At 38.8% G+C, this 144,179-nt stretch overlaps 3 protein-coding genes across 3 annotated transcripts; 2 read left to right on the top strand and 1 right to left on the bottom strand.

The window, feature by feature from the left end:
• Window positions 1–36,724: 36,724 nt before the first annotated feature.
• On the top strand, window positions 36,725–95,672 carry LOC139716258 (solute carrier family 4 member 11-like). Its single transcript, XM_071627826.1, has 16 exons — window positions 36,725–36,764; window positions 40,248–40,332; window positions 51,847–52,064; window positions 53,657–53,778; window positions 62,040–62,238; window positions 66,545–66,658; window positions 78,075–78,207; window positions 79,106–79,179; window positions 80,187–80,505; window positions 81,938–82,044; window positions 83,404–83,569; window positions 86,238–86,411; window positions 87,256–87,451; window positions 88,293–88,462; window positions 89,629–89,710; window positions 95,556–95,672. Exons 1-16 carry the CDS (start codon window positions 36,725–36,727, stop codon window positions 95,670–95,672), a joined length of 2,316 nt encoding a protein of 771 aa, XP_071483927.1.
• Window positions 95,673–111,901: 16,229 nt separating this feature from the next.
• LOC139716257 (zinc finger protein 367-like) lies at window positions 111,902–116,452 on the bottom strand. The gene is made up of 4 exons (XM_071627824.1): window positions 116,063–116,452; window positions 114,768–114,887; window positions 114,076–114,220; window positions 111,902–112,175 (listed from the first exon to the last, which is right to left on the bottom strand). The coding sequence occupies exons 1-4, from the start codon at window positions 116,418–116,420 to the stop codon at window positions 111,902–111,904; spliced, it is 897 nt and encodes a 298-aa protein (XP_071483925.1). The 5' UTR covers window positions 116,421–116,452.
• A 1,311-nt stretch (window positions 116,453–117,763) lies between these two features.
• Window positions 117,764–133,457, top strand: LOC139716289 (uncharacterized). Its single transcript, XM_071627854.1, has 6 exons — window positions 117,764–118,064; window positions 121,892–122,285; window positions 123,357–123,431; window positions 125,573–125,665; window positions 126,586–126,817; window positions 129,060–133,457. The coding sequence occupies exons 1-6, from the start codon at window positions 117,857–117,859 to the stop codon at window positions 129,390–129,392; spliced, it is 1,335 nt and encodes a 444-aa protein (XP_071483955.1). The 5' UTR covers window positions 117,764–117,856; the 3' UTR covers window positions 129,393–133,457.
• Window positions 133,458–144,179: the final 10,722 nt, after the last annotated feature.

Genomic DNA, 144,179 nt, shown 5'->3' with positions numbered 1-144,179 from the left:
TTCTTCTGCAGAACGAATGGTCGGCTTTTAGTCAAACTTGCAGAGAATCATTCTGTTGGGTAGAGTTGTTCAAATGATAACTGTAGCCCCATGGGGGCCCAGGGGGAGGGCCCCCAGGGTGCAAAATTCTCAAAATTTCAAACATCTTCTCCAGATCCAAAAGAAGATCAGTCAAGTTGTTTTGTGTGTAGATACCTTTATAAGTAAAGAATGAAAGTTGTTTATGACAACTCCTGTTGTGCCCCCTCCTTGGATTATTCTGTGTCAGTTTTCCTAAGAGTTTTCCCATTCAAATCTCAAAATAATTATATTGCTATAGCGCCCTCTAGACAACTACTGAAACTCCCCTTTAAATGAATGTTGAGTAAAAGTTGCCTTCAATGAGTTTGTACAGAAATTACCAATGAGATTGATAAGTCAAAGTTTAATTCATGTCAAAATGAACAGAGCCCATGGAAGTACAAGAATTGTATATTTATTAAAGGAAAAAAAAATATTTTAATCTTTTACAAAAAGGGAACAATTAAGCTGTGATCATTCAGAGCATTACAAGTTACATTTCAGTGATCACAGCAAGTTCCGAAAATGACCACAAATTACTCACTGGACCATCTCTTCATGTATGAATGATCAAGGTTTTTAATTATAGACAATCAATGACTACTAATCTGATACATGTGATTGTAATAAAGTATCTGCTCACCATGCACTTGTAAGATTTAGGAATAATCTGCATGTGTATTGTTACTAATTGTTTTGCCAGAGTGTCCAAATGGGGGGGGGGGGGGGGGGGTAAATGATTTTACATGCAACTGTAGTAACTCAGTGAGTAATCATTTCAGGTGTTCACAGTGAGTTTGACTCTTCATTACAAGGTGAGTATTGATCGAAAACTCACAAAAAAGTGCATGTCCTACTTTTCTCCTACTTTTACTGAAATTTAGCTCCTATTTTTTTTCTCCTACTTTTTTTCACCATGATCTACGAGAAAGCCTGCTTGATTTTATTATTTTGCATTTTGAAATACAGGATGGAATTCTGGTACATCTGCCATCCTCCTCCTCTTGTGCCTGTTGCCTCCTGCAAGCCAAGGGAGGTCTAAAGCTGCCTCAGCAAAAGTATCCATTTCCTCAGCAATCTCAAGGATTATTCAGTTTCAGAAGGTATGTAGCTTTTCAGTATAAAAGTGGACTATAAATAAATAATGTTATTAGTACCCTCGTCACACCTTGCATGTTCTCACTGCATTCTAGAAAATGTTGCCAAAACTGACTAAATGTGTGTACACAGGGAGTAGATGTAGCAATGGTCTATCTAAGAATTTCCTGAATGTGCTTAGACTGGCTTGGACTAAGAGGGTGCTCAAGAACTTTGGGCCTGTTCAAAAACTGAACCTATCCTAAGATTATTAGGAGTGACAATGCGCTAGAACGAGATGGACCTACTGCAAACAGGGTTGCCATCCTTCAATCCTACTAGGAATATGTTTCAGCGTGACATTTTCACAGCCCTAAATGTAGAGTTATATCAATAAACAAAAGGTCAGTACTTTTTGCCTCGATATTGGAAATTGATTACAAATTTGCAGCAAGAAAATAATTGTGAAGGAAATTTTAAAATCCTTATTTTCACAGTGTCTCCTTTTGTGTGAGTTGAAATGACTCAACCATATTAGAAAGACTCTTCTCAATCAGATACTTAAAACCTGCTTTGAAAATACTTGCATTTTTTACCAGGCCTCTACAGCCTACCTCTATACGTTTATAAAATTTTCTGTGCAAAGTCCTGGTTGAAGAATGTAGCTACAGTGTATATCTCTGTTCAGTTCATTAACCATAAAGTGAATTGAGCGAGATACAAGTTATAGGGGAGACTACGCTGCACATGGATGTCACCATCATGCACAAGCCCTGTGATTTATGCACTTTTCCTATTTGCTCAAGAGTTATGATGGAGCATCACTTGCAGCCAAGCCTTGATAGTCTGCAACATGCAGCCTGAAGGCCACTGCATATCATACAAATCTTTGGTCGCACAACTTGCCGACTATCATATGTGACCGTGCACCTCAAAACGAACATAAAGTCGCACACCCTGATTTTTCGTGAGGACTGAAAATAAGTGAAATGGGTCAACCTAGCCGAACTTGACTTTTTCATATTTTCTGAAAGAGCGGGTCTTCTTTTACATTATGCTAAAATTTGGTATCATAAAACGGGCAGGAAAGTGTGTGTTTTTTTTTTAGCAGTTTATCTCCAACATTTTTGGTAGAGTAGTGTGATTAGGTGTGTCTTTAGAAGGGCAAGTCCAAGATAAGGTCCCCTCAGAAGGCAAGATTTCATCTTTGCTCAATATTGACATGTTTGGTATCATTTTGAAGCTTATGAGTTGAAGTTTTGATTTCCGTGAAGGAAAAAATGATATTATGTAAATTTATGCAAATTTCAAGGGCTTCATTTGCATAAATGTGAAACACAGCGTTACGTATGGGACATTTATAAAAATTCATGTTAATTCAAAGGAAAGCAAATAATATTTGATTAATATGTGGACATAAGAAGTTCATCACATAGTTTAACTTGGTATGAAAATTTAGGGATTATGCAAGTGATTATGCAAATTAGCTCGTGTCCTATCATGGGATGTCCCATACGTAACAAAATGAGGTCATTTTTTTAGGTTTGTTCTGAAATTGCTAAGGTTATTTTAATGCCCTTTTGGAAAGTTCTAATTTATTGTTTAAAGAAATTAAATACCAGAGAAAAAAGAAAAAAAAGTAAAAGAAATATTTTTTATTAGGCATTGAAATAATGTTACGTATGGGATAAATGCGTTACGTATGGGACATCCTCATACATATTGCATGTGAATGCATGTAGCTAGCTGGGAAGGTCTCTCAGTACACAAATGGTCAATCATCCTGAAGAAAGCATCCCAACATTGTAGCTACTTTTTGAGTTATAGACACTTGAAACAATACATGAACTTGACTGAACAATTTTCAGAAAGGGGGAGGGGAAAATGGCAAAATACACAATGAAAAATCAACATTAAAGGGATGGTATAGTTTTTTGTAGAAATGGGGATTCAATTTTCAACATTTAAAGAGATGATTGGAAACCAATTATATGAATTACAGTACTTAAGAGCATAAAATCCTAAGACTAGAGGAATTCAAAGTTTATGTGATGGAGATCCAATTTGAAATGGTTGTGATTGTAAGAAGAAAAATAAAGTAAAATGATTTTTTTTTTTAATTGCAAGTGATACACAAATTGTCCTTATTCAGTTTTCAGTAGTAGCCACAACAAAATTCATGGGTATACATACTGAGTTGTGACTCGAATCAATGACCTGACTGCTAGACAGACATCATATATCTACTCGATCACTGGGGTTCCACGCAGCAGGTATTGCTTATTTATTAAACTTAATATTTCTTGTGTCAAGTTGTTTTTTATTGAAACTAAATGGCAAACTGCCCTTCATCAATGCAAGTAAACACTTTAAACTATTCAATTTTTCAGTAGTAACTATCTTGATAAAAATAGGTTATACATACTCAGGTTGGTCATAAAAAATATATGATTGAATGTGATTATGATGGTAAATATCTGAGGAATATTGTTCCCTTGTCAATCTGGATCAGTATTTGAGTAATTTCAACTGATTCCACCTCAATAATTATGCAAAATTTTGTTTAAATGGGTATTTTGCAAAATTATTTTGCAAAATACCCATAAACATGGTTCTCCACACACTAAACGAATGGGGGACAAAGGGCATGCATACCCAGGTTGGTCATAAAAATATAAAAATATGATTGAATATGATTATGATAGTGAATATTTGGGGAATATTGTTTCCTTGACAATCTGGATCAGTATTTGAATAGTTTCAACTGATTTTACTTCAATAATTATGCAAAATACCCATAAACATGGTTCTTCACACACTAAATGAATGGGGGACAAACTGTCCCATACGTAACTGTCCCATACGTAACACGTCATGTCTGTCTTTAATTAGAACCTGTAATTAGAGCTTTTTGCCTAATGACATGAAACTTACCTGTGATAATCCTAAGTGTTGTGACTTTCATCACAGTGAGTTACAAGTTGTAGAATGATATACTTTCAGAGAGTTTTGAGGTTGAAAAAAATGTTCAAAAAAACAAAATTTTTCTGGTCCCATACGTAACGGCACATATTTTCTCTTCTAGAATATAATTGTCAAGGTCATTTTTCTCAATTTTTTACATGATTATACTTCTTCTAGATATCAATCACCATGATGAAGTTCAATATGATCAAAGGCCATTAACACTATTTTTCAGGTCATAAAAGTCTCTGAATGTCCCATACGTAACGTGCGCGTTATCTTGGACTTGCCCGCCAATCAAAATGCAATCACGCTCCTTGATCAGTCATGTAACTATTCAATTTCAAATCAATTTGGCTTTGCTGACTTGATACCAGCTGCATTGGACATTCAGTTGATGGGAGCAAACAAGTCCTTACTTTGAACTTTTTCATCTGTTACTCTCATCCGGAATTGGCAGGGCTGAAGTGATGGTAGAATGTCACTAATGATAGTGTGTTTTGGCTTTTTTCCGTCTTGCTACTTTTGGTCATTGGATGACATCGGGACAAAGAGAAAACCCACCTTTGCTTTGATTAATCTAATCTGTAGGAGTTGCCCATTGACAAAGGCGTGACGTCACAAACTCCTACCTATGCAAGGTGGCGCAACATCACTGGGCTGTGGAGACATGGCTAGGCATGGCTCCAGTGGTTGGGTTGTGTGTGGTGTCAAAATTTTCATACCCAAGTAATCTGGGTGGGGTAGCCAGACTTGCTCACAGAGAAGCCAGGCTTTTGCTCTGTATTAGTCTACTGTTGCCTTCTTATTTAATCCTCTAATAGCTAAGTATTATGCTCTGTTTCTCAAATACACTGGTGTGATTTCTTTGCATGGTTGGCACAGACAGTCTGAAACTGAGTCTTTAATGAATACACCAACTACTGGCCCCCATTTCATAAAAAAAGTTGATATAATAGCAATTCTTGCTGAATGGCAGTTGTCATGGTAATGACAAGAATCCACCTTTTCGATTGGCTGTTGCTATGGGAAGTTGCCATTCCAGCAAGAGTTGCTTTCCTAACATCTTTCATAAAATAAAGCCCTGTTCACTGTACAGCTTGTGCATTTGACTTATATCTCTAGCTTCATCAAATTCCGGAAAGCCTCCAGTTCTTAAACAACTATAATCTTCATACCAGGGAAATGATCAAAAATTATGTTTGTGTCAAGATATTGTCATAAGCTGTCAAATTACAAACTGGTTGAATACAGTAATTTTGTTCCATCAGACTCATTTGACAGAAAGGCTGGGTTCTTTGGCTGAAGTACAGGGTATGGCTGTAGATCTTCTGTTTTTCTTCACTTTTATTTCAGGTCATTTTTACCTGCACATTTATCAGCAGTACTATACACACATTATGCTGCAGTGCAAATATAGTGCCTAGCTGGCTGTGTGAAAGGTAAACAAAATCATGCAGAAACATGATTACCATAGTACACCTCTACCTAATTCACACACAAGATGTTAATCAAGTTTACAGCTAAAATAGCTTGTATATGTACTCTACCCTTTTAGAGCTGAACTCTACAACCCGCAAAAATATTTTCACAAATTTCTCTGCACATTTTGAACAGGTTGAATCCATGCACCTCGTCAGTAATATCCCCCTGGTATGTGTGTGTTCATGTGCCCTACATGTATTATTTGGAACTATTTTTAGTATACCATACTAACCATGATTCCCCCTAATAGTTTCATTGGAGCACATGTAAGTATGCTAGAAGATTCTATTCAGGCCATACGTTCAGGCAGCATTTCAAGTTTCATGCAGAAAAATGTCATGTTGAATTCTGTTTTTTTCCTTTATGTGTGTGAATTGGATGAAAACACAGAAGTAAGCAGTTGCGCAGCACAAATTCAGGAACCAACAAATATGATTTGGAGAGCAACTCTGCTTAGTGTGAAAAATTAATTGCACAGCAATATTGATGTTAAAAGCATGACATAATTTAGTATCAGGGGGATAAGTTCAAGAGCGTAAAGAAAAGAAACTGGTGAGCATTATAATTTGACTCTGAGTTTTTAATTTCAGTGATATCACTTGAAAATAGTAATGCATTGGGAACTCCTTTACCTTTTAAACCAAATTGTATCAGCCCATCAATGAACCACTAAGTGCTGAAATGACTCCACATCTCAGTGGTGGAAATTACATTTATACAGATTCATCGTCTGCAGCTCCAGCATCAAGCAGAATGTAGTGAGAATGGGAATGAATTATCAATTTGCTGCAATGCCTGCCTGCGTATGTTTTGTCGCGACTTACGTCACGGAGAAAGCTTCCATATCCCCTTGTGATGAAATATTTAAAGAGAGAAACAAAAATCAAACCCATATTGAAACGCTTTTCTCAGTGAATGTTATCAAAAACATTGCATTGAATCCTAAAATGTGTTTTGAAGTTCTTTGACCCTGCCTTGCAGTTGTTTGTTGATGTTATAGATGCATCAGTCTCCATCTTGAGAGTTTTCAGGCAAATGTTTGCACTTGACGTGACCATTCATTATTCAATATTTGACCAATATTCTTGATTTTTTTACTTGTGATAGATGTGAAATGCAAAATATTTTTATTGAAGGATGGTAGGATGTAGGTTTGAAAATTGTTTACAAAATGATCCATGATGCTTCTTTATAGATATATATGATTGACAAACAGGAAAATTAGCCTGGGGAATAAAATCAAATGTGAAAATATGTTCCCTTGTGATATTCATGGGGGCAAACACACACCCACTCATCGACATACATACACTGACATAAACACACCCGCGCACACACACACACAGACACCCACACACCACAACAACAAAAATAGCTAAAAAATGACAATAGATAACGGGTAAACAATTTGTTTCGATATCATGTCACTCTTGTGGGAAGCAGCCATAAATCATCCATTGAGTTTTTACAGTGACCTGTCTTCCCTTCAGAGGTTGTTTTATCGATCCTGCATAACTTGGGGGTGTTCAACCGGGAGGCCAGCGAGGAAAGGATTCCCGTTTCTCCTAGCAAACTCGCAGCAGGGTCCTTGATGTTACACGTACATCTGGACTATTTGCATAAAGGCTCTTGCATGTGTTTGAGGCCCTCAAGGTCAATGATTGCCTTGCTTCGAAGATATTCGGGTATGTTCGCGGAGACTGCTGATGACGTCAGTGGCCTGCTCTGTGGTACAGGTGCTCGCCAGGCTGCCGCTTTTCTAAACTTGTGGCATTGACTTTTGTATATGTCGGCTTCTATTCTGATGGCTTATACTTTACTTTGTGTTATGTTTTGTTGAAAGAAGAAATTAAAATGAAAATGAGAATGAAGTAAATGAAATGAAATTAAATTAAATTAAATATAACAATGCGCGAAAATATTACCACTTGATGCACAGAGCTGATTGAATGGACAGGCATTATAGTGCACCTAGGATAGCCTCAATTTTAGATCGCGAAAATGTCTGGCGAAATATATGTGGGACCTCCTCATTTGCAAAGATATCTGTACGTGAGAATAATAGCTTTTAAAGTATTCATGTTGTTTACTTAACTACACCAGACAGAATGTGTGAATGATTTGTGGTGGGGCCCTGTTTCATTAAAGAACAACTGGTATATTTACAATCAACATACCTGATAAATAGTTTAGGGTTGATGTCATAAGTGATTCTATTTATGTGAAATGAGGTTGAAAAAGTGAAGAAGAAGATATTAAAGAAGAATTCTGCTTTTCTGTTTGAATAGTCCTGCATCCACATCATATATCAGCATTTCCAGGGTTACTTGTCTCAGAGAGAGAGAAAAAGTGAAGATATTTCCTCTCCCATGAAGGTGATGCATTGTCAGTACCCTAATGCCCACAATTGTGAATATATATTCAAACTCTTCATGTCCACTTAACAATCTCTGGCATTACTGGAAAATCTGAAGTTGAAAGAATAGGCCTAGAAGCCCAAAAGCCCAAAAGTGGCAAAAAATTTCTGCGGATGAGAGATGTGTCGTATATATTCAGGCGAGCACTAAAATGCTGGAATGAAAGATCAAGTTCGCCTTTGATGATGCTTTTGTCCACTAAAAGCCTATCATAGCCTTTTCCATCAGAGGCAGCCAATTCATTCTGTTTGTATCCAGGATTTTTTCTTCCCAAAAAGACAGGTGCATATCTTTTCTTTATACCCAACTCATTCACACAGAGCTTGAAGGAAATGGCAATATATGATTATCTATTTTGTTGTTGTAGTTGAAATATTCATAAAACAGAGCTGCCAACCAGAATTTTTTGTCACCATACATACTATAAAAGTATGGTTTTTGTTGTTGTAGTTTTTTTTTCTTCAATACATTTACTGTAGAAGCAGGTATTTTTGAACGAGTAAGTTTTCATGCTTGGCCGGGTAAAATGAATTTCCCATGTTTATAACTCTGCAAAATCAAAACATGAAAAAATGTTGCATATAACAAACAGAGATATTTGTGTGCTTTTATTTTTGTGCTAGTTTCTCATCACACAAAATGCGCAAAGATTTTAACATCTAGAAAATGTCCACTTTTACAGTATGTAAAAAAATTCTCTAGATTGGTTTAGCATGTTTTGACATGTAATTTGCACTTTTCCTGCTTTTAGAACCAAAATGATCTATTTTCTAATGCATTGATCAGTATATTTCTTTTGTGACAATGTTCACCACCCTTCATGAAATATTTTGTATTCTTGGTGTAATTATACACCAGTTGTATCTATGATATTACATGGTTGAGCAAGCTTTAATGTCTTATCTTTCTGAGTATTAAATGTGGATGAGGGGAATGTGAAGTGTGGGCCTTTTATGGTAAATACTAAAAAAAAAAAAAGAGAGAGAGAGAGAGAGAGAATATATATTGGCTGCAGTGTTGTCCTGGATGGAATGCTTGTCAGTCAATATTTTTCTTTCTTTTTTGGGGTGGGTGGGGTTGTTGCTGGGGATTTATCCGTACATGTTTGTGTCAGCGTGTGCTTGGAATCCCATTGACTTGAGGGAGTCCTTCAAATCTGAAGAGATCCCTTTCCGATGTGTGACGTCAGTGCTTTGAGTTTGACAGTGGGTGTGTGCCTTCATTAGCATCATCTCAATGAGAGATACATTTCCCCTAGATGTAAATGCAGTTTAATGTGTCTCCATTATTGAAAGGTTTGTTGCTATTTGCTGTCATTTTATTGAAATTTGATGAAATTGAGCTTGTATTTCTAGAGTGGCAAGTGATAAATATCCTAATATGTAGCGAAACCTTTTGTGTCAGTGCAAAAATAAAACCTGATGGGAAAGGGAAGCAAGCTCTGAACAGAGCTGGGTCTATAAATAAACTTTTAATTCAGCTTGAATGGATAAATCAGTTTACATTTAGCCCACTAATCAGATTTCTGAGCTGTCTTCACATTTTTCTGTGATCAGTGATGGATGGCTGTCGAGGCAGGTTGAAACTATTGGGAGGATAATTCAGCAGCAGCAGACTGTCATGTCTTCCTTCTTGTTCACTGTTGATAGATAATTGTAATATTGCATCTTTGATATTGATGTGGGAGTAGTATTTCTTTTTTATGTATACACCTCCATTTGTATTCTTTATTGGAGTTATATTTAGCTTTCACTTTCCCTTTGTCAGTGCAGTAGTCTCAAATGTTAAGTTGATTTTCTCTTTGGACCCCATGTGATTGGATAGACATGATGGTATACTCTTTTATCCCTATTTATAGCGCAAAAACAAAAATGAAATAGATACACTGTCAGTAGATAAACTATCTATTGCTTCTTTACATGACATGTAAAGTACTGAGTTTGGATTGCTAATCAAAGTTGTCTTTTATACCTCTCAAGCAAGTTAGATAGTGGAACTTAAAAGCATATTGAAATGGGAAGGAGCACAGTAAAGAATAGCAAATATCAAGAATGCAATGGTGACCTTACACTAAAATTAGTTTAATTTGCAGATTCATATGTATTATTTTGATTACAGTGTACAGTAGTATGACAACACAATATAAACAACTAGAGGATTATGGTGGCAATGTGCATGCTACCTGTGTTGTGGATATATATGTAGATAAATGAAGGGATGTATTGAGAAAGGTCAACTAACCCTGTGCACCCCTCAATGTTCATGAGACCAAATTTTACCACCGATACCATATTACATCTATATTGTGCCAGCTTTTCATTCATGGTGACAGATGTTGCAGATTATTAAAGATATGAAGTACTAGTGATTGTCAGTCAGTGAGGAAAAAATGAAGAGGCAATTGTGAGATCCAGTACTGCTGTTGATAAATTATTGTGTGATGTAAACAAAATGCCCAGGACTACCTTTGCCATTTCCGGTACTATCCAGCCCTCCTTAATCCTGAGGAAGGACTATGACGAAATAATATTGCGATGCTTTATCATTTTCATATAGCCCCTAAAAGGTCACATGGGAATTAGCCCTGAATTTGATGTGACCCAGGTATGTCATTTATGATGGAAAGGGAGGGGGGAACTTGATATATTAATGGTCCATGACTGTTTCTGATGACTGCACAATGTTAGTACAATATGAAAGCTCAGAGTGTATTAACAGCAACCTTGTAAAGACTATTAGGAGACATTGCTCTCTAATACCCCGCCCTGGACTCTAATCAGCTTCTCCTGTTGCCAGAGATGGAGATCACTTAATGATTTAAATTTGTTGTAGGCGAAATGCAATTTGCCCCCAGAGAACTGGTGGATATTGAATGCTGCAGTCTTTTTTCATGGTGTGGCAAAGATAAGGCACCAGAGTAATTTTGTTTTTCTTTGTATTATAAAGCTTTTGAACAAAAATATTATGAAATGTGCATTCAAGTGAGGGTAAGGTGAGAATTCCCGTAAATCAAAAATATGTATCTTTATCAATATAAACTGGACAGCAAAAGAAAGTACCCACTTCTGTCAAAGGCTGCACACAAAAATTCACCCCCTAGAAATAAACATTTTTTTTTTTGTACACAGGTATGCTGCAACATCCATTAGTAATCACATACCCAATTGCAAGTGATTATCTTTATTACAAAGAAAAAAATGACATGCACAGGATCTTGGTCACTGAATTAAAAGTCACAAAATGTAACAGAATGAGCCTTACAAGCCTTACAAGACGTGGCATAATTTTCCTGATGGAAGCTTGCTTAAAGCAGAGTAAAGTAATGTCCAGTCTAAAGAGCTTACTGATTTTATTCTGAGAATTAGCATAATCAGGAAGGATAGCATCCCTAAATACAGAGTACACTCATTAACATCATTTGGACAAAACAGGTGTTCACTTTGACATATTGGTTGTTTAAAAATTTTGTCCATTCAGTGGCCATTTTTGCATGGTTGAAAGTGCTTTGGTGTATGACTTTTGATTCAGTGACCAAGATGCTGTGCATGTCAAGTTCTTCTTTGTTATGAAGACACTCACTTGCTTATGTGCATGTGATAATGTTTATTTCTAGGGGGTGAATTTTTGTGTGCGGCCTTTGACAGAAGTGGGTACTTTCTTTTGCTGTCCAGTGTAGTTGCAAAGAATATTTTGTTTCAACCCTTCCTGTGTTGTGTTTGCAAATTGGCACTCATGCTGGAGGGCTTTCTACACTGATGAGCACAAATGCTGGAAATTAATTGTCATTGAATGGAGATTCCCCCAATCCCTATAGCGTGGTAATACCATGACACTCCTGTTGAACTGTAGCACATAGACTACAACCTGAGTGGGCTTGCTAACTTTCCAACTTGGTAGAGATTGGATGGATTACTGTGTAAGCTGTTATTGCGCGAATTTTGCGAATTGCTGGTGGACCACGCAATTAACAACGCGCGAAAATGTCGCCATCCGCGAGGCTAGTAATGCATTTATGATAGCCTCGGTTTCAAATCACGAAAACAACATCTCGCGAAAATGTCTGAGACCTCCTCATTCGCAAAAATATCCGTACGCGAAAATAACAGCTTATACAGTACTGAATGCTGATGAAAATGCTTTGTAAGTTAAGCTCATTAGTGCTTGGGCACAAAAAGGGTAATGATGTCTGAAACATATAATGCTCATTGTTCCAGATATTCTCATTATTTTTGGCACTCCATAGTGTTCATTGTCCACAGCAAGTGCTATATTAAATGTTTTGTTGAATTGAACCAGTAAGAGCAAAGTTTAGGACACTTTCTTCCACTTTTCTTACAAACATTAGTAATGCAAAATGAGCCAGTCCCCTAACCCCTACCCTAAAAGACAAAGTATTAGTTTCTATTTTTCTTTAAATGTAAATATGAGTTAAACTCATTAAATGTCCATGACAAAAGCACTTTATTGGTTGGGTAATATCTTTTGGGTGAGATGTCCCCCCCCCCATGTCCCCTTTGACCAAGGTATGCAAATGAACACTTGGCCATGCTGGGAAATAGAACAGCAGGCCTCTTTGGAAAAACAGTGCCTACACATTGGAGGTTCCCTGGGGGATAAAGTAACAAACAGATAAAGGCCATAAATCATTATTATCACTATTATGGCTTTGCTCTTGTACATAAATGTGACATCACGATCACGAATCCGATGTTTTGATTTACAACATGAGTCACCAGCCACCCCGTAATGAGCCCAAACAGGCTTGCATGAGACGCCCCAGAATGCCTTGCGAGCGACGGCTGTACCGACTCCCTCTCTAGAGGCTGCCCGTAATTGAATACAGTGTGAGGCGCAGACCCAAGTTGGGGGGCCCTGTCTAGCCCCTCACAAGGAGAAACCACTTCGTCTTCTCCCACACACGCAGAAGATTGAGAAAAAAGAAAAGGAGAGAAGGGATTGACATACATAACAAACCAAAAGGACCAAAAAAAAGTAGATGTACATTATTGTAAAGAAGGAGACAGAACATGAGAAGGGGTTTGGGGGGAGCTGTGAAAAGAAGAAAGAAATAGGAAGAAAAAGTATAAAGGAGAGATGTATACTGATGGAAATGAAGAGAAAAGGACAAGGGGTTGTGTGGTCATTGTATTATTTATGTGCATTCATACCTTGCAGACATATATACATGAACACGGTGCAGGACAAATCATTGTGTCGATATTGAAAACTGTGACATGCCTTCTGTGTGTGGGAACCTGATGAAACAGCCATGTTACCCTGCAGCGGTTGTGTTGGTACACACTCTTCTTCTTCTTTGTGTGAATGTTAATGTATTTGGAGCCAGCAGCTACACGTGTACGTTGTATCTCTTTGTGAAATACAGTGGGAGGTTCTGACCTTCAGTTCCATGCCACCCGAAATGAATGCGCATCAGGAATGCACGTCACAGTACATGGTGCATGAACGGAATTTGATAGCTGTTTCCGACTCTAGTTATTTTTCCTCTTAAATAGGTTATAATAATTTTTTTTTTTGCTTGTTTGTTGTCTCATTTCAGCTCAGTACATCAGTTTGGATTAGACTTCATCTGAAAGTTGAATCTGTTTGACATACATAGGAATGAAGAAATTTCCAGTAACTCTGTGTACTGCAGTTTTACAGGATGGCATTTGATGTTGTTTGGGTGTCTGACTGTATCCTTATTTTGCTTTGGCATTGCAAATGATAAGTCTGTATGTGTGAAGTTATCAGTGGGAAGAGGTCTTGAAAGCTAGAATAAAATTTTAAGAAACCACCTGTTAATTGTTGTATAGTAAAAGCAACATGTGAAAGAGAAAGGGAATTATACAATTAAGCATGTGCCAGCAAGAATTTAAGGAGAATATTTCTGAAACTGGTATTCCAAGGTTAAGCTGTAAATATTTTCTGTTTGGAACTGAAACATATCACTAGAGTCCTACTTCACCATCAGCTTTGACATGTAGAAGGTTACTGACTCTGTAATGGATAGATAATTGAAATATCATAGGGAAATACAATCAATTTGCACAAGTTTTATTCTTTATCTGTCTATTATGCCTTTGGTGTTCGCTAATAATTTCCTTTTCTATATGTACAATGTTCTGAGATTACATTGTTGAAGTTGTAACTGGGGTAGTGGGGGTAGGGAGGGGGGAGGATAAATAACTTCATAGGCCATGTGATGTAATGGCCCATGTGATGTAATGGCAGAAATAACATGAGGAGTAAGGTGAAGTTTGTTGCAGCCTGTGACGGAGCTTGCTGCCGAATTTCGCTCACATGCTCGCGTGTCGTGTATAGCGTTATCGTCCGCACTCGGCAGTTGTGAAGTGATGATGTAATTCAATGCTTGCACTTTGGCAGGAGCCAATGAACACATCAGAGGAGCTACCTCAAGTACGTCAGCAGTGGCAATGACGTAGTACACAGGGCGAAGCAGAGGTAATTTTTCCCCCTTCTCCGCTGCTCTGTTGCACAATGATAGACATTGAAAAGAACAAACATGAAAATATGCAGTTGTTGCTGATGGAACATTTGGGCCACAAATCTCTCAGTAACTGTTAATCATTCATACTTAATGTGTGAAAGAGGATTGCTTTCATTGTTGCGTGTAGCATTTAGTGTCATTTGAAATAATAATACAGACGTAAACCTGCAGTAAACAAAGTCTATTTTGGTTTTAACGGAAAAATACGAGGAAAATACAATGTGAACCTGTCATTGTTGTACTCTTTAACTTTTTTTATATTGCATTTTCAGATCTGGAATTGATGTGCTTTTCTTTTGTCAAGAGCATAATGTGAGCCAGTCTGACACTCATTACAAACATGAATTATGTAGACAGGGACACACATGAATCATGTAGGCAGGGACAAACATGAATAATGTAGACAGGAACACACATGATTTTTAGATCGTATCACATGTGCTGTAGACGTATAAACCCATGCAGTGGCAACAATAACAAAATAAAATCATATTGGCCAAGACCATGAGTGATCTCACCTAGACTAAAAGAAAAAAAATAACAATTAAAAAATCAATGATATCATAGCCAAGCAGAGATTTTGTAATTCATGCAACTTTTGAACCAATGCAGATGTTCACTTTGTGAGTACTATTAAAGGCACAAACAAACACATACATTATATGTGTCCACACACATAATGCGCGTGTGTACTTACTTAAATACACATGTAGATAAATCATTGCATTGTTGTTCTATTTTGAAAGAAAAAGCATCTTAACTATACTATATCACATTATGGTGAAAATATTGATTTTATTTTTTATCATACATAAACCACTCTGGTGATGGGCATCTCCTGGGAGTCTTGTAAGTTCATATTGTGAAAAATGAGTGTTTATATTCTGATGATAAAAGAGAGCTCTGATTGATGCTGATGAAATTATCCAGTGTACACACAAATCGTGTGAAACATGGGATCATGTGACTTGCGATATATGATATGCACTCATACGTGCCCATTGTACAGCCACTTTAAAGAGTAGTGGAGTAAACCGGATTATCCCCTAATCCAATCTGAGAGGAGGAGAAGAAGATGATCACTTCTCTTAAGACGCCGCAGTGACCAATTGTCCATTACGCCCTCCTGATGTCCAGAGGAATCTGGCGCGCCAATTACCGGCGAAGTGCGTGTGACTCGTGGCCAAAGTGGCAATTACAGCCAACTGTCGCATCCTATTTGGACCATTAAAGCCTGTTCTATTAGTGCATACAGGATTTGGGTTGAAGGAAGGGGGAGGGGATGGGGGATGTGTTGGGTTGAGTGAGGTGAGGTTTTTTGCATTTGCTATTTTGTTGTACATTTTGGAAATCTGCATGTGTTCTGATTTGAATGTTGCATTCTATCAGAAACTGTATTTGATGCAGCATCATGAAACCCACAAAAATCGCATGGGTCCATTTCCTTTCGAGCACTGAGATATATTTTCAGGGTCAACAATGTGACCTTACGTGCCAACAAAGTATTTTTCTTTTGTTCATGGTGGTGGAGTGGGGCAGCTATATATTTTCTGATGGAGTTAAATGAGGAGTCCTTTCGTCTATTACTCTGACATTTTGGAAAAAAACAATCGGGGGAAGTTATTGTCTTCTACAGCTGTTGTTGATTCTGTTTGTCCTTAAATTATGCTTAAAGGAAATGAGCAAGTTGCTTGTTACTTATTTGCAGTCAGGCCATGTAAAAAAATAAATTGTGATGAATGTTTCTTTTTCAAACATGAATTTTCATTGTACTGAGAAAGTTACTCTTGGAGAGCAGTCTTTAACCCGCTGCAACGAGTCCCGAGTATACTCGGGCAGGTGTCTATGGGAAATGCGTGTTGTAGCAAAACCAGTCCGTCCTCAACGGGTTAAGACCACCCCAGAGTTCTTATACGATAAATTTGACAAAAGGTTCCTTGTCCCACCCACCTGATACATGGCAGTGAAAAGCCTGTTTTACGCTTGCTGTATGTAATTCAAGCCTGTGCTGTCTTAGACCAACTCCAAGAACTCGTCACAAGCTGTGGTCACACTGGCAAAAGTTTGTGAAGTTTAAGATTGTAATCGTGACCGCAAACTTCATGCGAAACTTTTTCGCAAAACTTCTCACACAACTTCCCACTGAAACCAGGGAAATGTCTCAGACCCCTGCCAATCTTCTTGATCTTTGGGCAGTGTAAATGCAAGCAACTGAAACTTTGCGAAGTTTGTCACATGACCAGTCCTCCACCTGTTTGTGGCATAGATCGATGGTTTTCTCTACGGGTGGTCCTTCATTGGGGTTGAGGGCAAATTTACCCCCAGGGCAATTACCCTAGACCTTTCACTCTAGACCCTTCCCCTTCCCCTAACCCTAATCCTAATCCTGAACCTAATCCTAACCCTAACCCTAACCCTAAACCTAATCTTCATTCTAACCTTATCACTAACCCGTATTTAGCCGGGGTGGGAGATGGGGGTGGGGGTGGGGGGGGGGGTAATTGCCCTGATATGGTGTGCATTATTTCATCACTAGTGTATCACTGTATGGCATATGTGTACAATACATGTCTAGTGAACAGCCTGTACTGTATCAAATTGGCACGCGCGGCAGTGGGTTGTCGACCCATCTCTCAGAAAGCAGTGTGCTAAATCGACTTTCGCATTGAATTTAATGAGGGTGCATGGATGATAAAATTAAAGTATTTTAACCCATTGAGGACGAGTCCCGAGTATACTCGAGCATTTGTGTATAGGAAATGCGCGTTGTAGCAAAATCAGTCCATCCTCTACGGGTTAACACCTTCCCCTTTCCCTCCTCCTTGCTTAACACACCTGATAATGGAGACTGTTTTTGCCTTCAAAAATGCTGTGACCTCAGTAGAGCAAGCATAAAACAGATTGCGGTACAGGTGTTACCATTGTGACTGTAATCATATGCACTCTGCAAGGATGTTCCACAAATGGCATTTGATGAAACAAGGTCACATTTTACGTGTAGTTTCCTCTCCAGCACCTGGAAGCTCTTTTGTTTGTTTGTTTGTTTTTTGTTTCTCTTGCAAGTAGAAATGAAGAATACTATTCATCATCTGATGCAGGGATTGCTGTCCCCCCCCCCCCATCCCCAGGCTTTGACCTATCCTTGACAATCATGTCATAAAATCACCACTGTTAGAATCATGTTGTGCACATAGTACTTCTCTACTGGGGGAGGGAGGTACCTTGACCACGGCGTCATTAGATTGTGGCTGAAAATCCATCCTGAAGAATCCATCCATTCTGAAGAAAAAAGTGTCACTTTAATGGTAATGGTCAAAATAGAAACATTAAATCATGTAAAATTTCTGTGTTATTTTTTGCTTTCTAATACTCTTTAACTGAAGCTTGATGTTATAATCCCTAACTGATTTTCTTCCCCACAAATTTGTGTGAATCGGAGAAAAAAAGATTTTATGTGATTTTAATGTAGATTGGTTTTCCTCCATAGACCTGGGCTAATTGTAAACACCTTTATTGAAAGATTTATTGAAATTATCACTGAAATTCCTGTCGTCTTTATTGAAGATAAAGAACTTGTACAGATTCATTCTCAAAACAAAACAAAACAACATACACTTTAATAGTGTACACTAAAATGTGTACATTGACCAAACCATGGTATATTCCATCTTGAGTTTGATATGAATTGGATAGTTTTGAATGTCATTTTCTTGTTCCTTTGTGCAGCAATGGAGCACAGGTCATGTGATGTCTGTCTTCAGAAGATGGTGACAGAGTTGCATTACATGTAATAGTGATATGTGATGTTTTGCTGCAGTCACCATTTTGCCATACTATTAAATCTATTTTTGATGAAGGAAACAATGTACGCTTTTAATGCATATGTAAGACTGTTTGTAGGGTTATCATCAGTCAAACCATTGGTCATCTGATTTTCCCACTAGCTTCACATCTTCTGCGGATATCCCTGGTAAATTACACATTCTTTATTAAGTCAAATTCTTTACAGGTCCCTACCCTGGGTCCAAACTCCATGCAAATCTGACAGATTCTAAAATGGTTTACATTACTTACTGCAGCTTTATGTTTGATGTAAAATTGACCTTAGATTTCAGTTCCCTGTATTATTCCGTAATCATTTACTTATTGGTTTAAGTGTTATATGTGAGGGATTCTTTTTTTAATCATTATTAATTGTGCACTCACCCTAAGAATCTTTTTGATTCCTACCTTTAAGCCTGCAACCTGTGCCTGTCCTCATGCCTCTGTGTGTATTTGCGTACCGGTCAACTTGGTGTACTTACACTGCATAAGAGATTTTTTTTTTTCTTCTCAACAGCTTCATATCTTGTGCGGATCTCTATCCCGGAACCGTACACCCAGGCTTGTCTTTTTGCCCTGATTTGTTGACTGGTTAGTGAAATGCGATGTGCAGAGGAACTTCTGTGCTGTCGCGTAGACTGATAAGGTTGCTCTTTAACCCGTCAAACCCCAGAAACCACATTTCTAATGGTCCAGTGTTGTATCAGTGTTATTTTTTTACTATTCATAGATAGTGTGTCATATGGCAGAGTAAGAAATAATTTTTCATTTGAATCCTCTGTTGAATGTATATTGTTTGTTCAAGTTGTTGAATTGTAAAATACCATGCATTCACCAAGTGGTAACTGATTCTCAATTTAGTGACACAGTTTAGAAGATGCAAGTTTGTGTTTCTCTTTTAGATTGGCTTTTTTTGTGTAAACATCCTTCTGATTTTGTACAGATTAAAAGTGAATATAATCAGCTCCATAAATCTAATCTTTCCACATTCTATATTTGAATTTAAAGGTGTCAATGATGATAACGACAGTATGATTATTTCGACTGAAAATTCCCCAGCATCACATTGGTTAAAAGGCATAGATCACTTAAAACACATACACATGCACACACACACACACACACACACACACACACACACACACACATGCACACACACACACACATGCACACACACACACACACACACAAACAAACAAACCACCTAAACCAAGACTTCTGTCTGGTGTGATTTCTGAGCAGTGCCGCTCTTTTATTAATTTCAGCTTCTGTTCAGGTGAGAAATTCCTCATTCTCGTAGTACAGACAGATGAAGAACAGTTTGTCATGGGATAGCTAGCCTACTGTGAGTTTGATGGTTTCTACATGTGAATAGAGGATTTAAAATCATCAACACATGACTTTCCCTTAACTCCAATTACTAAGTCATGTTCTTGGCAATTCAATGATGAAAAAACAAAACATACATTTAGTCTGTGTCTTATCATGCTTTCAAGATGGATTGAAAGGGAAGGAAAGTCATGAAGTTAGAATTATGCACTAGATATTCTAGTTATCAGTGTGTGATTTTGCATTACTCAAATCCCCACTGTTTTACTTAATGGCATTTTATGGTTATGGCTATTTTAAATCGAACCCCCACCAGTATACTTCATATGTCACTGTATGCTTTCAGTGGAGAGCAAGAACATAGTCATTTCTTTTTTTTTGTAGCATGGCAAAGAGCAGCTTGTTTGCTAAAGTAAATCAGCTCTGTAGGCATGTACACAGCAAGACATGATAAATCAAATAAAATTGCACTAATGACTCAAAGGAAAAATTGTTAAGATCAATTTTGTATATATATATATATATATATATATATATATATATATATATATATATAGTAGTGTATGCTTCTTTTGTCCAGAAGAAAGTCATTGTTGTTGCTTCATAGTAGTTATTACTCCATCTGTTATCACTGCCCTGGGCAACAGTAAAACTTCCCCGGTTTCATAACCATGCTATTTTGCCATATGCTGTGATCAACTCAATTTTGAATCTTATAGGCATAATAACAGTTTATATTCAATAAGATCTGTGGTGTGAGGCAAGTTTATCAGCAGTGATGTATACACTTGCATGATACTTCCATCGCATTCAATTGAAATTTGGGGTGTTCAGTACGTACAAGGCACGTAAACATTCTGGTAAAAGCGTTCACTGTCTCATGTCAGACCCAAACTGCCACATGCAGTACGTCGGTATACGTACATGCCCGACTGCAGAAAGTATTGTCGTGTATTTTGGGAGCCGTGGTAGTCAAATTACCAGCATTGTGTGACGACACCTTTGTGCGTGTCGTGCTCTGAGAATCCCGTCAGTATTGACGGGGGAAGCTTTGCGTGGATGTGTAGTTTACCAGACAAAAGCCATGTTTCCCTGGATGAATTGGCTTCCTGCATATCAGGGCAAGTCTTCCAAGGCAACTCCGGATAAACATCATTGCCAGACGTCTTGTCATAAAAACATGTTTTTAAGTCTGCTTGAGATTCTATTATGTACTCCATATACACATTGTACAAATATCTATTTTGATGCTGCTTATATTATTCTGACGTGTGATAGTATTCATTCCAATAGCAGCCTTGGTTGATTTTCATCAATGACTGTATGATACAGGATCATTACGAGGTCTCACAAACAAAACTGGAAAGTTTCGCAGCACTTGCGGGACAAATATCTTGCAGGAACGTCACTTAAATGTGTTTACATCAAGAAGAATACTACCCATAGTAAAACACGTTCATCCCTTGAAGACAAGTCCCGCGAATACTCGGGCAGGTGTCATAGGAAATGCGTGTTATATAGCAAAATCAGTCTGTCCTCAATGGGGTGAGGGCATTGTTATGCAGCTCACCATTGTTATTGTCATCACTATTATTGCATATAATGTATATTTTTGTGATCATTATTAGCTTGTTGTTATTATAGTAATTTACTCAATAAAGAGTCTTGTGAAGATCTGTCTGGTATAAAGATTAAGCAGGCTTTTCAATGTTGGACAAGTTATGAGAACTCTGTTAAATGCTGATATTTAGTATTATTTTTGAAGAAATATGAGATGTAGGTTACTCAAACTGCCTAATGTAGGGAATAAGGGTAGTTTTTTGGATGACCCCAAATAAAAAAAAAATCCACAAACATTGTTTTTCATTTTCTGTAATCTATCAAACCCTATTTGGCTTTCTTAAACTCTTTGTACGCCATGGTGTAAACCCCTGTCTGCCACATTATCCTAAGGCACATTGCTACACTCGTGTGGACTTGAAACCTACAACTAGGCCATGTTTGGAGTGATTATTGAATGCTAATTTAAAAAGAAAAAAAGCTGGCAAGCTATTAAAGTTAAGTGCCCAGGCATAAAGGGTAAAGACACAATCAAGCTGCAACATGGCTGTATAGCTGCAAAAGTGTTTCCTTTCCAACCAACCAGTACTTTAGCTTTGAGAGAATGTTTCTTGCTTAGAGCTTCGTCTCAGTAGAAAAATGGATAGTTTTATGTATAATTGTTTTCCTCTAATACATTATTTGACACTCTAGTGTTGGTAATAGGAAAAATGGAATCATCAATTTTTCAGCAATAGTGAGTGAAGAGTGGATCTTAAAAGTCACTATCTAACATCTGGAGCAGTGAATTTTTTGTTGTTGTTGCAATTATCTCATTTGGTTGCATATGTCTAGTTCTGGTTGTATCACTAAACCCCCTACTTTAAAAAAATTGCACTGAAGCTGCAAAGATAAGGCGACATCACTAATTTTTACAATAAACCATCATGGTGACAGTTTATTCTAGGAACTGGTTTTTAATAAAACTATTGTTCACATTTTGTATTGATATACTTAACATTGATTATACCAATTAACATTTTCATGTTGGTTAGTTTTATACCGAACTCACATTTTAGAAGTATTTTGAAGCACTAAAGCTGAGTTTTTTTTTCTTCCATCTGCAAATGTTAGCAAGGCGCTTTAAGACACAATCAGGCTGTAACAAAGCTGTGTAGCTGAGAAAGCATTCCATCTTGCAATCTTTCCCAACATGCTGACTCTGCGGAATGTTTATTGTTTACTCTAGAGCTAACATCACTGGCGAGTTTTCCCCCCAGATTTATCACCCGTGTAAAGATATCGTAAATCTATCTCTGAGAGGGAGAGAGAAAGAGATAGAAAACCATACAGACACGCAGAGAAGAGGAGCCAATATGTCATGTACACATGCCTCTTCCTCTTCATCTTTTCTTTCTTTTTCTTTTTTTATTTTTGCACATTGCATGCATGGAAATCTGAATTCAGTCTGACAATTGTCAATGAAAATTTATGTCAATCATTATTCCCCATAGTTTGGAAGATCCTCTTTTTGCTGCTTTAGTCTGTTTCACTGTCAAATTCCGAAATCCGGGAGATAGATACGGTCTTTTTGAAAATGTCTGATTTTAGTCAGTCTGAAATGAAAATGAGATTCAGGCACTTCGGGGCTTAATTCTTCACGGCCATCGAACCTGAAGTCAGGCTTTTGATGTAAATTGATGACGGTGCTCTATTTTACTCCATCGGTTGTCATAACCGTACAGAACGTGCTTCTGTCTTTGCACAGCCTTCAGGCTTTATATAGGAGAGTTGTTCACCACTTGAAAGAGACCTAAACTTCAGGGAAAGAGGTATCTTCAACAAAAATATTTTTAGTGCCAGCAAATCAGCAAGTGAGAATTGATATCTAAACAAGAATAAAAAAATCCCATGTACTGTATAGAATTTATGACCATTTAAATGCTCCTTTTAGTTTTACATCCATTGGACACTTGTGAGGGATAGTAATTGTGGAGGAATTCCTTTCTGTTTTGTATTAAAAGGAAATACCACTTGTTTGTGTGCTTTTGAAATACACATTTCCACATAATGGAATCAATCAGGGGTGATATGTTTTGGAAATGAATTAGTAAAGGAATTCCATCAATCAAAATTTAAAGTAAAACAAGAAATCCATTGAAACAAGAAATCTTGGGAAAATTGATAGAATAGATGAAAGTCTTTTGATTTTGACACAGCTTGGATATGACTGAAGTTTTGTTGTGGATGTGTGGCCAAAATGGCTCTTTTAGGTGCAAGATGCTGTGTTTGTTACTGTGCTGATCATTCACAAACGGGTATAACTTTAACAAAAGCTGAGCAACTCTTTTCATTTTTTCTATCCTCTACTGCTGTTACTCTGCAAAGTAACTCAGTTGGGGAGAAGTCTCAATGTGACTTGGAATCAATTCTTTATAAAACAATTGTATTTGTGTGTACATTTATGATAGAATGTAGTAACGAAGAAAAGGAGTAGGGACAGGGAGATGCTGCCTTTAAATGTGCACCATGATGTGTGGAGTGCGAAGAGTCCACACTGACAGCTAGAGTGCTCCAGCTTCGCTCGGGTGCCTTCCTGGAAAATATAGATCATCAATCAACTTCACAGGGGATCAGGCTCTGTGAAATTGATGGCATGATGTCTGTAGAGCGCTGGACGTGTACTTCGTGCAAGAAAGCCAATATGCAGGCGTGATTTTGAAAAACAAGATCAAACAGAGCGAGACAAAATGGGGGCATTCAATGAGCTTCGGCTGGTGCATTTGTTACTTTCAATAGAATGTCTTTATGCATTCGATTCAAAGTGCGGTTAGTGTCTGTCAAAATATATGTAAGTCAATGAGCTGCAAGCCCACAGGCAATCTGTGTCCAATCAGAATTGAAATCGATAAGCATAAATGATGTGCTTTGTTACAAGATGTTTCTGATGTGATTGCAGTGGGCATCCATCAAACGACATGTTTTCATTTTGTTAGGTCTGAACTGCAGATTTACTGAACCTTGTCTGTATTCCATGATGATAACAGGTCTTTGATCAGTGATACAAAATATTGTTCCTGTCCATATTCCTCAGTGTGTGCAGAAATATACTGTGTCCTTCAAATTTAGTATGCATTTTGACAGAACTTACTGTGACTTTTAAGTGATATTTTAATATACATATTGCAGTTAACCAGTTTCCTTCTTTGGGTATTATAAAATGCATTTGGGACAACTGTGATATTGCAAAATTCTAAAAACAAATACAACAGTTTTTGTTAAGCGTTAATTAAGGAAAATGTCAATACAGCAGACATACTGCAGAGATAAAACATCTTGACTAAAAACATTGCTTGAACAGATTACATGTCACATTGTGTTTTGAAATACAACCAGTAAACTGCTTTGCAATAAATGGGACCTGTCCCTGCCTGTCCTGTACAGGTGCATTCCAAGTGATGAATCAACAGACAGATTAATTTGTTGCAATGTGCAAAAGCATTTGACATCAAGCGCAGTTTTGTCATAACATGTCATACGTATTGAAAGGCCTATTGTACAGTTGTATCATTAAAGAGCAGTGAATATCATACAATACAAGAATGAGAACATCTGATATCGGACTTGTACCTAAATCAAACAAGAACGAAATGGCATGAAAGGAATGAAATGATTAAAAAGATTAGTTTCGTTATCACATCTTGCAGTCACTTCAGACAAGAATGTTACCATATAAAGACATGACACATGAAATACAGTGTTTCACTCCAAATTTGTGCTTGAGAACTTGTAGTTTGATTGTTGATCAATAGTAGATTGATGCTTCATATGAATACACAGTGTGTATCTTGTATTGTAACTGGGTTTTTGTATAGTTTGGATGATCATCTTACATGTACGTGTATACAATACTTGTCTTATATTCTCGGTTAAGAAAATTTTGGGCAAAATTTGAATCATATACTATGCTGAGGTGACCCCACCAGTGCTGCTTCAACACTGGCGCAGGTGCGTGAATGTACAATACTTTAATTCTGCCGTGTTCACGAGTAAGAATTAGTTCATGCTTGATGAGCCTCCACTGCAAAATGCTGTTTAATATCTGTACAGTGTATATTCATAAAGGCGAATGATTATGGCAATTCTCTGTACATATGAAAGGGAGAGGTGATTGCTCTTTCCTCACAAAGTCAGGCTACACTCTGTTAGAGAGGATGAAATGATGTATTTATTCGCTAATCGATGACATGCTTGCTATTAACCTCTTGTTGCTCTGTTGCAAGCTACAGCCAGCTACGTCACAGCCTTGCTGCCACACAGAATCTACCTGATATACGGTTTGCCACTGAGGTACAAGCACCACAGAGTGTGTGGGAGGATCCGCTGCCATGCTGTGACTATGAACTTTAAAGATAGCTTTGAAATATGCCCACTTCAATCCCAACAACGTGTGAACACAAACACCCCCCCCCCCCCCAATATACAGTATATCTTATTTTGCTGAGAGCCAGCTGTGCGGCCTGTGGGATATAATATTCATAAACTGAAAAGACTTCAAGTGCTTGTGTGAGAAAGCATGGAGTCAAGTAGAATATTGCAGGGGGAATATAATTTTACTATTCAAACTGTGAATAATAAAAAAATCCATCATCACTTGGCCATGGAATTTGATGTGGATACACTTCAATGTTCTTCAAAAACAAACTGCAGCATTGTCTTTTCTTTTCTTGTATTTTTTCCAGCTATTTGGAGAGTGTTTATTGAGAAAAATCATGCATACTTATGTTCTTATCTTACTATTCAACTGTATATGTACAGAATTTGTTGTTATGAGTCACATTATTCTCTGGCAGCATGTAGGTGATTTTGTGGTAAGGATATTTGTTATGAAAATATATGTTTGAATTTATTTGACATGCGGTCAATGTGGTAGATACTTCTGGTCTGAAATGCCATATAATACCTTCTGAACAACAGGCAGAATACCTGTTGATAAGTACACTGTACTTGCAAGAATGAACTATAGCTGTGGTGAATATGTGTCATCTTGCAAACCTTTTGCTGTGCTGATCAATACATTATGGCATGTTTACTGTTGGGGAAAACAGGGGATCTCCAGTGCCATCTTGATCTTATCTCTCTGGATGGAGTCACCTGCTCTTTCAGTCCTACACATTCATGTTGGTGTTGCTTTTTCTTCTTTTGCGCCCCACTCCTTTTGCGATGGGGCCCCCCATGCACCATGGAAATGGTGTTGGGTTCTGTGCCCGAGGACATTAACACAATTATTACCTCTGACAGTCCAAGCATATTGCCGAGCATGTGTTTCTGCACACTACATTCCTCTTCTATCGCCTCCAGTTATGAAACACTTAGCCAGTTTTCTCCATTTACAGCCTGCATAATTTCTTCCAGTCCACACACACACACACACACAAGACTCCCAGAGTGCCAGCACTTCTGAAGATGGTCTCTATACCAAGGTTAAAAACCATATAAAACATTATCAATTGTATGCATCATTTCAGGAGATGTACTACCATGCACCCTTTGTATTGCTTTGTATGCTATTATTATTATCATTATTATTATTATTATTTATTCGGCATTTGCAAAACAATACAAGTGACAACAGAGAAACAAATAAAACAAGCAAAACACAAGAAATTCATTTGTAAATCAGTGAATATAGGCGTACTATTCAAAATAACTATTTGTACACTCAGAGCAGTTCACTCTTTTCAGTCATTGACTTTCCATGACAGTTCTTTAAATTAAATCATTTTATTCGACTCGTAACAGTTTATTTCTATATAGGTGTAGAATGTATATGAAGTCCCCTTGAATTGTGAGTACGTAGGCCTATATGAAGTATGCTATTAGCGTTAGATATCCAAATCTTTGCAGTATTTCTTGGTGACATATTCCTATTCAGTCTGAAAATATGCAGGCGGTTAGTCTTTGTACTTTCAGATCTACTCCTTCTCACACCTGTGAAGTAGACTAAGGCAAGTAGACAAGTGCATTTTTCATTTCTTGCTTTATTCATACACATGTCTCTTCAACATTGAATAATGAAACTAAAATTCGGTGTTATGTATTTGATGAGCCACTCTCAGGAAATACAAATGTGTGTCTCCCTCATGGAATCAATTCAATGCATGGCCTTCCCTTGGAAGAGATCAAGGATCTGAAAGCATCAGCGAGTTCGTCGGAGGTTTTCACCAACAAATTTGCTATCAGCCAATGAGACGCAAGGATTTCAGTAGCTTTTAACAGTTGTCGGTGTAAATCACTGACAAAAAGTTTCATGAAACGGTCCCCTGGACTTTATACCAATGATTTGGGCATTGGCAGAGATTGTATTATACCCTCCTGAGCTTATCGTACAGTGTGATAGATGTACTGTAAAGTACTCCCTGTGTGCTCCTGCCTTCTGTGTTAGCCTTTCAATCTCCACTCTGTACCAGTTTGATAGCATTCTCAACTGGTAGCTGAGGTTATTTATTTGACAAAGTATCCTCCCTGGATCCCGGTCCGAGCTCTCTGCATCTACCACAGCTGATCCGGGATTTGGCCCAAGGTCTGAGGAGTGACTCTTGCCAGAGATGCTGGAATCTTGTAGATCAAATGAAAAAGCTTGCCTCACTATGGCCATAAGCAAGGAATGTGGAATGGTGACCATGCATGAATTAGTACATTTTTGTTGCTGTTTTCTTATTATAGGCATCTCTGTATGACTTAGTGGCCTCTCCTTTTTTCCATACACTCCTGATCAAAGAAAGTAAACTGTATAATTATGTACATTTGAATGAATGAATAAGTTTGCGTGCATTGTATATGTGTATATAATGTGTGCGTGTTTTTTTTTTTTTTTTTTTTTTTTTAGTCTGTGCAGGCATTATGAATTGCAAACAGTGGTGTATTTGTTAACTCTTATCAATTGTATGAGATGAGCAAGTACATGCCCCCCCCCCCCCCCCCCCCCCCCATCCATTGGTTTGTAAAGACTAGAGTGATCTTTGGATCATGTGAAGGGTGTTTGGATGGGAAATTTGAGGAAGGTTGCCTTTTTTTTTTCTTTTCTTTTCTTGGAAGTTAGAGCTTCTCAACTTATGGGTAAACATGGGGCAAATGTACAACTACACAAACGTAAATCCTTCCGTGGCAGGAATGCTGGGCTTGTCGTGCCGATGCGCTCGATTAATCGTGCAGCGTAAACTCCGCGGTAAATCTACCTGGTGTTGAGACGTGAATTAAGTGAGCTGTTTAGACAGCAGACTGTCCGTCTTGCTACCATTCACTCAATCTGAAATTGATAGAACCTCTGTGTATGAGGAGTATCACATCTCGTGACTGGGGGGAAAAAAGTCTGAAAACTGTTCCAGCTGGTTGATTTTACAGCTCTCATTTGTTTAGGATTGTATATGCCAGCTTTAATAAAATGAGGGACAAATTCTGAAAGTCTTGCTTAACACTAGAAACTTTAAAAACTAATGATATTGATCCACAAGCAATTTTAATGGAAATATTTCATGTTGATCTTTCAGCTTAACGGTAGAAGAGGACAATCAAAAACTACATGTCATTATCAAAAGCTGGGTTCTGTGATATGTTTTTGTTTTAATTGGTTAAAAATGTTTTCTATGATTTTTTTTCACATTTAATGTAAACACAAACCTACTTTGCTGAACCATTGTTGTGTCAGTTTTCCTTCTGTACTCAAGCTTTCACCTAGCTGTACACAACAGGTTTTGTCTGTGTCAGAATGTGCCCTGAGGCAGTCACACTAAAGTTACATTCAGACGACAAGCCTTAACCCTGAGGTTAGGAAACTTCGAGGTTAAGCTTGTAGTTAGGGACAGTGTAGACGCACTCGTAGTTAGCTAACCTCGAGGTTAGCTCGATGTTAAGAGCCACGAGATATCTCAGGGTTAGCGCTCTAACCACGAGCCGCGGGGGGTCCCCACTTGTAGTTAAGCACCCTGTGGACACAAAAATCAACAAACTCAAAGGGGCAGGAGTTTAACCTCGAGGTTTCCTAACCTCGAGGTTAAGCTTCGTCGTGTGGACGCACGTCGAAGTTAGGGGGCAAGAGCTTAACCTCGAGGTTTCCTAACTTCGAGGTTAGGGCTTGTCGTCTGAACGTAACTATTATTTTAGCACACCAGAGTTTAGCACACCAGCATCTAGATATTGAAAAGTGAATAAATTAGTATCAGATTAGGATGGCTAATAAAAACAGTGACAAAAATTGTATGCTCCTAGGGCTACCATAAATTGAAGGACAGTCTACTGATGTAATCCTTGCTTCCATATTGTGCCTTAACACCAGCTAAATTTTTGGAAAACTTTGCAAAGTACAATGTCAATGATGTGCTTCACGTAGAGAAGTTTGCTGTGTATACTACACAAGTATTTCAATATGTGCTCATGGGTGAGTTACACCAAGGCAGATAAGGTGTTTGTTTTTTGATTTGTGCTAAGTTAGTCTTGAATAAAATCTCTTTAAATTTGATCCCATTTGTGAAAAGGAGAGGTGAAAAACTATTTATTGGTATTTGTTGTTGTACAGTAGGATCTGCAAAGCAATACCAAAATTTGCGAGATTTGACTTTATATGGGAGATCTTCCACCAACCATATTTGTATCAGCATGTGCAGTTTAATCATACTTTATTGCATCAGTCTGACTTCTGTTTCAATTATTAAGTTGATAGTGTCATTGCCTTTTTTTTCTGTTATTGTATGATTTTTCATTTTAAATCCCAGATGTTTTATGAAAAAAAATGCATGTTCAATATGTTGAAAGGAATATACTGACATGATACATTGCATTCTTTCAAACTTATTACATTGACAAAATTTGTAAATTGTTAAAGTTAACCCCCAAAAAAGGGCATTTCATTAGGTTCAAAACTACACTGAATATACATATTAATGATTATGACAGTTTATTAGAGTCTCAGCAATATTGTATTTTTACATCCATGATTTAGATTCTTTATCATGCAGCTGGAGGAATCATGTATCAACAACTCATACTCTGATTGCAACATTTATATGAATGGATGTAATGCAGTGGGCCATTAATTTCAGAAATGGCCTGTGAGCACATTTTTCATTTCAATAAACAATCCCCATGCCTAAGTCCAACATGTCGTTGTTCATGTGAACTGTCTGAACAGTTTCGCAGACGCAGGCATCTCTCCCGGTAACCCGATACTGCAGGCATTTCAGTCTGTGCAGCAGCAATTACCACTGGTTCCCCCTCTCCTTAACCCCTTCTCTGCCTGAGACTCTGGACAGTGTGTAGAATGCTGTGGGGTTTTCTTCATCCGATGGGTAGTCAAAGCACACTGAGGGTTAAACTTGCCTCTGCCCAGGGTCTGCTCAAATCCCCCTTAATCCTTCCCTTCTCTCCTTTCTTCCACCCATCTGTCTTCTGTTGATGAGGAACCCTCAGCTACATCCATATGTTTGATATTCTCAGCCTTTCCCCTTCTCCTTTTCCTCTTCCATTTTTCCTCATCCTTTTTTCCTCATTGTTACCCAGAGATGCCAACTGTGACTTTTATTTATATTTAGATTTAAGTTTATTTTTTAATTTTTTTAATCTATTTATTTATTCATTTATTTATTCATTTATTGGGGAGGGGAGCAAAATTATATATCTATAAATTATATATATATATATATATATATATATATATTTTTTTTTTTTTTTTATATATATATATAAATATATATTTTTTTTTGGGGGGGGAAGGGATCAAAATATTGCAGGTTTCATGGAAGATACTGCTTTTCTTAACATGTATTATACTGCATGTCTAATGCATAAAAGGTTAAAATACTGTTTTTTCTGAATTTTTTTTCAGCTTTCAGAATACTACACTGAGACTGTTTAAAAAGTTTGTATACCTGCTTCTCTTTACCTATATTTTTCTTTCAAATCGTGCTGAAGTATTAAATTCTTGTCTTGACGGTGCAAAAGGAAATCAAATATTTTCATGACATCTCTCTCTTTTTGAGTATCAATCTAAAATGTGCACAAAATCTTTTTACATCTGGAGACATTACACGAAGCATTTTGTCTGACAAATGGGTTGGGCAAATTTGCTCTCAGCCAATAACACACAAGAATTTTGATAGCTTACAACAGTTTCTCAGAAAAAATATATGACAAAGGCTTCATGAAATGCCCCCCCCCCCCCATATCTGCTGAATGCAGTTCCCAACTGTGAATGAAGAAAGGACACAAATTTGTGCCATTTTTAAACCATGTGTAAAGTCAAGTCAACAAGTGTTTGTAGGAAAGATAATATCTCCACCTCAATTTTACCCACTCTATCACCCCCCCCCAACAAGAATTACTGAGTACCTGTACTCTCATTTTGCTCTGATTCAAAATTTAGACTGCAACTTTCAGAGAAATTGCTGTTGAGATGTTGTCAGTTGTGAACCAGATACGTGCAGTGCCATAAACTTTGCTCAGTGTTAATAGCCATGTGGAGCACCGCTGACGATACGATATCTTGACATAAACACAAAGGGAATATGATGCTGTTTTATGATAGCCATGTTTATATAATCCTTGTGACTCTTTGTATGGTAGTGTAGCAAGTTGAAAATATATCATGTGCTAAGAGATTCATGAGGTGTGCAACACCATGGCCTAAATATATATATTACAGGTGCTTGGATGGAGACTAGTTGTGAATGTATAGACACAAGATCCTTAATGCTCTCTGGAGCCAGAAGGGACAAGTTAAAAGGAAAACATGCAAATACCTCATCAATCTTTGTTTCTGTCCTGAGAGATTCTCCTCATCCATTTCCTCTTGCAGAAAAAAGAAGAAGCTTAAAAGCGACACTGCATCTGGACCTGAATTATTCTATTCGATTGTGATAGTGATAATGAGAATGAATGATGATCATTTAACAACTTTGATCGTGATAAAACCATTGGTTAGAGACAGTGATGATTTTAAAGATATAAACTTCAGTATAGTTTTGTCTTATCAAAAAGAAAAAAATGGATTAGCAATACTGACAAAGCATATTTCTTTAATGGTAGAGAGTGGGATTTGATTTACCATATATCTTGATAACGGGGAACACCAAATTGAAACAAAATTGAAAAATAGGCAAAAACTTGTGTGCCAGAAACTACCAACATAGGTGTGGCCAGTGCCATATGTGACCGTGCACCTCAAAACGAGCATAAAGTCGCACACACTGATTTTGCGTGAGGACTACAAACAAGTGAAATGGGTCAACCTAGCCGAACTTGACTTTTTCATATTTTCTGAAAGAGCAGGTCGTCTTTTACATTATACTAAAATTTGGTATCATAAAACTGGCAGGAAAGTGTGTTTTTTAGCAGTTTATCTCGAACATTTTTGATAGAATAGTATGATTACGTGTGTCTTCAGAATCCCTTTTTCATTTCTGAAAAACCTTGTCCACACTCTTCACTTTCAACTCTAATAACTTTTGAAAGGATAGTGCTACTGCTTTGAAAGTTGGCATTAATTATGGACAGAATGTTTTAATGAGGCATGTTTAATTTCAGTTTAATCTAATAATCCCTTCATTGTTGTTACTCCGGTGGTTTACTTCCTGTTTTTTGTCTCATTCATCGCACAGCCAGCACGGTTTGGTAAAGATTAAGCGCTTGAATAGACACACTAGACTGTACTTCAGAGCCTCTTTTCTCAGTTCACACTTTTCCTGAGGTTGTGCTTTCTTTCCAATATTTAGATAGGTTAGGAGAGTCCATTTGATTTGAGTTATACATCATTTTAAAGCTTAAAGTCTGCTCTTTCAGAATATGGTCTTAACTAAAAATTCATGTCTGGCGACTTTTTGTTTGTTTTGAGGTGCACTGTCACATATATAGAGAGTCAACTCTGTTTTAAGTTTATGAGCTTTGAAGCCTGTGATTGGTCAATAGCTGGTCCCGTGATCTACAGGCACCATGACATTACCAAACAGAGCATGCGTGTGTGCAGTGCCCATTGTTAACTACACTCTACTTTGTTTCCTTTAGTAATGACATCTAGGCTTTATACATGCTATCCGTCTATTACAGTAAAAGTGGAAATTTTTGCAGTGTTCAAATTTTCGCGCATTTCGCGCAACCAGAAACTAGCGCGAAAATAAAAGCACGCGAATATTTTTGCTTGCCATATGTGCCTGTGCGTGATGTCTTGATTCCGCGGAATTAAAAACACGCGAAACTCTTCCGACCCAGTCAAGCGCGAAAAATTAGTCACGCGAAAATATCCACTTTTACAGTACACGTGTACAATATGCTGAGTAACAACATGGCGGCTATTGTCATCAGTTGGCCAGACTCTTTATATACGGCACTGGGTATATGGCTATATGAGATGAAGCATCATTTGACATCCATGTATGATGTAATTTATCAGTTGTTTACTGTGGCCAACTTCTATGGTAGGTCTTTGAGCTATTTTCTGCTCTGAATAAGACCCTACTTGCCATGTGTTGTAGAATATACTTTCACATCATTTGAAAAAAATAAAACAAACACAAAAAAGTGTAGAAATATTTACAATCAACATTTGCTTTGCTTGATACGATTCTGATAACACAGAAGATGTTGTTCTTGCATACTGTCATTGGTAGAACAGCTTACAGAGTCCTATAACTTCAACTTGTAGTTTATATTACATGTCATATATTCTGCAGCTTGATTTTATCATGTGCGAATTTCAGAAGTTGGCTGCTCTGTGTGAAATTAAGGTCGACTAAGAAAATATTGCCTCCCATCTTTAATGACAAGAAATGCAACAAAATAAAAAGCAAAGGTGGGAAATTACTAATTTAAAAAGGAGTAACACTTATTTCTCACTTCTGCTTAGTGGTTTGTGATTTCAGCCACTCATGTGATTACAAGTGTTGTAAGAGAGGTTTCTGTTCATTTGTCAGTCTGACTTAGATGAGAATTTAAAGTTACAAATTGTTTGACACATCTAACAACAGTTGTATGCATAGATTCTCATGATCAAACACAATGTGGTAGGACCGTGGTTTATACTGGAAGAAATGGATTTGTGGGTGCCCAGTGATAATGTATACCATCAAACCAAGAGAGACCAGCAAACAGACTTTCCCCACTGTAATACAATTCATGTGGAAGCAAAATGTCCCTGCAAAGACTACAGGGAGTCTGTAGCAAATTGGTCCCAGGGAGCAAATTGGCAAATTAATGATGCATTTCCCACGTGGATGCTGTGTGACATCACCATTACTCAATTCAGCGTGAGATGAATTTTTTTTTTTCTGAATGGAAATTGTTTTATTGATGAGCTCATTTGCATGTTAATCTTGGATGAATGCCCATGTAAATCTACTGAATGAATTGAATATTATTTTTCTCCTATAGTGGGCTGCATGAGGCTACCTATGTATTTCATTGTCTGTATTTGTGTAATGTTTTCATTATACATCAATGCATCATTTGGAAGGAGATGGAGTATACTGCCCACACAGTGGTCTTCGTTAAAAAAAATATTTAAAAAAAAAATGCAAAACAAACAGTTTGCATATAAAAGGTACATGGATGGCATGTCTTTAAATCACTTATAAAGCTTTATGAATGCATGTAGTGCAGTGGAATGAAAAGTGCTGTCAGTAGGACCATGTAGTGTATGGTTAGATGAGAGAAAGAGAGAGAAGTCCCCTCTATCTCCCCCTATCACACTCCCAGGGATGAGATGCTAGGATTCCCAAGGGAATGGAACTCTTTACCCCCCCACCCCCCAAGTTTTGAGTAGAAAAGAAGAGTAAGTACTGTACGAGCTGAAATTTTCGCGTACAGATATTTTCGCGAATTGCTACTTGGAGGACATTTTCGCGTGTTGTTAATTTCGCGGTTGCGAGGGTCTAAATGAACTTAGTTATTTGCGCGTGGATATTTTCGCGTGTTGTTATTTTCGCGGTTCAAAGGCGATTTGCGAAATTCGCGAAAATAAAACCACCGCGAAAATTTCAGCTTGTACGATTTTCCATCGAGAAAGTTTAGGAGACTCATCTAGACCCTTGTAGGTATGTGGTATATTTTGCAGCGACCCTTGTAGGTATGTGGTATATTTTGCAGCAATCCTATTTCTGAATTGTGCAAATTTACTGATATTCATGGCAGTGCCAACTCACAAACAGATTCTCTCCTGTAATACAAACAATGTACGTACATTGTTTCCAGATTTTGAAATTGCTAAATTTTTGCTTGAATTGAGCTGAAGATTATTTCCTCTTTCCTTCGTAATGGCTTTCAATCACAAATTCACCCATTTGTGAGATTGTCCTCCATACATCAAAATTTGCAAAATGTCACACTCGTGAAATATGTATGGCCTATACAGTACTTCAGATGCTGTAATCTTTGTAGGAGCCATGAAATTCACTAGTGGAGAGTTTCTGTGTGTTTAACCCATTGAGGACGGGCTGATTTTGCTCCAACACACATTTCCCGTGGACACTTGCCCGAGTATTCTTGGGACTCATCTTCAATGGGTTAATAAGGCATTGGGCCCCCACTTTTCACGGATGCGTGATACTGTGGGCACGAATGTGCGGTTTCCCACGAAATTCCCATTGATGTCAGTGCGACCACGGGAGTGGTTGAAGTGACATTCAAAGACCTTTTGAAACTCTGGTCACAAAATGCCAGCAGGCTGCCTCCTTTCCCAGCTGATCTGCACAGCAGTTTTCTTGGCTTTTCGCTGGGGAGGGTGTCAACTAGAGTGATACATGCCCTATATTGTGCAAGGGGAAAATTAGCTGGACAAAACTTATAGAGAGAAAAACGGGGGGGGGGGGGGGGGGGGAGGAGGGGAGAGGGGTGATAGAGATAAAGAGAAAATAGAAAGAAAGGAAGAGATACAAGGGAGAGAGAGAGAGAGAGAGAGATGGGGAGGGTGAGAGAAACAGAGACAAAATGAGGTTACAATATAGAATGTAGAGAGAGATGTGAGATGCTCATAAAAAGTATTCGAGATGAATTTTAGTCACTGTACGAGTTGCATTCTGCATGGAGATACAACGTGTACACGGCGGCACGCTTCATGAATGTATGTGGGAGTGTAATCATGTGCAGAGATAAAGAGGATGGGTGCGACAACATTTCTACTTATGAGTTAGCTACTTTTTGATAATTACTTCCAAGTGAATGGTGTCTTATGATTTCTGACAATTTGGACAGGACCTGTTGGTTGGCAAAATCCATTTCCCTAGCTGAGATGTTGTCTTATGCTGTGACATGCCTAACTGCACCTTGAATTAAAAAAAAATTGATGACAGGCCTATGACAATGCATTGCTAGTGGAGCCACTCGCTACTGGTATACCTCTGAAACATAACTTCCTAGGTGATTGTTTAATTGCCAGGAGACGAAAGGCCCAAATGCCGCATCGAGACAAGTCTCATCCTCCGGTCTCTCTCCCGGCAGATGCGATCAATCTCTCCTCTCGCGCTCCCCTCCGAACTCCGAGATGACGTCAGGGAGAATTTTTCCCGATATGATTGATTGTGGTGAGCCCGAGCAGGATCCATGGCCCCTCTCTATTTTCTGCTCCAATTAGAACTTTGGAACCATATTTCACTCTGACTTTTCTTCTATTCTTGGCGAGTTTCACCGCGGGGCAATGTGTAGACCGCTCTCCCTCAGGGTGTGTAGGATCACATATTAAGCTGACACGGAAGACGTCACATTTTGTGTTTGAAAGCGCCGTCTAATTTGCTGCGTTACATTTCAGATAAGTGAATAAGTACCCTCAGTGTTTGGGTATATATATGCATCCTATGCAATGTATGTACTAGTATATTTAAGCAGAGTATGAGATTTGAGGAAGACAAATTGTCTATAGAAATCAGACTTAACAAGGAAATGCAATCAGTGTATACTGTGAGAGAATAGTTAATGATGTTTTGCAGGAAAGCATATATATATCAATCCAGAATTAATCATTAGATCATCACCTGATGTACTAGGCAATCTGCTGTTTATGTGTGGAACTTGCTTAGTTGGCAGTGTGTATAATATTTTTTTCCCCTTTGGTGTTTCTTATGTGAACAACAGAATACTTTCCTTATTTTTGGTCCTTCATGTTAGCTATTCTTACATCCATACTTTGTTTTATTTCATACAGGACAAAAGTGTAATCATAAAAAAACCCTTTGGACCATTAACTTTGGACAACTTCATAATATACTTTAGCGCCTCCCCCCCCCCCCACCAAAGAAAAGAAAAGATACAAAAATTGAGTTGAGCCGTAATAATTCTTTCTCATTATCGTCCTAGCCCTGAGATGATGTAACCATAGATTTGATTCATGGTTCATATACTTTCTCATTAACAACAGTGCGCTTGTATCATGTCGATAATAAACTCATCATGACAACACAAACAGCACTTTCACTGGTTTGATAAGATGCACTAAAAATACTGCACAATTATCAAACCAATGCAATGAAACTACAGTGTAAGACTATCTTTGCCATCTTTGTAAGTCTTATCACGTGGATGAATTGACACATTGTCATCACATAGACATCTTCAGTGTTTTCTAGAAGCATTAAATTCCTGAGAAAGGAGTGCTTGGTACTATATGCCACATTAATATCAAGTTCATCATTATCATTTGTGTGTGTGTGTGTGTGTGTGTAAATTGGGACTTCCTGACAATTTCGCTAGTGGTTGACATTCATGATCATGCAGTACAGTAATGGCTGGAGAAATGTACTTACACAAGTCACATTCATGATCGATGTTATCAAAGTTAAAAATTGGGCGTGTTGTAAAATTCGCAAGTAGCACCCTAGTCGTGAAATTCACGAAAAGAAAAACCCCATGAAATATATGGCATATACAGTGATATGATAGAGAAACTGGTACTCTAAATCACAAGCTATTGTCACCCACACTCAAAATGTTTTATAATGAACATGACATGACAGTTTAGAGCAGTGAAAAACTATCAGAAATCCAAAAATATTGAAGGGTATCTCTCAAGAATGAATCTTGATGTTCCTGCAAAGGTTGATATAATTGCAAGGTTTAGAAAGGGCTTTTGCTTGCCATTGATCAATTTATTTCAATACAGAGAATGCAGAGTATTCTGTTCCAGTGAGCCATCTCTGTAAGGGACTGCCAGTGAGGCTCCCGGTGAGCTGAGGGATGCATTCCCACATATATCTCTCTCGGTAGCTTTTCTGAGACCGTCCCTACTGAAGAATCTGCTGTGTGACGTTTTCTGTGCAGTGAGCACGCATACATGAATATTTCTCTCTGCTTGGTAGACTCATATAAACTAAAACAAAACAATCTTTTTTTTTCTCTCTCTCTCTCTCCCCTCATCTGGAATCTGACATGTTACACTGTCAGCGTGAGGCTTTCTTGAAAGAGGTTGTTTATCAATTAAAGTGCTGTCGTGTATTTTCTCTTTGTGGGGAACGCTTTATGACCAGGGAATCCTCCGAAAACTTGATCTCTGGGTAGACGTCTTGATGACACTTACTCTGATGACTTCCTTGAAGGGCAACACGGGAAGATGCACCGTGCACTCTTTAAAACTCAGCACATAATGGGAATGAATCCCGGCCAAGCTGCCATGCCTGGCTAGCTTGTGCTCCATGTGGTTGAGAAAATGGCTGTTAACCTCCTTTCTGTGCCCTTGAGGTGCAGAGGTTTAATGTTCCAGCAAGTACTCCGCCTTTCGATCGGACAGACGTGGGTTTGAAATCATGTTAATGTCTCTCCTTTAAGTCCTGTCTTGCCCCGTCTGCTGTATAGCTAAAACTGTGAATGGATGCCTGGTTAGATGGTAGTGTCTTCAAGGCCAAGTCTAAAGCTGATTACATCACATTATGGGACATCAATCTTTTATAGCTTGCCAAATTCCTTTGCACTCTGTGCAGCCATGAAATGTTGGTGTCAAGTGTTGTCAGATCATTACTTTGTCCTTTTTTGAGCTCTTTCTGCTAAAGGCTACTTTTTTTTTTTTTTTTTTTTTTTTTTGGATGAGATGAGCAGGGGACTTCTTACAAGTATCAGTGGTTGGTTTGAAAATCAAATACACTTGAACTTCTCTTATCCGGCCTCCCTTTATCCGGATCTCTCTATTATACGGACGCAATCTCGCCGTGATTTTTTTTTTTTTTTTTTAAAATTACGGGAGGAAAGGGGATTCACAACTCCTTGAGAACTCCTACACAAACACACATGAATTACATATTACTTCCAACATGATTAACATACATTACATCAAGTTTCCTTTCAAATTGCTTACCTTCAGACATTTTAACATCCCCAAACATCCCCAAATCATCGCATTTTGAAGCATAGTTTCGTCGACTTATACTGTTTATTTTCAAGACCTACTTGATACATTTCTTAATAAGTATTTATGTAAATCATCCAAAGAATTTATAAAAGAAAATGATTTCATTCTTGCAAACACGAACCTCTATTTTGGGGTCTCTTACTGAGTGTAACAATGAAAAGGTTGCCGTATACACATTACTACATGTGGTACTACAATGGGCTACATCAGTACATGTGTATGTATATGTACATGTATAAAGCATTGAGTCTCCCGTATCCGGCCAAATCCCTTATCCGGATGTGCCCCGGTCCCGACTTGTCCGGATACGAGAGGTTCAACTGTAGTCTTAAACAGCATAATGATTACCTTGAAATGTGTTATGTACTATAAGAAATTATTTTCAGAGATAGGAAATGTTGCACAAATATCATTTCAACATTGAACTCATTCAGTGACAGTGATACTAGTGTGTTGAGTTTCCAGGCAATTTCATTTCGCAAGCTTTTCAGAAATGTGATGATTTTATAACTTTCTAATGGTGATTATAATGGTGATATAATTTCCATCACTGATATAGTTTGCTATTGGTCCTCGTACAGATATGGCAACAACAATGATGGATGTTTTAATCAGAATATTTCAATCATTATTTTCATTGTCACAATTATCATTGTATCTTTTCTCCCCACAGTTCACGTGCTGGCCAAGACCGTGCAGGGCACCAGCACTAGTGAGGGTGGAGGGTTTGACTACGACCAGTCCTGGATATGTGCCCTGTAAGTATACCCACAGTGTCATCCTACTTCCATGGGCATTAGAGAGGTTGTCAATATCATAACACATTTCAGTTGAAATGTTGCGGGTTTTTTTTTTGGGGGGGGGGAGGAGGGGAGGGAGGCTTGGGCAGCTGATGTGCCAATGGGTAAATAAGTCTCGATGAGGGCTATTAAACATGAAATTGATTGCGACACTATATAAAAGGCAACTGTAAGATGCATTGAGCAGCCTAAAGAGAGCTCAGAAAGCACCAAAACCTCAAAGAATGTAATTACGCAGTGTTCTCTAAATATAACCCTAATTTACATGCTTATATATATAACCCTAACTTCTTCCTTTTTTTGAATACTTAAATGTCTCCTGACAAGATGTTACAGAAAAGAGGTGGGGCTTTGTATAGATGGGTTTGTAGTATTTAAGTAGAACACTAATTACTCTACCATAGCTAATATTCTTGAGGAGGTTTTATTTTATTATCCTTAGTGGATACTTTATTTTGTAGTTTTGATATTAGTCCAGGGCTTTATTTTTAAAAGCTGATTTGTCAATTAAGACGAAATAAAAATGCATTCATGGATTAATTGAACCCATTAACGAATGTAATGAATTAGAGTGTAATGAAAATGATTCTCATTTGAACTAATTAATGGGTGTCACTTGTTTACCCTCTCTGTTCTGTTTTCTCTGTGTGTGATTGCGGTAAGCATTTGCATTCATTGTCCAAATTGAATTAAATCGTGCCGCCAATTTCCCCCACTCTGCATTCTTGGCATACCTCACTTTGCTGACGCAGCGGCATCGCCACCAGGCCCTTGCTGATTGCAATTAATTGCCACATGTTGTTCGGCACAGCCAATGAATGACGCAAACTTGTACCGACATCCATGTAAATGTTTATGTGGAGATCACTTAAGAACCACAGCGTCCTCCATTAAAAACAAAACAAAACAAAAACATGCACACACACACACACCAAAAAAAAAAAAAAAATCTCTAGAGGACCCGTATGCAGCCCATTCAAGACTTTAATATATCGGTAGTAGACAGTGATTCAGTGCTTTCCCGTATTTGAAAGGCTCTTTCGAAGAGGATAATGTTCGGTAAAGGTTATGGGGTCACAGCATTAATGCGCTGCTCACCACACCCAGGCTTTCATAAAAATGACGGATTTATCCATATTAGTCAATACTATGTGATCCTCTTCCTCTTTTTTTCTGTATCAATATTCAGTGGCCTTCTCATTTGTTTTTGTTCTTGGTTCTGTTTTTGTTTTTTGTTTTTGCTCAGTTGAGTGCATTTCCTGAGGATTATTTTGACCTATTTTGGGTATTTGATGATCTTAATTTGATCACTGGAATGTCAAGCGGAAGAGAGTATACTATTATTGATGACTGGATGCAGCATTCTCTTCTATCACATAGCAGCAAATGCAGTCATTTTAGTATTCCAATACTGGAAGAAATTAGTTTGTCTCCGAGGCATTATGTTGCAAGGTGCAATTAATTCATAAATCATCCTTCTTTCCCGTCTGTTTTGTCTTTTCTCATTTCTTTTATTGGAGATAGAAATTAGAGGTCAATACTCTTAAATGGCTGCATCAGGTAAATCAGTATTAGCTTCTTTATGAAGGAAAAAAAAAGAACAGAAAACTGACTATTTTTTGGCAAATTTTTAATTTTGTTGTGTATAGATGGCATGTGCAATTGAATCCTGGAAAAAGGCACATGTACATGAGTTAAAATCCACAAATTTGAATCTGATCAAATTCAACTTCCTGGTTGCACTTTACATTTCAAATTCAGACAGTTTAACTCTCAATAGTGGTAAGAAGCCAGACAATTTAACTCTCATTGGTGATAATGATTAAAGGACAAGTTCACCTTCATAAACATAAGGATTGAGAGAATGCAACAATATTAGTAGAACACATCAGTGAAAGTTTGAGGAAAATTGGACAATCGATGCAAAAGTTATGAAGTTTTAAAATTTTTGTGTTGGAACCGCTGGATGAGGAGACTACTACAGCTTGTGAGTCATATGCGTACAACAGTATAAAGAAAATGTAAAAGAAAATTCAACATATTTTCACTTTTTTCGCATAATAAAAGAGCTCTTGACTTGCCTCTTTCTAAAGGCAGGGGGAATAATATTGCCCATAACATTTGTCGGTAACGAGTCAGGGGAATGTGTACTTTTTTCAAAAGATGGAATTTTGTGAAATTCTCTTTATATTTTCCTTATATTGTTGTACGCAAGTTATTCATACACTGCAGTAGTCTTCTCATCCAGCGGTTGCTGCACAAAAATTTTAAAAATTCATAACTTTTGAACGGATTGTCTGATTTTCCTCAAACTTTCAATGATGTGTTCTACTAATATTGCTACATTCTCTCAATCCTTATGTTTATAAAGGTGAACTTGTCCTTTAAAGGGATGGTACAGTTTTGGTTGATGGGGCTTCAGGTTTCCAACGTTTTTTTGAGATATGAGAAACATCTTAAGATATACGAAAGAGCATATGATGCTAAGAGGAATTCCAAGTTTATATGATGAAAATTGATTTTGAAATGGCTGAGACATCCACAACCAGGGGATCTTGAATAAAGGTGGGACCCATCTTTTATTAGGATCGCTTTGTTTTTAATACTTTGTTTCAAAACCAATTTTATCAAATAAACTTTGAATTCCTCTTAGAATTGTATGCTTTTTAATATATCATAAAGTGATTTCAAAGTATCTCACCAAAGTTAAAAGCTGAATTCTCACCTCAACCAATACTATACCGTACCAAGGGGTGCACTGTCTGGATTTAAACCAAGCCTCCTTCCCCCTTACTCCCCCCCCCCCCCCCCCCTTTCATGCGATACCCTTGTTGCAAAACTAAACAATAGCCTCCCAAACATTTGGTTTCAGACAGCCACTAATCGGCCACTTCCCACCAACCCAAATAAAATGTGTTAGAAATACATTTTAGTAAACAAACACAAAACAAATGATATTATCGTAAAATGATCGCATCACATAGCAGACCACACCATTGTCTCAGATACAGTTGTAGTTTTGCATGGAACGAGAAGAGTGGTGAATCCATGCTTAGCGTGCATACATTGTACATGGGCTGCAACCCACTGTATAGAACTGAAGAGTAATGTATTCTGCGCACCATATGCATGGAAACGTTCAGCAAAGAGTCTAGTAGGAAAGCTGTATTGACCAACGCAGGGCGGTGTATCGCTATATTGTTTGTGGGTTTAGTGGTAAACAGGTGTATGCCAGTTAAGTGGTGTGAAAGGATCACCTTATATTGCATCTCTCAGAGTGTCCTTTCCTAAGTGAGAGATGTACCTTATTTCCAACGACTTTCTGCCATGTTTCTGCCCAACATGTTGTCTTACTGTGTGTATATCATGGGTCGATATGTCCATGCTCTGCTCAAGCTTCTGGTTATAATTCTTAGCAGCAGGTTACATTGTTCAATTGTGGAATGAAGGAAAACTTGTGAATTGATCAACGCTTGTTAGCTTTGTAGGCATACTGGATGTCGCGCTTCATTTGTGATTTCTTATTTTGAAAGTTGACTCTTCCGTTGGCATAAAGTTTCAAGCCAATGACATGCTGCGTAGTATCAAAAACTTGTGGACCCATCTTGTATCATTAGGGCAGACCCAACCTTCAGAAATTCTGCAGTCTGATCTTCAACATGGGGATCATAGTTTGTGACATGATTTTTCAAAGGCTGCATGCCCGACCATCCTTGCTTGTAATTTTAGATAAAACTCTTCAATGGGAAAAATACTTCTCTCTGATTCGAAGAAGTTCTGTTAAGTTATCTAACGCTAAAAGGCTCTCAGTTAAAAAAAAAAGATTAATATTACAGAAATCACTGATTTTTAATTGATTTTTACTTGTAAAATGCGTGTCATAATCTATCTCGGCCGCTGGTTGGCTTTTGTATTGTTACCCCTTTTTCTGAGGACCATGGCAATCTTGACACATGCAACTTTTAACCGCTGAATCATGGCAGGAGACCATTGAAACCCATTGCATGTGCAAATATTTTGTGTCATGATTAAGTCTATGAGATATTACCTGTTGTCAGGGGCATGCAGTTAAAAGGCCCAGTCATTCCAGGCTAGCAGGTGTCTGCTATACGTGAGATATGGACACACTTGCAGTATGTCTAGTAAGGTGTACGTGGGCTGATCAGTAGAGTGGAAATCAGAGAGAAATGGGGGGGGGGGGGAGGGAGGGGAGGATGGGATATGGTGATGGTAGCAGTGAGAGAGGAGGAGGAGGAGGAGGAGGAGGAAGGAAGAAAAGTGAGAAGGGCAGTGGAGGTAGGAGGGGGTGTAGAACATAGAACAAGGAGAGATAGGATGAGAGAGAGAGGGAAAAAGGTAGGAATGCTGGATATATGACAAAGACAGAAAAAAAGACAGATAGACAGACAGGCAGATAGATAGAGAGAAGGAAGAGAGATAAAGAGAATGTGATAGGAAGGGGGGGGGGAGAGAATGTGAGAAGTGGGGTTAAAGACCTGGTGGTGCTGGGATACCAGGGATTTGGGGGGGGGGGGGAATGTGAGAAGTGGGGTTAAAGACCTGGTGGTGCTGGGATACCAGGGAGAGGGGGGGGGGGAGAGAAAATGTGAGAAGTGGGGTTAAAGACCTGGTGGTGCTGGGATACCAGGGAGTGGAAAGGCTGGTCCAGGCTCCGTTATATTTGAGAATCCCTGTGGCAAATTCTGCCGTTCCATGACAAAAGGAAGCAACTCTGAATTTTATCAAAATCATTTTTTTTTCTTGATTTAGGGTATTTTTGTATGCTCTACATGATGGTATAGAAATTGAGGTCACATGACCCCTAATTTGTGAAATATCTATAGACACATCAAAAGGAAGCAAGTCTACGGATTTCCTCATAAAACAATGACATTTCTCTTCATTTACTGAGAAACTCATTCCACACGGTTGCTTCCTTTTGTCATTGGATGGCAGAATTGTTTTACAGCGTTATCACTGATCTCTGTGTAAGTGCACACACAGCCAAAGAATTTTGACTAGAGTCGACTGTTACCGATTGGCATACGTTTCAGCGCATATATTCGCTGACCGGTGCTATATGTGGTTTTCAAATGTACTCCAGTGGGCAGTGAATAAATCGGACCACCCATGAAACCCCACGCCCCACCCCACGTGTCTTTAAGGCTATGAGGAGAGAGAACACGGATGAGAGAGAGAGGGAGGGAGAGATGGAGAAAAGATATATGGAAATGCTTGATATTATTTAAGTGAAAACAGAGAGAAGTAGAATGTGGGAGAGAGAGAGATGGTGGAAGAGGGGTAGAGGGGTAGAGAAATAACAATCCCCATCAATATCTGCACTTGCTCCCACCTTGAGGAGTGAGAGAGAATACCTCTGCTGCAAATTGCCTGTGGTGAGAGGTATTTTCTGCAGATGGCTAGACGTGAGTAATGTTGACACACCCCCTTAGGTTGAATGCGGACCATTACCAGTGCACCTGCCTGGCAAACTGCTCTTCGGGCTCTTCAAAAAAAAAAAAAATCAAATTATCTGATTTATCTTTTCAGTGATTTACATGATATTTGATAGCTCGTACCCTTGCATTACACGATACCATGCTGTAGTTTTATTGCGTTAGAATGCCTTAATTCTTTTCTCGATAATTCTTTTTATAAAGTGCTTTAACCCCTGCCATACCTCATTCAGGTAGTTGTCAAAAAAGAGTTGAGCAAATCATAATTTTGTGGCAATGTTCTATAGGAAGACATTTTTCTGATGGTGATGCATGGCATAGCATAAGTATGGCATTTTTGGGCTACAACTATGTACATTTCAGTAGCAGTGACATGCAAAAATACCCCTTAAATGTCCTCTCTTTTTTTTCTAGCATTCCCCAATCCCTATAACAAGGAAATGGTCTTTTACATATAGTAACTGCTTCAAGGGAAATCTTAACCATAACTACATTGTATGCCACAGAACAAAGTGTCTTGATATCTTTTTATGCCTCCGCCACGAAGTGGTGCCGGAGGCATTATGTTTTCGGGTTGTCCGTCCGTCCGTCCGTCCATCCGTCCGTCCTTCCGTCCGTCCGTAATGAATTTTGTGGACAGGGTAACTATCAAAACCTTTTGAGGTATCCTAATGAAACCTGGCATGTATGTGTATTAGGAGGTGAAGTTGTGCCTATCAACTTTTGGGTGCACATGCTCAAGGTCAAAGGTCAAAAGGTCAAGGTCAAATGCTTAAAATTTCACTTTTTCCCCCATATCTATGCAATGCCTGAAGATATTTTCTTGAAACTTAGTGTATACATGTATTACCCAATTAAGATTCTCTGGTGAAAGTTTGGGGTCATGAGGTCAAAAGGTCAAAGGTCAAAAGGTCAAGTAAAATGTTAAAATTTCACTTTTTTCTCTGTATCTTGGGAAATTGTTCAAGGTATCTTCGTGGAACAAAGTATATATGCATGTACTGACTGGCAGTGGTTATCTAGGGAATTTGGGGTTCATTTGGTCAAAGGTCAGGGGTCAAAGGTCAAGGGCAATACTTCAAAATTTTGCTGTTTTCCTTATATTTATGCAATGCCAGCAGGATTATTTTTTTTAAAACTTGATGTATGCATGTGTAACCCACTAGAGATTCTCTGGGATTTTCTTTTTTTTTGCCAATAAGGTCTAAGGTCAAAAGGTCAAAAGGTCAAAGATCAAGTGAAAGTGCTGAACTTACTTCTTTCTCCATATCTCTGAAGTGGCTCAAGTTATCTTTAAACTTAGTACATATTTATGTATGTTCTGCCTGACATTGATTCTCTTATGAATCAAAGGCCAGATGAAAATGGTAACAATTTACTGTTCAATACAGAAATTGCACTTTTTCTCCATACGATTTATACCTTGACAATTACTCAAGTGCGTAAACTTATGAAAGGGTCAAAGTCGAAATTAAAGTTCTTAAATCCCCAAATACATGCTCTCCTATTCATCCAATTAAACATAGGTCAAGGAAGGTGAACATTCAATACATTTGTGACAAACATGTCATTTTAATATTTTGCCAATTTTGTGAAAATGTAATCACACATTGTCCACATGTACTATAGACCTATTAGGAGAATCATGCATTATGGCGGAGGCATACCAGTCGCCATAGCGACATTTCTAGTTTTTACTTGTTTTCATTGTAAGCCACAATGTGCTCATTGCCATTACCCTATGCAGAGTGCCACTTTGCACACTTGGCTGGAACCAGCAAACAGTATTGAGGAAAACCATTGAATACAAGTAGCTGGAGCTTGCTGTGATGTTGTAGTCATTGTTGTTAAGGAGCTGTGTAGTGGTTTCTTCTTTGTGTGTGTGTGTGTGTGTGTGACTGTGGGTCACATGATCGTAACAAGGTGAATCACCCCAGGAGGTGTGAGTGACAGTTTGCAGCGCTGCCCCCTCCTGGTATAGAGATGTTTTATCACCTCTGTCTTTTATAAACCTCACAGCGTGTGATGGGCTCCTGTCCATATTTTTCGGGACGTTGACCCCTTGGATGTGTTGGAAAACTTTCACTCCTTTTCCTCTCCGCATCCTTGTTGCGAATGCATCTGGCACCTCCCAGGTAATGTGGCAGGGATAAGCCGGCCAGTATGTGCGTTCACTTTTAAGTGGTCAATTCCCGTCGAGTGGGCCATTTCGTCAATCTGCCGCTCTCTGACGTGATATTACCTCCCGGCAACTTGATGGATGTCCTTCCCTCGGAGATCACGCCTCCGTTGGGGAATTTCATTTACCCGCCCGGCACGGTTACCCTGATAAAGACTGATGAACATGTAGACAGACATAGGGCTCCGGCACAATTAGCTCCGATGTGATACTTTTCTGCAGTGTTTCTTCTCCTTTTTTTTTCTTTAAAATGAACAGTTTGTTTGCGTATGACTGCTAAAGGAACCTGTCCGGAGAAAAAACAACAACAACAACAAAGTCAGGAGTTTAATGCGTGAATAACCAATTGGTTGAATGAAGTAGTGGAGTCTATTTACAGGTGTATTGACCTAATAGAAATCATAGGAGAGTGACTGACTGTCATGGTAAAGTGTCAACTTCATCACACAAGTTTACCTGTGACATGTCAAAATGAGAATGTCAGTATCATGCTGATTGAATTTCAAAGGTCACGGGAATCTAAAATCTATTTTCAATACATCAGATGATGAATATGTCTTGAGAAATTTCATCTGTTCTGTGTTAGCATTCATGAAATAGCATTACATAAGGTGTCCAGTGCTTATCTTATCTGATCATGTGTAGAATAGTGAGCAATATTGCATCATTTACATGATTGCTAAATTTTTCAGCTGAATAGTTTGTGTATATAGGGTTGGCAATGATTATCTACCTAAAATGAAAAGAAAGTTCTCAATATGCCTGCAGAACTGCTTCATTTTTGCTCCCAAATATACACATATGCATAAGAAAAGGGTGAAATAATGTTGAAATAGCACGATTTCAGTTGCATAATGACGTAAATGCAAAATATTAGCCAAATAGGTATGCCGCAAGTGTTGCAATCTCAGAGATTACTGTAAAACAACGAATGTGAGCCAAGATTTGCGAAATTAAAATACATGCAAAAAGTTTTTGTTTACACTACATGCATTGAATGTTAGAGGCAACTCATGAAAATTTCATGCCGCGAAAAAGGCCGTTGGCCCCAATTCGCGAAAATTTCATGCCGCGAAAATGTCGTGTTTTACAGTACCCGATCTTGGGTGCTATATAAGTTTTTATTATGGATAATCGACAAATTGGGCCACAGCAGTATCCACCAATCTTTCACTCTGTAGTTAATTACATGTAACATGTTGAAAAATATAATTACTGGGACATGATCGATCATCACATAGCGTTCGACCTAAGTACAACTGTATGTGGAGGGCGCTTCAGAAATAAAAGTCATATGCACATGATCAGAATTATTCAATACCTTTGATCTCAAAGTACTCCAAAACAACTGCGTCAGCCAAACAAGTTTCTTGGTAGACCCTTTTGATGTAGTGCAAGTATATTCCAAATGGTGGAAGATGAATTTTGAGCCCTTCCGAGACCTGTGCTTGGTCTTTAAGTTTTGTTTTTTGTTTTCAATAAACTCCATGTTTAAATCATGTCATTTTATTGCCAATTAGCTTTGCCCCACATATCTGCAAGAAGTAAAGGTTATGCCCAGATGAAATATTTAATACATGCATCTCCTTTTACCTTGAACCAAATGAGGCTGGTTCATTTCTGTGAAGTAAACATGAATTTTTAATGCTCACACCAAAGTGTATTGCCTTTGTGAATTTGGGACCAGTGATATCATACATTGCTGTTGGGGTGACAGAACCTCGTATCTCAAATGTTCAGGAGAGCTAAAAAACAAACAAAAAAAGAATGGCAGCCAAAGCGTTATGATAAATGAAATCGCCTTTCCATTGACATGTCCCTAATAGTGGCTTCACTTTCGGGGTAATACAGCTAGGATATTGGCAAGACATGACCTAATCAGTTATCTGACAATCAATCAAAAATATGTGATTTTTGCCAATATTTGAGATACAAGGTCTCGTCATCCCAGCCACAGTATGTAGGTGCTCTTTACAAGTTCAGGAATGTTGATGAAGGTCAATAAAGAAGCTAGAGACAAGATGGTTGGAGAGGGGGGGGGGGGTGGGGGTAAGAGGAAAGGAGCTTAAGATGTAATTACCACCCAATAACACATGACAGGTATCAGGTGTATGAACACTTTTGGAATGTGTTACAGAGTTAATTACGGGGTAGCCCTGTGCCTGAGAAAATGATTATGAAAAAAAAAAATCCGCAGACAAAGGCATTAATGTGTATGTGCCTGGAACATGTGGGAATATCTAGTTTATTCTATTTGGAGGTACACACATGGCTGAATTTGTGTCTACTGCTGTTCTGCATTATTGAGAGCAGGTAGCAGCAAGCACCGGCACCCCAAGGTCCTTTAGCTTACAGTGAGTTAACCCTTTTTGTGTCTTGTTACATGGCTGGAACTTGCCATGCTTTCTCATCAGCATTCAGTTTATAAAAATAAGCCAAACTTAAAGTTGGAAACTAGCCAGCCCTATTATAGCTCTCAGGCAGTAGCAATGTGCCTTAGTCCAACAGGAAGGCCATGGGAATTAAAGGGGCTTCTGTAATCTCCATTTATTGGCGGTTAGTTTTCTGACATCTGTAACAATCGATTAAAGCTAAGCGCTCCAGTGGATGTGCCGATCGGTGTGTAAAGCACGGGAAGGGTTAAGGTGGTTGTAACGGTGCCATGGTGGTATGCCCAACGGCATAACCTGTCAGGGAGATGAGCCACCGCATGGCTGCCGCGGAATCATTTTCCCCGTAGGTCGTTTTCGGGCAAGGTGGAAAAAAAGAAGAAGAAGAGGGAGACAGAAAGACTGAAAACGTGTCAGTGACACAGTACACTTAATTTAGTTCTGTCAAATGTACACCATTGTGTCGCTGACTTTGGGGACTTTTGGGCCTTGGCGAGAAAAGAGGCATGCATCGCGTTTGTGGCTCTGGGATGGATGTCAGTGCATAATGTCAGAGCTAGAAAGGCACACACTCAGATTACATATACCTGGTTTAACAGAGAGATCCATGCCTCCTCTACTCTCCTCAGCGCAGACTGTAGCCACAAATATTCATGATAAACAAGGGGGCAATTTGTTTCAATGATGGATGCATTGAGCATACAACATGTGTGTAGCAGATTTTAATGAGACCAGTATGATGTCTCCAGATGATATCTCAAGGGGAGTAAGATGGTTTCACGTACACACCGTAAAACAAAACAAAACAAAACAAAGCACACTTTTCTTAAACGTTAGCTTTACATAAAAATACACACTTATATACAATTGTATGCCTTTGGAAGCATGTTTTACAGTGTCCAGATTCAGAAAAGGAGAGCTTTCTTTCCATCTATGCTTGTTTTAGTAATCTTCCAATGACTTGATAGATTCATTGGTTGAGGGCAAAAAGTTAGGAAATCATTCTCAGTGAGGGAATGTCATGTAAAACATTTAATATGGCTGGATCTTATGAATATGAATTGCTATTTGGCATCTCTAATGATAGTGTATACTTCAATCATATAAGTTTCATCTACATTAGAAGTTTGTGCACAAATGATTGGTACTCAATTAATTTTGTGGTGACTCATTTATATGGTACCGGGATACATTGCTCTCCATTCCATATTGCATTGAGTGATACTTGAACCAATAATCTGATACAATGCTCTCTCCTCTATATCTCTCCCTCCCTCCCTTCTTCTCTCTTTCACTCTTCTTTGTCAGTCTATCAATCTGCATTTCTCTTTGATTATCCGTTCTCTACTGTAGTATCATGATTCTGTGTATGGCATTGTATCTAGGTAAATGATACGAAATAGTAACTCTCTTTCTCTACTTCGCTTTTTTTTTTTTTTGCTTCCAGATGCTCATTACCGTCCCTCCAGAGGCGCAAGGTGGCCATCGCCCGCCTCAAGCACCCCGCCAACTTGGGGCGGACCAGCCAGGAGATCCGCTTCTTCATCCTGGTCCTGGCCCCGATGCGGGAGAAGGGGACCAAGAATGCCCTGGAGACGGCCCGTACCTTCGCCACCCTGCTGGCCGACATCGAGTGCAGGCAGATTCTCCTGGAGGTCAAGACAGGTAAACATGAACAGTCCTTTTCAGGGAATTGTGCCTGAGATCTGTCTTACACACATTACTTGTATATTATTATTTGTAGGTATACAGATAGAGTGATACAATATAGATACATGTGTACATACAAATATGGTATGTAGAAACATATACAAACATATACATATAAACAGAAACATATGTACATATGTATCAGCATACATACATATATGTACCTTGAGAGAAAGAAGGAGAGAGAGAGAAATATTGTCAATTATCATTATCATTATTACAATGATAATATATTCTTTTTGGTAGGGCTACAAAAGGACCCAGATAAGTATTATATATGGCTGCACTTTATATCATAAAACTACAAAAGCATTGTAAAAAAAAAATGCTGTGCTATCTTAATTAGATATGAAATATTTCATGGATGGCTGTCTGAGGTTACCATCCTGAGGATCATAATGATAACAGAATATCAATCATGATATCAAACTTATGGGAAATATTAATTAAAGCAAGGGTTGAGGTATAGTAGGAAATCATGGAACTGTTAAGTAATCATACCATGATCATGTTATAATGATCTACTGATGCCAATAATGGATTAATATCATCACTGCCTTTGAAAGTTGCCATAATTGCAATTCTTGTTGTTATTGTAAAATAATGATAATAGTGATGATGATGATAGTGATGATGATGGCGACAACAACAACAACAACAACAACAGCAGCAACAATAATAATAAACTTGATGATACTATTGGTAATGATGATAATGATTATCACTACTTTCATTATTATTATTGTTATTATTATCATATAATATTATATTAATATTATTACTATTATCATCATCATCATCATCATCATCGTTTCTGTTATTCTCATGCTTGTTAATGCAGGAAAAGAGAGTTAGCAAAGAATGTCAAATTATGCTTAAAGGACAAGTTCACCTTCATAGACATGCGGGTTGAGTGAATGCAGCAATATTAGTAGAACACATCAGTGAGAGTTTGAGCAAAATCTGACAATCCTTTAAAAAGCTATGAATTTTTGAAGTTTCTGATCAGTCACGGCGGGAAGAAAAGACTACTTTAGCTTGTGATGTCACATGAGTACAACGATATAAAGAAAGAATAAAGAAAATTCAACATATTTCCATTTTTCTCCCATAGCAAAAGAACACTGGACTTCTCTCTTTCAGAAGGCAGGGGGAATAATATTACCCTTAACATACGTCAGTAGCAAGTCGAAGAACTGTGCACTTTATTCAAAAAGTAAAGTTTTGTGAAATTCTCTTTTTATTTTCCTTATATAGTTGTACGCATGTGTCATCATACACTGTAGTAGTCTTCTCTTCCAGCAGTGACTGTGCAGATACTTCAAATATACGTAACTTCTGAACGGATTGTCCAATTTTCCTCAAACTTTCACTGATGTGTTTTACTAATATTGCTGCATTCTCTCAATCCTTATGTATATGAAGATGGACTTGTCCTTTAATGTAATAATACCAATCATTATACCAGCAATGTAGGGGTGATCCAAATAAAGCAATGTTAGTGGAAAGATGCCATCATGATGATTGTTGTATTATTGTCACCACAGAGGAAGAGTTCAAACAGATGCTGACCCAGCACGCCAAGGACCTGGCAATCCAACAAAGCTATCCGCCCAGACACACACGCACCTCCAGACCCAGCGTGGGACCGTTTGACAACTTCAACGAGGTAAGATGCCGTCCGTTGCTCTCTGCAGACAAACCAATCATCAACAGTCCAAGTGGGCAAGATGAGGCTATTTGTGAGCTGTGACCAATTTATCTCTTTACGTCAGTCAATCTTTGCTGGTGAAATGTGACTCAAAAGTGCCATGTGCGTTGTCTTAACCCCTTCCATGTCAGAGGCTCAAACCCCCATAGGCTTTGTACAAGAACCTAGTAGGTTTCTGGAGGCAGTGAGTTAATCATTGTTCTAGTAGCTCCTTGTGTGCTCTTGTCTATTTCCTCTCCATTCATTTTGTTAGACAGTGTGCTATTTAAGACTAGCACCAGAGTCTCAAGAGCATGAGGATGTGTAGAGTGGCTGATAGCCAACAGTAGAGGGCAGTGAGTCATACGTGGACTGCACCAGGACAGTCCTTTACCATAGGAGCTTACAGTGCACTGTATGAATAAGATAACCACATCACATGGCAAATTTCACGAGCATGTTTCAATTTTTCTGCATCAGTGCAAGATGGTTCCGTGACATTTGCGTCTGTGACAGTTGCTCCCATGAAATATCTGTACGCTAAGCCAAACATAAATTATACCCACAAACATAACCCTAACCCTAATCTTCACATCAAACTAAATCTAAAACCCTATTACAACCCTACCCCTAAGTCCTTGGAGAAAATATGACCGGAGCATTTGTCACAGGAGCAAATTTTGTGTCACCGTGAGAGATATCCTCTGACTGGTATGGCTCATTAGGAATTTATGTGCCTGGCATGCGAGATTCAAGAAATTAAAAAAAAAAAAATAGATTCATCACAAGTTTAAAATTCATAATGTTTGTGGTACTGATTGTTTACCACCTAGTTAGTAAACTGCAGATGAGGTTTTTAAAACCCTGCAAGATTACCTTCTGAATTGTAACTCATAAGAAAGGAATGATGCATTCCTCTGATATTTAATTCTTTGTCAATTTGTGTGCAACTTATAATATTTGTTGATTCTAGTTACGTTCTTGGCCAGTGCCTCACTGATATGCATGAGACCTAAGTAATTTCAACCACTTTGCCATCACTCTACACCTCGCATGGTACCCTACTTTCATTTAATATCACTTTTTCCCTCAAAGCTTCATTCAGCCTCTCTCATTTTAAAGTTATCACACCCACACATTTTTTTTTTCAAAAACACACCCTTTTTTAACACACACACACACTTATATCTCCACAATCAACTTGCCTGTTTACTGTAAAAGTAGATATTTTTGTGCAACTAATTTTTTACGCTCAGCCGGGAAAAAAGAGCTTCGCATGTTTTTAATTCCGCGGAATCAAGACATCAAACACAGGAACGTATGGCAAGTAAAAATATTTGTGTGCTTCTATTTTCGTGCTAGTTTCTGGTTGTGCGAAATGCATGAAAATTTCAGCAAAAAATGTCCACCTTGACAGTAATCCAGAATCAGTAGATTGCAGTCCAAGCTGTGTGATTTTATGGGAAATTAAACTTTATGTACGATCAGACAACTTTACAGCGGACTGTGTGGATATAGCAGAGTTTGTAGGTCTGTCAGAAGTAGAATGACCTTGAGGGAAGCCTTTTTCCAAACTCAATCCCAAATTCTGTCATCATGGATTAATCCATGCATTGTAACAATAACCTCCATCCTCCCCCCATCCAGCCGTACTACCACCACCACCCCCTCCACCCCACCCCCCCCCACCCCCAAAAGAGAAAAGGAAAGACTGTCAAAGATTGAATGCAGCAGAAATCAGGCATTGCATGTAGACAGTTTGCCATGCTGATTGAAGGCGTCCATTCCATGAATGGTTGAATGGGAGAAGTGTCAAAGACTATTACCAGGCTGGAAGGAATTTCAGTAGATCTCTCCTTCCCCTCCCCCCTCGGGATTGAACAGAAAGGGGGAAAAAAAGAAAGGCAGAGAAAGGCGTAGGCAGAAGGGAAGGTGCTAGAAGCAAGGTAGAAGGAGAATGGAGCTGCAGAAATCGAGAACAAATTTGCCAGTGCAGTTTTGCTTGGTTGGGACTGAAATGGGGAAAAATCCAAAATGGAGGGAACTTTTTTTTTTCTTATGTTTAACACAGTTCACATCCAGTTAATAGGTATCCATTGCTAGGAATGAGTTCAAGTTCTTCAAAGAGGTCATTATTGAATAGCATTTCACACTTTCTTTCTTATTTTTTTTTGTCAGAAAAAGACAAAGTCCAGTCTATCAGCCTCTATCTACTCTTTTCTTTCAAACTTGACAAATGAAAGGATTACAAATATGAGAACACACCATATGTTTGTTTACTCTCTCTCTCTCTCTCTCTCTTTCTTTCTGTGTTGTTTGTGTTCACACAAGAAGAAATTTTGAAACGGTTAAGGCACCCAACAGTGCAAGGCACAGTGGTGATTTAATGGAGTCCCGCTGAAGGTCTTTTAAAAATCGAATTGCGTGCCCCATGGTTTGTAACTGTAATTGTCCCCTGTAGGCATGGATGGGAGATTGATTACACGCCGTCTCATCCCAAATGACCAATGTAGTAGTATTTACTTTAATAAGAAGCAGTGCTTCGACCACAAGTGAGCAAAAATCTCACCTCATGTTCAGCCTCACTTGGGATGGGCAAAGAAGATAAACGACTTTCATTTATTTCACGGTCATAAAAGCAGAGCTTGTATTTGTGCCGATATTGTTTGTTAAGGAAACAACAACAGCAAAGGACATTTAGATGGTAGGATATTGTCTCTAGGGAAACAAGAAAAAAAATCAATCATAACCATCACTTGTGTATTTGTGTCTCACTGTCCCAACAAACCTCCAAAACCATCTTTCTGTACTTTGGTGATGTATTTTGTCTTATAACTTTTATTATTCATTGTTGTTTGTTTCATATAGGAAAATGTACAAAGAAAATAAATACCCTTTGCTTCGGCCATTGGTGTTTGTATCTGTTTGTTGCACTTCGTCGGGTGCCCGTGCATTGGCCGTTAACGCAATACAAATTGTATTGCATTAACGGCCAATGCACGGGCACCCGACGACTTGTTGTATTTCGAAAGGCTCTTAATCTATAAATGATTCTTTGAATTGACAAAATTTTAGTCGAGTAAGGTTCATTTTTCTCTGACAAACCAGCAGTTATTTGTACATTTCTTTCTGACTTTGTGCAGATGTAGTGACTTTATCTACTTCTATTTAATCTTTCTGAGGTATTTGATGTATAGTAAAATGAAATTGTTACACTTAGATGAGGATGAGATTATTTCTGCAGGAGAATTTTGCCTCGACTTGAGGGGTTGAACAGCAAAATAAATACCTGACACAAGCAATAATCCTTTACAATTCTTTAAATGCCCAGGCATCACTGAGCTATAGCCTGCCACAGTTTTGAATTCACAATTGGTGAACTCCCTATCCCATGATCCTATAGTTAGATAGACAGCCCATTTCAGTATAGCAATGCCTCATTCAAACAGGAAGACTACTGTAAAAGTGGAAATTTTTGCGGTGTTGAAATTTTCGTGCATTTCGCGCAACCCGAAACTAGCGCGAAAATAAAAGCACACACATATTTTAGCTTGCTGTATGTTCCAGTAGTTGATGTCTTGATTCCGCGGAATCAAGAACACACGAAACTCTTCTTACCCCGCCGAGGGCGAAAATATCCACTTTTACAGTAATGGTTTCTAAGGCAGCTGTGCCAATCAGATTCCAACTAATATACAACTAGAGAATGAATCAGAGTTTTTGAAAAGTTAGAAAAACATTCCACTCAGAATGACATCGTCAAGATTCTTATACAAACCAAAAATGAAATTTAATGGTCTTCATTCATTTCTAGAACGGCAATTTTTTTTTTTTTTTTTTTTTTTTTTTTTGGGGGGGGGGAATGACTGATGGTGTTGCCGCTATGTTTTTTTGTTTTTGTTTCATTCTGTGTTTGCATTGGAATGCATCCTTGTCCCTAATGATTCAGCTCGTATTATGTGACAGTTTCATGAGTCACTCACTCAGTGTGCTATTTCATAATCGACAGCATTTAGGTTGTGATGCAATATAACATTTTCTGTTTGTTTCTTGAAAAGCGCAAACATGCGTGACTCAGCTGAAAAACAAAAGAAACAAAGCGATGCAAAACATTACAAAACAAAATAAACAAACAGTTAGTTATAAATCTATAAACATAGACATTTATATATCAATATAGCTTTGGTCCATGGCCTAAAAAAGATACAGCAGTGTATTTGTGTTTGTGTAAGGTGTGTATGTATGCAAATGTATATTATAATACTGAAACATGAAATATAATTATTCCAGTTATCTTCAAAAGTATTATTCTCTTATGTTGCACAGTAATACCAAAGTGAATTGATATATTTTGTACTATTTGATTAGAAGTGAATAGATATTTTAAAAAAATGTATATATTTACATATACATTGAATGAATTGACATACATGGTATTCATATGTATGTACAATGTATATCTGTATAAACGTGGTGTATACATACGACATACATCGTGGCAATCAAGATCCTGTGCTTCACTTACGGGACGAGGAGCCTCTTGCATTGATTAACTTTGAACAGTGGACCCTCCTCTGATCGGCACCTTCTGCATGACTTATTCATGCCAGACGCCGGTCACTGTGCAGACCACTCTTCTCCCAGTGGAGGGAGCCTATCGCTTACCAGATAATTGATGGAAAACAATTCGGAAGCTCTCGGCATGAAATAATACCATCAAGTCGTGCCCAGTCTCTCTCTCTTTCTCTCTCTACCTCTCTCTGTTTATCTATATCTCTCCTGTTACCTCTATCTTTATCTCTCTTTATATATAACCTTGGCCATCTTTTTTTTTTTTGTGGGGGGGGGGATGGAGGGGGAGGGGGAGATGAGAGATCTAGGGTTGGGTCAAGTGCTTTGAAATGATAGGTAAGTCCAATACTGTTATTGTTTTACATCGTTGTGTATTTGTTTTATGTATAGATAGGGAGAGAATGAATGGGATGGATGGCAGGGTAAGGCAAGGGGAATAAAGGAGTGATGGTCATTTCAGTTCATCATGCTGCTTATATTCAAAATGAAAGGTATTTGCTTATTTGTTTGGGTATTTTTGTTTTTCATGCTAGCCCCAAATCTTCAAAATACTTAATGAGGCATGTGCTGGCAGAATGGCACTTAGCTAAAAAGATCATCTTAACTTCTTTCTGGTGAGCCCACATATTCCTAGTACCTAATCTATTGTGTACATGACATGTAGTATCTTTGGTCTATAGCACAATATCTACATCTGAAACTGAAACAAAATATGCCTGAGTGCCATACCTAGGATGCCACATTTTATCAAACAGTCCATCATAATATGGCAGTCTTCTATGCTAGCATTCTGCTTTTTGTACTATTTATACATCTATTTTAATGACACATGCATTGTGTCTCAAAAAAACACAGTTTTGACCATTCTTTTTTTTCACATGGTATAAAAAACAGTGTATTACATACTTGCTCCACTGATAAGATTTGTGGCGAAACGAAGGAGGAAAGATATATGCCAGGTTCGTAAGTCTTTGTCAAATTTTTAAATCTCCCGCTCTCCCCAGTAGCTTCGAGGATGATCCCATGAAAAACTGATAATGATATAGTGGTGTAAGGGTCTAGGGCAACTGACTGGTGGGATTTTTGACACTACAGAGGGAACGGTGAGGACGATGTATGAAAGGACAAATAGATAGAAGGAATGGGGAGTGTCATGGAGTCAGGAGTATGTTTGTGAAGGCTTATTAATAGTCCACATTATGCATCATGTTCTGGTTGTCCTCTCGCCCGTATTTGCAGTGAGAGACTCTCGCAGCTCTCGACTCTCTGGTCGCATAGACTTTGTGCGGAGAGCGCGGGGTGTGCAAAAATTAAAAAGTTATTTGATGCTCCGCCAATGAATTGGATTCGGCACCCCAAGAGTTTCGCTGGATAAATAAGCCCCCACCTTCTGCCGCGAATGCTGTAAATTGGCACCACGAGGGAAGCCGCAGATCTTACACCTCCCTCCAAATGGGGCCCCCCGTTTCGCACCTCTCGGCTCTGATCACTCCTGAAATGTTGGCCACGGAGGGCATTCGTCTAACAAGATGTTCATTTGTGGCATTCCGAGTCATTGAGCAAGCTTACATTGAATGCTAATGTATACACTGTGTGCATTGCTAGTGCATTTCTACACACAGCCTTCATTACCAAACCAGTAAAAAAATTCTACCAAATACTCACATACATTTGTAATTCATCGTACTCCAAAAATAAATGCCAGACTGATTTTGAAAGTAATCCTGCAAATTCCAGTACGGCATTGAAATCAGTACTGGGACCTGAAAAAAAAAAAAGTGGAAATGTAGTAATTTCTGAAGGTATCAGTGGTCTCAATATAACAATAGTTCATCTCCAAATGCAAAACTCTGAAGTAGCTACATGTTGTGCCTGTTGCATTGGAGCACTGTGGATGAACATATACATGTAATGGCATATCTAGTGGTTAAGTCCTCATACTAGGTAAAATATTTTAAGATGGGGAAAAAGCATGTGTTAAGAATATGACAGGAACAAGAATGACATCAACTTCTAGTTACAGATAAATAAGGCAATCACTGTTCTTGTTTTCAGCAATAGATATACACGTAATATGTAATGCCACTCTCCACAATAGTGCCATTCCAACAGAATCAACGATAAATGTCTTATTCAAAATTGTTTGCGTGCTGTGCTAAATAGATAAAGTTAATGAAGTGCGTCATTTATGTCTTCATGTTCCTGCCATCAATATCTTGTTTGTTTGCTTATATATACATACATTTATTACTTTCTTTTTCTCCTTTGTCCCTGGGGTAATTGTTATCATTATTCTATATTTGGTCAAACAATGAGGTTATGACGTTTATAGCAGACATGCCTTGAAAAAAAAATGAGAAAAACTTGATTTTCAAGATTGACTTATTTGCATGCAGGTACGTAGGCTCTTCTTCTTGGGGCAGTGTTGTAATTGTATTTGCAATTTGTTTATTTGGAATGACATACATTTGGGGGATGGTTTTGTAGCACATCAAATGATATCTTGTACGCAGAAAGTAAAGGGGAAAAAATGAGAGTATGTGAACAAAGAAAATGTAATCAGTGCAATTTAATCAAGTGAAGTTTGAATTTTTGCAGGCCCTAAGCGTGAATAGCACTTCCCTTGCAATGAGAGTGATGACGTCCAATCGATTGTCGGGATCTGTAATTGATTCATTTCCGCTAGGGCTGCTCAATTGTGTCTCGATAATGTAAGACAAGCCTCGGAAGAAGTGGTGTGACGTGAATAACGCCGAGATAACAGGAGAGTGTTTGTTTCCCAAACAGAGTCGAACTGCTCTGAACCTGATCGCTGGGTCAGTGTGACCAGGAGCAGACAAATGAAAGAAAGAAAAGAAAGAAATCTTTCCTTTTCTTTTTTGTCAGCATTGAGCCTCATGCACACTACTCTGGTTTATAGATGTATAGGAAATGAGAACTATATCAACCATTCCATCTCAAGATTTAGATTATATACATACTTCAGGATAGGAAAGGTGATAACTGTTTATTGTTACTTCAAGTGCCGAAAAACAAACAAACATTCATTTCATGAGAAAAGCACTTGTCTTTTGTGTGGGACAGTCAGTAGATTTCATATCACGTTTTGAGTCTTAAAACATGTTCATGTATGATGTACACTAATCAGTTTGATTTTTTTTTGGGGGGGGGGCAGATGAGGAGGGAGCAATTTAGTGTAACAGTCAATTTTAGGTGCATATTTTTCATACAGGTTGAATGTAATTGTTGTATTGTGTGACATTGGCAGTTGCAAATTTTAGATACACTTGCAAAATAGTTGACAAGGGACAGAATTGGAATGCACCCCCTCTCCATGTGAAATGCAAAGCCTAATATGCACCTTCTTCCTACATTCTTTCCCATTAGTAAATGAAATCAAGTCAGTGATTTCGCTCTAGCATTTATAACTTATAAGTCCCCATTTTCACATTGTCAATGCGTGAGACAATGAAAATATCAAAACTTTTTAAAGTGTTTCAATTTATCATCATGAATATGTATGAGGCATTTGATTAGTGTGGTTCATTTTCAAAGTTTGAAGATGCTTTCATGGCATTTGCATGCCTGCTACCTCTTTTCTTTCAATATTTGATCCAATCTCCATTATTATTATTATTTTTTTTTTTGCCATACAGAGCAGCAGTCAGGGATGCTGTATAGGACGTGGTCTCCGTGACGACCTGAGGAGGAGGCTGCCCCACTACTGGAGCGACTTCCGGGACGGGGTCGTGGGCCACAAGACCCTCCAGAAACTCATCTCCACCACATTCTTCTTGTACTTTGCCTGCATTCTTCCATCCATCGCCTTTGGCGTACTAAACGACAAGAATACAGCCGGCAAGATAGGTCAGTGGGAAACCTTTTTTTTTTTCTATTTATATGTTTTATTAAATCAAATCAAAATCACATTATTTATACACAATTGGCAACAATTTGAAAAAAAGACAACAGAAACATTTGAGATAATCATACACATAACAACTCTTAACCTATGGAGAGACCAGGGTAACTACCTTCCATGGTGACTAAATATGACACATAATTATTATTCAAACTCATATGATTTATGAACATGACATACACTGCATATAATACATTTTGAGTGCACTGATAGAGAGGTAGTACATGTATTGAGGTACTGTCACAAGCAGCATGAATCTTGATAAGTACACTGACCACCAATGGAGTTTATCTTCATGTATCAAAAATCAAACCTCCATTTTTTTTTATGAATGGGGAGCTTATTCCTTTCTTAGCCAAATGGTATTATTTCTTTCTGCTTTTAAATAAATGATTTAAATGCACTTATATTTGGAATGTTGTTTTTTGATTTACAAATGGTCAGTGGGAAACTCTTTGCTTTCACTCTCTTCCCACCAGACAGCAACCGAAAATAAACAACTTCTCTGTGAAGTTCTAAATTTCCTGTAGACTCTGTACAGAACCAACCAGGTTCCGATAGGCATTGGCTTTAAAAGGATGGTATAGCTTTGGTTGCGATGGGGCTTCGGGTTTCCAACCGTTTTTTTTTGTGAGATAATGACAAACCTTGCGTGAAATATGAATTTGAAAGAGCATATAATTCTAAGAGGAGTTCAAAGTTTATTTGAAAAAAAAAATGGTTTTGAAATCACTGAGATATTAAAAAAAAAAACAACAAAAAACAAAAACAAAAACACAATGAGGTCCCAATAAAAGGTGGGACCCATCTTTTATAAGGACCACTTTGTTTTACTTTGTTTATGGATACTTGGCCATTTCAAAACTGATTATCATATAAACTTTTCATTCCTCTTTTTAGAATTGTTTGCTCTGTCACATTTCATAGGTGGTTTCTGATTATCTCACAAAAAGTTGAAATCTGAATCCCTCGTCTCAACCAAAACTATACTATCCCTTTAAGAGAGGAAGTAAGAAAGCAACAGGATACTATGAGCAACAATGGCTGGTACATGGAAATAACATGAATGCATGTAATCAATTCAATGATATTTCCATTAAAAAAAAATACATGATACAAAGCTGTACATGTGTCAATTTGACTTCATCCAGCTGGAAAGGAAAGATCATTGAATACAATATAAAGTATATGCATGAATGGTATTACGTGTATTACCAAAAAAAAAAGGAACAATGCACACTTTGTTATGGTACCAAAAAAAAAAGTAATGATAACGATGAAAAACAGTGTACCACGAAAAAGCCAAGCTTGTAGGACATGGAACGCTGAAGTGAAAACAACAGCAACACCAATATATACCAATGAGATATATATTTTGCCTAGCAGCCTAAATTCATCAATGTACCATTTAGCAATTGATATATATGATGCTGATGATACAAGCAAAGCAACAATCTGTAGCAGCACTACATTAGAGTAGCATGTAAAATGAAAATTTTAAGTGTGCTTCATCAGTTTGGATTCTTTGTGATGATTTGATACTGTCAAGTGACCTCCACAGTACAGTTTGGTGTATTTATGTGTTACATGTTACAAGGATACACCTGGATAGGTGGGATAATGGGAACTAGGTCTATTCATTGGCTGGAGGCTGATGTAACACAGTAACACTCTCACGCTGTGTGGTTGATCAATGACAAGAATTGGCACATCTGGGATGATGGCTACAAGTGTGAAGTTGGTCCATATATTGTTCGGGAGTCAAAATGACACTCTGACACTCAAGGCAGCAATGATGAAACGCATGTCACGAGTGCTCCAACAATTTTTTTATTTTTTAAAAAAGAAATCAGAATCAGGAAAACAGATGAAAAGGCAGACGAATGGGAAATTTATATATTTCCCTTTTTTTGGGGGGGGGGGGGGAGGGGAAGGGGATGGGGTGGAGGTGGGGGTTGGGGCAATGGCAATTGAAAAGGGCAGCCTAGCACTATAGACACCATTTAATTGATTACTCTCTTAAAAAAATCGAGTGAAAATATTCACTCTTGAAGGAGTGAATAAAAAAAGAGTGAATTTAGAGTGAAATTGGAGTGAAATTGGAGTGAAAATGTTCATTTTCACTCGCTTTAGAGTGACCTGAGGGATCACTCCAAAATCTTCAAGTGATCCCTGAGGTCACTCCAACTATCAGTGGAAATGAACATTTTCACGTTCATTTTCACTCAAAATTCATTCTAAATTCACTCTTTTTTGTATTCACGCCTTCAAGAGTGAATATTTTCACTCGATTTTTTTTTTAGAGAGTAAGTGGTGCTGTAAAACACAATATTTTCGCGGCGTGAACATTCCTTGTTTTACAGTAAATAATTGTGGTGACTCTATTTGTTGTTTCTGTCGCCTTGCTCTTCTGATCCCTGACTGAGGGTTACATGTTACTATTCTTGTAGTCTTTTTCATGTCACGTACATGTGTATTTAGAGACTTAAATCTGCAGTCACGTCCATGCCGCTGGTTGGAACCCACATAATGAGAGACTTGCAATTAACTATAGCAACGAATACCAAACCTGATGCAGCATTGCAATTATTGTTTGATTGTTTATTGTTCAATTGTTTGTATCCAAGCTGATGTTAAAGGGATAGTACAGTATTGGTGGAGATGAGAATTGGGCTTTAAAATTTTTGCTAGATACCAAGAAAACACTTATGATATAGCACAAAGCATACCATTTTAAGAGGAATTCAAAGTTTATTTGATGAAAATCGGGTTTGGAATGACTGAAACATCCAAAAACAAAGTAAAACAAAGTGATCGTTACAAAGTGTGGGTCCCACACTTTATTAGAATCGCTCTTTTGTGGATATCTCAGCCATTTCAAAACCAATTTTCATCAAATAAATGTTGAATTCCTCATAGAATTACATGCTCTTTCATATTTCATAAGAGATTTCTCATTATCTCACCTAAAAATGTTAGAAACCTGAAATTAGGTCTCAACCAGAACTGTACGGTCCCTTTAAGAAGGAGTAGTAATTGTGAATAACTTTAATTATCTATCACAGTCTGACCTCAGTTGTATGGCCATTTCTTATCATCCAGACTTTTGTATCATCTGGATGTGTTCACACAGTGAAGATGAAAAAAAAAATAAGAAGGAATTTTAAACTCAACTAAAACTCCCATGAAATTCATACATTGTATGATTTACCTTTATTATTCGTAATGGAAACATGTAATGAATTTTACATCAAAAAGTTGCAATTTAAAAAAAAGAAAAGAAAAAAAGATTATGATCGTAATAGGCTAGCAAAGATAATACCACTAGTGCAGTGCATGCTACCTCCCTTGCTACAATGGGTTCGGCAGCTACTCGTACACACATATACCACATAAACATTGTTTCTCTCATATCTGGCCAAATCACACATCGAACCAAATAGCTCATCCAGATGGGCGCCGGTCCAGACATGGCCGGATAACAGAGGTTGGACTATGTTATCATCAGTTTTCTTCTTTTTTTTTCTTAAAGAAATATTTCCATCTAAATAGAGCATTAGAGCATTAGTACAATATTGCTTGTGATGTGTTGTTTTCATTCCAGTGTTATTCATCATGATAATTCAAAACAAATGTTACAATCCAATTAATCACCATGTGCACGCGTTATGTCATGAAGTGAAATTTCACTGCAATGTCATTTCAGTTTACCTCTCTTTTCAGACAGACTCTTTTTTGAGTAATCTTTATTGGAAATCAGTCAGTACTTTCTTATTGCATAGATCCAAGACATTTGCTTGAATGTATATAAAACAGGCAAATGAAAACACACGTTAGTCATTTGAAAGCACATTTGCACACCCCAGATACAAAGCTCATTCCCCATCAAAAAATTGAAATTTGTAATCAGACACACAGTCACAGCGCTTCCATACTGGTGGCAATACATCCATGCATTTTATATACTTGTATGTTTGCTCATTATTAAAGGGGAGACACAGATATGATGGCTGGGCTTGACTCTTCCATCCACCTCCTTGAATAGCCGTGTCGAGCTTCACTCTCAACTGCTCAAGTTGCATCGAGAATGAGTCGTGCAGTCACACACCAATAAATTGCACGCAACATTAATTTGATCATCAAGAATGCTGACATCGCAACCAATGTCTTCTCTTTGTATGTCTGGTAGACATTTTCTTTATTTTGTTTGCTTGTTCCTCTTTTTTTTTTCTTCCTTTCGTCTGTACGTAGATGTGAAGAAAGTGATCATTTCCCAGACGATGTGCGGGATCTTCTTCTCCCTCTTCGGAGGCCAGCCTCTTATAGTGATGCTGACTACGGCTCCTCTGGCGCTTTACATCAAGAGTAAGTTGATGACGTTCAGTGAGGATTTTGGGTCCTACCCGCACTCTCTTTTTTTTTCTGCCGCACTGTCACGGAACATCTCTCTCTATTTTTATATCTGTGTCTGTCTCCATCTATTTGTCTGCCTGTCTGCAACCTTTCCCTCTCTCTCTCATCCCTCTATCCATCCATACCCTATCCATCTATCCATCTATTTATATTTATATTCATCTGTCTATCTCTATATTCCTCGCTCTATCATATATTCATCTATCTATCTATCGTTTTATCTATCTATCTACCTGTCTACCTGTCTACCTATCTATTTATCTATCTTTCTACCTACCTATCTATCTATCTATCTATCTATCTACCTATCTATCTATCTACCTATCTACCTGTCTACCTATCTATCTATCTTTCTATCTACCTACCTATCTATCTATCTATCTATCTATCTATCTATCTATCTACCTATCTATCTATCTATCTATCTACCTATCTATCTATCTGTCTATCTGCCATTCTCTCAATCTTCCTCACCCTCTCCCCGTCTTTCTTTTGCAGCTACTGTCTCTGCACCCAGTGCACGCTATATTTTTCTTTTCATTCCATGCAAACTGTCATCAGGATGAATGAGATTGTCATTGCTGCGATGCTTCGGCTGCTGTTGTTTTTTAGAGGCTATGACATGGCAAGGTACTTTTGAGATACTGTAAAGTTCACAATGAACAGTCTGAAGAAACCTTGTGAAATGTGTGTTCCCAAGAGTTGGCAAAGATTAATGGGATGACCTGATAAAAGAAACGGTTTTCTGGTGATTAGAGCTAAGAGCTTATATCATTATACACTCTCTTTGATGGGTATTGCTTTACCTTATATTCAAAACACTTCTGCAGTATCTTCTACTATTCCTCACCAGATATTTCCCCATTAGGATAAAAGCAAGTGCTCCATATCACTATCCAAGTGTTTTCAATTTGCTAGTTGCTATTTGATAGGGTAGTTGTTACATTAGGGTTATTAGATAATGTTTTCCTCAATCTTTCACAGAACTTGTTAATACATTATAGTGCAGCAATAATATTGTTTTCACTGAGTCATGTGTTACATTTATCTCTTCTATTTTGTATTCATTTATGTATCATGTACCTGTTGAATTATTTATTTATCTATCTATTTATGATTGATTTATATATGTATGCATTCATTCCTCCATGTGTTTGTCTGTTTACTTATTGACTGATTTGTGTGATCGTTTGTGCATTCATTCATTCATTCATTCATTCATTCATTCATTCATTCATTCATGGTGGAGTGGGCTTTCAATAACAGTGATTCATGGGAGAACAAAATTTGACCTTTTGAAATCTTATTATGTTCAAAACAAGATGCCTCCCTCGTAAGATGTTCCCATAGTGTATGCAAGTCTGCCACCATTTCACTATCAACCTCTTCACATAGACCTGTTTTACGCTGTTGAAGACTGTAGAACCAGTACAGCAATGCCATATTTTGGGGACTCTAAAGTTTGTGGCCAGAAAAGATAAAAGATTATCTTGAATGACGTGTGGGAAACAGCTTTGTCATTTCCCTTGGAAACTAATTGTTTGACTATAAAAACTTGCTTGCTTGATATTTTAAAAAATATTAATCGACAGTTTCTCCTTCAACCATGAAATGCCCAAATATGTTTTAATGAAAAGTTATCAACTTATTATTTTTTTTGTTACTCATAGCTATTAACCCGTTGAGAACGAGTCCCGAGTATACTCGGGCAAGTGTCTGCAGGGAAATGTGTGTTGGAGCAGAATCAGCCCATTCTCGATGGGTTAAGTGTTGCAAAAAGTTGTCTTGCTAGAGGAACAACACATCTGGCTTGTTTGTAGTAGATATCTGTCCCTCAATACACTACTTCATTCAAGATAGTAAATGGAAAGGCCTTTTGTTGTGTGCCATAATGCAATATTTTGAGACTAGATGGGAAGATGAGCTGAGTCTTTGTCACCTGTTGCCAAGGAGATCATTACATCATCACTGTCTGGGCGTGTCTCAGAGTGCGGCAGGCTCTGGCATGATGCAGGCCAGGAGAGGAATAGATGGGAACGTTTGTTGAGAGTTTTCATCAGCATTAGTCAGGCACAAGACTTCCTGCTGCTTTGCGCGCTCCGCTCACAGTGAAACAAGACTACCATTTTTTTATGTCGGGGGAGGGGGCTAGACCGGCTGATGGGTTGATTGCGAGTTTTGACAGTGTTCATGTTTGCTGTCATCGCCATTCTCATCACTCCTATCTGCGTTCCCGTCACTGCTATTTCGGTTCCATCGGAGTCGTTGTGGTTGGCTGTCGTGTATCGTTGCTGTCAGGGGGCGAGTTCCAAGCGTGAGCTGACGCCCAGTATTGACGGGCTTGCTTCGCCGACCATCACCGCGCGGCACTTGTCACCACCATCTTGGCTCAATCGAGGTCTGGTAGGCCGGGAATGTGTGCTATGAAGGGTCGTCATAGCGATGTCAACCGTGGGATGCGAAATGACAAGCAGTGAAACCACAAGCAGCGAAACATCAGTGGCCCAGTTTAAGTGATGTTTGTATTATATGTACTGTAAAAGTGGAAATTTTCACAGTGTTAAAATTTTTGCGCATTTCACGTAACCAGAAACTAGCGCAAAAATAAAAGCAAGCGAATATTTTTGCTTGCCATATGTTCCAGTAGTTGAGGTCTTGATTCCGCGGAATTAAAAACACACAAGACTCTTCTTACCCGGCTGAGCACGTAAAATTAGTCGCGTGAAAACTATCCACTTTTACAGTAATGCGGCATAGTATACCTGGTGTACAACATGCTTCTGTACTTTGTACTAACAAAATCAAAAGTTTTATGTTTGTAGCCTTTGTTTAAGTGTTTGTTTAATTTGTTTGTTGATATATTACCCATTGTGGCATACTTTCTGAAAACATTCTGGCTATGCAGTGCACATCAGTTAATCTTGTGTGCATGAATTCATCTGCTCTGCTGCTCCTTACATTACTTGTCTGTGAAGTAATCAATGTGAGATGGACACAAATATGGCAGCTTTACTGTTAGAGACACCTTCGAAATGTTACATGGCTGCTCATTTGGCAACCATGTGCCTTTGCTTTTGGCTTGGAGGGAGCTAAATGCAACAACCTGTAAAGTTTTAATCTCGGTTCAAATACCTTGGTGGACACGGCCACTTGTATGTGTGTGTGTGAATAGGAAGATTCCCCGCATCTCACAGAAGTCACTAGGATCCACCTTCCTGGAGACAAGATTACAGGTTGGGATAAATTTTGGCCTCGCGATTGAGTTTTCTCAGTGAAATTGACACTTGATGGACACTGGCTGGTAGATTACGTGTTCCCATGAGCCTCTGCTCAGTTATATGTCTCTGTCTGTGACGCCCTTGCCAGTATTGGAGCATTAAAGGGACTAGATATTGAAAGAGAATCTGAGATTCTTTATCTCTCTCTCTCCCTCCACCCTCCCTTTTCCCCTCCCTATTTATCGTCTGGGAACAAAAAAAACTATTTTGGAGCACTAATGCTGGGTTTTAGTGTCATCTGCAAATGGAGAATTATGCCTTTAAACTTTTGAGGTAGATCATCCAGACACTGACAACCCGACGATTTTTCGTTCTGCTGTGAAATATCCAGGACGAGATCCAAACATGTTGTCCAAAGTTAAAGACATATTTGCCACTTATAACTATTAGTATAGTAAAAAGTTACTGTCACTCTGAATAGTAGCAGAATAAAACATCTTGCTTGTTTTCAGTAGATATCTGTCCCTTTAAATTACCACATTTGTGACTGTGCTTGAAAACTTCTCTGTGTGTGTTTGATGATGCGATGTCTTAAGACTGGATCAGTACAATCACAATGAATATGTAAATGCACACATACTATATAAAGATAAAAGATATACCCATTGTACATAATAGGGCTTTGATACTAGCAGTGTTATCATCTTTGATAGAAGGCAAGCTTTATACTTTAAAGGGATCGTATAGTTTTGGTTGAGACCTAATTTCAGGTTTCTAACATTTTTTTGGTGAGATAATGAGAAACCTCTTATGAAATATGAAAGAGCATGTAATTATATGAGGAATTCAACGTTTATTTCATGAAAATTGGTTTTGAAATGGCTGAGATATCCAAAAAAGAGCGATTCTAATAAAGTGTGGGACCCACACTTTATTACGAACGCTTTGTTTTACCTTGTTTTTTGGATGTTTCAGTCATTCAAAACCCGATTTTCCTCAAATAAACTTTGAATTCCTCTTAAAAGGATATGCTCTGCACTATATCGTAAGTGTTTTCTTGGTATATCGCAAAAAGTTAAAAGCCCAATTCTCATCTCCACCAATACTGTACCATCCCTTTAAGGTACGTGTATGGCAGGTGTAAAACTTTCTTTTTGATATGGAGACATTTCGTATACAAATGTGCAAGTTGACATATGGCAGTGTTTGGACAGACAGCACACTGATGGCAGTGTATATCCAATTCAAAGTATTTCAACACTGAGAGAAAGGATGACTTTATATTGTTGAATCTCCTCCTCCCCCAACCCTAATCCCTGCATAAGGTCAGATATGACTGCTAGCCAATTTCATTTGATCAAATAATGTTCATATATAGTTCCAGGCATAAGGTCACTGCTTTTCTCTTTTTCTTTCTCTGCGGATGGAAATATACTCTTTCTTTAGGAAATAAAGAAGGAAATACTGAACAGAATCAAACATTGTTGGATTGGAATTGCAATTCATGTTCATCGTTATACCTAGTATTAAAGTGAACCAACTTTCAGTGAGGCAAACCAAACAGATTTTAATCATGAAATATAGAATGGAAAAGAAAAAACAACAACAAAAATCAAAACAAAACAAAGAGAACCAAATGCAGAACATACCCAGTGTATCATTATTGAAGACATTAGCCACCAAGTCTTCAAGGATAAAGCCATCTCCAAATAATGAGTCTAGATTCAAAAAGATACATAGAACTTGCCACACTCTGTTCCAAAATTCACTAGTCACGTACTTAGGTGCGGTAATGATGTAACTGCTCGGTAAATAAGATCGTGAAAAGTGTAGCCTTCGCCAGCTGTCGCGGTGGGCAACCGTTCTTGATCCGTGATGTGGGCCAATTAAGCACAGTTTGTTATTTCCATGAGCACAAATTTCCTTCATTTTCTTGAGTCCTTATACGGAGTCTGATTACGATGTGACAGTGCAGATACCTTTGACCTTTCACTTCATTCTTGCTGATGTTGCTGTGTGTGTCATCCAATTTCTACTTGCGTGAGGAGTTATCTCACTTTTATCAGCCACAGCCAGAGTTACTCAAGGATCTAGAAGAAGAAGAAAAAAACAAACAAACAAAAATGTCATGCAAGTCAAATTCCGCCCCTTTCTTGTAAACAGATATTAGCAGAAAAGTTAATTTTTGGTGTGATTATTCACATAAATGATGATTTAGTTAGACCTATGTGTTGATTGCTATTGAGAAAGCAGTTCAGTGTATCCCCCCCCCAAAAAAAAAAAAGAGAAAAAGAAAACACCATCGACTACATTAATGTCATTTGCATGCCTCGACAGAAGCTTCGGGTGATTAGAGAAATGTCACTATCAATTCTGAATCATCCATGTTATGCCTCTGCAAATAACAAGATTATATACATATAGATGCCCTTCAGTTTGGTATGTGGGTGTTCTTTATTTACTGGTCATTAGTGAGAATCACACTGATGCAAATTAGCAGGATGCGAATTTCGAGATATGCATCGCGATTCAAATCTCAAGATTTTTTGCCCATATGGATGTGGACACAAAAATTCTGCTAAATAGCGCAGTCGACATCGAGATCAACATCGCGATTGAAATCCCACAAAATCTTGCTATTGTTTTTAATATCACAATGATTTGAGAAATAGAGATAATTTGCAGCATGGTGTGTGTGTGAATGCTAGAGCAAAAAATTTCGAGATTTTTCGTCCCATCATTTAAAACCCACATGATTGAACAGCGCATAAACACCAGGGCAAGGGTCATCATTTCGGTAGATTTGGGGCACATGCAGTTTGGTTGACAGATTATTACGATCAGCAATTAATGGGATATTTTTGTCCGTCTGAACTGTTGCAAAAAATTTCAGGATTTGGATCGTGATCATTAACCCACTATTTTTCAGTGTGGATGCAGCTGTCATTTGTGCTGTCTGGAGATGCATTGCTAGGCAAGCTGGCCTGAGGAAAATAGCCCAAGTTATCTCTTTTACATCTCTGAATGGGACATGTTGGAAGCATTTCATCATCTTACCTACACAGCGAAGACCATTCACACTGACGGTGGGAAATCTTGACTTATGGGGAAAAAAAATTGTGATAGTTCTGCAAAAGTTGCCCAGCAACTGTATCAAAAGCCATCTGAAATGACGACAAAAATATTGCATCGTTCTTGAGTTTGCCTTTTCTTGCTTCGTGTAAAGTTTGCTCTGATGATTCATCTAGAATGCACATTGTCAAAAAACACACATACAAAAAACAAACAAGCAAACAAACAAACAAACTCATGATATGGGTCCCTCCCAATGGTCACAAATAAAACATGCAGTAGAGTACCAAGCCTATTGCCCTTATGGTGGCAAATACTCTCAATTTTTCTTTAGTGCCATAACTTTGCAATTTCATCTACCAGTGTGCTGGAAAGCCGATTTTTTATTTATTTATTTATTTTTTTGGTCTATTAATATTAATTCTCAGGCCAAGTTTTCTGCCCTCTTTGGTTTTATTTTGTTTTTTCCCTGCCACCTTTATTCTGTATCAATGACGAATATGTCATGCGCGAGAAACGCAATTAGCTAGTGAGTGACAATTCTTGGAAGGCAGAGCAGTGGAGTGGAATGGAAGCAATCATAGGGTAATGTGCTGACCGCATAGGGATAGGAGTTTGGCTCGCCAACTCTCTCTCTCCCTTCCCCCCCCCCCCCTCTCTCTCTCTCTCTAAGTCTGGTGCCCTTCCTATTCACACATCACAGCAGGTTGATTAACCAGGGTTGATCTTGAGGTGTTTGGTGTTGTACACCACATTTGTATACCACATCATTTTCGGCTCAGTGTCTGTCAGTCTGCCGACCACTTTTCAAACTTTTTACCCTATGTCGTTTCATGACACTTTATCTAAAACATTCCTGCATTCAAAGCTTCCATCTGATGTCCATTTGCCTCTATGAAGCAGAGTTAAAAAACTCCCTACCGTGGGAGGGGGAACACCCCCCTCCCACACCCTCCCCCCGCCCCGCTCGGTCACTCCGCTCCCTCGCAAAGGTAAAGGTCCAAAAATTCTGATTACGACCCCCCCAGAAAAAATCCTGGATACACCCCTGCCCAGGGATAGAGGTAGGTGAGGGTTTAACATCTTATCTATAAACCATACCATACTGTTCTTACTGCAGTGTCTTCATGAGGTGTGCTGGCCACTATGTACCGGATTTTTCACCCTGCCTTGTCATTGGGCACTCTTTTAGATGCTTGGGTGCAGATTAGCCTTTGACGATGTCGCCACTCCTAGGGAGGAGCTCTGCCTCTATAGAGCAGAAATTCACTTTAAGTGGTTCTTCTCGTGTTTTTTGGTCGTCAAACAAACTTCTTCGTTTTTTTTACATTGTCAGGTATCCTTTCTTAAGAAGAAACATTTTCAGAATTCAGGTGATTTCTTTTTAAATTTGCTGAGACAAGAGGACCGTAACTGCCAAGTCTGCAACAGACATACAATGAGATAATGATGTAAAAATTTTAGATTGTTTGTGTATTGGGAAGATCTTAAGGACATCAACCTTTCACTCATTTTAGCTGAATTCATAGAAGCAATTGTGCCAGGGCACTGACATCTTGCTCGTGTGCCTAATCCTCTCCTGTGAGAGCAGTAAATATGGTATCCCCTTCCATACCAACATGTTTTAGTGTTTGTGCTGTAGTTTGTATGCTCATTTTGTGCATGGGAAGGAAAGGGGCTCAGAAAAGGAGGCAATACTAATGAACATAATTGCTTCCCAAGAAGCCCGACATTTCCAGCCCTGATTAAATCGTGTAAGGAGCCAGATTGGTTTGCATGAATCATGCGCATGCAGTGCAAGAATATATGTTAGGGATAGAATGTGCTTGGGGGCAAGACTAGTTTAGCCTGCCACAAAGTCTCAAGGAGCATCGAATAATGAGAAAATGATCAATTATCTCGACAAAGAGATGAGCCTTCTTGCCATTTCTTCTGAGACACCTAAACTAGGTTGAGTTATTTACCCCATCTTTTATTGTTCCTTTGGGCATGATTGTAAAAAGAAAAATTCCTGGAATGTACACTGTATATAGCCGTGCACCTGAGAGGAATATTTTTAGCTTGTTTATCACAATAATAGTAAATTGCTCAGTTATGAGTAATTCTATTGGCCAGGATTTGTCTTGCATAAACTGCAAAGCTACTAAAAGGTATTTCCTGTCTTTGATAAGCCATGTTTGAATAGAGGCTTTGTCTTTTAATCCCCTTTTAACCCTGTTCTCTAAATGATATAACGCCACATACAAGGGCCAGTAGTATCTTTTTCACCACTCGTATACCACACATATACTATACCCCGTGAACAGACCTGAAAGACCTGTTGTTACATCCTTAGTCATGTTTTATTTGCTGCAGGAGATTTAGAACAAAAAGATGCTAACATGTTGTATCTGACAATGAAACTAAAAATCCCATACACTTGAATTGCATCAGTGTGACATTCTTGAACATAATCTCCAGTACTTTCAAAGATCATTTTGATCTCTGCCGAACCAATTTGATCGCTAGAGCCAGAGACTTTGTGTAGTCAGCCATGGAGAGTAGGACTGAGCCAGTTTTGTTGCAGAAATGAAATGCTTCTCTGCCTGCATGAAAACTATATTGAGGCTTTAAGGTAGTTGAGCATGAAGAATTGGAAGCAGGAGAGATGATGGAATCTCGCTATTCCAGCACCCAAGAAATCAAAGACAGATTAAGAGCCAAGACACAGAAAGTGTTTTCCATGCATTGCTTATGTGCACGGTGGCTGCTCATTGGCCTATGTTGTGATGTGAAAATGTATCTCAAGAAGCCGTGGAGCATTGCTGATTCACCTGTGCGCCGCAATCCGGCCGTCTGCATAATTCCCGATATAAAAGCAGCCTCCCCCAAAAATAGCACACCCCCGGACCCTGGGAAAGCGGGGGCTTGCCGGGGCAGGCCTGGCTACAATTTGCCGCTCTGTCATGCCTAATGGACCATGCTCAACTAGCTTTTTATGCAGTCATCGTACGAAGCCCGCTCTGCCTCACTGCTTCCCACTCTCACTCTCTTTTTCTGTCTCTCTGTTTCTCTCTCCCTCTCTCCCCCTCTCCCGCTCTCTCCCTCTCTTGCCCGCTCTCTCCCTCTCTTGCCCCCCCCCCCACACTGTCTGTTTGCACTGTACACTGAAAATTCTCTCTGCATTCAATTGGGACAGAAATGAAAAGATCAGATTTTGTTGAACTTCAGTACGTATGTCTCTTTTAGTATACTTCCTTTCTTGCCTTTTCTATGGTGCTGTCTTCGGTGTGTATATGTGCTTTATCATATTCTATCAAAAATTCATGCTGGACATAAAACAGTCAAAGCCATTTCTTAAAAACCAATTTTGTGGTATGATGAGATATCATGGTTAATATGCTGATCATTTTCACAACTGTTTTTACCCTTGGTAGGGACTCCTTATCCTTCATGGCATGTTGTCATGATTTTAAGGCTGTAAAAGGGAATACTAATCATATCCCCTAATGTCAGTGAATAAACCAAGACTTTGTATCAACCATTCCTATGCTACGCTGTATGTTTATTAGATTGTATGCTCAAGATCATTTGCTGCACTACACACTAGCTACTCTGTGTGAGTTCTGTGTGCACCTCAAAACGATACCCAGTAATCGATCCTCTAGCACAGCAAGAAATGTTCAGTGTGCTGGCTGCTCTGTAAACCCGTACTCAGTAGCTGAGGGTCCATGATGTTTGAATACATCCCACATGCCCCCAGGATATCAGGCATAGGAGAACAGCCGTCAGGGAAGAGATCATTGAACATACAACTGTTCAGGGTGTAAAGCCCGTCTCCTTCATACCTGGATCTCAAAAGTGTGGATCTTGTTTCCTCTCAAATCCACGTCCCATTTCTCTGAAAGCCCCTCCTCTTGTTTCTTTACATACTGTAGCTTTTATCTCTCTGAATGTAATACCAATGATTCTTTTTGTTTCCTTCCTGTTTTACATTGCACTTCAAAGCCCCTTCCCTCACACTTATAGCATCTTCTGATCTCAAAATGAGTGAAATTTAAAGGGATCGTATAGTTTTGGCAGAGACTTAACTGCAGGTTTTTATCATTTTTTTTTTTTTTTTTTGGTGAGATGGTGAGAAACCTCCTATGAAATATGAAAGAGCATGTCATTCCATGAGGATTTCAACGTTTATTTGATGAAAATTGGTTTTGAAATGGCTGAAATATCCAAAAGAGAGTGATCCTAATAAAGTGTGTGGGACCTACCTTTTATTACGATCGTTTTGTTTTACTTTGTTTTTGGATGTATCAGCTATTCAAAACCCGATTTTCATCAAATGAACTTTGAATTCCTCTTAAAATGGTATGCTCTGTACTATTTCACATGTGTGTTCTTGGTATCTCGCAAAAAAGTTACAGCCCAATTTTCATCTCCACGAATACTGTACCATCCCTTTAAAGTTTTCTGTTGTAGGTCTCTTCTTTTCCCTCACATAATGTAACTAGTTATATAAGAGGTAAAGCAGCTACTAATATCCTTTACTGGCCCTTCTTGAATTTGCAGTTGTTCGTCAGCTGTGGATGGTGACTTCTTATGTGCCAAACTTGTTGAAAAGCAGCCTACTATACTCTTTGTACATGTGGTATTACTTGTATGAAACATGAGAGTTTCTAGAACATCTTCCAGGTGCCTTTAAGAAAATCAAGGAATTTTTTTTTTTTGGTCATAAAAAGGATTTCATTGCAACCATTATTCATACTTTTATTTTTTAGATGTTACTTCACGACTTCTGCTGAACTGTATGGATGTATAATGTGTGTACATGCATTGTGTATGCAAGTTAGGTCCACATGGACATTGTTGCCCACATGAACACAAAGACATTGTTCAATGATTGTGTGGGTGTACATATCTCTGACTCTTCTTTACTAACCAGTATGAGTGCACACACTGTGTGTGTGTGAGGGTGTGCTGTATGTGTACACATGCTAAAAGCATTCATGAATAAAGTATGTTTTGATGAAACATTGTTACCCTTCTGATTGCAAGCGCAGCGTTCATTATTTTGTTTCTTCATCATTCCTTCTGTCCTCCAGTCCTGTACACCATCTGCGAGGACCTCAACCTGGATTTCTTCTCCATGTACGCCCTGGTGGGCATCTGGAACTCTCTCTTCCTCCTCATCTACTCCTTCGCTGACGCAAGCAAGCTCATGAAGTGGTCCACCAGGTACGCCGGCTTGTCAATCCCCAGAATCCAACCGGTTCATCCGTCCCTCGGAGAAGTGTTTTTTTTTTTTTTTGTGTGTGTGTGTGCATGTGTGTGTCTTTTGTTTTCTGTCTGTATTGGTACAACTGTCTCATGTCTTTTAGTGGGCACATTTGTCCTCAAGCAGAGGCAGCTGTTTTTGTATTTCTTTGCCAGGAGCACATAACACATTTTTAAGAGGACTAATTGATATTGTTTGAACAGGTGTTTGTTTTTATATGTTTTCCCTGTGATGCGCTCATGCCACAGTTTATTGTATCAAGTAGATTTTTTTTTCCCCTGGGTGTTGATAGTAGTTTATAGTTGTATGTCTTCATGATGTCAGATTAAGAAAAAAGCAAAACAAAGAGAATAAGATTATAATTATCTTTTTGTTTGTCGCTGAAGAACAGGAACTCATGTATTGTTCGTATTAAAGTGAAAGCCACTTTTTCTGTTCTGATGTGAGTATTTGGTTCTTGGGTCCATAAACTGCTGATATCAAGTGTGATCAGTATTAAAAAAAAAAACAGACAAAAACAAAACAGGTGGTTTCTGCAGAAGAGAGGCCTATTTCTCACATACCTTTATAGTAATGTCAAAACAGTTGTAAAGATGATCATACCACTTACAGTACTGAAGAGATGTGCCTGGTAATTACTCAGCCAAGAAGAATAGAACATATCCCTTGTGATAATAATAGTTGACAAATTTCTTCCTATTATCAAAAATTTGAATTGAGAATGCTATTTCATCTTTCCTCTTCTTTCAGTTTTAACAATATTATGCATTAACTATATTAATACTCTCTCTTCTATCTGTTTGTTTTGACACTGTGTCTTTGAACTTGTTTCTGTTTTGGTTTATTTTTATTGTGCAGGTCCACGGAGGAGATATTTTCGCTCTTTGTGTCAATAGCATTCTGTGTAGATGCTTTCAAAGACTTGGCGTTTGGTAAGACTCCAAAAAGAAACTACCCTTCTTTGTCTTTGTCTGTTTTTTCTTTTCTTTTTATATGATTAAACATGCAGCTTGTCAGGTTAGTGCATCCCTGGGCCCTCTCCAGCAGGGCTGCTGAAAGCTTTGAAGAGTCAGTGAATCAAAACAACAACAACAACAAAAGAAAATCTCAGAAGTCCTTCACTCTGCAATTAACTGTAAAAATCCTTGACCGTTCGCTAACCATGAAAAAAAAAATCAATAAGATAATGATAAAAATCAAATGCCATTTAATTTCTCCCATGACCTTCAGAATTCCTTGACTTTTGGAGGTGGCACCAGTCTCTGGTCCCTTTTGTACCTCAAAAATTAGAATCCTTCTTGAAGTCAGAGGAAATCATATCTAAAGTTTGTATGATTTCTTGTGAGATTTCTATGTCAATTTACAAGTTTGAATGTGTATATTTTTGTCATTGACTAAAGGTATCATCCACTCATTTTAGATATCTTTGAGAAAAATGAGTGTGGATGCATTTTTAACAACTTCCTTTAATCTTGAGTAATGAAATTGACGTGGGGCTAATGAATATTTGTTAATCTTGTATAGGACCTTTAGAAAGACTACACTAACCCATTGAGGACAGACTGATTTTGCTACAACAGGCATTTCCCATAGACGCCTGCCCAATCATACTTGGGACTCGTCCTCAACGGTTTAATTCTTCTACTCATGCTCATATTGAGATTATATTGAGGTGAAAGATTAACCCCCTCAGTTGTATGCCTCTACAGGTCTAGGCTTGAAGAGACAGAGATTAAGTGTGGTAACAAGATCATGCTTTCTTCAACTACTGAGAAATTGAGCTAGCCCAAAAGTCACTCAAAGGTTATCATGATATATTTCTGGAAGCAACAGCAACAACAACAACAATACAATATGTGGACTATTAGATACATGAAATTGCAACTACCACAGTTAAGCTTGATTGGTGCTACATTGTACATGTGTTGACATCCTACAGAGTTCAACAAGCACTACCACGCAGCAGAATGCACAGGGTCTGTCAGCCCTGCAGTTGCGGCGATGGCTTCCACCGCCGCCACCACCGTCCTCGCCTCCTCCGCCTACAACGACAGCAATATCACCACCCCCACCAACTTTACCACCAGCATCCCCACCACCATCTTCCCCTCAGCCTCCCCATCCGCCTCCCTCATCAGCAATACGACCGCAGAGGTCCTCCTGGCAGGCGAGTGCCACAGGGACTCCAGCATCCTCTACCTTCTCCTCATGCTGGGCACCCTCTGGCTGGGGGTCACTCTCTACAACTTCACAAAGAGGTGGGTACAATGTGCCTCTCTTAATGGGTGGATCATAACACCACCGTAGCTGTACCTTGAGGTCCCTGGTCCGAGTCGGCTGGAGGCAGTGGCTGTGCCCCTGGGCAAGTCGCCGTATCCTCATTGCATTGTCGTTCAGAGGGGATTTTTGCCTCTTGGTAGCTTTCTCCTATTAAAGCACTTTAATACTTCTTTTTGTGAACATGTTGAAATAAATCCAAACACAAGCACAAAGATGGTGTGAGGGAAGCAGTTGAAGACATTTCTGATGACATGACACAAATAATGCCATTCTTCTTTATGTTATTTGTTCTTCAAAACAAGTACCATCACATTCTAGACCTTGACATAAAGATATGGCGATTACTGTTGGAGACCAATAAAGGCTTAATAGGCTTGTCAGAAAAACAACAGCACAAAGTTATTTACAGCACTATATGATACACAGGACTCGGCCTAAAAAGGAAGCAAAGGAAAGAAAAATGTGAACGATGTGTAAAACAGAATACATAGAAAGGGACGGAGACACGGCTAGGGGTTTATATTGAAAAAGTATGGAGAAAGCAGTTTGCTCTTTCAAGAAATTGCACCTGAAATTGTTTCAAAATTGCATCGAGGCATTGGAGTTTTTCATATTACTGGATAGATTGTTTCAGAAGATGAGCCCGGTGTAGAAAATGTCTGAAATAGCCTTATTGATATTTGTGTGTGAGAGAGCTTTGTTCAGGTCATCAAGGTTCAAAAGTACTTGTAACCTCAAAAGCTGCATGCTTCACTTTTAAAAAGGGGGATGTGTGTGTATATGATGGTCAAGGGCAATAGGTGATTTCTAGCAGTCCTACAATACATTTCCTCACCAAGATTTTGGTTGAGTTTTATCACTAAAAACATATGTTCTAGATGTGCAACTCATAGCTTGGGTATAGTTTTTCTTTAAACAGGACTCCAAAATGGATTGATTTTTTTTTTTTTTTTTTTTGGGGGGGGGAGGGAGGGGGTTTATACAACCGTAGATAGAAGTCCCCACTGAGAGTTAACATTGCAGGGGTTTTACAACATACGCGTCGTTGCTAAAAAATACCCCTGCAAAGCAAGTCAGTTAATATGCAGAGTTTTGATTGTGGTATCCCCTACTGGTGGGAACTAGAAAGAGAGCTTTGACATTCTGCCTGAGCAAGAACTTTGGTGCCATGACTTTGGTGATGTCGCCCGGACACCAGTGACGATACGGCCACCATTCTCCTCCATCTATCCCTGTCCTCCACCCCTCCCTGGGATTCTGTCTGGTTCGTTCCAGTCCACTCACGGACGACTTCCCGCCTTTTCATCACTTCCCCCAATAGCAGCTTCACTCTGACTGTCCCATATAAGATCTACATTGCACACAAGATGTAATCCTGTGTGCTGCCATCGTGTGATTCCTTCCTTACAGTCCCTTCCTAGACGCCAGCAAGCGAGAGGCGCTGGCTGACTACGCTCTTCCGGTAGCCGTCCTCATCATGTCCTTCGTTGGATCCTACATCTTCAGGAACACCGAATGTGAGTCCACTACCCTGTAGAGAAGTTCAAGAGACATAAACCTAGCAATCAAGGGGGTGTTGTCGGATGGCATGCTTATTGCTTTCAATTTCATTATTACGATGTTAAGCTTGTTAATTGTCAGTCAAACTAGATCACATTTGTTCAATATCAAAGCAAGTTCCACTGCTAGCTAGCAAGTAGACTGTGTCTTTGAAGGCTCTGTATTTGCTGTAGTGGGGAAACCAGCCAGGAACAACGACCACATCAAGAGATTTAATGAGATTGACATTATTTCGACATTTTCTTCTCTATACTCACCATATGAATAAGTTTATTGGATGTGCAGAACATGGTGTGGGTGTGTAGGTCCATGCAACAGCGCCCTCCCGATGTACCCTTCAGAGATGCTGTTGCTGCCCTCTAGTGATAATGTATAGGATATCACACCCACCAGTCATTAGAATCATGACTTTTTTGTTCTGCCTATTGGATATCTATCCATGGATATCATATTCATGCCCAAGGATACATTCATGTACAACTGCTGTAGTAAAGTGTTTATAGTTAAAGGCATGATTTACCATTTGCCGATGAAACAAAAACCCAGCTTTAGTGCTTCAAAATAGTTCTAAAATGTGCATTAGGGATAGAAACAACCAATGTAAAAATTTGAATTAGTATAATTAATGTTAAGTATTGCTAAATATACAAAATGTGAACAATAGTTATAATAAAATTGTTTCCAGACTAAACCGTCTACAGTTATGGTTGAATGAGAAACACAGTGATATCTCCCTATATTTTAGGTTTTCTTGCAAAATTTTATATGATAGGATGTTTTGTGATACAACTGACCCACACATATGCATCAAATGTGATAACTTCAAAATCTTTAAAATACTGCTCCCAGAGGTAAACTGTACCTTTAACTTTTTCTGTGCCATTGAGTCAAATGTGCTCAAATTTCACATGCACACAACCCTATGGACAGGGAAGTAATGTGACAATCAGAGGGTTAAAGCAATCAATCATTTACTCCTTGCTGTTGTATGACTACAAGAATCGATCATTGACAAAACTCTCATGGTGACAATGTTGTCCCTGTTCTTTCCTGGGTGATACATACTGTAAAAGTGCAAATCTTCATACATTTCGTGTAACAAGAAACTAAAGCTCAAAAATAGAAGCACACAGTTTTGTTTGTTTGTTATACTGTATGTAACACTATTTTTGCTTCAATTCCACGGAATTAACACTGCTCAAATTTCATCTCACCCGCCCGTGCGCAAAAACAAAACAAAACAAAACAAATTACTGACGCGAAAATTTCCTCTTTTATGGTATGATGATGAGAGTGACTGTCCCTTTCCTTTGCAGCGGACTTGTTTCCGTACCATGACGAAGATGTAATGAAGCTGACTGAGTTCAAGGGAGTCAGCATAGGGATGGTAGCCGGCTCCATGGGGCTAGGGTTCTGCCTCTCTCTCCTCTTCTTCATGGACCAGAACATCACTAGTGCCCTCGTCAACAACCCAGCAAACAAGTCAGTTCCATTCAAATCAATGATTTTTGCACCGAGTTTTAGTTATTGCAACTGATTGACAAATTGCCCTTCATAAGAATCATAGATGTTAATGAGGACTGCCTATTCAGTGTTTGGAGAATAACCATGATTAATTGTTTATCTGTCAGTTGCAGTAAAAACAACTCAATGCAAATATCATTAATTTGTATACATCAGAGTACAAGCTGATATAAGGGATAAGAACCATCATTCGCCATCGAGTGGAAGTTTGTTAATCTAGTGGATATGATGCCTGTCTAGCAATCAGGAGGTCATGGGTTCAAATCCCACTCAGTTAGGACTTATATAAGCCCTTGATTTTTATCATGGCTGTAACTCTTAACATTGAATAATCAGTATTTGTTTATGTCACTGAAGGGCAATTTGTCAATTAGTTGCAATAAAGTCAGTACCATATTGCAAGTTTTCATTGCACTTGTGCCATATTTTTTTTGTCCTGCCAGTCCCACACAAAGCACTTTGTGTATTTCTCAAATGTGCAGTTAGTATATTGTGACATGGCCGGGATACATACCACAGTGGTGCTGTATGCAAGATGAGCTCATCTGTGTATTTTGATGTGGCAAAATACCTATCAGGAGATGAAAGTTGAACTATAGGTAGAACTTCTTGAAAATATTTAACATTATTGCTTGAGAGGATGAAAGTGTGTCAAAACTTGTTGAAGTTTCTCAAATGACTATTGAAGTCTGTGGTGTACTCAGTGTCATATCAAGCAAGTCTACGTAAGTAAACGCCTGTAAATGAAGTGTAGGCGAGGGCTTCGGTTTGTTGGGGGGTGAAGGAGGGCGGGCGCTGACTTCGGCTGCGGTGACGGTCGAGGAGTGTTCGACAGCCCGGTGTTGTCGATCCGAAGTGGGAGATCGGCGACCAGTTGTGTCGCTGCCAGAGGGGCTCGTCGCCGCTAATCTCTGACTGGGGCTGGGCTGTTTCCCTGGCGTGTTGGAAGTGATCGGACTTTTTCGCCGCGAGCAGGGTGAGCAGCACTGCCGGGCGGCGTCGCCAAACTTCCAATGGAAGTAGCACTCCCTGCCAGCGTGTCGGAGTTGGGAAGGGGTTCGCTTCCGCGGCGCACTGCGCGGCCCGCCTCCATGGCCGCGGTTGCCGCCTCTGAACCGCTGACGAGGACGAGGACGGTATTTCCGTTGCGAACGGCGTGACGTTCGCTGAGACCGTCGTTCGTCCATGCGTGCTACCAGTATGAACAGCTGCTCTGTTAGCAGCAGAACCTGTGCCGTGAGGTTCGCTATTACGTCCGCTGGGGGGCTGGTGGTAGCCATTGTATTCGTCGTAGTGGAGGGTGAGGATGTAATGAGACGTGAAGTTGGCCCTATACAGATCACGTCGGGGTCACCAATGTAGGTGTTATGGTACGGGCCTATATTGTAACACCTAACAACTCACCGAATGGCAAACAGGACAACGGGGCTGAAGGCACCACCAGCAGGAATGGTAGCCGACCGTATGACAGTAGGGTATGGACTGTAGAAAGCACCAGGGCACCAGTAGAGGTGAACAGTGTCCTTGAAATGGGTATTGCACTTCCCGAACTGATATTAAATAATATGGACTAACTCCGAATGCACTTTGGGTGTCCGAAGACGACAGTGTCCCATATAAATATGTACAAATGATCCAGCGGCAGCGTGGAGTATCCTCCGAGTGCCGCGGCTAGCACAAGCGAGGGTAGAGTCGATCCACCGCTGGAGCGCTGGATAGAAGAACTGCGCGGTCCCTGGTTGTGGCAGAGTCTGCACACCACAGACAGCTCGCTAGCAGGACCGAAGCAGCGATGTGACGGGACGCGAATCGCGTTGAATGCAGCGATGTTTACGAGGCGCCGATCGCGTTGAATGTAGCGATGTAAAGATCCCCAGGTTGGAGTGCAGCCTGAAGAAAGGGCGAGCCGCGATGTGAAAAGGCAGCGAATGTCGCGAAGTGTAAAATCCGAGGAAGTGTGATATTCCGTATGGAGTATGATCCGTATGAAATGACCGTCCACGGCGCGAGGTATCGTAGACGTGGGAAGAAATGTACGGACGTGATATGCGGACGTGAGTGACTCCAACGATTAGAACGTGCTCTCAGGATGAAAGCCAATCGTGAAGTGAGGAAGCGTGGAAAATGAAACAGCGTGATCGGAGAAAACGTGTCACGGACAGGAGCTTTGAGAGTGGTAATTGGCTGGTGAAAGTGTACAGCTCGCCACTAATTGGTAGGTTGTTTCCGTGACAGCAAAACAAGAGGTGTGTTTATGAAAATCCGACTACTGTTGGAATGTGAAATACGCGTACCTCGGCACGATGACAAAGGCGAAGAATGTAGTGCGCACCTGTCGTGTGCCGGCGCACAAGGAAAGTTCGCGTGGATGTTGACAAAATGCTGCTGTCGGACAGCATAATTGACGGCAGCCAGACAGTAAAAAATACAGAAATATTGGAAACCGCTACAACATTATTGCTTGAGAGGATGAAAGTGTGTCAAAACTTGTTGAAGTTTCTCAAATGACTATTGAAGTCTGTGGTGTACTCAGTGTCATATCAAGCAAGTCTACGTAAGTCTAATATTGTAGCAAGGTGGCAGCCACTAATGATGTTGCCGCTCTGCCTCTGTCGCTGGTCTGCAGGTTGAAGAAGGGCACTGCCTACCACCTAGACCTGTTTGTGGTAGCTCTGGTCAACTGTGTGGTGTCAATCCTGGGTCTGCCCTGGGTGCATGCAGCTCTTCCCCACTCACCTCTCCATGTCCGAGCCCTAGCCGATGTGGAGGAGAGAGTTGATCAAGGACATGTCTACCACATGTGAGTTCAATGACCTTTACGCCTGCATACACTCATTAAGCTACTTTTGTGCTTAGAATATTCAGATTTTGATATTGTGGTGTTGTTTTTTTTTAAAGATGCTGATAAAATATTTTGTACTTACCCACGTTGAGTTTATGCAATCGGGGTTTGTGCTGCTGTATATAAAGTACAAAGTTAAGTCATATATTTGTGGAGGTATTTATTGCCCATCTGTACTTCTTTTTGTCTGCTGTTTGTGGCGTGGTCAGTTGGTAAATACATTTATGGTTCAATTTTTGTGTAGATTGCTCCCATGGTCTCTCTCTTTATTGTTGTAACTGTATATTTGCCTTCCAGTCTTTGTGTTCTGTTCATGATCACTCATCTATGCAAATTTTATTTCAGTCTTTCATGCTCTCAGGACCATTCATTTGTTGCTTTGCTCAAGACTTGTCAACTTTCAGGAATCACGCTTCCTATATTTGAAGAGTTTGATCATAAACAAGTTAACTCCATTCTTGTTAATTTTGAGATGTTTACAATTAAAGAAAACAAAGAAAGTAATGAAAATAGGTGATTTTTTTCCAATCATAACTTCAAGAACATTCCTTGTTTTGTCAGAAGTGAGGTATCACTGGGAAGGTTTTATGTTGCTCTATCTGATGATGGACATACTTTAGAATGTTAAGAAATGATGCTTAACTTGTTTTGCGATCAAGTATCCTCAGTTGAAAACAGTAACATCAAGGAACATTTGATTGTAAACGGTTTGCAAAATACAGTCTATCCCTTGTCCCAATTTGATGTGAACCTTCTAATGCAGGTTTTGTGATAATCTTTGCCATTGTCTTTTTCCCATTAGTATCGTGAGGGTGCGAGAGACACGCCTCACCCTGCTGCTGTCTCACATCCTGATTGGTCTGTCAGTGCTCATGCTACCCCTCCCCCTCCAGTACATCCCCACCGCCGTGCTCTATGGCCTCTTCCTCTACATCGCCTACACGGCCCTGGATGGCAACCAGCTCTTTGAGCGCATCGTGCTCCTCATCACAGAGCAGGTAGGTTGCGCCCGCCGCCCCAGTGTGATTTGCATCCAGCTCAAACACGCATAGTATATCAGGGGCTGCAGGTTTTTCTTCTAATAGAAATTTGTAATTTACGAAAATCTTTTTTCTTTTGTATTATTCTTTTTTTTGTCTTCTGTCCTGTTTGCCTATATCAGTAATGATAATGATAAGGATAGAAACAGCATTTATTATCTAGTGACCTATGTGTATTCTGAGGCACAGAGGGACATACAGAGTGAATTACATACAGTTACACATATAAAAGTGAAAAGGAAAAGAGAGAGGTAGACATATACAGGCATAAACAAATCTAACAGATGTTTAACCAAAACAAGATATAAATATACAAGACTTCAGATTCTTTTTAAATGTTTCTGTTGAGTCTGCCGATCGATTAAAATTGAAAGAGTGTTCCAGAGAGAAAAATATAGATATGAATGTCCAAAAAAAGAATGCAATGTTGTTTATTTTTCTGTCATAGCAGGCCCCCAAGTTCTTCATATTGTGTCTTTAGAATGGTTATTTTGACTTTTGTCCTTGTAATCTCTTTGTATTGTTGTGGGGGAGGGGAAGGAGAGACTCTCTCAAAGGAAAGGAATAACTGCACAACAACAACAACAACAAGAGATTGATGTGTTCGTTGCCTTAATGTATGAGGTAGTCATCTCATAATTTGAATCCAATTATAATTTTTCACATGTTGCCAGCATTGCAGGAAAATCCATTTACTCACCAAGCCTGTTTAGAAAAAGGAATTTCTCAAGCTCTTTTGACTTGAAAGTCAGTGGCCATGTGTCAACCGGTCAAATCTCTATGTCACATTTCTCTCCAGGCTGCCTACCCTCCCAATCACTATGTGAGGAGGGTACCCCAACGCAAGATGCACCTCTTCACCGCAGTCCAAGTGATCCAGCTAGGACTGCTGTGTGGCTTTGGGTTCGCCCCCTGGCCCTACCTCAAAATGGTCTTCCCTCTCCTCATACTCCTATTTCTACCAATCAGGTACGTCCAAATGAAAAAATCTGCTCCGTCCCTTGATGAGGGTCGCAAGGGTGTTGACGCATTTTAGCTGCATTGTTTCAGAGCCGAATGGCATTTATTTAAAACCCAACGTACACCATTTCATTTCAGAGCTAAAAAGGTTTTAATGGAAGCATACGTTCAGGTCGAGTGTATGCTATTTAGATCCAGAGGGGCATTATTGCTGATTGATGTTTGTGAAAATTGATAATCACCCAAATGTAATGCTTCCCATAACACAGATTTGATGTATCTCACCTTCAGAATGGGAGATCATCATATTTGCTTTGTAATTCAAGAGTGTTTATTCTTCATTTTTATTTCATCTTTGTTGTCCTTTGTCACTTCGTTAACCTCTAGCAAAATTGTCTAAAAGTCCTGTTTCATGAATTATTTTCCCCATGAAATGCTGTACATGGCATGTATTTTTTTCAGTATACTATTTTGCGAATTGAGACTTTAAACACAATTATTCAATTGGTTGAATTCCTGATGAAGAACTACAGTGACAGAATGAGAAATGTTTTGTACCTTTTCAGAAGAAAAGTTAGCAATTTCCCATCTTGGACTACAATATACATAGAATTTGTGTTACAGGAGACAATATCTAATATAAGCTCTTAATTTCCTAAATGTCGATGAACTTGCGAAAGGGTACAAAAGATATAACAGAGACTCCAACTCTCCCGTTTTCGACGGGAGATCTCCCGCCGAAAACCCATTTTTGCAAAATCTCCCGTTCTCCCGTTTGAGATTCAATTTCTCCCGCCCTGGCTCTGTGTCTCCCGTTAGAAAGGATTTCTTACTTATTGCTATTGTATGTTGAAAAAATAAGCCTTAGATAGCACCAGAGAGCATCTACAACCCTAGGAATTTCGCGCTTCACACACATCAACTTGAGTCTCCCGTTTACTAGGGGTTTCAGACGGGAGAATCTCCAGATCAGAAGGTGCTTTGGGTTGGAGTCTCTGATATAAGTGTATTTGGTATGAGACGTACATGTACACTGTTTTTGCCATGTGAATGAAATGCCTTTTTTTCACTTTGTGTTTGCTGCTAGTATTTCATACCTTGTATTTGTGCATTCAGTGTGTTATTTTGCCTATATTCACTGTATTTGCTATACATGTATTGTTTTTCAATTACAGGCACAAACTTCTTCCCGTACTGTTTACCAAAAAGTATTTGAATGCCCTGGATCGTCCGGAGAATAATTTCGAGGAGAAAAAGGTTTTTTTTTTTTTTCTCTCTCTCTCTTTTGTTATATATTTTCCTCACACTGTCACTTTCTTTCTCCCTTCTCTCCCTCTTGAACTGTTGTGGGTTTTCAGCTGTCAATTCCATTTCCTTTCTAAATTAATAAATTTTCTCTTTGGTCTAGACACAAGGTTTCTGCATTAACTTGGACTTCGGTGACTTGGGTCATCACTCTTTTCACATTTTTCTTTTCTTCTGATTCTGTTATTTCTTCAAAGTTTGTGTTTTTGTAATAATTTTCTACATTAAATACAAAGTTTTCTTGTGTCATGGCAAACCACAGAGGTATTTGTAGCCTTCAGTTTGGGAAATTCTCAAGCTAATGCCTTTGAACTTATTTCATGTTACATTCCTGAAGTTGCGTTTCATTCTCATTTTCCCATAGCATGCAATATCATTTGTGACCTGCCACAACAAAAGGTTCCTAAAGTTGCTGACGGCTGAGCTGAGAAAATTGAGTTTGAAGTCAGATCATCAAAATCGGTCAAAAGGATCAGATTTATTTTTTGGAGGCATAATTTTGTAGTCTAATGTATCGTCTATCATCTTGCCAAATTTCGAAGCTAAATGATCAAAGGATAGGCAAGAAATTAGCATTTTGGGGGGCCATGATTTTCCCACTTTCAATGGAACAGAAACGTGTCCGAAGATTTGGATTTAGCGCTGCAGATAGACCACGCCCCTAGCAAAGAGGAAGTGATCTTATTGGTCAGTGCGTGGCACCTTGGTTACTGATTGGTCGTGCGTATAAGGGAATAATGTCACATTGTTTTCAGAAAATCGTCCATCCCGACCTTCGGATCCTTTTGTTGTAGCGGGTCACATTTGAATTACATATAGTCTAACCATGTTCTATTTCTGATCATTAGAATAATCTGATTATGGTATCAAATAGTAGTAAGTGCTTAGAAACCTAGTAGTGCAAGGGGCTGGCTTTGGCCACTTCACTCAACTGGTATCATACCCTGGGATGGTTGTCCTTTTGATTTCCCCTTACTCCATGAAAGAGAGAGAGAATAGAAAGAAAGAAAGAAAGAAAGAAAGAAAGAAAGAAAGAAAGAAAGAAAGAAAGAAAGAAAGAAAGAAAGAAAGAAAGAAAGAAAAAGAAAGAAAGAAAGAAAGAAAGAAAGAAAGAAAGAAAGAAAGAAAGAAAGAAAGAAAGAAAGAAAGAAAGAAAGAAAGAAAGAAAGAAAGAAAGAAAGAAAGAAAGAAAGAATATTTTCAACTGATGCAGATAGATATGAAGGTGCATATTTTCTAAATCATATCGAAGGAAACCTGTAGAACTTTTTTTTTTTGTCAAATAATCAATGAGGTCTGTTTAGAGATTGAGACATACATATGTATTGATAAACTGCCTGTCGTAAAGTCAGGCACACTCAAATTTGAGGGCTACAGTGTATGGAACAGCAATCACATGCACATAAAAGACCAGCATTCAAACAGATGACATGTTTTGTGTTTCACACACCCTCCAGAGAATTAGAAGATAGGAAATTGTTGTTCATCCCTTGTGGATTTGTCCTAGTCAATGGATAATATCACACAGGCACAATATGCTTTGCCAAACAAAATAAATAAACAAACAAAAACGAAAAGGGTGGATGGAGTATATTGCTATAAAGTTACTAGGGAATAATTCCATAGACAGACAGCCTTCATAGACTAATGAAATGGCTTTGAGTAATTAAGGATAAGTTTTAAAACCGTGCAGAGAAAAACAAAATGTTGTAGTAAAGTCCATGGTAAGAGTTGCAGAGTAGTACAGAAAAATACATTCCCATCCAACACCATCATGGCCCATTTATGCTGGTGAGTGGTACCTGTCCGCAGTTTCTAGGGGCTGTTGTTTATCTACTGGTATCTCATTCCTCTCTCTCCCCCCCCCCCCACTCCTCTCCACATCCTCAATGGTAAGGTGGTACCTGTAGCCAGAAGAGAGCCCTCTATCGTTGCATTCTCTCACATGGTTTGTGCTCCTCTTACTTTTCCCATCACCTTCCAGTCATCAACTGTATACCATTCATCTCGGTGTACGACATTCCACAAAGTCATGATACCAGTCGCTTCTCACACCAACCATTCCATGATGTGACTTGTCTCTAGTATTACCATTATCTCTCATCAAATGGAAAATGAAAGTTTATGACATTCCATGAAAAGGTTTTGTTCAGGATTGCATCTTCAACCAATTTCAAAAGATGCAATAACATCATGTGTAACAACACCATCTCCTTCTTAAAACCTGTGCATAGTTTTTGTTAGAAGAGCCATTATTGTGCAGTGGGGAGAAAGTACAGCTGTGGCAAAGAGTGCACATTGATTACCCCGGGGATGTTTCATCAATTTAGTCAGCACCGACAAGTTGTCAGTCTCTGACAATTTCAGCAAAATCCTTGGTTTTGATTGGCCGAGATGCTCTAGTCACTGACTGTTACTATGGTTATTGTCAGAGACTGACAACTTGTCAGTGCTGGCAACTTTCATGAAACGGTACCCTCAAGTCCACAGGGTTACTAGACTGATATGTTCAGGCATCAACAACAATAACAACAACAACAAACAAACAAACAAACAAACAAACAAACAAACAATAAAACAAACAAACAAACAATCAATCAATCAATCAATCAAACAAACAAACAAACAAACAAACAAACAAACAAACAAACAAACAAACAACCAACCAACCAATACCAACTGAAAATTTTTTTGACCCGACAAAGATTCGACAAATCCAATCGTGAAATCAAGTGCAGGTCTCTGAAAGCGTGATTTAAATAGTTCAACCCAAATGCGTATCGGAACCCAGTGGTTTATGCACAGACTGTTTGGAAATTTGAGAATCTGGTAGGAAACAGATAAATAGCTGGGTGGGGTGAATACATTCGAGCATTGCAAATTCACGTTTTAGAACAGAGCTTTCATTCTTATAGCCCTCTATACAAACCTTTGCTTCGGTATTAAAATAAAAATCAAGAAATATAAGGAGAAATGTACTTATCTATCTATCTACCTACCAACCTATCTACCTATCTTTCTATCTATCTTTTTTGATAACAGAAGGATGTACTATTCCAATCTTTGCATTTCAGCTTTCTTGAAGTGTTTGAGGACTAGTTAATGGTGGCTTCAAGAGGGCCTAGTAGATTTCAACTCTGATTTGTTTCCAGCTGTGATTCTGATTCTGTGTCTGTGTGACTTTGTTAGTCATCAGTTATTATGTAATGCCTGAAGAGATCCTTGTCATTTGATTGGTTGTTTGACACTGATCATTCGACCCATATTACTATGACGTCATTATCCGTGCAATTGTGCCTCCATTTACCGTGCAATTTTGGATTCATACGATTTGCTCCATTGCACACGCTGAGAGCCCGGTACACTACACGTGTAAAACACTTGTGTTTGCAGTCTGTGTATGCGACAGCGCGCTGGCGTAAAAAGCTTAGTGAGCACTCTCGCGATCGCAGATTCTCTCTTGTTTCTAAATTAATAAAACATCAAATGACAAGGATCTATTTTGGGCGTTATATAAAACAAATAATAAAATGTTTTTTGTTCTCGAAATGGACAGAATATTTCATTCGGTGAAAGATGAAATGTTTGATCAATTTAACTCGGCTGCGCCTCATTGAATGGATCATTGATTTTCAAATTTCACCTAATGAAATATTCTGTCCATTGCACTCATAAACATTCATTATTTGTATATCAATCCCTGGTGATGGTGTTTATGAATATCTGAGGTGCAACTAACCCGATCATATTTACATCTCTCTCTTTCTTTATCTCTCTAGTGCTCATCCAAAGGTGTAACTGCCTACGCTCGAGTCATATAGCTTATTCAGTGGCGGGTCCAGAGGGGGGCGCACCGGGCTCTTTATTTTTTGCTAAAACAAAGGAAATAAAAAGAAAAAATGGGGGGGGGCGTGCACCCTCCCTTTGATTTTTGTAAAGGTGCCTCCCCTTTACGGAATTCCTGGATCTGCCCCTGTTATTAGTGCCACAAGGCCGTGTAGTATCACTAACTTTTACTTCCATCAACCACAAACCCCACTGTAGTGTGGGAGACTGGTGCTTCTATGTCTCAGTGTCTTTCATTTCCAAGTCATAATTATGTCCAGAAGAGTCTTTTAATCCCATTCTATCCAACATAGTACAGTGCTGTCATCTTTATCTCTTTGTTTGACTAACACAGCTTTCTACTGACGTTGTATCACTAAAGGGGGATCACTGGATTAATATAACTTTATCCTCTGTTAACACTTTGTCTTACTTTGTCATACTTTTGACTCCTTCATTTACACTATATGGCTGTGGGCAAACTTTAAGTTTGCTCTATTTGTTTCACAATAACAATGTAACAATGTTCAGGGATGAGTCTTGTTATGGAAAAAATTGGAAATGGAATTTCGTACATTTTGTAATTCATTGGCATACGCACCTGGTACATATGGCATGGTTTCACGTAATGATTTTCATTTGTCAGTGTTATGTTTTGTTATGAATTCAACTACTCGAATATTATGTTTTGTTATGAATTCATCTACTAGCATTTATTATGGCCACATAACCTCCTATACGCAGTTTCAGTTGCCTACTGAAACTGCAGGGTCTCTGAAATTGTCACTTTTCAATTGATAATTTGTTACCTAATTGACTTCTACTACAGATACTAAAGTTGTCTCTTAGATATCCTTAAGCACTTAGTGAATAAAGATTTTTTTTGTGTGTTTTATTTTAATGTTCTCAGTCTTAATAGCTGGAATAAGAATAGGTCAATAATTAGTTGAATCAAAAATTGGAAACAAACTCACTGTTGCGAAGTCCCAGTCTTTTTTTTTTCCAGGATTTTGATTCAACTAATTATTGATCTTGTACTGCGACTTGGTGAATGAGAAGAATTTACATTGGAATAAGAAAAGCTCATACAGATTATTTTGTAGTTGAGGTAATTAGCTTCCTTTATTTCTTTTGAAATGACCTTATATCAGAGGAGTTTTTCTTTGCTTTCATCACTACCAGATTAGACTTGGGTGCTGGATATTTTGTTGTTGTTGTTTTTTTTGAGGGGGGAGAAGTATTTAGCAAGGCAACTGGCCAATCAGAACTTGAAACTGTCACCTAGTTATTTTATTAGGGCAGCAGTCATTGTTTGATAAATGTCAGAGCAGTGACAGAAGGAAAAGAGATTAACCATGCAACCCTAAACGTATGATGTTTGATTTACAGCAGAACCTATTTGACTCTTGCACTCCCACTCCCATGAAAACTCACTGACATCCAATGCAATATGGAGGAGCCATTGTGATTCATTGGATAATGCTGGAGACTCTAAACTGCAAGATCCCTGGCTCAAATTTGCCGGCAGTGACGGTTGTGCCATGGGCAAGACATTTTATCTTCCTTAGCCGCGGTCACACTGGCAAACGATCGAGAAGTTTGGTGGGGATGGGGAAATATCCCAAGTTTGAGTGGGAAGTTTCGTGTGACGTTTCGAGGGAAGTTTGCGGTCACACTGGCAAAACTTTACAATCTTAATAAACATCTTGATCTTTTGCCAGTGTGATCACGGCTATTGAGTAGTTCTTAAAACTTTAGTGTCCGTTCAAAGATACATAATAACTTGCTCATAAGCTCTGAAATGCTTCTTCAGTGGCCATGTAAAATAGATCTGAAGAAACATGAACTATAGCTTGCTAAAGGTACTGACATAAATGACAAGGGATGACATGAGTTCTTGCAAACCCTTTCTGTGGAATCTCACCGACATTTTGAAATTGTCATGTATCCTTCTTTTCGGTACCCCCTACAGACACAAGCTGGTCCCGTTCCTGATCGATCTGAAGTTCCTGGACGCCCTGGACCGCAGTCACTGAGCGAAATGGTGGAGGTGCCCACCCTAGGGGCACACCCCGCTGCAGCTCTCTAAAACTCTCACCACCCCGGAGACTGTGTCACAACGCTGTCTCTCTCTCTCTCTCTCGCAAGAAGTCAACTGTGCAACACCTACAAGAGTAGCTAGATATTTCTCCAGATTGGTGTAGTGTATACCATACCCCCACCCCCCTCATTGAGTCATGTGTTACATCTCACAGTGATTTTTAGTTGTTGTTGATGACAACACCTATCATTTGATCATTGCTTTGTGTGTGTGTATGCGTGTGAGTGTGCATTTTCTCCTGATCGTATGTTATTTCCCACTGTTTGATTTACAGAATTCATGTTGGTATCCGAGAGATGCGAGATTCTTTCCACCCATTTATATCCAGTTCTTCTCCACATGTTAGTCATTCTGATGAGGATATCCAAACAAAGGTTGCCATGAAGTCAGCCCCAAGTATCTCAAAACCTGACTACACTGGCTTCAAGACCGATGGTGCGCTGGGAAAATCCAGACCCCAGCCAACTGTGAACCTCAGACTTCTTAAATCCCGTCAGTGTCCCTGATTGTGCTGATATTGGATTGAATATATGCGCTGGGTTTTTATGGGATCTGGTGTTTCGGGAGGCTCGTGCTATTACGAGAAAAAAGTTAATTTCCCCTGCTTTGAAGCCAAAGAAAACCATAGATAAATGACTGACAGTCTTCATTTGATTAATTCTACAGTCAAGCAGACACCATGACTGCATCCTTAACAACACTGAGACAGCTTCATATTTAAAGGCTATAGCTTGCTGAGCTATTCAAATCTTAATTATGAGACTTACTTTAGAGTAGACCCTACATCAAACAAGTTATAGGTCCCCTCACCACTGACTGAAGAAGAAAGGCATGACGTGTCTACAGCAAATTTGCAACTCTAATGCACCTTCTCTTCACACCAGCAGTTTTTCAGCTGCAATTGTATATCTGTAGGAGGAGTGGGAGATTTAAAAGTATAGATGGAAGATGTAAGGAATGAATTCTTCTAAACCTTGCATCCTTCGCCAGTTGTACCATTGTCCTCTTTTCCCTCAGTGCTGAAGACATAACTGCATCAAATTATCAGTCATTGAAGGTTCAGTGTTCGCATATTCATGCGGCAGGGCTGCCCCTGCATTTGAATAATGAATCTGTACTGGGCCCTATTTGATTGTATCCCCTCAATACATAGTGACTGTGATTGGCGTAAACCAACCTTTCCACCCCTCTAGTATGGTGTGAGAATCCTCAACTGCGCGCTATCAGTGTCCCCCAGTCGGCTCGTGATGGCGCTATAACAACTCTGCAGAATGTATTGAGGCTGTATGATAAGACTAGACATGGAAAATGATGACTTTGGTATGTACTGACATCATTAAACTGTCTTCACTGTGACCAGTAATCATTCATACACTGTGGGATACGTTATACCAAGTTTGTGAATTGAGGCAAACTTCATTTTTGCAGCTCTTTTCTTATCAAGTATGTAGCATTTTCATGCACATTTAAGCATTGTGATGTGTAAAATTACTAAAGAAAAGATATTGTAGAGAAACAGCGTACTAAGAGTATGAGAGAGAGGTCGAGAGAGAGGTCGAGAGAGAAAGAGAAGTGTAAAAGGGCTATCTATACTGTACTTCAAAAGTACCAAGTTTCTCTTCTAGTACTAGTGACTACTTTGTATATATTTCCTAAATTCCGTTATTTCCTTTTCAAAAAAGAAAAAAAAAGAGAAAATTTGCCAAGATGTATCTGATTCTCCTATGCAGGAATTTGAAAAATTCCCACAAGCATGTACATACAATGTACCTTACTATTAGTGATGACAAACTTGTTTAGTTTAACCATTATCTGTACTAGGCTCTTCATTTGCTGTTTTGAAATACGGGTGATTTCATTGATGAATGAAAATGTACATTCTAAATCTAAATTTCATCTTGAGATGTGGTTTTATAGTACTCCAAATGGTAGATGTAGTGAGTGCTGCAATTGCTTTTAAATTTTGGTACAGCATCAACCTCTAAAAGCTGTTTCCCCTTCTGGCAAATATTTGTTCTTCTTTCTCTTTTTTTTTTACACATGGAAAAGTGAAAGATACTGGAATGGATATAGCATCCTTTACTTATGGACTTATCTCAAGATTGGAACTTTAATCTACTGCACTGAATTACCTTTTGTTTTTGTGTGTGCAAGGCTTTATTGTAATGGCTAGATGAGAAATAAGCATGCTAGGAAAGTCCAAACTGTATCATGTTTTATGTGTGTTTGCCCATTTCTCGTTATCGCATATAATTGTAAAAACTCAAATGGCGGCAGCACTATTTAACTTTCATAACAATGAGTCGACAATGCTGTACTGGTACACAGCGCGAGCTCTATTTGATCATACACGAAAAACATAGAGCACTATATCTCTGTCTCAAAACTGCAATTGTTTTGTAGGTTTCCTTAGCAACTCTTTTGTATTGGGGAAATATAATATCAACTGTAAGCATCTGAAAATGCATTTCTGTTGTGAAGTGACAAAGTTTTAATGATGATAAAATGGAGAAAATTGGATGTGATTACTGCATATACACTCTATCTGTGTGTGCTGCACAGTAACTCCACATTATCAGAAGTGCACACGTGAACCTCAAAAGTGTGACTCCGCTTGACCTCTACGCTCTGCATGTTGCATGTGGGTGCGTAAAATTGGCTCATTTATTCGCATGTAGGGTACAGCTAGTGTATGGACCCGACCACTGGCGACTAAATGTTTACATTTATATGCGATAGGGAGAATTAAACCAGTGTCTACAACCCCAAGGCTGAAGGAAGGCATAAATTCTGTCCACTGCACAAAGAAACCACAGTACAATGTTTCTTCCATGAGACTGTCTACTAGTTATCTCATTCAACATCACCTCTCTGTCTATGAATGTATGTGGGAGAAGCAATCTTACAAAGAAGGCAATTAGCAGCTTGTCTCTCATTGATGCAATAGCTCTTTTTTTATGTGCAAAGTGGAGGGGAGGAAGAAAGGAGGCTGCAGTACATTATACCCCAACCGTCAGTTCCAAAGATATTGCATAGTACTCATGGCTGAATTTGTGTGTGATTGCAGCAAACAACTATTTCATTTGTAGTTGAGTCATTGAAGTTGTCTTGGGAAATGTACGAACGACAGCTCAAGTTCGTCCTTTAAAGGCACATGGTCCCGGTGGTTTAGTCAAATGCGTACGCGGGTGCACGGCACAAGCTTCCTATATAGACCTACGCTATTGACTCCTCTTTAGCGCATACACTATGACCCATTTCCCCGAGTGCGAAGAAGTCTGATCCACTGTAGTCAATAGTCCGATCACAGTTCGGCTCATGATTCGACTGAGGGGGATGAGAGATTTAGCAAACTTCTTTTGTGATGTCATACTAAGAAGCACATATGCACGGACCCTGGCATTACTACAGACTGCGTGATGCGCAGAGAAGACAACAAAGGCAATGTTACCTAGCAACACCAAGCTTTACTCTTGATGACAGCTCAACTTCGGCAATCTTCGTATCAATGCTAACAGTGATCGGCAGTATCATTCAACAGCGCCCCCTACACTACCGGGACTATGCGCCTTTAAAGTGGAAATTGAGGCAATGTATGAAAATCACGTTTTGTTTTGCTTTGTTCTGTTATACTGTACAGCTGTGTTTATTTTGATGGTAATCCTGTGCAGTGAGACAAATTTAAAGTTGAGGCTTTTAGCTATTCAGATTGTGATCAAACGCTTTCTTTATTCCTGTTTCCAGAGGTTGAACACATGAATGAAGAATTTGCTGTAATTGCGTTTTAACCTTCCACACAAAGAGAACATTAATTTTTAGGTGATTTATTTTAAAAGAAATCATAATCTACTTTCATACCAAGTCACTTTTTATTTGGGGTGTTCTTTTGATGAGACTTGTCTTTATCAGTCACTGTTAAGAACAGTTACATCATTTCTGGTTTTAACATGCAATCTTCAATGAAATGGATCAAAAACCTCCACAGACTGTTATTTCAAAAGATCTATCACAAAACCACTGAAGTGTGGTTCCTGGGACTTTAAGGGTTAAAGATTTAGTAGCATTGGATTCATGGGCGTTCCAGTGGAATCCGAATCAATCTTCATTCGCTGCCCACTGGAGTACATTTGAAAACCACAAATACCACCCATCGGGGAATATGTGCATCGAAGCATATTACGCTTATCAGTAACGATCGACTCCAGTGGAGATTCGTCGGTTGTGTGTGTACTTACATACAGATCAGTGATGAAGGTGTACACAGTTTGTTGTGGGGATTCTCAAATACATCTGAGCCGGGCCAGCCTTCCACTCTATGGCATCCCCACGCTACCGGGGTCTTTAAATCAGGTGTTTGACTTTGTGCCAAAATCTGCATTAAATCCGTACAAAATGGAAAATCTAATATTGCTCCTGCTTCTTAGAAGAACCTGAACAAATGCTTTATTAATTCATCTATTTTGTTCTATTTTATTGATTGATTATTTAACAAAACAATACAAAGTAACTGTAGTAACTGATTCAAAAATTTTTAAAGGTCTCTAGTAACTTTTAATCCAGATTGCAGCCTGTTGTGACTCCCAGAGAAAATAGTAAGGTTTGTTTGATTAAAATATGTGAATTGATGTTAAGATTTGCAAACATGTTGACCTGAACAATTACCTTTACAAATAAAATTACAAGCAAAAGTGTGGCAAAGAGAGAGAGAGAAAAAAAAACAACAACACCACCAACAACAACTACATGTATACCATCTGATGTTTGTAACATTTGAGTACAAGTGCTGCTGGTATGGTCAGTATTGAAGCCCTACATGTAAACTTTGCCCCATTACTAATCTTAATTGTTAACTGTACCTTGAATCACATAATCTTAAAGTATACAGGAAATTATGATTGTAATCAGTGGAGTTCTCAGAAAATGCAGGTGATATGTAACTGGGGACTCCATTTATGAGAATGATTAAATCGTACAGTGTACTTCCGTTAGACATTGCACACAGTGCAGTGTGTGTCCCTATCTTACCAGCATATTCCTATGTTTTTCTCTGTAGTTGCCATTGTATTTCTAGGCAAACTAGAAGTGATTTTTTTTTTTTTTTATGTTACATATCACTTTGCATGATAAGTGCTGTAAGCATAAGACTCTTGTTTTGTTTGCATCGTTACATTTTTGTAAATTCACTTGGCTGTTACTTTGCTTTTGTTTTTTTGGCTTCAAACAACAGCTAGTATACATTGTATGTATTGTTTATAGGTCATTTGACAATTACAAAAGAATATTATTCTAGGAAATGCGTGTGTGTTTATTTTTTTTAATGTAGTGTAAAGATGTTTACATTGCACACAAACTGAGTCACATAGTGTATTTGAAACTAGGAGCCAGCTAGTGAAATATATTTTGTCTTTTTGTCTTGCAATCTTTTACTGTACAATTTACCCTCGAGATCTCTTCTATTATTAGTATTCAGTGTAAAAACAAAACAAAAAAGAAGAAATATCCTCATCAGCTTCTCACTTGCTGAAATTTTACAGAAAAACTTTTCTTTCTATAAACCGTAAAAGTATGCCATGGCTTACTGTATTCCTGTGGTGGCAGCAGTGAAACAATAAAGGAAAGGAATGATTACTGCAGCCTGTATTCATATTCCAAACGTACAAGGATTTTAATGAATGTAGAAATTTCCCTTTGCACCATCCGCATACTCTTAACCCATTGAGGACGGGCTGATTTTGCTTCAGCACGCATTTTCCATCGATACTTGCCCGAGTATACTCGGAACTCATCCTCAACGGGTTAAAAATGGTATCGTGGGTGTGTTTTGCATACAGAAAATTGTATTTAAACAAAGCATTGGTGCACAGGACTATTGTTAATATCCCGGTGAATACAGACCATTTGTGTACAGTAATCTTGCTGATATTTATAAGAAGCAGTGTGAATTAGGCACTACGTACAATAAACCAGGGTACCTTGGCACAGCTGGCTGGCAAATGCAATTGATGGTGAGGTTTCTTCAAAAGATGCAGTTTAGAAGGCAAGTTACATCAAACAGCCGAATGTGGGTTTTGTTGACTGCTTTCATGTTTGTTTACTTCTTGCTACGCTCTGCCAGCAATAAAGATCAGGTACTCACGGTCTGGTCAATTTTATAAATGGTGACGGAAAGAAATCAAGCTGGATCTGTGTTTTTGTATCGATTGTAATTTGTAATGACTTGTGGTTCACCCCTTTCAATGGCATCTGTGTGAGAGTGTTGTCGTTTTCGTGCTCGGGCGTGTCGCATGCGGCATCCGCAGGCGTTTCTCCCTGGCAAGTGTCAAGCCACTTTTCGTCAACAGAATCGGATGCAGGTTAGAGCTCGTACAACCGTGGTAGAATTAAAGTTTTGTTGCATGACAAGCTGGTGTAAATACAAGTAGCACATGATTATCGACTTCAGGATACAATAGGACGATCAATTTGAGACTGTATATAAGCTTCTAATGTGCCAGGGCTAAGGGCAGCAATGTAAATTGATGTACATTTCATGGCGACAGAAATTGTAGATTTATTTGCAATGAAAATAGCAGAAATTATAAATATATTATAGATATTATATATATATAAATATATACATATATATTGTCTATCTAAATATGAAAGTGTGTGCAGTTAGGTAAGGACACCGGTTGCAATGAGGTACTTGCTTGAAATTGCTCAATGATACAGAATGAAATTGTCAAATGTACTAGTCCTGGAAAATGGCATATATCTGGGAAATGGCATATATTTGTCATATTTTGGGGATCTACTCTAAGTGTTTATGTTGATATGCAAGGGTGCATTCCTCTGGTAACGATTTATGGCATGGGATTTCCGAGAAATGTGCCACATTTGATGTAACAGTCATCTGTCCTAGGGCCTGCGGTTCGTATGTATTCCAGTATTCCAGTTACCATGGCAACAGTGAGATTTAACCAGTTGTTGATTTGCGGTCACTGAGGAGGAAGTTGCGATCAAGAGTCTGACTGCTTCAATAAGTGCGGACATGAAATTTTCAACCAAATTTTAATCAGAATGTGAACTGGTCCTCTCAGACTCACTCTGTATTGTTTTCCTGTCCACTGCTGAAAAGGTAGAAGCCCTCATGAAGAATTATAGGGGAATTTGCTGTTAGTAGATATAATCAGCCCATCACAAGGCAACTTAACTTATTGGTTGGGGAAAGTTATTGTGATTTGTTGTTTTAAGATAGATTTAAATTGGTCCCATTCTGTTAAAGGCTGTTTAATACCCTTTTGATGCGGTATGTAGAAGAGTAATTTTGGAAATCACCTGAGATAAAAGCGGATACATGGAAAATGATGCATATAACCATTAAAAAAGGTAATGATAGTAACAAATCTAATATTTAAGCAACCATCATGTGCTCAGTCTATCTTCAAATGACAGCTTATTTTGGTCAAATCTTTTGCAGAAACATTGACATGAAAGAGGAATTGCAGTTATTTAGGGAGGCTGGAAGATACTGAGAACATTCAAAGAACATACAAAGAAGTGAAGGTGAAGTTGGAAGATGTCCTTTTAAGTTTCCACATATTCTGTAGTGCACAATGGTGAGGCAATTTGATCTGGAAATGTATTGAAGCTGTGCTGCCTGCTAGTAGTGTCTACTAGGATATAGATGACTTGTTATTGAGGGCTTCTACGCTTGACAGTGGAGAGAAAACGAGATGAGAAACCCAAAGTTCCATGTTTTGACAATACCCTTGGCACAGACTGGAAGTAAAAAAGCAACACCAGTTGAACTGAACCTCGATGGGCCGTGGATGGGAGGTATTTTGAGAATGTTCTTTTGTCTTCTAGAGCTTATTTCTCATGGTGAATCAGGGAGTAAATTCACAAGCTAGGGAGCGGGTTTAACGCCCACGAAGCAAAAATGTCTCTCAATTTTTGAACACAAAATTCACTGATAAAAAGAGCAGTGCATATCTTACCAATATGATGCAAAGCTAAAAGCTGTGGGTAACAAAGGACAAAATACTGTCAGGATGCCAGTGTCACATCCAAACTTTCCATTTTTGTTTTTTCAGTCTCCATTTCGGACAAGGCGTGATGCAATGAATCTGTAGCCAAAAACAAGCAATATACATTGTAGAAACTCTGCGCTTGCGCCGTCAAGCAAATGGTGGAAGTATATATCTTGTACATATGTATGAAACGATGATACCACATTCTAGATACAGCTCTTTGTAAAGCCTGTAAAAACAAAGAAAAGAAATAAAACGAGACAAAAAAAAAGTTGGAGACTTGACCAGTGTATATATGACTCATGGATCAATAGAGGGCGCTGTATGTATATGCCCACCTTTTTACCCATTCCAAGGGCCATGCTACCCCACTGACCGAGCTCTTACCTGACCGACGCCCACGCCAGATAGAGGTGACCACACATTATGCTCTTATATTTATAACATAATTTGTACCAAAGAGTGACATTTTATCTTTCTAGCTGTCTTTGAACCTGAATGATATTTTGTGTTGGCAAGAAACTTTTTTTTTCTTCGTATTTGTTTTGTTTTTCCATTGAAAACTGAAATACAAAACAAACGTGCAAAAAAAAAAAGTGATGTGTTTATCTTGGCTTCTCATTGGTTTCCTTGTCAGATCATTTAGAAGTGAAGGAGAGTGTACAGAAAGGTGAGATTCCTATGGCAAGAATGCGGTGAAAGCAAATTGTTGGTGCAAGTTTGAGTGAAATTTGATGTGATACGGCCCTCGCAAGCACAGTGGTCCAATTTACAAGGGTAGTTTAAAACCATGGTCTATATCTGCTCTATTGAAGAAAAGTATTAACACAGACATATCTTCCTGTATTGATTTTTTTGTCAAGTTTTATTCTTTTATTGCAGCTAATTGAAAAAAATTGTCATTCATTGTTGTAAATAAGCACAGATTATTCATTGTTTAAGTAGTAGCCATGATAAAAAAAGAGAAAAAAAGACGGTGCTTATTTTCATCAATGAAAGGCAATTTGTTGATTAATTGCAGTAAAAACAACTTGTACTCATTAATTGTAATATATACATGTCTACACAATATACCCGCTGCTATAAGGGATAAGAACCAGCACTGACTGTTGGGCGGAAGCTCGATAGTCTAGTGGATACAAAGAGTTAAACACCATGCGCACATATAAACCACTGAGTTGATACAACACCTGTCTTATAATCAGGATATCATGGGTCTTTTAAAGTCAATCCGAGTAGGCACAGCTTGTGTGTGAAGGTGTCAGCGTGTCTGCATTAATGAATGTTTGTTGGTTTTATTCGTGATTTGTGATATGCATTCACCCAATTGGACTGTGCATATATACTGTATACGCCAAATATTTCGCGAGGTTTTTATTTTCGCAAGTCAAGTGCTATTCGTGAAATTAAAGACACATGAAAAAATTGACTGTGATCTTGATATGAATTTGACGTATTGGTATGCACATTTCTCTGTTCAGTTCAGTACTCCACGATCGCGAATTTGACCACTCGCAAAATCGTCGGGAAGTCCCGATTTGTGAAAATTTAGACTCGCTAAATATATGCCGTATACAGAAATCCATGGACTAGGTGTAAACTAGCTTTGTAAATTCTGGCCAGTGAAATCTTCAAACATGGTTATCTTATAGGTAAGCAGCAAAGAGATTTTATAGGGAACATAGTCCTTTGTTATCAGTCATCTCTGTAACACATGTATCACCATATGGCTTGACATGTATAATGCTCATTCTTTCTCATGGGACAAAATTATTACAATATTCTAGCAAAAAAAAAAAAATTATATATATATATATATATATATATATACATTGTACGTGTATTTTTCTTATACTTGTATATAAATATATAAATATATAAACATATATAATATATATATATATATATACTGATATGTTTAAGAACTTGATTTTTTGGTTGACTCTCACTTTCATTTTGTTGCCTCTTCTTGGTACACCAGGGCTCATTGCCTGGTCAGCTCCCTCCCCCCCCCCCCCCCCCCCTCTTGCTGTTGCTATTTCACTATTTTCCTTTCTTTATCCCTCTGTTGTTCCTCATCTTGTTCCATGTTGCCTCCCTATTCATCCTTATCCTTCAAAGGTTGCCCCCATGGTCCTTGTGATCATCACTGACCCTCCTCTGCCTTTTGTCTGTTCACCCTCCTGCTCTAATCCCCCTCCCTTTACCTGTTGGGCTCCTTGCCCATGACCTCCAACCCTCCCCTTTTGTTTTCTTTGTTCTGTGTCCCTAGCCCTCCTAGACTGTTCTTGTTGTGTGCAGTCCTTGTGTGATTGCTGTCTCTGCCTGTTTGTCATTTTGCCCCTAACAAAGATTCTGCTAGGATCGAAAGCTCAGGCCCCTTTTGACATTCCCAAAATTTCATAGTTGGAGAGGTGGTAGTTATTTAAAACTTTCCTTGATGTAGCAAGGAAATTGTTATTTCTTATTTGACTTGATTTGATTTTGATTTTGACTTTATTTCTGAATTTCTTTTTCATACATAAATGAAATACAAAGTCAATTGAACAAACTAATTTGAGCACAGTATAATTTGAATCTGACAGTAAAAACAAATACATGTAAATGATTAATTCAAATATTCAACTTTTTTCCCCTGACACAATGCAAAATGAAAATAAACAAACTATTTTGTGCATACATTTATGCAAACATAAGTTATAGTATATCTCTTGCTCAAAGACAAATTAAACAATTCTTGATGTACAGAAATTCAGGAGATCATCGTCATAAGCAAGCGTGTGACGAGGACAATGGCCTCAGAAATGATTGTCTAAACAATGCAACATTGTAAGAATATATTAAACATATAAGTCACCACTCACTGAGTGGCGATAAAGAGAAAGGGAGGGAAGAATGAGGGGAAAAAGTGCAGTTGTGCATTGTGCAAGATGTGAAATGTTTGCATGGAAATGAGTTGTGAATATGTGTTAATACTGTTCATGTTTGTTTTCAAAGTGATTTGTGTATAAGTTTCATAAAGTCTTACTGTCCATGTTACATTCATCATCAGGGCATTCTAATTTTCCAAGCTCAACTGGGTAAACTGAGTTGCCCATTAACAAGCTTTTAATTCTGTGGAATCAAAATATGAAGTAGCATAGTTTTGTAATTATAAAGAAAGAAAAAAACTTGCTTGCTTTTATTTATGCGCAAGGGCAAGTTGCACGAAATGTGTGAAAATTTCCACTTTTACAGTAAGTGATGTGATGATGTGTCAGGTATGTGTGTTATGGTATGCACAATGGAAGATGTGTTGTTGATCAGTTGTTGTTAGTTGTCTCGTCTGGTTGGCTTCTTTTTGGCAGTGCCAGTTCTGTTTTCATATACACATACAATGTATAAAGTTGCTTTCAAGCATTATGTAATTTCTAAATTGCACTGTCACCATCACTATCACCATCATCGTAATTGTCATGATGATGATGATGATGATGATGATGATGATGATGATGATGATGATGATGATGATGATGATCATCATCATCATCATCATCATCATCATCATCATCATCATCATCATCGTAATTGTCACCACAATCATCACAGGGCTGCCAACCTGTGCAGTTGAAAAAACAGTAAAATGTATACCTGTATTGTAATTGGCTCCACGGGGAAATGAAGAAACAAATTGGTAATGTATTTTTGGCTAGTAAAGCACGAGTTTATTTGGCATAGGATGCTGAAAATTTGAGTCGAATAAACCCGCGCTCTATTGGCCAAAAATGCATTACCAGTTTGTTTCTTCATTCTAGATTAAAAAAGAAGAAGAAAGAAAGAAAAAAAAATATATATATATGTATTTGTGAATTTTCCATGTGTTGGACTTCAAATGTTATAACTATAAGAAGAATGAGTCTTAAATACGCCGTCTGCAGATCCAACAAGGTTTTTATCTGCAGATAAAAACCTTGTTATATTTGCAGATGGCATATTTGAGACTCATTCTTCTTGTGTGTGTGTATATATATACCGGTATATATATATATATATGTATATATATATATATATATATATATATATATATATATATATATACAGTTGTACAGAGATATAAACTTTTTGAAAGTAGAAGACATATCTTGGTTTAAATATTGAAAAAAAAAAAGTACATTTAAGATTTCAGGAAATCATTTTTCACCTCAAAAAAACACAGTGACATCTACTTCTATTCAACAAAGAACATACAATGTTAGATATCATCAAAACATACCAGTTGGCAGCTCTGTCATCACTACGAGTTACAAATTAATCATCACCATCATTGTTATTTTCTGTGTGGTCATCATAACTATGGTTATAATCATCATCACCAATCAGACATACCTAGGGCAATGTATGTTCAATATACATGTACTTGTAGCTGTGACCTAAGCCGTGATTATGCCTGTTTTGTGTGGTACTACAGTCAACCTTGCCAAAGTCAACCTGGCACAAGTCGAACAATAGCCCAAGTCGAAGGCCTTTTCAAGTCCTCTTCTCTTTTACACTGTATATTCTATTGCTTTTAATCCCTCACAAGTCAAATTTTCTTAAATCTTTTACTTCAGTCAAAATAGATTTGACTGAGGCAAGGTTGACTGTTTGTACAATATACTAGCCCTGATCCTTGCCATGTTCGTGCCTGCTTTGTTTGGTACTACAATGTACTAGTATTTAATCACCAACGTTATCAATGCAAATTGTCTGAGAAGAATGAGTACATCAGTTACCACTGGTCACCAGTGTACGATATCACCATGGCATCCCATCATCTCACAAACGCTCACATCTCTGCACCCAAAGGTTAGCAGGTGGATGACATTCGATACATAGAGCATTCAAACACACATAGTCAACAACTGTCGCAACACCTGACTGTGATCTGAAAGCACAAATTACTTTTGCGATGTGCGCTATAATTTATTTGACATCTCATTTTGGTATAAAAAGCCGTACAAATGCTTATTTTCTAAGCAAATTCGCCCCCAAAAATAGTCCTCATGGCAAATATTTTTGTTAAAATATATATCTTACCACAGGTAAAAGATCACTCCCAAGCAATCGCAATGGTTTACATTTGATACAAGTACTGCTTTTGCAATAAATATAAAAAGTACAAATTCTGCATACTTGTTAATCAAAGTAGGGGATTCAAGGTACAGTATACACTGCTAAAAAGGTACTTATTAAAAGGGTATCCCATTGAGCATAGCATCATGAACTGAAGCAGTTATTCCCTAGTGCTCGTACTACTTTGACAAACTATCACAAAATGCAAGCTCAAGCCATATTTTGTGTAACAAATGATGCACAGGCCTATTTCGTGGATCAGTGAGAATTGGATGCCCTCGTTTAATTTTGGAACATTCTGAAACCCACTTGCTGCACTTGTGGGTTTAACAGTTCCAAAGTTAAACCAGCGCATCCAATTCTCACCGATCCCCTACTGCCCTGTGCATCATTTGCATTGACTTTCATATATATGGTTGTAACTGAACACTGTGTGATTTAATTCCTTTCTGCTTTAAGTCTGGTAGATGAGTTTTACAGATTGAAAAACGGAGCTCCAGTGATCTAGTCTTCTATGATGCTATACAGCATCCCATGGACCTTAACAGACATTACCTTTGCCAATGGAGTATCAAAGACCAAGTACTTTTCAATCAGCATTGCAGTTGCAGAAATATGCAGGTCAGAACTATGGAAGTAAAAAGCTTAGCTACTCGAAATCTATACAAGTACAGTGTAATCCCGTTACAGTGAACATGGTTACAACAAAATTCTGGTTACATCGAAATAAACATTCATAAACAAACAAACTATGTTATTTATTGTTTATTTGTTCAGCTGTAACGAAATTTCGATATAACGAAAGGAAACTGCTGGTCCAGATGACTTCATTATAATGGGAGTCCAATGTACCTATTTTTTGTTCACTTTCTGAGCATTTGATAAGTAACCATTCTTTATCTGTGGCTACAGTCAAGTATCTACATGCAACCAAGATTTAATATAATAGCTACATCTTTATGCAAGCAGTAATGTTAAATTGCAAGTTCGGTTATGATGAGCAGTAATACATGGAGCTTTAGATGATCTGTTGTATCTTACATGCTGCAATGTACACAGAGCTGATTGTCTTATTTATGAGAAGTTTGAGAAAGATTGAGGAAAATCTGACCTGTTCTAGATTTTCATGTGGCATTGTCTTTAGACGGGATCTCTTACAACAATTTTTGATACCAGATCAATATGACAATACAGTATCAAGAAAATATAAAGAGAAAAATATGCAAGAATTCATTTTTTGTTTCCATTTCATGAGAATTTCATAATTCCCTCAGCTTGTTCCTGGGATATGTTAGGGGCAGATATCATTCTCCATGCTTTCTGGATTTACATTTGTTTACTTTTACATTCACGTATGGTGGTTTGTTTTAAGCTCTTCAAGTCTTTATTGACGAAGAGTAGAATTATTGCTCTAGGCCCATCCATAAAGCTGTTCCTGTGTAAAGACTAGCTTCACAAGACCTGTCTTTACACTGTGCATCCATATGAGTGGGATCCCTGCTTTCTCAACACCAGACCAGTTGCTGCATCTGATCACATCAGCTTTACTGTAGTCGTAGTTGGTCCCTCATTCAAAATAGCATACTGTATACGCCACATAATTTGCAAGGTTTTTATTTTCACGAATTTCATGAGTTGGGTGCTATTCACAAAATTAAAGACACACGAAAATATTCACTCTGATCCCGATGTGAATGTGACGTATGCATGTACATTTCTCCGTTCAGTACAGGACTCCACAATCGCGAATTCAACCACTCGCGAAATCGTCGGGATTTCCCGTTTCGTGAAAATTTAGACTCGCGAAATAGATGATATATAATGCAGTATTTGAGCAAAAAGAGGCCTTGTACAATACCTTGGAACATTTTCTGTGACTGTTAATTTGGTCCAACAACTCAGATTATCAATCTGCTGTTCTTATCGTCAGTAAAATGCACAAGAGAACTGCTCTGTTAATCAAACAATGTTAACATTTCATCATTTTTCTCCCCATGGATTTAAAAAGGGACATAACTATCCATAACAGTACCCATTAAATTAAAAAAAAAAAAATATATATCTTGCTTTCACATGCATACCACATACAATGTGTAGCTATAACTATTGTCTGTGACACATAAAATCATACATACACTGATAAACGCTGACATATTCACAGAGTTATTTAGAGATACCAATATAATCTATTTGAATATTTACAGAGAGTCAAAATCACAGGACAGGACAGTTTACAAGAAACAAAAATGCTGGCAAACAGAGAACACAATAAAAAACACAAGTGTATAAGAAAAAAAGGATGACACTGGAAGAAATATGCAGGGAGAAGTCTCGAACAAAAGCGTAGACTGCTTTCAACCTACAAAAGAGTGGAAACCTATGCTAGTTTTCTGCATCTTGCCATGATTTGCAGAGCGCCTTTAATAGACTCCTACTTGCCCCTAAAAATGCAAACTCTCCCATCTGGCTAGGTTGAAGCATCGGGACATCTTCCTTACTGCAGCGCTCTTTACAGGATGTGCTAATGTCCTCCTTGTAAGGAGGTTAGGCCCGACACTGTCCAAGTTGTTCTGAATGAAAGCAGTTGCAGCAGAGCAGAGAAAACATTCAACAAAACATGATGACCAGACAGCTAGGAGATGTGATGACTGTCCGATCATTAGTAGGTCATCAAACAGAGTGTCCTGTTGGGCCATTTAGGTCTACAGCCATCTTGGTCAGGTGGTGGTGGTATTGTTTCTGGAAGAGGGCTCTCTATTGACTAATGACAAAAGCTATGATTTTTTTTTTTTTTTTTGAGGAATGCAACAATTGTGAGCATAATATGTACACACCAAAGGATACTAGGCACACAATGCCACTGCCACCTGACTACGACAGCTATCTCCATGATACCATCAAGACACTCTATCAAATGACTGAAAGTTACATGCTCACAGCATTTCAAAAAATATTAATCTAACTTCACTCAAAAGTTCACAAAACTTTTGGTCAATGTTTCCCCCCTCCGCTGCATCTGCTTTCATTCAAAGTGAACCTTTCCTCTAAGGAAAATCTTCCCCATAATAAGATAGAGGGAGCAATGTTCTGCCAAAAGATAGTACCCACGGCAGTCTAGCTGTCTTTTGGAACAGGCGGCAGAGCCATAGAATTCTGAGCCAGCTCAATCAGCGCTATGGCCCCCATCATCTTCTCCTGCTGTTCCTCGAGCAATCGCCGTACCGACGGTCTTCTCCTCTTGGGGGTCTCTCCGCTGCCGCCCTCCTCCTCTCCGGGCGAGGTGCTGCCGCTCATGGCGCGTAATCTCTTCCGTGAGCCGCGGCTCGAGGTCGGCGTGGTGCTGGTGGATCCGGCTCCGCCTCTTGGCTTCTGTTGACTGTCGGCGTACCTGGGTTAGGTTTCAATAAACACAGTCATAAACGTTACTATGTTTAAAGACTGTGGCTTAATGTAAAAGGGGAAATTTTCGTGCATTTTGCGCAACCAAAAGTTATCGCGAAAATAAAAGCATGCAAACATTTTTGCATGTCATATGTTCCAGTAGTTGATGTCTTGATTCCGCGGAATCAAAACATGTGAAACTCTTCTTACTCGGCCAAGCGCAAAAAAATTAGTTGCGCAAAAATATGCACTTTTACAGTAGTGCGTGAGGCTGTTTGCCCTTACAAAGGAGATTCAGTGCCACCAGACTTAACATATTAAAACCAGGCAGGTTTCAGTCTCCAGAGAGCTACTGTAAAACTGGAAGATTTTTCCACATTTAGGGCGATATGACACTAGCGCAAAATAAAAACACATCAAAATGTTATCTTGTTATTGGTAATACTACTTTATATTTGAATTCCACAGAATAGAAAATAAGATAGAATTATCCTACCATGCAAAGTGTTAAAAATAACTCGCACAAAAACTTCTACTTTTACAGTATTAGAGAAATACATGACAGTATGTGCCCCATGTATCTCAATCATAATGTTTCCCAAATCAGGGAAACGATGAATAATTTTTGTCAAGACATGAAAAGATATACATTTTTAGGGAGCTTCCTGCAGAATCAGGGAAATTTGGTAGATCAGAGGTTCATGTGTTCAAAATCCCAATGGGCACACACAGTCTTGAAGATGTTTGATTCACTATGCTACTGTTGACCCAGGAAAAAAGGAAAAAAATGTCACATGCAGTGCTGGGATGCAACAGTGATAGTGTCCTCTGGAAAGATTCAGTTAACACTGAAAAGCTACCATGGATTTACAGCATTGTCATAAGAGGAACATTATTATCACTATTATCAAACAAGGTGAAAGGAAAGAAAATCATATACATGTAAGAGGTACATTTCATCATTGCAGTTTGGTTTGTTTGTTTGTTTTTTTTTTCTCTCCGGACTTCACAATTTACCCCACATTCACAGGAGACCTTAAAGTCCATGCAATGATGTGGACTATCTCCATCGTGTGGGGAAGTACACCCATGCCTTCTACAAATATTTATCAAGTACTTAAACACAAACTATCAGAAGTCAGTGTCTTTTAGGAGGGCACTTTTTAGATTGGTCACCATGATTAGAACTTCAATTCCTATCTGTTACATTTTGTCAGGTTTGGAAACTTACATGAAAAAGGAAAATTTGAAGACATATGAGTATCTGAATATAAGAACGACCCAAGTCCATGGAAGACCATTTCGAGTAAACGTAAAAAAACTTCATATCTTTTTTATTTGTCCAATAATATTTTATTCAACTATGATAGGAAGGCACCATTGTATATATACAAAGTAGAACATATATTATTATGACAATTAACATTTCCATTAATTGTGGAGAGACCATTTTGTGTGATGGACTTGGGTCGTTCTTTGAATCATATGGACTTGGGTTGTTCTTTGATTCATATACATGATATTCTGCTATAGAGATGAAAGAAGGATGACAGAGGGTGCTATAATATGAATGTAAGAATGACCCAAGTCCTTGATTCTTACATTAATATAAGATTTAACTCATTCATTTCAGGCACTTCCGGGGGTAATTAGGATTTATCATTTATACACAAGATGAGTCCATGCATAAGCTACAATTTCCCATGTCAAACTGAATTTGGCCAAAAATTGGACTTGGGTCATTCTTATATTCAAGTCTTCATATCTAATTTTGAGACAATCACTTTGCAATTTTGATGAGGAAAACACACAATGTGTAGAATGATTCCTGTGATTTGAAGTTTGTCTGTTTGGTGCTTGTGGAGGGGGAAGTGTACACCAACTTTGCCAAAAAGAGACGAACTTACTTCTGCAGCCATGAAGCAACCTCTTGGCTGTTCTCATCTGAACGGGTGACTTCATTTACAGACACTTGTGTCGTCTCGCGGCGTAGACTGGCATACGGATGTTCTGCGCAGTGTCTGTTTGCATGAGTGAATCTTGTCTGGCAGCCTGCATCCGAAGCATCAGAGTGATTTAAAAAAACCAAATGATCCATGAGGGGGGATGACCCTCTTGTGTTGCAACTTTGCAAAACATGTTTATTACTGACCTCATTAGTCCCTAGGAGGTGACTTTATGCTTGCCTATTGTTACCGGTATCTTTTTTTTTTTTGCTTGCTTGCTTGCTTGCTTACAAGGATCCACTATTCCTTTAGGAGCCACATTTAGCCCTTATCAGCCCCCCCCCCAAGATCTTGGACATAAGTGGTGCTATAGCAGCGAAATTTGGCATGTGTGACACCCACATCGTACAAATGTAATCTACAAGATCGTGTCTTGATTTATATAACAGAAGTGCACTGTACTGATATTGACATGAAGGAACGAAAGCATAATTCTTATATCCAGTTGCTGAACGTACTTGATGAGAAGCAAGTACAATTTGTATACATTGTAGTTTAGTAACTTTTAATCCATGCCGGCATTTTTGTTTCACTTGTTATTTATGATAGACTCACATTATCAATATCAGATCACAGTGTCAGTGATCACTTACCTGGTACTGAGCAAGCAAATGGCTTTTCCCCTGTGTGAAGTCTCTGGTGTGTCTTCAGCTGACCACTTTGGACAAATGCCCGACCGCAGTTTGGGTAGTCACACTTGTATGGGCGCTCTCCTGAAATAAAATACCATGCAGATCATCATCACGGGATTGTAAACACTCTAGCAATATTAAAAGTAGCATCTAGTCTATTGTTACCAGTAGCCTGGGTCGTGGTAAAAGGTAATCTGAATGATAAAAGAAAAAAAAAGCAGTACCGTAAGGTTAGGTGTTTATAGGGCAGGGGCCTACAGCCTAGGTCTATCATGTTACTATCAGTATCTCATTGATTTAGTTTAACTCATTAAAACAATTTGTCATTACAAGGTTTAATATTAGCCTATAAAGGCCAAAGGGAATCTAACAGTTAAGTAGATTGTTATTAAATGTCTTGCAGGTAACTGTTCAGGTCTTGTGAATGTTTGACCAGACTGCTCTCTAACGTTAGTAAGATATAAAATAGCGAGGTCTAACTACATGTATATATGTTAGAATCTAGAAAAACAAGGCTATGTATTATAAATATTCATTAGCTTCAGTGTGCCAAAGAATACTAATAATATAAATACTAGGCTGTACCAATCATGGCGCTGCACCATTAGCTACCCGGTACCAATCATGGCATGGGTGCGTTACCGGTACTCTCTAAGGCTGCATTCACATAGAAGTATACTATTCGGGTATTCGGGGCTCGTTTTCGAGGGCACGTGAATAGATTGAATCGAACGATAGGATTTCCTCACACCGGTTCACATAAGGGGGCACTATTCGAAAGTACCAAATAGCTGCGAATAGGTTCTAGCAAAGTGGGAATCGAGCTTGTTCGATTTTCTTGCAGCGTATACCGTCTCTCGTTTATGAAATAATGACAATTTTGGTCTGGATTTGCCCTTTAGCAAAAATAAGCATGTAGACTGACATTCTGATGCAGTTTAGAAATTGTTAATAAAATTTGCTGGGATGTAGGAGGAAGAAATCCTCACTGCATGGGATGGTGAGTTGACGGTGCGGGTGATGGTGTACTCTGTGCCCGAATAGCAAATAGCAAATAGCGAATACCGAATACTTCTAACATGTGAACGCAGCCTTACAGTATACTACTATTAAAACACTTAGGGCCTACTCGAGTAGCTTACGTGTAATAATATATGCACTGTTGTGTATAAATACTGACTGTTAACGTTTAGAAGTCTAATTTTGGGCCTTGTGTATGTGGGCAGGTTACAGGAGATATCAGTCCATTTATTTACCTGTGTGAGTTCGTAGATGAGCCTGCAGTGATTTCTCTCTGGGAAATATACGTGAGCAAATTCTGCATCTTATCGCACCGTCTGACTCACTTCCCGCCTTTCTCAATTCTGCAATCATCTCCGCCCTTGGCCGCCCCCTACACATCCCTCGATCAACTCCCGGCGAGCCTCCGCACGAACTCGACGGGCTTAGCTCGATGTCTCTTGCGCTGTCAGACCACTTCCATGGATAGAAATCACCAAATCCAGGACTCACGGGACTCAGTGGCGTCGGCTTCAGTTGAATGGGACGAACCGGAGACTGAATGATGGTATTTGGCATTATTTTCTGAGGAGAATTCGTCAAAATACCGGCCATGTTGACTAAGGTCGTTAATACAACACAGATTAGAATTGGGGTCTCATACACAACAGCAGAAACAACCAACAACCGTATCCTACTGCCGCCGCGCCCCGCCGCCGCACATAGGCATCACATAGCACACAACACACAACACAGCTCTGATATCGCGCGCTTGCACAACAGCCGACTACAAATTTGGCGCCGTATGACCTCAGTTGCAAGGAACTGTGGGAAATGTCTTCAACGCGCGCTTACTGGGTACTATGGTGTGGACGAACACGCGGGCGATCCACAAAGTGCAGATAGCTCTTTAAAGGGACCCCCTAAAAAACTCAAACTCCGTCCAGACCAGACCCTTGGTAGATGCGCATGGATCTCGGTTTTCATGAAGATAAAGCTCCAAAATAAGTGCTTATCTCATATTTTCTAATTTTTTAGTTAAAAAGGTCCAAAAATTTCATGAATTTCTCTAACTTGGATCCTTGCACAATAACTCATTTTACAAGGAGATCCCTATCTTTGTACATATTCATGTAATTTCCAAATAAGGTACTAGTACTAGTAGGCCTAATGAGAAGCCCTGACGATCGACTTGCCGCTTTGGCAAGTCGCATTAAATTGTCTTTGTTTTTCTGACACGGGTAGGATGATAGGCCCTAAATTGTGAAAGTTACTATCTAATATGACTCTGTGATACACTGAGACTACATATTGAACATCATCATGCGGAATTTGTTACAGATGCCTGTAACAGTCACAGAACAGCTGTCTGACCTGGCGCAAAACTCGCGCGCAATTTTGTATTAAAATTTCACCTTTAAATTCGACTAATCTATGGACAGTGTTTAGGGGAAATAATCCATGGAGGGATAGCCAAATAAATAACATAACATTAAAAGAGATTATCAATTGATGTTACATGAAAGCCCGTAGTGATAAATTGATAATGAAGTAGGTAGTTTGTAAAGCACGTCAAATAAGCAGTGCTAAGTAAAATCTTTGCATTTTATGATAAATACGATAAAATGTGAATGTTCATCGAAATAAATGCTACAGTCCGTGCGTACGCGTATAGGGGGTAACACCTTCGATCTCTATAGTATGCTCGCCGTGTGCACCAGCAGCGTATCAGGAATTCGGCCAGCCGGGCTCGCAAACCCGTGCGTTGTGGATGTTAGCTGCGACAACACATACCCTCCATACCTACCTACCTGCGCTATCAGCGCACCCGTTTGAGAATGCGACTGCATGCTACGTACATGCACCGTGAACGTATCGCCCAAGGTAGATTCCGATGTAAACATTAGCGAAATGTGCGTACGTGCTCCCCATTCATTTTAGTACACGCTTGAAATAACGCCATTTTTAATGACGGGGATTTCAGGAAGACAGCGCGTCTTATAGCGTAAAATATCTTCATCATCCTTCATATTTCGAAGGATATTTTCACCATGGATGTCACTTACACTATAGGTGTAAGTGATCGATTCCTTTTGGGGTTTGATTCTGTATCAGATCCTCAAGATATATTTGCCGAAAACGAGCAACACCAGAAGGAGAAGAAGGAGAAGAGCAGCAAACATGCTAAGCAGCACAAGAAACCTGAGCAGGCGTCTGCCAAAAAAGCACCTGAACCAGAACAAAAAACAAGAAGAGACGGTATGAAACATAATTTATTTGCCTCATTTAAGCAATATTAAGATTTCAGCATTCTTATTGTGTGTCTTGGAAGCTCATGTAATCAGTATTTGAAGAATATGAGCAGTGAAACTATAGGGACTGCCTGTGCTGTTACCCACGTTTTGCATATTGTAATTCGTCATCCACGTTTTTCATCGTGGTCATTCACTTGCTCATACGACACATGCATGTAGGGCAGGAAGGTCACCGAATACACGTGAAATCATGTCGAGTGAAGACGGAACTCCCAGCTGCTAGTGCTACCGTAGCTGGTCATCCTTGTGACCTTGAGCACAATGGAGTAGAGCCTGTACTGTAGGACGACTGATACGATGTTTTGTTATTTAAACTGTGATATTATTTAAACTGTGATATTTAGTAGAACATGTCGTGTGCAGCGAGAGTTTGTAACAAATAGGCCTTGAATGAATCAAATGGTGGTGAGGCATTCTGAGGTACAATGTAAATGCATCATTGCTGTAAATGCATCATTGCATGGCTATGCTGGTCACAATACTCAGCTGATACTGTAGTCTGTAGCCAGCACATACATTGTTAACTGCGACCAGCAGCCCCAACGTACAACGTACAGTGTTGGGGCTGCGCCGTTTTGGCATCGATATTTTAATGTTGTACCAAACGGGTGCCGTTCCGGCGCTGTATTTCCTTAATTTTTCAACAAAAACTATTGGGAATACTTACATGGGTCGACTAAACCTAAATGATTCACATCGGCGACTGTTTGATGCATTTCATTGCTTATGATGCAGAAAATGCTGTCTTATAAGGCAAATATCTTCAGCTCACCGATGCTCACTAAAACTCACAATCACTTGCACATGCGCACACAATGCATTCAGTGCAGTGCATTGACAGCTGTATTACTCGCTACATGATGCATATTCACCGTGCGATGATGCATTATTCATATCCTTTTGCGTCCGTAACGTTGACGTCATTGTTTACGCATGCGTAGATGCGTACTGATGGATATACACGTTCAAAATAGCAGCAAAGCTCTCCACTAGGGCAGACCGCCTAGGCCTACTCCTAAAAAATGTGAAAAATTATGCAGTTTCCAGATAAATTGGTGAGAAGGACCAAGGCAATGGGGTAGTGTATATTTCATTTTATATTGTCACTGTATTTATGATGGACATTTAGCCATGGTTTATTTGTGAAGTTGCCGTATATGTGGCAATAGGGAGTTGTTCGTGATTCTCACTTGAACGAAACTGCGGGGTAGCCGCCAGGACCCCGCCGCAGAGCGGCGGGTCTCCGGGGCTAATACATTGTATGATGTGTTGCATGCATGCATAAAATCAGAGCAGAGCTAGCCAGGGGATACTGTAGCTAGTCTAGAGTCTTACAATCTTAGCCACCACCACCGAAAATCTAGATGTACACCAAGCCATGAAATGAGATCAATTATCCGTAGATTAATATGTAATATAGACATGAACAGTGTTTAAATCAGACAATTTTTTCGTTTTCTTGAAAAAATCTCGCATTTTACTAACTCTTCGTGTACACGATTTTGCTATTGGGATAGTGGTGGCTTTGATTCGCCCATCATCGTAAGTAGAGAGCCTGCTAGCGCTGAGCCAGCGCGCGGCCTGCGCGGCGTCCGCGGGCAGTCGTAAATCACACAACTCCCATAGCGACTCCGCGGCAGCAACCGCGAAGCTCTCCAAGCGCTCCGATCGGGTAGCCAATTTCACTGAAACAGGCATTGCAAGGTCCATTTCGTGTACCGTTCTTACCACCTTCGGGTGCTCGAGGGCAATTAATCTTCCTTTCAAAAGTTCAGAAAACACTTCAATTTTGAAAAAAGTGAAGTATCGATACTGCCATATTTTGCCCTATGTGGATTAAGCACTCAATACACCAAAGGTCACGGCAAATAAGTGCGAAATTTCATCTTGACGTGCTGATCAGATCCTCCTCGGGCTTCTAGCGATAGCAGACGCAAACCACGTACAGGAAGGCAAAAGTAGTTCAGGTTTGTGATTCGAGCATGTTGTTTGACATATGGCGGTATTACTTCTGAAAAGAATGATATCAATGCACCCCTGTCATACCTGCTACAGCTAGCGATCGTTGCTTGTTGAGCACTGCGTGCGTGTGTAGAAAACGATGTGTGTGCGCAGCAGCGCCATCTAGTGCCGAAGACGGGTCCTATCTACAACATTGTATTTAACCATGTGTAACGTTAGACCTCTGAAAAAAAATGTTTTTATGAAAAGATGAGTGGACATGCATGCTGTAACTGTTAATAGCATTTATCATATGAAAATCAGATGTACACCAAGCCATGAAATGAGATCAAATATATGTAGATTGATACGTAATATAGATCTAGACATGAATAGTGTTTGAATCGGCCAATTTTTTTTTGTTTTCTTGATAAAATTGTGCATTTTAATAACTTTTTGCATTTATGATTTTCCATTGTAGTGATGGCTTTGATTCACCCATTGTCGTAAGTAGAGAGCTCGCTAGTGCTGAGACAGTGCGCGGCGCCTGCATACGCGGAATGGCAGTTGTAAATCACACAACATCCATCGTGACTCCCGCAGCAGCAACCGCGAAGCTCTTCCTGGGCTGCGATCAGGTAGCCAATTTCACTGAAACCAGGCATTGCAAGGTCCATTTCGTGTACCGTTCTTACCACATGCGCTTACGTGAGGTCGATAAATCTTTCTTTCAAAAAATCAGAAAACATTTCCATTTTGAAAAAAGTGAAGTTTCGATACTGCCATATTTTGCGCAATGTCGATTAAGTACAAAATACTCCAAAGGTCAAAACAAATAAGCGCGAAATTTCGAAGTAGCATGCTGAACAGATCATCCTCCTCAGGCTACTAGCGGTAGGTAGCAGACGCAAACCCACGCACACAGGAAGGCAAAAGTAGTTCAGGTTTGTGATTCAAACATGTTTGCCATACAGCCGTATAACTTTTGAAAAGAATGATATCAGTGCACCCCTGTCATAAACTTATACAGCTAGTGATCGTTGCGAATGGGCTCAGAAGTCGAGCACTGGGTGCGTAGAAAACGATGTACGTGCGCGACAGTGCCATCTAGTGCTGAATGACGAATGCTACTGTTAATCAGTGAGCAGGTTCTATGGTTAAAGATCTTCTTGTTAAGTCTACATGTACCTCCTTCAATAAACTGAAGATTTTTGCAGGCTGTGTTATTTACATAATAATACAGTTTACAGATCTTTACAAGCACTATAACAAATGTGAAGAGCAACACAAAGACGAGAGTAAAATGCCCCATTTGCGGCAGTTTTAGGGTTTTACCACATTGTAAACAAATCGGGCAAATTATTTTCAAGTGTTTCATATAACATAGACAAGATTATCTATAAACACTATCGCTGTCATAAAAAATATGACCAATGACAAATGCAGTGGTCAAGATTGACCAGGGCAAAACCCAGCACAGTTTTCACTGATATGCGCTGTAGTAACTCGGCTTGCGGCACAATGTACAATTCCTATACAATGCACGCGTGCTCTGCGATCTTCAGCTGAACGCCTTCACATGGCTTGCAAACGTTGTGAAAGCACGTAAAAAAAGCTGGCGCCCATGCACCAACTGCAAATAGGGATCGCTATTCTGGCTGTGTTGTTGATGTCTGTCTTGTGTTTTTCTGATTTTTTTCGATGGTAACCACTTCCAGAAAAAAAATGGTGGCAGACATCGGCTCGTGAAAGTTCTAGTTTATGTGAGGACATATTTTCAAAATCCATGAATATTTAAAACCACACTTTGTACTGCATATTTTATAACAGATTCTAGGCAAGAAAGAAATGATCGCACAGAATCTGGAAGGAGACGAGATGGCGGCGGACGAGGAGGTCGCGGTGGAAACCAGGACAGACCAAACTTTAGAAGAAACCGAGACAACAGGAGATCTGTAGAAGGCCAGGACCACTTTGAGAACCAGGAGAACCAGGCTCCGTCTGAGTTCAGGAGTAGTGGCGGTGACAGGCCCCAGCGTGACTACCGGGACCAGGGAGAAAGGCCCCCACGCACTGAATACCGCGACCAGGGCGACAGGCCCAGGGGTCGAGGAAGGGGAAGAGGAGGTCGCGGTGGCCGAGGGGGATTTGGTGGCAGTGGTGGAGGACGCGAGTTCCGTGGAAACAAACGAGAGTTTGACAGACACAGTGGCTCTGACAAGAGGTTTGTTGTATGATAAATGTGAATAAGGGAAGGGATGGGTTCAGATACTTGATGTACATTGTGTTCTTCCACTTGCCATCCATTCCTACTGCTCTGCAAAATCATTTGCTTATTTCCCCTATGTAATCTTGCTGTGATAAGCTTTTGATACATGTTCTCTACATTTCCTAAACCCCAAAATACACCAGGGGGAGGGGAGAGTGTATTTGTAGGTTATTGTGAAGGAAGTATGAGACAGACGTATGGAAACTGCATTTTGTCCCAAAATGATCTTTTTTTGTGTGTGTCGATAATTGCTGATGACCAGGGTGGAAGCATGATAGATTAGAAAGCTTCTGCCAAGCTGCTTGGTGGTATTTTTATCCTGCTCTCATGCTTTGAATTTGAAGATGAGAGCATCAACAATTTGATGATTCTTTTTCTCTCGGGTGCAATGCAATCACTTTTGGGTTTTTAAATCATGAATGCCTTTATTCTGAAATTCATGTCATTTCTGTCTAATGATTTTATTGCGGCAGGTTTTCATGACATGAAATGCTTTCACTTACATTTGTACATTATGTAGATTATCTGTAAACATTTTGGGACAGAAATATTATGCTATTACAACTTCTATAGTAGTTTGCTTGGGAGGGGAATGAATAAAAACTCTATTGCCATTGTATATGACATTTTTAAGAAAAGTTGTTTTATTTGTGTTGCAAGTTGCCCTTTGCATACGTGTATATACCACATGTAGTTATGCTGTAGTGTATCCATGTGTGTTCTTATATTTTTGCATTATTTCAGTTTATTGTGCTTTTAAATGTAGAATGATATTCAGCTAATTGTCCCATTCTCTGATTTATTGGGTTTATTTTTAGTCTTATTTTATTTTTGCTTCCTCCCCCTCCCCCCTCTCTACCTGTTCTGTGCATGACTCCAATACCTTCCCCTGCTTGCTCCCATCCCTCCACACGTACGCTACTACTTGTCTTACATGTACATATTGTGTGTATCCAACATCACACACAAACGCACACACAAACACACATGCATCCAACCCGAACCGTTCCTGCCTTGGTCTCCCAGCAGCTCATACAAGGCCCAGGAGAAAAGGGACGGCGGTGGCCAGCACAACTGGGGCAACGTGAAGGATGATGTCAAGTAAGGCCACAAACCTGCCAAAGAGAGTGGAGCATAAAATTCAGTGGAATCTTTACATGCCATGTGCAGAGATGCCAACTGTTATTGTCTTGTAGTGTTTTGTGTCTTTTTTTTTTTGCCTAAAATACTGCAGTGTTTTGTGGGTTTTATTTTCCCAAAATACTGCAGGTTTCATGGAAAAATGTTTTCCCAAAATTGTATCACTGTACGTGTATTTTGCTGGAAAGGTAGATTTCATGTGTTTCCACCAAGAATATACCTTTTCATCCTTTACAATACAAAAGTTGTAGTTACTGCAAAGCTGTGTACAAAGTTGGCATCCCTGTGTGTGCACAGAGCTGTGTAATATATCTGTAGTGTTGCTGTGGTAGCTCTTTCCACATATTAGGTGTGCCTTTGAGTATTCAGGTGAATACTCATTGCATGGGACAACACAGGTCCTCAAGATTCCCAATGTTTCTGGCATGTATGCATCATAAATCACAGCTTATTTCAACTGGGATTTTTGACATGAAGAGTAGATGGAAGAGAGAGACAGATATTTGTAATCTTTTGTATGGGAGTCAATTTTGACAAAATTATTGTATGAAATGGTGGGTTTTCTCTGAGCTTTTGGATATAAAGGTGATGTCATTCTCAATATGAAAATTGATATTAAAACTCATCTGTTTCACTCACTCAAATAGTTCAGTCTTCACCATTGATTTGTAGAACATACTTAAACTATGTGAGTGATGTAAAAAAGAGCAAGAGAAATATGGGGCGTTATCTTCAATTCTCTTATTAAAATCATCAATGCTTTGAGAACAAAAATGTGCAAAGATGGTTGCATACAAATGATGATACATGTACAGTAAGTGAAGTTTGAAGGAGAGATATGGGGAGATAATCCTCTACCTGTAGGAAATCAAACATCTATTTAAAAAAAACAAACACATATTGATTCTTTGTCTGTTGTCAGACACATGTAGTCTCATGCATATTGACTCTTGACTTCTTCATTCATGTACTCATGTACTGAAGATTCCACTGTATTTTATGTTGTCTCATCTTCTGTAACTCTTAAGACACAGAGTACCCAAATATGTTCACCTTACATTTGCCCGGAGCAGGTTGGCCCCAGTGTTCTTTTAGGGCTGGAATCATATAAGAGAGTGCCGTCACTTTGTCCAATTTTGTCTCTAATTTATCATACCCAGACCAAAGAGGACCCAAACAAATTTTCAGAGTGGAGTGTTTATCCCGCATAGTGTTTGTGTTGACTCTTTTTCTGCCTTCTGCGTGCTTAATTCTTTTGTGTGCCCATTTAAAATATCAGTGGCTGTGGTGTTTACTGTGCGCTCCATCTGTTGCCAATACTCTATGCCATGCAGCATTGTTAGATGATTAATCCCTCTCCCTTTTTATTAGATACACCTCTTACTTGGACTGCTTTGGAGAGCAGCAATTGTGAAAGTCTTTTCCTTTGGTTGGACATGAGTAGCTATTGTGTTGTCATTCTTGGAAGGGATTATACCCTCGGATTGTTTGCCTGTGGGCTCCCAGATAGTGTGTTGAGACCAGATTGCAATAATGCATTGAAGTGTTGTAAGCTTGAAAGGTGTAAGACTAGGTGAGATTGATATGCATATGATCCGCTATAGGGTGTAATGTGTTTTTTTAACCCTCAACCCACTAGCATTGACTGCAGGTACAAGTATACTGCCATTGGTAATGATACAATTGTAGGCGGGTTACGTACAATATATGTTACAAATCTCAGAGAGAAAAGAATATGTACTTGAAGGTATGGAATTCAATTTTTTTTTAGATAACTGTCAGGAGTGTAGTGACATAATTTTCCATGGCAAGATTATTTCATGCAATGACTGGGGGTAACAGGGAGAAAGTAAGACATTAGATGTAAATATATCACAGAATACTGAGTCAATAAATTCAAGTTACAAGGCACTATTGCCGCTAGTCTTTATAACCTCTCTGTAGTTTGTAGTTTTATTTTGTAGAATAATGCACAGGTTACAAAGCAGAAAAACAAGGATACTCAGATTTATGCGTAGGCCATGCTGTTGCTAGTGGATGGCTTGCTAACATTGATCTCCAGTGAGTAGGGACTGATTGTGACTTCTCTTTGCATTCCACAGGGATTTGAACACATCGAATGCCACTGACGAATCAGCAGGCAACCCTGAATGGACCCCACAGACAGATGGCGAACCCAACGAGAATGCACCAAGGTAAATTTCTGTCATCCCAGTGTCTCCGGAAATTTGTGGGAGGGAAGTGATCCTTTCCAACAAATTTTCCTAGAAATCATATTGTTTTGTGTGCTTTTACATAGATCTTGCAATGAACACAAGCAATGAACATTAATGTCATGCTGCATTGTTTCAAAGACAATTCAATTGAATGATTGACATTGTGACAACAGTTTCAATTTAATGTTTCATTCGGTCATTTCTTTTCTCATTTGTGTCGATATATTGCGTTTTCTTTTTCTTTTCTTTTTTCTTGTTTTAAGGTAGGAGAGTTGTGTCAGATACTGTACAGCAAGATATTTTCGTTATTTTTTGTTATTTACACACAGTACTTCAGATTGCCTGTTTTGAGTTCTCCAACCTAGTGTGCACACACATTGGAATGAGATGTGTTATGCACTGTCAAATTGTTGAAAAACCAGGGAGGTGATATAAATCTGTAATTCTCATTCACAAAAACAAAAACGTCTCTCGAAAATATGTCATGACCTCCTCATTCGTGAAAATATCTTTTTTATGCAAAAATAGCAGCTTATACAGTATACCTCACTCTTGGGTATAAAAAAAATTGATCATTTCACAAAAGCACCATCTCGCGAAAATGTACATGACCTCATTTGTGAAAATACTTCTATGTGATAATACAACTTATATGGTATACTTTACTCTTTGGGTATAACAAAATTGTCATATAACGAAGAAAACTGCCCATCCTGAGGACTTCCTTATATTGCGATTAGCCTTAACGTCACTTTTTTCTGTTGTTATTTGATTATAATAATGATGATGATGATGATGATGATGATATTTATTTATTTATTCATTTGTTTATTTATTCATTTATTTATTTATTTATTTGTTTATTTATTCATTTATTCATTTTGCTCATTATTTTATAGTGAATCTGTTCCCAAGGAGGGAGAAGAGAATGAAGTGAATGCTGAGGACGGTGAGGAGAAGGAACCTGAGAATAAAGAGATGACCCTGGATGAGTACAAGGAGCTGCAGGCCAAGGAGCGTGCCAAGAGCCAGTTCAACCTGCGACGTGCCGGAGAGGGAGAAGATAACTCGCAGTGGAAGCAGACGTACATCCTCAAGAAGGAGGCAGCCAAGGATGGAGACGCTGACAAGGTACTGTAAAACGGGGAGTGTTGGCATGCATTTTAATTTCATGGATTTCGCGAGAGCAAGATTGGCAAAATTAAAATGCACATGAAAGTTCTTGTCTACACTATATGCATTGAATGTTAGAGGCAACTTCAGAAAATTTCGTACCGCGTAAAAGGCTGTGGGCTCCAATTGGCGAAAATTTCATGCCGCAAAAATATCGTGTTTTACAGTATATGGATAGAAAGATGGCAGGCAAATATCTAGAAATAGTGACATAAAGGACTTATTTGTGTTACTGTGTGTGCTCACTGACAAGGCATGCTATTTTTAAACATTGTAATTATCATTATGCCTCCGCCAACAAAGTGGCCGGAGGCATTATGTTTTCGGGTCGTCCGTCCGTATGTCCGTCCCGTTTTGTTTTTGTCTATCTCAAGAACCGTGTGGTGGTTTTACATCAAACTTGGTATGAGGGTATATCCTGGGGGGATAATACTTTGTTTGGATTTTAGGGTCACAGGGTCAAAGGTCAAAGGTCACAGGTTATTTTGTGAAAAGGTTGAAAATTCATGTTTTTCTCCATATCTCGCAAATGGTCCAAGGTATCTTCATGGAACTTAGTATATATGCTTGTTCCAGTGGGCAGTGATTATCTAGGGAAGTTGGGGGTCATGGTTCAAAGGTCAGGGGTCAAAGGTCAAGGTCAACTCCTCAAAATATCACTATCCTTATATTTATGCAATGCCTGAAGGGTTTTTTTTTTTTTAACTTGATGTATACATGTATTACCCAATATGTATTCTGCGGGAAGTTTCTTGCCAAAAGGTCAAAGGTCAAGTGAAAGTGCTGAATTGCACTTTTTCCTCCATATCTCAAAAGTAACTCAAGGTATCATCATGAAACTTGCATATTTATGCATGTTCAACCTAACAGTGATTCTCTTTGGAACTGTGAGGTCAAAGGTCAAAAGCCAGGTTTAGATAATGCTATTTTCCCATTTGATACTGAAATTATACTTTTTCTCAATACCTTGAAAATTACTCAATGCATAAACTTATAAAAGGGTCAAAAGTCAAGTAAAAATCATCAGTTCCCCAAATACCTGCACTCTGACATTTTAATCATTCATCCAATTGAACCTAGTTCTAGGAAAGTGAACATTCAGCACATTTGTGTCAAACCTGTCATTTTGATATTTTGCCAATTGTGTGAAACTGTCATCACACATTGTCAAGACATTGTACTATAGACCTATTAGGAGAACCATGCATTATGGCGGAGGCATATCAGTCGCCTTAGCGATATATCTAGTTTTCTTTTGTTTTCATTTCTACTTTATTTTTCGTCATGTCACAAAGCACCTTGACACTTAATCACGAAATCACAGTGGCGCTGTATAAATCTTGTGTATTGTTCCATTACCTGCCTGCATGGTGGACATGCCGATTTCAGAATCGCCAAGGTTCCCCAATGAAGCAGGATCTCCCTTAAAACTGATCTATTTCTGTCCTCACAAAAGAAAAGAAAGCCTCCCTTATTTGGACACTATATTTGCCCAATGAAATGCATGTAACACAAAAGTCTTGCTGATTGCCCTTTGGAACGTCCCTAATTTTCATGAATGTTGACACTGTGATGCCAACTTGAGGGCTTAAGTACAGTATTTCCTATAGCCGCGTTCTTTATGCATGTTTCTGCTTCTTTTTTCATTATTTTCTTGTTTTTTTATTGCCCATGCTGCATTCTTGGCCCACGTTAGGACAGAATGGAACATAATAAAATATTTATTTAGAACTGCAGAATATATATTTCAAACTTGCAATCGGTCGTCTTGTTTGCACTCTTGATCAGCAGAAAATGTCCCATACAGTCAGCCTTGTCTAAGTTGAATCCATTTGGACTGAAGAAATAGCTTGGACTTTGAGAAAATTTGACTTATAAGGGATTAGAATTATTACCATATAAAGAGAAAGGAAGTTGAAAAGACCTTCGACTTAGCCGATTATTCGACTTATGCGAGGTTGATTTAAGCTAGGTTGACTGTATTCTATTTCATAGATGTCAGATGCATCTGTGAGTGATCTTATCTTCCCTTTCCTATCAAGTGAAAGTTAAATGCAACCTTCAAATAATTCCCAGTTTAGGTTACCTGTTCAGCATTTGTTGAAAAGTGAGAAGTTAAGCCATTGCAGAGGCACTTGTCATTATGCCTAGAGTGCGAGCGAAATGGTGACATCAGGTGGTCTGTTTATCTCATTCTCAGCACCCGGACATTTACCCGAAGGACCGCCCCAACAAGCAAGCAGCATCCGACCTGATCAACTTCACCTTTGCCGATCAGCAGGGTGGCGGGCGCGGGCGTGGTGGCCGTCGAGGGGGCCGCGGCGGGCCACGTGGAGGCGGACCGGGTGGACGAGGACGGGGTGGCGACCGCGATCGTGATCGTGATCGCGATCGCGCGGGAAGAGGTGGGCGTGGTGGCTTCGGAGGAGGTGCTGGGGGTGGCGGCGGTGGTCGTGGAGGCAGGTATCGCGACGAGTCCGCCATTCTGGTGGATAACGAGGAGGAATTCCCCTCCCTCACTCCTATGAAGTAATGGCAACGTCATGTATGCGTAAATGTTTGCCATGAAGGGAAAAAAAAAACAAAGATACGATGGTGGTTAGATAATGTGCTGTGTAATTTATTCCCAAAGGTGTATTTTCAACTGCAGTTACGGCATTTGGAGTAATTCACGTTCACTGAGGATGTCAAGAAATAGAATAAAGGAAGCAAGGCTGCTCCAATTTTATGTCCCATTTCCTCTGATGTCTGTAGGCAAACCTTTTGTTGTGTAATCAATAATAGCCAGTGAGCAGAAGTTATTTTCTTTCAGCACTATCATCACAAAATTATGACAGACCAACTACCCATCTTTAAATTCTTTACATTGCCCCATTTTATATGCTGTCTCTGTTTTCTAGTAGAAATCTTCCAGGTGTAGCGATTAGGGTGTTTGTCTTGAACATAGCAAAGTAAGTTGGCTTTTGCAAAAGAACGTGATAATGTAACTCTCTTTAAATTTTAGTTGCTGTGTGCAGTGATGCCAGAGTGGTATCACTCCAGCAGTGTGATCAGTGACGAGTTTCCATTCTTTGTACCTATGATTGGATAGTGGATTGAGCTGCGTGTGTAATGTCCCACAGGAAAATGTATCTACCTGGTAGGATCTGGTATTGACATTCGCGTAGTTCTATGCTCCTGAAATACTTGCAACTGCAACGGTTCATGTTGCCATTTGCTCTGTATGTCATCCCATTGTAAAGATGTGTTCCAGTGGGAAGCAAGCCCTTGTCTGTGAGTTAGTACCTGGAAATTTTGTAGTCCTTTTGTCTTTTTTTTTTTTTTAAAATCCCTCAAATAAAACATGTCAATGACTAGGGATGTGGACATAAATTGACCTGTCGTCTTGTGCATGGAAAGAATGCCTGTAATTGTAAGAACGACTCTTGAGTTTCCTTGTGGCTGTGTGTACGAGCGACAGTGATGTTTGCATTACCAATGCTGATCTGGTCAAGAGCGTATCAGGTAGGCTAGGGATCGGCATACTTCTCCGAGGACAGTCTCGTTTATTTGGAAACCTTGCGATGTGTGAATTCGGGGACGAGCAGTTCCACTGAACAATTTCACACCGAGACGCGGCGTACTGGTGTGTTCATAGTGGCTGAGAAACAAGTGAGGTGTACGTATTGCTTAACATGTGAGGGAGAGTAACATGGCGGAAGAAAGTGAGACCCGGCTCACCAGTTTTCCCGGACTGCTTGGCACTGGAGAAGTTAACTGCAAGTAATATACTAGGTGTGATTGCTGGGAATTATCAAGCATACATTGCCATCAGTAGACTGGTGCCTTTTTTCTTCATTTTTTTCTCTTTTTGGTTGTTGTTCATAATGCTGAGCAGTGATAAGAAGAAAAAAAAAGATTAATAAACTTCAGCAGAAGTGGAGAGGCAAAATGCTATATTTGAAAGAAACAATTACAATTGATATCTGTATTTGTTGCCAAAAAAAAAGTTTATAAGAAATGCAAGAAATGAAGAGAAGTACTAAAATGAGAAGTAATGCCTATTAAATCACAATGTGGAAATATTTCCAGGTTTTGTGTTCTCCAAGGTCGTTTTTTGCTTTATTGAAGACTTGTATACAGCAACAACACAAACTTGGACATTAATCTGGTTCTATATTCACCATATTTCCCTGTACAGACACTATTAAATTGAGAAAATGTGGCCAAAACCCAGTAATGAAACTTTGCGGATTATCCCCGCATTTGGTAAAGAAGGCAGTAGTCACCTTTTCTTTGTGCATATATTTGTGTATTGTGCTTTCACTGAGCTGATACATCTTAGCATGAGTCTGGCCCTGACAGGATTTTTGGTGTGAAATGTGTTAGCCTTTGAATTTGCTCTCTCTCTCTCTCTCAGAAGATGAAAGAAGCACAAAAGGGAAAATTTGGAGAAGAAATCTCTCATCCACTGAAGTTGCAGCTTATAAACATGTCGGCAGATGACAGCGGTGTTACATGTCTGTACAAACTTTTACGTTGTGATATGTCATTTCACAAGGAGGCATCATGGTGGGAATATTTGGGCATGAAGTGTTTGCAGCATACGTACGTGTATGATACTTGAATGTCTTGACTGACAAGGGTCAGGACTTGCTAGATAAATTATGTCTTGCATCTTTACTCAACGGAAATTTAATGTTGAATGTCTTTTTTTTTCTTTTGATATATCTATATATATATATGTAACTTGATTTGCATGATGAAATTAATTCGATTTGCATGGTAGCCCCGGTGTAACAAGTTACTTTTTTCTATTGGACAATTCAAAAGAAACCCCTTTTGAACAAAGTGAAATCAGGAGTGCTATGCAATCATTGGGGTAAAAAATACTAAACAAGAAAAAGAGAAAAAGGGCAGACACCTGGCTCATCAGTGAGCGTCAGTGGAATTTAAGCGAAACAAGAGTTTCACGGTGTTCATTATGTGTGCCATCAGGTCTTGAGTGTGTTATTGGCGAGTTCATGGTATCGTCATTCACTGTACATGGTGCGTCATCGCTGCTTAGCTGAGATCAGGGATTATCCCTGGATGTGGATGCCTCTAAGGAATTGCTTTCTTAATTTTGCAAGGCAACTTGCCTCTTACACATACAAAAGCAGCCAGTTTTGTTTTGTCACTCCACCGAAACAAAGAGGACATTTACATTTGTAACCAGGTTTGTGTGGAATTATGAAATGCTTTAGCTCTCTGTCGAGTTGTCCATAAAATGAATGGAAACTTCACAAAGTTGGAGATACAGCCGTGTAAAAGAGCAAGCTCATTCCTGGTCCATGTAATATAACACAATACATGTACATACCTGTATTAACATCGGGGTGAAATCTCTTCAACAAGTGCACTCATGTGGAGAATGCCTTGTGGAATCTGTTGTGGAGTAGACAAAACTCTGCTTGGGAGGAGAAGATTCTGGAAAATTTTCAGTGCATGAATTTGCTGCTGGGGGGAGGGGGTTGACCGAGGCCTTGAATTTAATGGCAGTGCATCTGAGAGTTTTAGTTTTTTTACATTTGTTTTAATATTTTTATTTTTTGTGGAAGGGCCAGATATGACATGTACAGATGTTATTCCTATCCCTCCATAATTTATGAGGAATGGCATACAATATAAGATATTCTCACATGTTTAGGTGTGTCTTCTTTTTCACTTTGGTTTTATCCCATGCATTTTGCCAGTGTATCAATTTCCAGCATCTGATCTTACTGCTAGATCTTTATACAGATATGTTTGTGTGAAACTCCTTTGTGTTATTCCATGAAGTCTAATCCTCCATTTTTCATCATCATCATCATCATCATAGCCAAGCTGTATGAGTATTTGAGTTGGTTTTTTTATTGTTGCAATCTTGTTACAGCATTCTTTCAATGCTGATTGCAGGATAGTCCTGCATCTTTTTGAGTTGATGAAAATGTCTCCCTTGTTTTTCTCCAAAAAAAAAGCTGTAAATTTTGTCAAAAAAAAAAAAACAACCTTTGTACTTTGCATCGCATTTCTGTTGTGTAAGTTATCAGAGCTCTGTCCAAGATATTTTTCATTTCCTGTTCTGGATGGCATGTAGAAGATGTAGGCAGTGATTGTCCAGCTCTTTTACCTGCAAAGCATGCTCCAGGAAATGTCAGCCAAACATTCGGTTGTTCATTTCACCAATGTCCACCCCCCCCCCCCCCCCCCCAAAAAAAAAAGGGAACTATTGCCAAGACAATATCATATGACTACAAGTTATGCTGGAGTGTCCTGTGTAGTCATAATTGATACTCAAAAAGATGTGTCATTCAGAAAACCACCGTAAGTTTTTGTTACCATACATCACTAGTTCATAAAAGATGTGGTGGGGTGTTCATTGCTGAAATGAGTTCACAGGATGTGGCAAACTCATGGAAATGGAGCATAGTTCTTCCCACAAGCACATCTTGTGTTGCCAAGAGTCAAAGCTGTATAGAAATGTGTTTAATTTACATCTTGTGAATATCATACCATGTTAACAGAAGCCCCCTCGATTCACATGTCTCTCCATCCATTCTTCAGAGGTGAAGCATTAAAACGAGAGAGAACCAATGAATACACGAGGTGCAAGGTGTTCTTTGTGAATGTGATTGAATGCTGAGTGATGGCCAGAGCTATGAAATTGTTAAAGCATGTGATTGGTGGTTGTGTGGACATCCAAATGCAGACCTCCGGATGATTTTCAGACTTTTACATTTGAACAACTATAAATTATTTATACCGAGTACAAAGTTCTAGAATTCATCGTGTTGGGATGAGGAATAAGAATGTTTTCAAAATTTACAACAAATTGCAATGAACAAGGATGTTGACATGGCAGCCTCACCATAAGAATGGGCTCAAGGAAGCAGAACAAAAGAAGAAGGCATGCATAGATTCTACACATCTGTATAGATTCTGTCATCATCAACACTGTTCAGTATAATTTGTTACATGTACAAGATTTTTCAGAGTATTAGTTTCTCTGCTCAAGGACCACAATAAATCCCAGAAATTATATAATATATACATGGAGCTGTCGATTTGTGTACTACAGTACATGATGTGAAATTTTGAAAATCTTCTGGAATGCCCCTTTAATTACATCCAATGGTTTTTATAGGAACTACATGTACACGTACCATGAATACTGCCTCTTGAGCAAAGTATTGCTTTCATTCTCCTGGTCATGTAAAACATTCAATACATGAGTACAATAAGTGCACATGTAAAACATGCAGAAATGTTGAACAAAGGATTATTAGGGAACTGTTTAGTTGTGAAGTGTAGCTACACATTAGACTTTCAGGTGATATTCGTTGTTTATCAGCAAATGAAAATTGACTTGTCATTCCATGGACCCACTACACATGGACGTTCATCATTCGTTAATTTCATGCACCCTTTCTGTCAAAAGTGTCACAAAAACATTTTAAACGTGCTTTCCTGCTTTGATCTCATTATCACCGCCGACAGCCAGCCTGGATGAAAACAAGACGGCGCTTTGAGAAATCTTTGATGCGCAGAAGATGGTAATTCTGTTAAATAAAAAAAAAGTGCATGTGCATTTGCGAAATGCACATACTTTACAAGAGAAAGCAAATACAATTGTATTTTGGAAGGCTGATTGCGATGTGTAATCCCATAATTTTTCACATCTTTCTTTTGCTCATTGTTCAGAGTAAACATGGACAGTACGCCGTAGATGACATGAATGTCTTGTCATTAAACAATATTACATGCGTGTGCAGAAGTGTCCACTTCAGTAATCGCCAATTTATATTTTGTGACGGGAAAATTGTCACGTTTTCAGGTTTGCGGCTCCCTATTATCGGTGTTTATTCAAATGCACTTGAATCTGAAAAGGCACCTCAACTTCATATGACCGAAATGAGAGAAACGGTTCTTTTGTCAGTGACAATGCATGATTACACTAACGTTATTGTCCGAACATCTTAATGTACTTGTTAGGATGCACATATCAGGTGTGAAATAGGTTCCCAAATAGGGTTAGTTTCAAACGCTCGAAATATTCCGGAATGGGGATAGTGCCACTTCTTTGTGTTTTTTTCCCTGATTCTCTCCAATGAACATTGTACTCGCTGCATGTTTTCCTGCAAAGCATGCCGATGTGGCCTTTTTTTTTTCGCAGGACATTTTGCCAAATGCACAACATTTACGTCATGCTGTTCCCCCCCCCCCCTTCCAACAACGTGTGATGTGGGGGTAATTGTACTGGCTTCCCTTCAGAAAGTCGGTGATTATGGAGTAATTTTGATGGCATCCCTTTCAAAAGCCCGTGATAGGGGGTCATTATTCTCTAAGAATGTGGAACAAGCATATTATGTATATGTGTACATGTACAGTACGTAATATGGTTGACAGCCTTAGTGTGTGTGTTTGTGGGGGAGTGGGGAGCTGGCAAGAGGACTTTCAAAGAGTCTCAACCAATTCCCCCCCCCCCCTTTTTTTTTCACCTAACTCATTAACTTGCGTTTGAGTGTGGCTGGCCGGACAGTGTGTTGCACACATTTTCTCCGGCCTGACTTGTTGATCTTGAGCAAAATACAACATCAATTCGATAAATAAGTGAACAATTGATAATGTAGAAAACATGGTATTATTTGCCCCAACTGAAGTTACATGTACTAACGTCTTGTGGATGCTACAGTGCCATTTTGGATGCGAATCACTTTAGCTCGACTGTCCTATCTTCTCTGTGTGAGTATACGTATGTTACAGTGTGTGTGTACCTCACTGTAATTTTAGATAATCTATTGTCGCCTTGTGTACCATGGCATTCACTAGACCTTTACAGACAAGAAGACATTCATTAGAATTTTGTGAAAGGAGGTGCAGACTTGTGGTAGCAAATGATACTTAACCTTCAACCATCGAGGTCTTCATGAATAGGGTTTGAGTGACAACGCTTCGCAATTCATGTAAACAGCTTGGGTTCTGCAGCATGACGCTGTGAAGTCATTCTCGGCGCCCTATATCTCCAAGACGATATTTAGACGCTAAGAAAAATGATTCATGTTTCATTGAATTACAAGCCGTATTTCAACACAAATTTCGCAGGAAATACTAACATTTGTTAGAAGCAGTTTGGGAAATAGTTCAAAGTTATAAACACGTAATTTTGTTCTCGTAATGTGCAAATCGAAATGAAAATTAAAACCGAACAGGGAGCTACTCATAAGCTCTTTAATTTTGATAAGCGATGTTGCGCACGCACAGAACTTTTTTTTTTCCTCAGAATGTCCGCGTCGCGAAAATCTAAAGCTCCCTAATGTTTCTTTCTATGATGTGCACATTTGCGCATATCACATGTAGTTTTTTATCTTTTGAATCTGGCATATAGATCTTTGAAATGAGACGAACTCCACCAAAGCGTACTCCAGCGTGATTTTCTACTTAATGCTATTAAAATGTACACAGGTACATTTAATTCAGTGCTCCAATTCAAAGCACACATAAATATCTACTGTTACCTGCACATTGACAGAGAGGGTTAACTGTAGCAGGGGGAACCTTTTCTTCTGTGAGAGCTCTATAGCCCTGAACACTGATGCTCTCTTTTGTCAAAGCACTTGGGTACCATCTACGCCTCCCTGCTTACAACTGTCACAAAACGTACATAGCAATGTAAATTTACAGTATCAATGCAAAAATTATAGGCCCGTGTTCCCTGATGCACAATTTCATTGTAGGTCATCATAAACCAATGGCGTAGTCGGGGAGGGGGGGGGGGGGGATTGGAACTGTCTCCCCCCCCCCCATTTATAATGCGAAGAAAAAGAGAAATTAAAGTTGCGTGTGTATGCACGTAAAGTCGCCGCCTTTAAACTTTTTTTTTCAATGTAAGATTATATAAATGTCAGATACAAGAGGAAATTACCCCGACAGTGGATAAGTGCTTGTCATCCTTTCCCTGTTTTTTCTTTTCCCCCTTTTTCTCTTTAGGATTAAAAAAAAAAAAAAAAAATCTAAGTGAGGTGTGCTCAAACTACAAGGCAATTCAAGTTTGGGAAGACCCTGCATTTTTAACCTTATGTACACGTACACGTCACTGTGGGGATAAAATGTAACTTTTGCAAGGGATTGCTAACCTATCACGGTTGTCAGGGGTGTCGATCGGAAAGGGGGGGGGGGATACATTATAAGCGAACTGAGCGACTGAGAAAGAAGAAAGATCATTCGTACCAATGTGCCCATGAACTAACTTCGTAAGGATGTTTAGGGGCTTACAATATAGATTCCTTTGACATACGAAAGCACGCACACACACACATACACACACACACACACACAAACACATAACACATCCGTTCCATTGATTCCAGACCTCTTTTTTTTGGTATATGTATTTTTGTTTTTTACTTGTTAGCAGATACTTAGTTGCATTTATTTCAAAATTTTAAAAATGATAATGTAATATCGTTTAAGATGGAAAAATGACCAGACCATAACCAATTGTTCACTGGAAGTATATACATAATATATATAATATACATAATATATATATATATATATATATATATATATATATATATATATATATGTTATATATATATATATATATATATATATGTATACATGTTTATATACAGTCAACAAAAAGATAAGTTCCCCTAGCATTTTTTGATATATCTCAAAAAGTACTTTACCGATTTTCATAATTCAAACGGAAATGGATAGGGAATTTTATTACCTATAACATGAACGGCATATCATTGCTACCAGATATCATTATTGGTGTGAAAAATGAATTTTATGTCAATTGATGCATGGGAAAAAGTTGCACTTCAGGTCATATGAATCATATTGTGTACATTTCCTATGCAAGTTAGGAAATGACCTTTTCAAATTGTTATGTAATTCTCAGGAATTTTTCAGGTACAATGTATACTTTTTGAACAATAGGCCTTTTCAAGATGAAAATGTTGGTCGAAGCCATGTCCAATTCCAATGTGGGTTGATCACACTAGTGTGCTTATGGCCATTTTGCATCGTACCACCTCTGCAAATTTTTGAAAGAGGGAGAGCTACGCGTATAGCTTTCCTTGAAGCTGGGGTTCCGGTTACGGAGGTAGCCAGGAGACTAGGGGTTTCGCCCAATGCCATAAGGAAACTTAGAGCAAAGTTTCTGGAAACTGGAGAGGTCACAGATCTGCCAAGAAGTAGCCGACCAAGGGTGACATCTGTCAGGCAAGATACACTTTAGTTAACAGTATGAGGAAGAGACGCCGGGTGGTCATTGAAGCGGATGGTAGACATAATCATTAAATACGTCACTGTGTGCTCATGAAAAGAAAGAGATAGAGAAATATGCAATAAACCATGCTTAAAAGTTCAGAATCATGAGTGATTGTTTGATTTTTTGTGTAAAAATCAATGCAAATCACTATTAAGTGCAACTTTTTTTCATGCATTTTGACACAAAGTGCATTTTCACACCAATAATGATATTTGGTGGCAATGATATGACACTCATTATGAGTAATAAAGTTCCCTATCCATTCCCGTTTGAATTATGAAAATCGGTAAAATACTTTTTGAGATATATCCAAAAATGCTAGGGGGAACTTACTTTTTTGGTTGAGTGTATTTATTATACATATATATATATATATATATATATATATATATATATATGTGTGTGTGTGTGTGTGTGTGTGTGTGTGTGTGTGTGTGTGTGTGTGTGTGTATTCGATGCAAACCCCTTGCTTGATAATTATTGAGTACAAAGTTCAGTCCTTTTAATGAAGACCGTGGCAGAAGGCGAGACTATATCATAAGCCATTGCTTGAAGCGATATCAGTTGTCCTAAAAGTATATAAGAATGGAATCGATGTGATGGACTCCAAAAATAGATGTTATGATAATGATTTCCCATTTTGTATAAGGGAGTTAAACCGCCTAGTTTGCGCTGTGCGTGAATATTGCTGTGTAATTTAGACTGCGGAGTAATATCATCATTGTTCAAAGGGTGAGTTTGTTTATTTTAAGGGAAACATAAAATAAAACATGATAAGGTTTTCACATTGGAGTCAATCATTACAATAATTGTATAGTATTTATTTGTAACTGTAAATTCTCCCCTTTTACAGTCTTGAAAGAAAACAAGAGAAAGGCCGCTTTTATTTTTTTCATGTAATGGGTTTCATTTTTTGCTCTCATTCCAGTGCTTGCTGTTTTTCCTCATACACTTTCCTTTCTTCCTTCTGTTGTTCCCTGCTTCCTAATTTTCCTCGCACTCTTTGTCGTTGTAAGCTTTTCATCACATTTTCTTTTTAAAGCATATTCATTGAGTGTCTACCTCCATTCTTTCATCTCGCAGAATGCATTTAGTACGGTGTATGCTTTTTTTATCAATCACAGACATAAACATACTGTTATTTTTGCTTCTTGTGTAGTATTCATGATTATACATTTCTGAATTCAATCATCACTGTGTACATTGTGTTGAAGAGAAAATAAATTTAAATTGAACTTTTTTCAAAATATCAACTGTATGTTTTTTTTATCGTTTGTTGTTTAATTCTTTTATAAATTGTATATTCTAGTTCTCTTCGGCCAACGTACTCATGTTTGCAAAAAAAGGGAGCAAAGTCTACATCGATAAAAGAGGGGCACGTTTCCACCCCGAATATCGACGCTGGGGTCGGTGCTGCAGTACAGGCGTGTCTGTAATTCAGACTACAGAGCCAATCACTTCCGCGCAACCAGTCGCCACGAGTACAAGAGTTCACCGACTCTATAGTACATGCCTATCACGTGTACAGGTATAAATTTGAGAAAACGCGAACGATGGCATCTTACATAGGTTTAAATGTTGGTGGCAAAATCTACAAGACATCGGAAACGACTCTCTCAAGTCAACCTGGAAGTTTTTTTACCTCTTTGCTGAGTGGTAGCATTCCCAGTGCGAGAGATGATCAGGGGAACTATACAATTGATCGTGATGGCAAAATATTCAGATATGTTCTCAATTACCTCCGGGACAACGAGCTCATTCTACCAGAAGGTTTCAACGAGCTCACCTTACTCGAACGTGAAGCAGATTTCTACCAACTCGAATCTCTCAAAGCTGACATCCAGGCCTTGAGACTGGCGATGGGTAGTGAAACCATTTCTTTAAACGTTGGTGGAACAAACTACACGACAACAAGGGAAGTTCTTTCTCATGAGCCTGACTCAGTTTTTCAGCAGATCCTCCAGGACCAAATCACACCTGTAAATGGTCGGTACTTCTTACCGGGTGACGGGGAACTCTTCCGCTACATACTGAAATATCTCCGGTTCGGATTTCTTGCTCTTCCACTCGACTTTGATTTGTCGTCGCTCGAGGATGAAGCGAGATCCCTGCAGCTTGAGGTCCTCCTAGCACACATCATGATCTGTAGGTCAGTGTTTCCAGCTGGACATGCAGCCGGGACCACTAAGAAGATCGTGGTAATGTTTGCCAGACGGGACGATTTCGTGTTGTTCTCACAAAATGAATCAATTTTGACGAGTTTGTCTAGAGAATTGCTAACAAGAAGTTCGTATCCATCTACAAGGAATGGAATTCGAGTTACATGGATCGGAAAAACTGAGGTGCTCGTGCTACCGATTTGTAGCCTTTAAACAAGGCGACTCGCTCTGCGTGACCCCGTATATAGCGCGTTTACCCTACAAACCTGTTGGCCGGCGAGTGGAGCGAGCCGCCTTTATCCACTCGTTCAGGGATGTGTACTTTTGTCGTTGTTGTTGCTTTATTCTTTGACAAATTTGCGTACAAATTTGACGCAGAAAATACACACGGCACCAAGGCAAGCCTCGTTAATATTAAGTAGAATAAGAATAGTTACTTAATATTAACGAGGCTTTTATATTAACGAGGCTTGCCTTGGTGCCGTGTGTATTTTCTGCGTCAAATTTGTACGCAAATTTGTCAAAGAATATAAAGCAACAACAACGACAAATGTACACATCCCCGAACGAGTGGATAAAGGCGGCTCGCTCCACTCGCCGGCCAACAGGTTTGTGGGGTAAACGCGCTATACGGGGGCACGCAGAGCGAGTCGCCTTGTTTAAAGGCTACCGATTACTCTGAACAAGTCTCGGGCAGGGGAACCAATTTCTATATCGACAGGTAGAGATCGGCCTGGTCGTGTCTTGCTCTACCCTGCGAATAGAGACGAGATGGTCGCGTACTCTTGTCTGAGGTGGTTGGCATGGAAACCCATCGAAAGTTTTTCACTTCCTCCTACATTGGACTGTTTGTCTCAACCAGTGGCTTCTTCCTTGGTAATGCAGTCGGTGTGAGCTTAGCAGATATAATATTTTAGCGGTTGTCTGACTCTGAATGCTGAACCTTGAGGACTTACTAATACATCAGTGTACACCTGTATTTCATACAAAGTTTAAAAAACAACAGCAACAACCGTCCTATAACAGTTAAAACAGTCCTGTTATTTCAGTAGGCCAGATAGGTAAAAATCTTGTTTGGTCCGACCGTGACCCCGTATGTTATATTTATAGGCCTAAGTTTTGTTAGCTTGTGTTTGTCGAAAACAAAACAATACAGCAACCCAAAAATCATAAGACACAGACATTAGAATCTGTTGTAGTGACGTAGTGCATCTCAACTTGATCCATGGGTAATAAAGTCAGATAATGTATCTCGGCAGGCAGTTGGGGACACACCAACTTATTATGACGTGAATGGTAATTGCCGCGAAGCGAAAAAACAAAAAAGTGAAAAAGAAAATAGAAATCTACAGATTATAGAAAATATAGAAAATTGTACAGAAGCTCTTTCAGAATATTATTAATTATTCTGCTGTATTACTAAAGCTCTCATATGATAACAATGAGGTTGCAGATAATAATCAATGAGGTTGCATGGTGCCATTTGTTATGTATATTTTGTGCTCTGCGCAATTATCGTGTATACTAGTAAATTAAATGTAACTTACTACACTATACACGTGTACTATTTGGAATACTTATCCTACTCCATGAGATTGCTGTCAGAACTGAGAAGAAAGTGGTAGAATGTTCTATTTAGTGTTTGCCGAAAAGCCTAACGACAAGTTGAACTGAAATGATAATGTAGACTACCAAATTCTATAAACACGAGCATTTTAATTACTTACTCAGTATTCAAGTTACGTTTGATTTCTCTCACGAATTATCACTTGCGCACGAAAGAATGTACACTGCCCATGGACTTTTCTTTCATCTTCTCATGGTTACGCCTGTTGCTTTCAGTTTGAACTACTAACACGACTAACACCAGAAGTGATAAGGCATTCTTGTTTCGTAGATATGCATGTATGATATTAAACATTTGATTTCTTGTCGATGCCTGGTATATTCCCATAAACATGGTTGTGAACTGCAGTGTCGTGTTTTGTTTTGGGGTTGTGTGTGTGTGTGTGTGTGTGTGTGTGTGTGTGTGTGTGTGTGTGTGTGTGTGTGTGAAGTACGTATGCTCGTGGTGAATGAATCGAATAATTGTGTTGAAAGAAAATATTCGATAAGACCAACCAGATAAACGGAAGAACTTATTTCAAAATTCAAAACATTTATTCAATTTTGTTCATTTCTTTTCATTTCCCACCCCGAAAAGCAAACAATTATAGGGGCAATGGCAAAACATTAGGCCCCTACATGTTCATAACAGTTTCCGCAATATATAAATGTAATTATATACACTGGACAGCAAAAGAATGTACCCACTTCTTTCAAAGGCTGCTCACAAAAATTCAACACCAAGAAATAAACAATTTGTGTACCTGGTATGCCGCAATATCCATTAGTAATCACTTACCCAATAGCAAGTGATTATCATTATTACAAAGAAAAAAAAATGACATGCACAGCATCTCGTTCACTGGATCAAAAGTCACAAAATGTAACAGAATGAGCCTTACAAGCCTTACAAGACGTGGCATAATTTTCCTGATGGAAGCTTGCTTAGATCAGAGTAAAGTAATGTCCTGTCTAAAGAGCTAACTGATTTTATCCTGAGAATTAGCATAATCAAGAAGGATAGCATCCCTAAATACAGAATACACTCATTAACATCATTTTAACAAAACAGGTGTTCACTTTGACATATTGGTTGTTTAAACATGTTATCCATTCAGTGGCCATTTTTGCATGGTGGAAAGTGCTGTTGTATGGGACTTTTGATTCAGTGACCAAGATGCTGTGCATGTCAAGTTCTTCTTTGTCATGAAGACATTCACTTGCTTATGTGCATGTAGTAAGTAAGGGGCATTGTAGCACACCTGTGTACAAAAATTGTATATTTCTAGGGGATGAATTCTTGTGTGCAACCTTTGACAGAAGTGGGTACTTTCTTTTGCTGTCCAGTATTACATACATATATTTATATATTCATACTATACAGCCACACCTGACGGAACGCCATGTAACCCATCATACCTTTGCTGCTCATCGCAACACATCCGCCTCTCTTTATTTTTTTTTATAACAAAAGAAATTAAAAAGAAAAACACGGGGTGAGTGCGCCCCCCTTTAATTTTGCAAAGTCGCCTCCCTTTACGGAATTCCTGGATCCGCCCCTTTCCTTGTTTCTTCATCTCTAACGCCTCCCTGCTATAACTGTGGGAGTACTTAATAGCAAAGTAAACTTATGGTATATCAATGCAAAACTACTTAATTCCTTGATTTTTTTTCTAATGCACAATTTCACTATAGGTCACGATGAACTGAGCTGAGCAGATTCTATTTCAGTTAAAGGAGAACGAAACACAATTTTATGTACATGTGATTAAAAGCAATGCAATAATATTAGTAAAACGCATGAGGGAAGTTTTAAGGAAATCGGACAGTCTGCTAAGATGTTATGTATTCTTAAAGTTTATATGCATGTACCCATGGCCGGAAATGAAGACTTCAACGCTCTGTAACGTCATAATACGAAAAATCATTTACAGAAAGCAATATAAAGTAGATTCTACATATTATCACTTTTCTAATATAGTGGAAGAGCAGTTAACTTACCTCTAAAAAACACAGCTGGAATTATATAAGCCTTAAAGGATGGTACATTATAGTATTTCTTGGCGGAGATGAGGATTGGGCTTTTAAGTTTTTTTGCGAGATACCGCAAGAAACCACTAATGAAATATTATAGAGAATGATATTCTAGGACAAATTCAAAGTTTATTTAATGAAAATCGGCTTTGGTATAGCTGAGACATCCAAAAATAAAAGTAAAACAAAGCGATCCTGATAAAAGAATGGGCCCACCTTTTATTAGGATTGCGCTATTTTG

This window comes from Diadema antillarum, unplaced genomic scaffold, assembly GCF_040938485.1.
Source record: "Diadema antillarum isolate AM-2024a unplaced genomic scaffold, OU_Dant_1.0 scf00000063, whole genome shotgun sequence".
Classification (NCBI taxonomy): Eukaryota; Metazoa; Echinodermata; class Echinoidea; order Diadematoida; family Diadematidae; genus Diadema; species Diadema antillarum.
The sequence above is the reverse complement of the archived record's forward strand: the minus strand, read 5'-3'. Positions and strand labels throughout refer to the sequence as shown.

What these genes read in the sequence shown, in the direction of transcription:
- LOC139716258 (XM_071627826.1), top strand. Translation starts at nt 36,725, where the DNA reads ATGACGTCAGGGAGAATTTTTCCCGATATGATTGATTGTG. An exon ending in CAAGGACATGTCTACCACAT is followed by an intron (nt 86,412 to 87,255) that starts GTGAGTTCAATG and finishes TTTTCCCATTAG; the next exon opens with TATCGTGAGGGTGCGAGAGA. An exon ending in CTCCTATTTCTACCAATCAG is followed by an intron (nt 88,463 to 89,628) that starts GTACGTCCAAAT and finishes TTTCAATTACAG; the next exon opens with GCACAAACTTCTTCCCGTAC.
- LOC139716289 (XM_071627854.1), top strand. Translation starts at nt 117,857, where the DNA reads ATGGATGTCACTTACACTATAGGTGTAAGTGATCGATTCCTTTTGGGG. An exon ending in CACAGTGGCTCTGACAAGAG is followed by an intron (nt 122,286 to 123,356) that starts GTTTGTTGTATG and finishes TTGGTCTCCCAG; the next exon opens with CAGCTCATACAAGGCCCAGG. An exon ending in AGGATGGAGACGCTGACAAG is followed by an intron (nt 126,818 to 129,059) that starts GTACTGTAAAAC and finishes TCTCATTCTCAG; the next exon opens with CACCCGGACATTTACCCGAA.
- LOC139716257 (XM_071627824.1), bottom strand. Translation starts at nt 116,420, where the DNA reads ATGGCCGGTATTTTGACGAATTCTCCTCAGAAAATAATGCCAAATACC. An exon ending in TCATCTACGAACTCACACAG is followed by an intron (nt 114,888 to 116,062) that starts GTAAATAAATGG and finishes ATTTTATTTCAG; the next exon opens with GAGAGCGCCCATACAAGTGT. An exon ending in ATTTGCTTGCTCAGTACCAG is followed by an intron (nt 114,221 to 114,767) that starts GTAAGTGATCAC and finishes CTTCGGATGCAG; the next exon opens with GCTGCCAGACAAGATTCACT.